The following is a 144,179-nucleotide window of genomic DNA, read 5'->3' as shown; positions in this document are numbered from 1 at the left end:
CGATCCAAATCTTTATCAGAACACTGGAAGGGAAATCAGTTTGTATGAGGGTCTAGAGTTGGGAGTGGATAAAAACTCTTAAACAAATGATTCAAGATAAGATGGGTATCCCAAATAGCCTACAAAAATTGATTTATGCAAGGAAATTTTTTCAAGAGGAATACAAGCTATAGGATTATGGAATTGGACCCGACTCCACCATCTTTCTTAACACGAGATTTCTAGGAGGATGTCCTGGACTAGCTCAAAAGGCCTAACTTCATTCAAAGATGTAGTCAAAGGGAAGATGGAGCCACAAAAACAACCAGAACAACCTCCCACTATTCCTAGTCCCTACATTGTGGAGAAAATGACCTAGGTGCCAGCTTTGACAATCAACTTGCCTGAGATAAATGAGATTTATGATGACTTCCTTTATAGAGAAGATATATTGAGATTCAATGGATTCTAGCTCAAATTAGAGGCACTACATCAATCGATTTTTTCATGTTCTAGAGGCTTTTTTATTGTCAAGTTTGATACAACAAAAGATAAAGAATATGCATTAAATAAGGGACCATGGTTTTGGGGCAATGCGAGTCTATTCATGATACCATGGTTTCCAGGTTTTTATGCAAATACCATGGTGGTTTCCAAAATGCCCGTGTGGGTAAGGTTACATAATCTACCTTTGCATTTTTGGCACCACAAAGTATTAGAAGGAATTGGGAATTCTCTGGGGACATTTTTAAAGGTAGATGCAGATCGAGTCTCAAAGGGCATTTTCACCTTTTCCAGAATCTATGTAGAGGTAGACCTTAGTAAAGGATTACCTAATCACATCCTGCTATATCACAACAATCAACAGTGGTCTCAACCCCTTGACTATGAGAATACGGCCTTCAGATGTCGTACATGTCTTCATACTGGTCATCTTCAAAGTGCTTGTCCTCAAGTTAAAAAAGAAAGAAAAAAGAGACAACCACAAAAGCCAAAAGGATGGTAGTTTTCAGAAACAAAAGAAGCAGAAACTATAGACAATACCACAAATATCAATGCACAAAAATCCTAGGACACCACGCAGAAGGACGAGGCCGAACATAAATCTGCATTAGTTCCAATGCCTTCCGAACAACAACAACAATAGATTGAGATGATTACATCCAAAAAAGAAGCAAGTGGTACCAAACGAACTCATGCATCAGAAAGTTTGGATTCTGACAAAGAAATCCCATCAAATGTAAAGAGAATCAAATGACAATTGTATCATCCATGCTGAACTCTAGTGGTTAACAGAAAGTGGAAAAAAAGAAAAAAGATAGGAAAGAGTAGAATAAGGTAACTCTTTGATGAGTTTTTATTGATCTCGATCACTGGGATGTGTTATTATACATATGCTTTTTAACATCTACAATATGTAATTTTGTTCAAAATAATAAAATTGCGATTTTTCTTTAGAAAATAAATATATCAATGTTATAATAATATTTAAAAATAACATCCTTATCTTTTTAAAATTAATTTTGTTAAATAATTTGTAGCAATATAATATCTCTTATTTACCTTTCACATTTTTCCGATCACCCGCTTATATTTATATATCTTCAACATTATCATGTTTAAATTTCCATTATCTTTTTGTTATAATTATATATTTTCCTACCACTTATTTTTTAAATCTTATTCTTAAAACTTCGATTTTATACGCTTAATAATCCTATTTAAATATACCTTCGGAAAAAACCAACCTAAGATAAAACGCATTACTTAAAAACATAGGATTTATGGATTACCCAACACTAAAAGCTTAACATTTACATTGAATTACACAACACCAACATCTTAACATTTGAGATTTTACACTTTGTGAGTGACAAAATTTTGTTATAACAAACGATATATTAACGAGGAAATTTCCAGGCTTGGTATGTCTATGGAACAGGCGGTCACTTCCCAATTGTAATTGGAGCAACTGAAGGAACTCGAAGAGAAAAAGAGACATATATTAGCTAATCAAGAGACCACCTGGCGTCTCAAGAGCATGGCTTCATGGTTTTGAGAGGGTGATTGAAATACTCATTTTTTTCACCATTATGTGAACAACAGAAGGAATATTAACGCTATTTGGCATATTGATGCACCAAACAGGGAAAAGGTTTATACTACTGGTGAGATTCAGAGGGAGGCAATGGAGATTCAGAGGGAGGCAATCACATACTTTTAGGACTTCTTCTCAACTTGGGTGGGGGTTAATATTGAAGACCAAATATGGGGGACAGAGGACTACCCCTCCATGTTTAATGAGGCTTCTAATGAAGCTCTTTTTCACCCTATTACTTTGGAGGAGATTCATCTAGTTTTGAAGTCATTTGCAAAGAAAAACGTCCTGGTCTTGATCGCTGGACAATGGAGTTATTCTTTCATTTTTTGATTTGATGGGACAAATCCTACTAGATCTTGTTGAAAAACCTTGTTCATTTAGTTATATTTATGGAGCCATAAACTCCACTTGTCTTGCACTCATCCCAAGACTTCATGTCCTCACTCCTTAGATTTTAGGCCGATTTCACTCTGTAACATTATTTATAAATTGATCGCCAAGGTTATTGCGAGGCGTATTAAGAATACCCTCTCTGAACACATTTCCTGCGAACAGTGTGGTTTCCTCCATAACCGCTTTATTCATGAAGCTAACACCACGCCCAAGGAATGCATACACTCCATTCACTCTAAGAAGTTGGAGGTAGTGGTTATGAAAGTTGATTTATAAAAGGCTTATGATTTTGCCCATTTGGCTTTCTTATAAATGTAATATTCCTTTTCTTGATTTGGTCAAAATGGACAGAATTTGTCCATAGTATTTACCGTGGTATTTTCCGATGGTATCAACCCATGGTATTTGCCTTTGGTTTTCGAGGAAAAATAATAAAATAGGAACTTTAGAGAGTCCATCAAGCCTATAAAAGGGGATAGATGCTAAGCATTTAGATCATTCGGGTTTATCTATCTTGGTGTTTTTCTTGAGAACTTGGCTCCAAGGACGAAAACCCCATGGGTGTTATTTTGTCTAGTGGATCCATCCAGGGTCCACGATTGTGCTTCAGTGCATTTTTCTTCTATTTTGATGAGCAGCTGTGCATGCCATTGCAGGGGCTTGAAATTTATTGTATGGGCATGTACCATTTTCTTTAGTTATTAATATAAATAAAGGTTGCATTTCCAAATCCTGTTGTGTTCATTGTTTTGATTGCAATAATTTTTAACTAGAACACTTAGATGTGTCAAATCGATTTATTATTTTGATGTTCCAGATATCGGAGTTGTGCATTCTGTCAGCGTGAGGGTTTTATGCAAGGATCTTCGATAGGATGTCTTCTCACCCTAGCCAACATCCTCCATCTTTGGTGATATTTGAGATCACCCTAGTTGGGTTCTTATTTTCTAATTTTCCTATACCCAGACTGGATCTATATCTGTGGAAGGCCAAATAAATCTATTTCTTCCAAGGACTGCATATCCATTGCCACCACGAAATCACAGAGGACGGAATTGTAGATCAAATTATCTATTCCTCTGGCTGCTAACTGATGGAGTTATCAGTGTTCAAACTTGGGATGAGTGCTGTAGTAATTTGGTAGGCTTTCTCGTTGGGTCGTAAGGAGGTCGTGGACCATATTACTGTGATGAGATCGCACCAAGAGTGAGGTGCATAGGCCTATGGTGAATTGAATTCAACGCCACACTGACCAAGACACGGTGAAAAGAACTGCAGCCTCGCATCGCTAAGTTGGAACTCCATGGATTGGAGTGTGACGCCGCTCGATCTACCCATATGCATAAAACGAGGTCGTCGGATTAGACTGGTGCAAGTTGCTGGATCGGATCAATGCATAGATTTAGCAACCTGAAGGAGTGGAGGGTGTGATCGTGAACCTTTTTGTTGGCAGTATTCACCGTTGCATGGCAATAAATTTATCCCTCGCGGGTGCCATTGGTGAGAAGCATTAATCACAACAAAGATACCAAGTTAATAACTATACGCCTCTCTGCCAACATTGTGGAGCCCTGAAACACTGACTCTAGGCCATAGGGGTTTGATCCACCATTTGGAAAGAAAAATAAAAACAAAAAACGAGAATTCATTTCTTGGGTCTTTCGTCAACAGATATTCCATGTCACTAGTCAAAACAGCGTAACATGGGATGAGGTCGTTTGCATAAGTTGGTGTGGTTGACGGTCCATTTATTAGTTAATTTCCGCTACTAAATATGTCGTTTTTATGCCATCAGCCAATTTATAGATATGTTCTTCAGAAGTATGTGCTTCGACCTAGACAAAGTCTTTGAGACCACGGAGGGCATCGCATCATTTGCAGCAGGGTACGGGCCAAAAAGGCCTTTGTATAAGTCGCATAAAGGAGCTGAATAATTCATATTTTATTATCTTTTCCCTATGCACTTCACACTTATTATCGGTTTCTCAAAAGATCAGCCCCGTAGTTAGCTAGGGATGTAAAGGTTGTTCAGAGAATTGACATTTCAAAGAGACGCGTTCCAATTGAAAAACCAGAGGTCAAATAAACCAAAATAAGGAAGGTTGAATTAATTATTGTTCCATATTCTAAAGAGCTATGTCAATTTCTCCTCGAGCCAAGGAAGGAGTTTTGGTGGCTTAACCGCCAAAAAGTAAGGGTCAAATATTGCACTTGTTGGATGACTAATTTTTCATTATTATTATCACTTTTTAACGTCTATTTCATCAATTTCTACTATTATTTATCATGTTATTTATCGTAATCTATTATATAATTTCATTTTATAATTATTTATGTTCTTGTCAGTAAATAATATTTATTCTCTTTTATTTTTAATTTTTAATAAATTGATGATTATTATGCATAATTTTTCCAATGATGATTTATTAATGAATTTTTTATAACACCACTCACTATTTTAGCCTCTAAGATCTCTTCCAAATTGCAAATTTGATCTTCAACTCATAATCAAATATTCCAACTCAGAAATTTGTTGGGATAAGAAGTGACAATTTTGCGTTGGACATTTCAGGGAAATGAAGATGAATCTTGAAAATCCAAGACATGGGGTTAGTGCAAAATGGACCAAATTAATTTTATTATGAGCAGTTTTCCAAAATTCGGTTTGGATTGAGATAAACACAAGGTTCTTTGAAGATGATTTTCTTAGATTTGTTGTTGTGGCTGTTTTCCAAATTTTTCCAATTGCAATAACAAATTCGACTTGTTCCTGTTGAATGTTGATGGAAAGATCTTTCATATCTGATCTTGTTGATCAATTTGTTTTGTACAATCCAAATTTGTAATAGAAATCAGTTTGTAATCAACTTTGTTGTAACTTCCCTTTGCTCTCTATGTATTTAAATGAAAACAGAGATCAAAGAGGAAGAGATGGGAGAGGGGAGAGGATGAACAATTGTGGAATTTGAGGCAAAGATAAGAACTTCATTCTGTTGTAATTATTTCTCAGAGATCTTTTAATGAAATAAGTTATCCATTGAGTTCTACATATGTTATTTGTAATCTAATCTGAGTTATTTCTCAAGGCGGAACTGAGTCTTGGGCAGTTGGGCCCACTACCTTGGACGAGGTGCTGCCTTGAGCATCTAAAGTAGTTTAGTTATGTGTTTGTTCCTTCGAATTTCAATTCTTATTACTTAAAGTAAATTTCTTTTTTAATCAGGTAATTTTTTAGATGCTGCATTTTCCAGATTTGTTGTTTCCTGCAATGTCTAGATTTCATTTAATTTATTGCTCTAGATTAGCATTTGAATTCTATTGAGTGCAATAGCTTAAATTTCCAATTCAACAAGGTATGGTTTAATTTAGTATTGATCCAAACCATGTGATTAGCATAATTATTTTCCTGTCATTTACTTTCCTCTTTTTAAATTAGTATTGGTATTCAAGTCTTACATTTTATTTCTTGTTGAATGAGTTTGGTAGTGTAGAACGTAATCATGTAGAACCAGTGTTAGTTGTTATTTGCTTGCATATATTTTTCTGATTGCCTTGAAATATAAAGACACTCCTCAAGTTAATAATTAATGTATAGGTGATTAGTTGTGTTTTTATTAAGCAATTAATTTTCCCCAACAACACCGTCACACCACCAGCAGAAGGAAGCGCACTCTGGAAAGCCACACATCAAACAGAGAAATATCACAAGACGGAGGTTGTGGATAATTACTATGAATATTATCGCAGGGCACCCATGGATCTTGACAATGATGGTAGGGCCAAGAGGTCGTTTGACTTCTCACAGTTAATTCCCACAGGCCTGTGACGTGGTCACCTATTAGCAAAATGGTTGATTGTTCGTGGGTGAACAAATATGGAGCCTAAATTATCTTATAGTGAGTGGCGAAGGGAAAACCAATAATTCATTGTTGTGCTAAAATAGACAGATTGTTCTGCCAATGCATGCTTATGATTCAGTCATCAATCAACAGATCTAGAAGAACTATTGTGTGTGGTACACCAATTTTCATTATAAATAGAAATAAATAACCATATATCTGCTCACATAACAAGGGTGAATATGGTAGGGCAGACTAGTTCTTGATTTTGATTTGGAGTTGGCTTAGCTTTAGAATCAAATAGAATTTGTTTATTAGATTCCCAAGAGAAGCCATATAACAGGAGCGTTAGGCATGTTAGATTTTGGTTTTGATTTAGAGTTGGCTATGGGTTTCTTTATTGGGCAACAAAAGCAGTCATATATCTTGTTACAGGAGGGTTAGATAGGTTGGGTTTTGCTTTTGGGTTGGAGTTGGGGGAGCTTAGAATTTTTTTTATGAGACACCCATGTTATCTGTTACATTTTTGCGTTGTTCAAAATTGAATAATGGTGTAGAGATTTTGAACTAACTATACTATTATAGGTAAGAGAGAGAAGTGAAGTGAGGATAATTTTTAAGTATGTGGCTATAATATCTTTGGGTCAAAACATGATTATGAATAATTAGTGTATTTCTTTCTTGCTTTGGTATGGGAGAACATGGATCATCTTGAAGAGACCTTGGAAAATACTCATAAACTTCTTGATAAACTAGTGAAGATATATGGTCCTTTACGCAACAATACCTCCTTAGACCAAAATAATGGTCAAAGGAGAAAGCCTTTTTCAAAAAGATTCTATGCCATTCTACAGCAGAAGCGCCCATGGGAAGTGAAGGAAGGACAGGGAAGAGGGGCTAAGCTCTTCACACTTGGATATGAATTGTAACAAACAAAGTCAAACATAGACCTTCATAAGTTGGAGGAATTAGACACATGTTTGTCTAGGGTGGGGCAGCCAGAATGGAAGAAACTCAGTTGGGCTTTCAAGCCATCCATGTTTGCATTAATACAACCCAAACTTTTGGAACATACTTGTGAAGAGGTTAGGCTCATAGTTGCTTCTTGTCTCAGCAGGGTCATAGCTCTAACATTGCCACTACTGCCCTACAATAATGATCTCATGATAGATATACTACAACTGATAGTAGAAGCCCTTCAGGGGTTGAATAACATCATGCTTCCTACCTTTCAGAAGCGGTGCAGAATTTTAAAACTCATGGCAGAATTCAGCTTTGGCACATTCATGCTGAATCTGGAATGTGATGAGTTGATCTTTTAGTTGCTCCAAAACTTTTACACCAGTATTACATCAGCTCATTCAGACCATGTCAAAACAAGCATGCAAAAGATTGTGTCTCTATTCTTAGAAGGTGATGTTGACATCTACAAGATACTAAGATCCAAATTGTTGACCATTTAGAGGAAGGAACCACAAGGATCACCAGTTTCCTATGATCTAGTCAAGAAGTTGGTCAGGAAAAACATAAAATTGCTCAGAAGGGTGTTGACTAGGAAGGAGTTGAGAAGGATTGATGGAGGAAGCAAGAACAAAATATGCAGCAAGAATGAACTAAGGAGGAGAGGACTATGTTTTATTTGCAAGGGACCTTGGGCCCTTAACCATTCATGTCCAGGTGATAAGGAGGCAACAAGGGAAGATCATGGGGATTCATCCATAGTTGGGTTCACCGGTTTTCAGAAGAGAACCTATGAAGGATCCAAGCATTCAAGTACAGATGGTGAGCAACAACAACATGTTTTTCAGAGAAACTTGCAGGACAAGCTGATGATAATCAGTCAACTTGACAAAGTACATGGGGAAAGGAAGGAGGGAATTCCTCTTGATGATGAGGTAGTTGAGTCTATAGATATCCAGGAGAACATCCATAAAGAGTATGGGCAATCAGGTATAGATAACAGTCCACCAATACATCCATGTTTGACAATCAGAGAGGGTGGACAACTTATCCCCACATGTGGAGAAGGCCAGGAAGAAGACATTCAAGGAGAATCAAATGAGGAGCCAGTAATAATAAACCGACATGATGAGCATGATCATGCGGGGCAGCATGACAAATATAGTATGCAGGATGAGCCATTTCTGGAGGGTCAATCAAAGGTTCAAGTTGAAGTTGTGGTCATGGGGCATCTGGTGCAGACAGAGACAGACATTTAGCAGGGCATGAGAATTACCAGTAGAGGAATTTTGGGAAAGGATCATGCATTTCAAGACAGGTCTTATGATGTTGAAGCAAAGAGTTGGACAGCCTGAGATACTGTGTTACAGGAGAATAGAATAATTGAGGAGCTCATAGGGGTATGTTTCAAATCAACGACCCAGTTGTCTAGTGTTGAGGAATGACTCAAGTCCCTCATAAGGCAGCAAGAGGAGTACAGTTGGGAGTTCCAGAGCAACCCTCTATAGGAGTACATAGATAAGGCTTGCAACACTACCAACCCCCCCTTATACATTGGTAAGAAAAGGGAAAAGTTCTCCAAATGCATCATGTTGGGTGACTGAGTGGAGCAACATGAGTTGAGCATCAAGCAACATCAACATAGTAGATTTGAAGGTATTCAACATTCCCAAGGCGTGGATTGGCGAGAAATTATGAGTTGGTACTCTATTGATGGGTTGATTCCTAAGTGGACACTCACAGCCAAGGGCATATCGCAGCTTGGGCCCTTTGGCACAAGAAGTGATGGGGGGTTGAAATGGTACCATAACCCACAGGTCCTAAGACTTAGGTGGCATTGTGATCTAGAAGAATCCATTGGGGGCGGGATTGGTTGGAGCATTTTTTGGGACCCAAATGAACCTATCGAGGGAAGGAGTGGTTGTAGAATCGTTTGGGATCCAGATATCGAAGGATCCGTTTAGATTCATGTAACATGGAGGTATGGAATAGAACATAGGGTTGTATGGGATCCTGGTATCAATGATTTTTTGTGGATAGCAATGAATTGCTTGAGGGCAAGCAATCTTTGGGCAAGAGGATTTGTAATATTCTGTTTCTTGATCTGGTCAAAATGGACAAAAAAATTCCATGGTATTTACCATGGTATTTTCCCATGGTATCAACCCATGGTATTTGCCTTCAGTTTTCGAGGGAAAATAATAAAATAGGGTCTTTAGAGAGTCCATCAAGCCTATAAAAGGGGATAGAAGCTAAGCATTTAGATCATTCGGGTTTATCTATCTTGTTGTGTTTTTCTTGAGAACTCTGCATGGCCAGTTCTAGTTTGATCCCAGGGACTGTTGGATGCAGGAATTGCACTTAAGCAAACTCCTCAACACTTAAGTGTCAACGAGGGGGATTCGTAAACTTAGAGACGAAGCACAGGCAATGCCAGAGATGGTATGAATTTTCCTTATAGAAATTCCTACTTTCTTAAAGAAAAGTTTACAGAATCAAAAGAGTAAAAGATAATTAAATCATCAAAGTAATCTAGTGCCGGAACAAGAAAGAATGCATTTGCAAAGGAATCAAAATAAAAAGGCAATCACTCCAACTGATCAATTTTTAATTACTGAGTATGTGTTATGTTTTTCTTTAGTAGAGACACTTGGCAGTCTCATAGAATGGGCCCTTAAACCTGCTTCTTTAGAGATTTCCTTCATGCACTAATCTATCCTGCACTAGTGCAGGAACAAAGATTTATGTAGAGGGTATAAATGGTGTCTTTACTAAAAGTGTTTTACTTTGTGCAAGGGCTTGAAATTTTTCAAGTTCAGAGCACTCAGATCCCGTGGCAAGAAACTAGTTCTTGCACCAGATCAGAGCTTCTTACACTTAGCATTTAATTCTTAAAATAAGTGCTTAGTTACTGCAAGTGTTATTATACTGTGAAATCAAATTGCACACATAAAAATGAATGTTTTTTATTTTGACAGAGTGCAGAAATAAAGAAACAATCCATATAATTTATCCTGTCATAAAGTATTTAATGAAAGCAAGAAAATTGCGAGAAGTAAACTAGAAAGGCTTGTTGCATCACACCAATGTGCACTGGTGCAGGTTCATTTCTCCTGCTTGGACCAGGCAGGGAAAACCAACCAAACAAAACTGCAGAAAAGGAATAGCACACCAACGTGCACTGGTGCAGGTTTATTTCTCCTGCTTGGACCAGGCGGGAAAACCAATCCGAAATCAGGTACAGGAAAATGAATAGCACACCAACGTGCACTAGTGCAGGTTTATTTCTCCTGCTTGGACCAGGCGGGAAAACCAATCCGAAATCAGGTACAGGAAAATGAATAGCACACCAACGTGCACTAGTGCAAGTTTATTTCTCCTACTTGGACTAGGTGGGAAAACCAATCCGAAATCAGGTGCAGGAAAAGGAAATTTAACTACTTCACACAGCGGATCCGCTTTCACTCAAACAGGAATACATGTGCTTGAAATTAAATCACACTTGACAATATAAACATAAATTACAAGAAACAGGAAATAGGGTAAACGTGCTGGGTTGGCTGGGCCCTAGCCAACCAGCGCGTTTCCCTTTTAAATAAAAACGCTGCTCAGTAACTCAGATCAGACTCATTTGTTTAAAGGAACAAATAAGATTCGAAAAGCATGAGGTGGAGCTCTTTATTCCTATTAATTCACAAAGGCAAAGTACATCATGAAATACAGAGTCCAGCCCAGATTTGGGCGATAACAAAAGGTACAATCTCTCGTTTAGAAACACAACCCTATTACCCCTCCCCCCTACATGCATAATCGCTCCTCCTTTTATAATATGTTTACATGATAATTAATCGTATCCTTTGTAAACAATCATGGGGAATTCATCCCAACTAATTCTAATTAAATAGAATATCAGTACAACCGTTCCCCTATTTAAAAATAGAGATTTAATACGAATTTTCCAAATCTGGGCGTTTTCTAGATTTCTGGAAAAATTGGTATTTTTAACAAATTGCCTCCAAAGACCTCTTCGTATCTCCTCAACCATTACGCATTTTGGAAAACAGCCCACGTCTTACTCAATTTCCTATACTGGGAAAAAACCCCTGTTTCAGAATTTTGAGATTCGCAACGATTGGCATGGAAATCGAGGAGTAAATCGACTGTTGGGAAACTACTGCGAATTCGGGTGGAAGTTGTAAAATCTGAACTGGTGCAGGAATGTGTGGTGCAGGAATCCTACCGGTACTAGTGCAAGAATGTGTGGTGTAGGAACTTCACCTCTATCAGAATAGGCATATAACCAACTTTGTAAACCTGCAAACACACAAACTATTATTAAATATGCCTTTAATGTTTAAATCTCATTAAAACAAAGGAATAGCAAATACTTACTTATTATCTCTGAGAATGCACAAAACTATGACAATGACTAGTCAAGCTAAACAAAAGCATGAGTGATTTCGAGTAAAAGGTGATATAAAGCAAGGCAAAACAGAGGCCCAACATCCCCCCATGCTGACCTTCTTGCATGTCCTCATGCAAGGAAATCAATTGTCATGTTGTTGCTCCCTTGCAAAAAGCAAGATTAAAAACATTTATGGGCATTCGTAATGATGTTTCCTGCAATTCTATGTGATCACATTTCCTACGCTAGATAAAGCTTGTTTCAAGAACAAAGTGTTTGCTGGACTCTTTGATTATTTATACTAATTTCAAGAAAATCTATCACAAGGACTACAATAAAAATACCAAATTGCAAGGATGGTGTGTGCTTGCACTGATCTGCTTACACCGCCTAAACTGCGCTGCTTTGCTGGCACTTTTCTGCTTGCACTACTGTATATTACAACGTGATTGCACTGGTGCAAGCATAAAATCTGCTTAAAAAAAAAGGGAATTTTGGTAAAACGTGGGCTGGACTTTAACATGACTTCCTCAATCATACGGAAGGTTTTCTTTGCCATTTCTTTGATGCTTCTGAGCATATCCTTTTTCTCTTTCTCCAATGGATCCTACAATAAGTTCATGGGGGAACAAAGAAGTGGGAAAAAGGAAAAAATTCAAAATGGGAAAGAAGTTTATTACAGGGATTCTAGGAACCGTACCATCAAGAGGGCATAAATAGAAGTGGGATAGGAAAAAAAAGAAATTCAAGGGGTAAAGTGGGATTTACGAAACGGATGGGAAGGTAATCATTCTGGGATTGAAGAAGAAAACTGATGGGGAATTACGAAAATGGGATATGAAGAAAGGCAGAAAATTTTCTGGAAGGTCTGCTTGCTAACCACGTTACAGTTCTAATGAAAATATCAATTGTAAGAATGCAACAAGATTAGGTACAAAAAGTAGAAATTATAGAGAAAAGAGTATGGTACATACCTATTACCTTGTCCCAAATGAATTCATTGTTTTGTTTCTGCCCAAAGTCTTATAATCAAAATCAAATTTTGTTGAAAAGGTGCAATCTCAAAATAACTACCACAAGTTCATGCACCTACTATAGCAATCTTGTACCTAGATTATGCAGCGCATATTTAGAGGCAACCACCATCAATACACATTGTTGCCAACCAACATCTTGTGAGCAGTCATCATTGAGTAATTCATCACTCTAAATACCATGAAAGTCAAAATGAGTTATGATACCAATTAGAAACCTCTTTATTGAACACTCTAAATTCCATTGTCATCTAGATTCAAACTAAATTTCCTCTTAATATAGAACAAAGAATAACCTTTACTAAGGGTACCACATCCTTAAAGATTCTTGATTTTTTAAAGATATAACTCAAAGCATCATGTTCAAATCGTCTTTAAAACCATTGTCCAAAAAAAGGATAAGTTTAGGGGAAGAGAAAGATAGCCAAGCAAATCATAGTATGCAATTAACTTTAATACCACAGACATAGCCCTGTTGCCCGCAGGTGTCCATAACCTTGGTAGGGGTGTCTTTTGACCCATCGAAATGTCTGTGTCCCATTTACTAGGCATGGATTCAGAGTTATCAAATTTTATTTTAGATGAAAGCCACTGTTCTAGCTTGGTAACCAACTAATGGCAGTGCCACTCGCAAAAAGTAACATGGATGAACAGGTCGGCTCGTGATGAGACCTCCTGTCTTCCAACTTTTCGGTTGAAAGCCATTACTCTGGCTTGGTGACCAGAAGCAGTAATGTCATGCATGCTAGGTCTCATGATCATGGTAGGTCGGCTCATCACGAGACCTCCTATCATTCCCTAAATATTTTGTATACAATTATTATGATTAATCTAAAAGGTTACTTAATAAGTGGGGAGACAGAACTATTCCTTAAGAGTACGTGATGGCATGAAAAGTTTTTAATGACTAATCATTACTGACTAGTTCCTCTGCCCTGAAGACTTATTAAAGATATCCCAGATAATGACTAAAAGACTCCTTGAATTAAGAATGCTAGCGTTCTCATGAATAGCTTATTATGATCTTAACAAGAGTGGTCCTCCATAGGGGGTTTCCAATAGTACCTTCTAAGGGAAACTGAAATCATATATATCAGATGACAACTTCTTAGAGTGATTAGTCATGGTTACTTTGAAAAATCATGAGGTATTAGAGTGAATCATACTCAACAAGATGTGTCACAGATGTGTGTGTTAACAACCAATGCGGATCAAAAGTAGTTTTAGTGACTACACTTTAAAAATAAAAAACCCTAATAGCATCTTAACAGCTTTATTCACCTACCCTACTTTACCTAAGAGGCAGAAGACTTCCTTTTATGTATAGGAGTACTTCCAATGAAGCCATGTGCGGATCAGGTGAAAATATATATTCATGCTCAAATTTATCATACAAACTTGAAAGTGTGCATGAGCATGAAAAACCAACGAATGTAAATGATATGACAACAAGAGTTTTAGAAGAGGATAATGTTGCCTTGCTTGAGTAGTTGTTTGGAACCAATGTTCGATGTAATCATGGTAGCCTTGGTCCATTTCTTGATTTGGCCCATGCTGCACATCTTCTTCTTCCTTGTCATGTCGATTGTCCTCCTTAGGGCGATTAGTCTCTTGATCACATTCTGGATCTGCTGATAGACATGTCAAGAAATTTTCATTCTCAGGTTCCAATGGATATCCTTCGTTGATTATAGTGCATGATTCATTCGTCTCCTCAAAAGAGACTTCTAAATCCTCTTGTGATGGTGGAGAAATGGACAAGTCCTTGACTATTGTCAAGAATTTTTCTTCCTGAGAGGTAGAGATCAAAATCCCAGAAGCTGTTAGGGCTTGAAAGAGAACCTTCATACTTGTTATCATCTTTAAGTCCATCTAGTTGATTGATAGTCCCTATCTCCACACACATATTAGTAATGGGGGTTCTTACAACACCCAAAAAATGATATAACGTTAAAGATTAGGATCTGAAGATAATTGATTTTAAAAGTTATTGGCTGAAATAAAGCTCACCACACTTGCATAAAAAATACAAAAAGATAAAGGCAGACTTACCCCTATTGCATCAACAGAAAATTCTTACCAAATCAAATCCCCTCCCGGCAACAGCGCCAAAATGTTGGGTGCGGGAATTACACTTCAGCAAACTCCTCAACACTTAATTGTCAACCCGGGGGATTCGTAAACTTAGAGATGAAGCACAGGAAATGCCAGAGATGGTATGAATTTTCCTGATAGAAATTCCTACTTTCTTAAAGAAAAGCTTGCAGAATCGAAAGAGTAAAAGATAATTAAATCATCAAAGTAATCTAGTGCTGGAACAAGAAAGAATGCATTTGAAAATGAATCAAAATAAAAAGGCAATCACTCCAACTGATCAATTTTTAATTACTGAGTATGTGTTATGTTTTTCTTTAGTAGAGACACTTGGCAGTCTCGTAGAATGGGCCCTTAAACCTGCTTCTTTAGAGATTTCCTTCTTGCACTAATCTGTCATGCACTATCGCAGTCTATTTGCACTAGTGCAGGAATAGAGATTTATGCAGAGGGTATAAATGGTGTCTTTACTAAAAGTGTTTTACTTCGTGCAAGGGCTTGAACTTTTTCAGGTTCAGAGTACTCAGATCCTGTGGTAAGAAACTAGTTCTTGCACCAGATCAGAGTTTCTTGCACTTAGCATTTAATTCTTGAAATAATTGCTTAGTTACTGCAAGTGTTATTATACTGTGAAATCAAATTGCACACATAAAAATGAATGTTTCTGATTTTGACAGAGTGCAAAAATAAAGAAACAATCCATATAATTTATCCTATCATAAAGTATTTAATGAAAGCAAAAAAATTGTGGGAAGTAAACTAGAAAGGTTTGTTGTCTCACACCAACGTGCATTGGTGCAGGTTCATTTCTCTTGCTTGGACCAGGCAGGGAAAACAAACAAAACAAAACTGCAGAAAAGGAATAGCACACCAACGTGCATTGGTGCAGCTTTATTTCTCCTGCTTGTACTAGGCAGGAAAACCAATCCAAAATTAGGTACAGGAAAATGAATAGCACACCAATGTGCACTAGTGCAGGTTTATTTCCCCTGCTTGGACCAGGCAGGAAAACCAATCCAAAATCAGGTACAGGAAAATGAATAGCACATCAACATGCACTAGTGTAGGTTTATTTCTCCTGCTTGGATCAGGTGGGAAAACCAATCCGAAATCAGGTGCAGGAAAAGCAAATTTAACTACTTCACACAGTGGATCCGCTTTCACTCAAACAGGAATACATGTGCTTGAAATTAAATCACACTTGAAAATATAAACATAAATTACAAAAAATAGGAAATGGAGTAAACGTGTTGGGTTGGCTAGGCCCTAGCCAACCAGCGCTTTTAAATAAAAATGTTGCTCAGTAACTCAGATCAGACTCATTTGTTTAAAGGAACAAATAAGATTCGAAAAGCATGAGGTGGAGCTCCTTATTCCTATTAATTCACAAAGGCAAAGTACATCATGAAATACAGAGTCCAACCTAGATTTGGGCGATAACAAAAGGTACAATCTCCCGTTTAGAAACACGGTCCTATTACCACTCCCCCCTACGTGCATAATCACTCCTCCTTTTATAATATGTTTACATGATAATTAATCGTATCCTTTGTAAACAATCATGGGGATTTCATCCCAACTAATTCTAATTAAATAGAATATTAGTACAACTATTCCCCTATTAAAAAATAGAGATTTAATACGAATTTTCCAAATCTGGGCGTTTTCTAGATTTCTGGAAAAATTGGTATTTTTAACAAACTGCCTCCAAATACCTCTTCGTATCTCCTCAACCATTACGCATTTTGGAAAACGGCCCATGTCTTACTCAATTTCCTATACTGGGAAAAAAACCCATGTTTCAGAATTTTGAGATTCGTAATGATCGGTGTGGAAATCGAGGAGTAAATCGATTGTCGGGAAACTGCTGCGAATTCGAGTGGAAGTTGTAAAATCTGAACTGGTGCAGGTATGTGTGGTGCAGGAATCCTACCGGTACTAGTGCAAGAATGTGTGGTGCAGGAATCCTACCGGTACTAGTGCAAGAATGTGTGGTGCAGGAACTTCACCTCTATCAGAATAGGCATATAACCAACTTTGTAAACCTGCAAACACACAAACTGTTATTAAATATGCCTTTAATGTTTAAATCTCATTAAAATAAAGGAATAGCAAATACTTATTATCTCTGAGAATGCACAAAACTATGACAATGACTAGTCAAGCTAAACAAAAGCATGAGTGATTTCGAGTAAAAGGTGATATAAAGCAAGGCAAAACAAAGGCCCAACAGGGACGAAAACTCCGTGGGTGTTATTTTGTCTGGTGGATCCATCCAGGGTCCACGATTATGCTTCATTGCAGTTGTCTTCTCTTTTGATAAGCAGTTGTGCATGCCATTACAGGGGCTTGAAATTTATTGTATGGGTATGTACCATTTTCTTCAGTTATTAATATAAATAAAGGCTTCATTTCCATATCTCATTGTGTTCAGTGTTCTGATTGCAATTATTTTTAACTAGAACACCTAGATGTGTCAAATTGGTTGATTATTTCTTTGTTTGGTATATTACACTAAAATTGGTCTTGCAATGCATAACGTGGAGTTGATCATGGCTTTTGTTTCCATAGTAAGTTTTTTTGTTTTGATAAATGGATTTCTTTCAATATTTTTTCAAGCGGGCAAGCGATTGAGACAAGGTTGCTCTCTTTCACCCCTACGCTTCATTCTCGTCGTGGATGGATTAAGTATGAGGATTAGAGTGGCTAAGTCATTGGCTACATTCAGGGATCTCAGATTGGCTAACAGAGTGACCATTACACACTTGTTTTTTGTTGATGATGTCCTCACTTTTGGTCTGGTCTCACGGTCATAATGGCCAACACTTCTCAATATTTTTATGTGATATGGGGAGGCATCTAATTTGGTGGGCAATGGTAGGAAGTTGATTCTTCTCTTTTCAAATGGAGATAGGGAGGAGATTAGTTATATAGTAGGAATTTTTGGGGTTGGGATCAAACCGTTGGAGGAATGAATCACCTGCCTGGGGTATAGATTAAAGCCAAATAATTATAGGATGGTAGACTGGACTTGACTATTGGACAAATTTCAGTATAGGTTAAATGGATGGACTCACAGATGGCTTTCACTAGGGGGGAGATAGGCTCTCATTCAGTTTTTCCTGCAACAAATTTCCGTAAACTAGACACATTTGTTTTCACTCCCAACGTTTATTATCTCAAAGATCCAGTCTATTGTCACTCGTTTCCTCTAGTCTGTAACTGGTGAGACTCATAAATATCATTTGATAGGTTGGGAAGTGATCACTTTGCTGAAGGATTTTGGAGGTTGGGGTATTTTAGACACGAGATTTTTCGAGTGCGCGCTTCTAATATAATCCCTCTAGAGGGCTCTATATGGAAAAGGTCTATGGTAGGATATCATTAAAGTGAAGTACCTAAAGGGGATGGGCATCAAAAGTTGGTACAGAAGGGGCAATATTGGCATCAGAACAGGATCAAACATTTGGTTGAGTTTTCACAAGGTGAAAAAATGGTTTATACAGTGGCTCTGATGGTCTTTTTGTAAAGGAAACCATATTTTAATTGGAATCGACCCCCTTTGGAGGGCTCTATATGGAAAATGTCTATGGTAGGATATCATTAAAGTGAATTACTTCAAGAGGATGGGCATCACAAATTGGTACAGAAGGGGCAATATTGGCATCAGAACAGGATCAAACATTTGGTTGAGTTTTCACAAGCTGAAAAGATGGTTTATACAGTTGCTTTGATGGTCTTTTGGTAAAGGAAACCATATTTTAATTGGAAACGACCAAGTGATTGGTGTCACTACTAGTTACTGCCTTCTAAAGAACACCATTGATTTTCTACATGCTAGGGGTTACATTTTTTTGGACCAGGTTATAAAACATTGGAGTGGTCATTATCCGATCTGGAAAGAGGCATCGGAAATCACCTTGGAGGGTCCGAAATCTGTTGAATAGCATTGTTATTTACAGGGGCTTAGACAAGTTGGTCTATGCAGGAATTGTTATAGACATATTTGGGCACTGCAACCCCAATCACATATGTCCATAAACCAGGGGCTTCTAAACATCTAAAAGTGTTGTTTCATACCCTAAAGGAACAAGGTCAGCTGATTACATCATCTCCCAGAAGTTCTCCATGAAAAACTACTCAGAACTGGTCAAAACTGGACCATACAGACTGCTCCATGCATAGGGTGCGATGCATCTCACCTATTACACATGGGGGGTGCGATGCATACTGGAAAGCCCTTCTGTAGGGTGTGATGAGTGAGAGCAGACAAATGGCAAAAGCAGTTTGCTAGGTGAAAACCCAGAGAATCTTCTAGAAACTACTCATATGACACTTGCCTCTCTGAATTCGCCCAGGGATGAGTAAGAGATCTGAAATCTCCAAGTGGAACCAAGAACTATTAGTGAAATGACACTAATCAAAATCCCAGAAGCTGACTCACTCTCCTGTAAACATCTATATATGGATCCCTCATCCAAGAGATCCAAAGGCTGGAATTTTGTAATTTGCAAGGAAGTGTTGTTGGTTTCTCTTTGAAGACATTGTTGGGTGATCTTGCTTTGTATGAGGTGAAGAGGGCTTTCATGCTAGGAGGATGATGCTGGATCAGATAGCCTGGTTGTAATCCTCTCTTCTACTACTTCTATCAATAAAGCTATTTGAGTTTTCCTCCATATGCTTGTATATCTTTGAATCTTGTATTTGTATATGCATCTATATGGTTAATGTATATCTGATCCTACATTATTTATGGTTATAGATCTCTATGCATTGATGGTATTTTACTGCCTTGACTCTACAGGTGTTCTTTGAAGTGGGACAAGCGAGAAAGGAGTGGTGAAAGATCTATCAAAGGAGAGAGGAAACAAGCAAGGAGACTAGCGAAAGACTGAGGTTGGTACTCTCTGCTTCTCTCTCATCTATCTCTCATAAAGGAAAACACAAGTAACTTTAGTTTGTTTGTTTCTAAGATAGCTACCCGTCTTAGTGGGACTAGCAGCTCTGAATGGACACTAGTTTTCCTGATAACAAAATGGCGACTCCACTGGGGAGCGAATAGTTTGTTTGTTTTGTTACTGTTGTTTGCTTTATAAACCACAGACGGAGCCTGAAGTTAAGCCAGCTAGCCTTCGAATTGCTTTTGCTATGAAACTGCAAAGTAGATCAACGTTGCTTCAGTCAATCTCTGGGTTGGTTTATGAACTGAACATCTAGCTTGCAAACATCCTAAGTGCCCTGGTGGTAGCTCAAATAACCTCATTAGATCAGCCCCTATACTTTGTGTTTACTGAAAATCATTAGCTCAGCCTAAATCCCTGAACTTAGCTGCAAACTGTGAGTGAAAACCAAGCTCAGTCTCATCCTTGGACCATCGCACTATCTCTTCTTGGAAATCTGGATGCATCGCACCTCCTGTGTGTTTCAGGTGAGATGCATCCATGTTTCCCTGTGTTACAAGTGCGATGATTGAGTGAGACTATTTCTGCCTCCAAATTTTGGTTTTCTTCATTGTCTTCAGCTTTATTCAGTAGTTTTGCTGTCTATGATCAGTATATCTCTGTTGAAACCATCTTCCTTTGCATTATTCAGCCTCCATCAGAAGGAACTGTGAATGTTTTTAATGTATTTTCCATCATTGCAGTTCTACTTTGCAAATAGTAGCTTAATTGAACTGTCGTCTTTTGATTTGAAAGTGTTGCAAGTGTCGTTTTCAGTCAAGAAAAAGAGTGTCACAAAGCATTCCTCTTTTAGATAGTCGATTACACTTTTGCCATTGTATTTGATTTGAATCATTAGTATTTCAAATGTCGAAAGCAATTTTAAATTCGAAATCGCAAAGCGTCGTCTTGGCTTTACTTTCATTTTTTGAAAAGAAAATTGTTAGTACTTGATGAACCCCAAAAATGGGTAACTTATTGGGCTCATTTTGCCTATTGTTCTCCATTAATCCACCATTCTTCATAGGTTATGCATGCTTTTGAGTATATTTATGCTGATTGAACGAATGAGGATAGTCATTTGACCATGAAGACTAATACGTGTTTATTGCAGATTTTTGGACAACTTTTGGACCAAGGTCAAGCATTTATGAGCCATTTGACAGCCGAATGCAAGGGGACAAGGCTGAGGATTCATAGGGAGAGTGCCTCCTACACTAAATGGCCTCTTCCTTGAGTTCTCCACCATCAGCTCGGAGTTCAGCAACCCACCAACGTTGATTCCCAAGGGCAGCCGAGCAGTTTTTATGAAGTGATTGAGTACTAGCAGTTTGGGGAGCCAAGCCCCTCGAATCAAGGAGGACTATTGGAGGTCCTCATGGTGCATAAATAGGAAGGCTTCCAGCCTTCATAGGTTACTTTTTGAACAGTTGTATTCTGCACTATAGTGTTGCTAGTTTCTCATCTCATTTTGTAGCTTCTGCTGTACAGCTTCTGTTGTGACATGGTTATTTTTTAGTAATGGAAAGTAGTTTCATTTGGCACCAGTTCTGAGCTTCTTCTTAGGAGCTTGCAGCTCTTGGGGTTGGGCCCAACCCAAGTTCCAAGGCTTCCTTTGTGTATTGTTATGTGTTGTTGATGTCTTTATCAAATAATTTCTGTTAAGTAGATTAAAGTCTTGCTTGGTTACCTAGGTCATTGTTGATGATTAAAAAGGCTTTTCATGTTCAGATTGGTTTGATAGGTTGATAACAGAGAAGATCTTCAGAAAAAGGCTATCAAGCACCCCTGATCTCACCTCTCCCTCCGTGGGACCATGAGCTGGGACCAAGGCGTCCTTGCCGCCACCAAAAACATTGTCTTTGCTTCGTCATGCAATTGTTAGTGTTAGATTCTCATTTGTGGAAGTTGATACCAGTTGTGGTTACATGCTCAGGTCCATGATTGCTTAGTTTGCATAGCTATTTCACATGATTTTGTTGCCAATAAACTTCTGTTCATTTTCTTTGCTGATATTTAGGTCAGATTAGGTTAAAGTAGCTAGGTCTTTGGTTTTCTGAGTCTTTGTTTGAATAGTTTGGAAAATAACTTGCAGAGCACCTGTGATACCTCTTTGCCTACCCCTACTCCATCAATACCACCTGCTCCGTCCTCTAACTCTGATTCTTGCCTCACATTTGCTATGTTCCCTCACTTTGACCTAATTTCCATATTTTTGTGCAACATTGCTCTACCCCTCCTTGAACAAATCCAACCATCCTTATCACTCACCCGCTTCGTTTGCCAGGTCCTGGACCCCTCCACATCATCATCCAACCTCCGTACCCACTTCTTCACCTTTCTTCCACCATCAACCCTCCAAAATCCCCTTTCGAAACATCCTGTAGAAGCCACAGAACATCCTGTAGAACCCCTGCAGACTTCCTGTAGAAGCTCACGAAAGCGGTTTCTTGAGATCTGAACATTGTGAAACTCTCTGGAAGGGTGCTAGGGACCCCTTAGGCCCTCTTCTAACCTTCCCAACCTCCTGCAAGCGCCTACTCCATTTCCTTTCACCAATCAACCTCTGCACAGTCAAAAACAGTTAAAGCACATGCAAAATAATTCTGACAAATTACTCAAAAATGCAAAAAGATGCTTTCTTCATATTCTCTTCAAAAGTAGCTTAGTCACATGCATTTTACCTTTCTAGAAGTCAATGGCATCCATTTATGTAGCTTTCATCCTTTTACTTGCACCAGTAGGGTTAGTCGGTAAAAATAGGGCTTGTTAGGGTTTGCATTCCTTTCTAGCTTTCAACTTCTTTCTGCAAGTAGATTAACCTCTAGTTGAGTTAATTTTCGTCCATCACAGTTAAAAGTTTCTTCTAAGAGCTCATAGAAGTTGGCTTAAGCTCCTAGAAGACTTGTGCCAGCTGATCAAGTGACAGCCTACGACAAGAGCTAGTACTTGTGCATATAGCACCGTCGCTTCCAAGTTTGTTACGAACTACCGGGTTGATAAAAGTAAAGAAGGGAGTCCTAGGAGTTGCAGCATTATTGCTGCAATACTGGAGCCCACCATTCTTTTTGGCGCCATTGCCGGGGAAGCGTCAGAGTATTTGTGATTGCTGCTTTTCTTCTATTTTCTACTACAACCTTCTGCTAAGTAGTTTATTTCATTTCCATTCTGCAATTTCATTTCTGCAAAAGTAGATTAGACCTTTCCTGCTTTCATAGATTAGAATTTCAATTCTGCAATTTCATTTCAGCAAAATAGATTAGTCCTTTCCTGCTTTCATTTCAATTCCGCATTTTCATTTCAGCAAGATAGATTTTAGTTAGTTGTAGTTCAATCTATTTCAGTTTTGCAGGTACAAGCAGAAAAAACGCCAAAACTCCACCAAAAATATTCCATTTTCATGCCTCGTAGGAACAGAGACAATACAGGGAAATTCTTACCCAACACCCCCACCACATCGCTGAGTCACCCTTCTCTCTTCTTCGGTGGCAGTGATCCAGAAGAACCTATAGGTGAACCTCCAGAGATATACGAAGATCCTATAACAAAAGAAGAGAAAGAAAACATTCCTTTTGAGACCATGGATGAAAACAGAAACGGTAGAGAAGATGAAGAGAGAATAGAAGGTGCCTTTCCCATTCGAGAGACCAACGGGGACATGAAGATGAAAAACATAAGTCCCTCAGCCTTACCTCATTTCCATGGATTGACCACTGAAGACCCTGATACCTTCCTGTTTGATTTTGTTGTCCATTTTCGAACTTATGACTATGCAGAAGATGAGCAAAAGTTGAAACTCTTTCCCTCTACCCTCAAGGATGTAGCACTACGCTAGTTCATGGGGTTACCTGGAAACAGTATCACAACTTGGGCTTAGATGTAGCAAGCCTTTAACAACAAATACCGGGACTACTGTAGGTCAAAGGAAACGAAGGGAGAGATCTTTCGGATGACCATGGGAAGTGATGAGTCTTTAGAAGACTACGAGGAAAGGTTCCAACTTAGCTATAAACGGGCCAGGTGCACGCTTGACCCTGAATCTCTGAAGCTGGTTCTGCTCCGAGGAGTCCCCGAAGACCTTCTAGATACCCTCCATCTGCTAGCTAGAGGAGACATCTACCAACTACCTTATGAGGACATAAAGACTGTGTTTAGAAACCACTCTAGGGCAGCCCAGAAACGAGGTAGGGGGAATCCACTCTCAGCTAGTACCACCTTCTCCAAGCATGAGTTTGCTAATCAGATGGAAGACCTCAAAAGTGAGATGAGACAGACCATTTCCATGCAACTAGATACTTTCCGAATCCAACAAAAGAAAGAGGAAGCTGAGAGGGCTTTGGCCATTTTTTGTCCCAGATGTACAAGGAAGCATCCTAAGAACGAGTGTCCATTGCACTCAGTGGAGGTATGTTTCGTTTGTGAGGAAGACCACCCCACGAACCAGTGCCCAACCTTACCTGGACTTAAATCCATGTACCAAGGGGCTGAAGGGGCCACTGAGCCACTCTACTTCCTTAACCAAAGGAGGCCGCATGGGTCCAGACCTTACCAACAGGGGATGCAAGGAACATCCCAAACTTATTACAACCCCAACCAATCCGCTCACATGCCTTCTTGGGGCCCCCCTGCTCATCCTTCCTGGTCCACACCTCCTCCTTGGTCTTATCCATCTCAATACCATACTCAACTTGCTGCTCATTCGTTTCACTCTCATGTCCAGCCACAACCTCAATGGAATGCACCTCAACCGAGGTGGAGGCCCCAATACAACTCTCCTCCCGCTATTTTGCCTCCACCTCCTACTCAACCACAACCATTACCTCCTGCTCCTCCAAGACAACCCCAGATGCCTGCTCAACCAAACCCGAACCCCAACAATAGACAGGCCCAGCAGGTATACACTGGAGAGACGACATGCCCTACCTATGCTGTGGAGATTCAGGAGATCAACCTACGGTTTGGAAAGGTCCTTCCAGATCGCCAACCTCCTCCCCTGGAGGATGAGGAAGGGAAATAGGAAAGTGAACCCAAATCCATTCCACCCTTTCCTGAGAGACTAACAGTAGCCACGCAACCAAACCTAGAGGAGACTGAACTTCTGGGAGAACTTAAACAGTTGTGTGTGAAAATCCCACTTCTCCAGGCCATAAAAGATGTACCAATCTACAACAAATTGATCAAGGAGAAGTGTTTCAGGCACCCAGGCAGGCGCAAGAGAGATGCCCCGACTATCAATGTCATAGGACAACTATTCGATCTGATGTTGGGACAAATAATCTGTCCAAAATATTTGGATCCTAGGAGTCCTGTAGTAGATGTCCACATCAATGGCACCATAATCCCCCACACCTTGATCGATCTAGGGGCTGCCATCAATGTGATGACCAGGGACACTATGCTCAAACTCAACCTTCAGAGTTCCTTAAGAAAGACCTCGACAGTATTTCAGTTGGCGGACCACTCCACCGTGACTCCCGAAGGGATTGTGGAGAATGTCCTGGTATCTGTTGATTCTTGGGAGTACCCTGCGGACTTTTTGGTCCTTCAACCAAAGGCAAAACTCACTGGATACCCCCTCATTTTGGGAAGGCCTTGGTTAGCTACTGCGGATGCTTACATCAGTTGTCGAGCTGGGAGCATGACCATCAAGAATGGGCTTATGTCCAAACAGCTAGTCCTATACCCTCCTACCCAACCTCTGTTAGAACATGACTTACCACTCTGGTTGGAGGAGGGAGATGAGGGTGAAGTCTACTCTACACCATTGTGCACAGTAGAAGCCGCCAGGGGAGGTCCTCTGACTGAGGATGACTTGATCGAGAATTTGATTCAAAATCCACCTCCCAGTGCACTATCGTTAGAGGAGTTAGTGGAAGGTACCCAAGCCAGCGCTTTAGTGGACCTCTGTGTGGCCGATCCGACCTCACCCAGAGTTAAAAATGTGGAATTTGGCCCTGAAAGAACCTTAAAGATCAGCTCATCCCTATCTTCCTCTTAGGAGAAGGAGCTATGTAGCCTATTGAACCACCATTTGGAGGCTTTTGCCTGGAGCTATAAGGAAATGAAAGGAGTCCATCCGTTGGTCTGTACCCATCAAATTTACATTAAAGAGGATTGTAAACCAGTCAGGCAGCCTCAGAGGAGAATGAATCCAGCCCTTAAGGACATCGTTAAATAAGAATTGCAAAAGTTGTTGGATGCAAGATTCATCTACCCCATCTCGGACAACGAATGGGTTTCTCCTCTGGTGCTTGTACCCAAGAAAAATGAGAAGTGGAGAATCTGTGTAGATTATCGAGAACTTAACAAAGTCACCAAGAAGGACCATTTCCCTTTGCCTTTCATAGATCAAGTGCTAGATGGGCTGGCAGGGAAGAAATTCTTTTCTTTCCTAGATGGGTTCAGCGGGTATAATCAAATCCAAATCAACCCGGAAGACCAAGATAAGACCACCTTCACTTGTCGTTGGGGAACCTTTGCCTACCAGGTCCTTCCCTTTGGGCTATGCAACGCTCCTGCCACTTTCCAGAGAGCAGTATTGAGCATATTTGCTGAGCTGGTTCATGATTCGGTGGAAATCTATATGGATGACTTTACTCCTTATGGGTCTAACTTCCAAGAAGCATTGTCTAACCTGGGAAAATTTTTAACCAAGTGTATCGAGATGAACCTGTCCCTCAGTCTTGAAAAATGTGAATTCCTGATGACTGAAGGGACCGTGTTAGGTCATACCATTTCTCAGCAAGGATTACAGGTGGATCCTAACAAAATTGCTATCATCCAAAAGGTTCCACCTCCTCAAAAGGTAAGAGATGTTCGGAGTTTTCTAGGCTTAGCAGGATATTATAGAAGATTCATTAAAGATTTCAGTAAGCTAGCCTCGCCATTGTTTGGCCTCTTAGGGAAAGATGTTGAGTTTAAATGGACTAACGACTGTCAAGGGGCTCTGGATGAGTTGAAAGATAAGCTGGTGTCCGCCCCAATCTTGAGAGGTCCAAACTGGGCCCTACCTTTCCACATCCACACCGATGCCTCGAACAAAGCCATAGGGGCAGCCTTAGGACAAGTTGAGGAGAAACTACCATATGCCATATACTTTGTCAGCAAAAACCTGTCCAAGGCAGAGATGAACTATACTGTAATCGAAAAAGAGTTCCTGGCTGTAGTCCATTCCCTAAACAAGTTTAGACACTACATCACTGGTTATCAAACATTCGTACACACTGATCATGCTGCGATTAGATATTTAATGAATAAGCCTGATGTAAATGCTCGTATCATTAGATGGTTACTCTTGTTGCAGCAATTTGATTTGACCATTGTGGACAAGCCAGGTAAGGAAAATGTTGTTGCTGACTTTCTGTCTAGATTGGATTTTCCTGCAGGTGAAGAAGGGACAGTGGATGACCAGATGCCAGACGAACACCTGTTTGCTATTTCAGTACTCTCTCCATGGTTTGCTGATATAGCAAATTACTTAGTCTCAGCATAGTTCCCTCCACACCTATCCTCAAGAGAGAAGAGCAAAATTGTGAGGAAAAGTGCCCCATTCACTTGGATTGGGGGCAACCTGTTTAAACTTGGCCCAGATCAAATCTTGAGGCGTTGTGTTAGGGAGGAGGAAGTTTTCAACATCCTCCTAACTTATCATGATGGGCCCTATGGAGGTCACTTTGCAGCGAAAAGGACTACCTTCAAAATTATACAGGCAGGCTACTATTGGCCCACTCTTCATCAAGATGTCAGAAGATACATCAGCCAATGTGACCAATGTCAAAGGATGGGGAAACCGACTCCAAGGGATGAAATGCCCCTCCAACCTCAAGTGACCTTCGAGCCATTTGAGAAGTGGGGCATGGATTTTGTGGGTCCTATCAACCCTCCTTCAAAGCAAAGGTCTTACATCATTGTGTGCACAGACTACCTGACAAAGTGGGCAGAAACCAAGGCAATCAAGGCAGCGATAGAAGGAAAAGTGGCTGAGTTTTTAAGGGAAAATATCTTCTACAAATTTGGCTACCCAAGAGAGCTAGTCACCGATCAAGGAAGTCAATTCACCTCTAACCTGATTGAAGACCTGCTCGCTCATCACAAGATCAAGCACAAAACTTCCACCCCTTATCATCCGCAAGCAAATGGGTAGGTGGAAGTTACTAATAGATCGTTGGAGGAGATTTTGACTAAAGTGGTGAGCAGCAGTAGGAAGGATTGGGCAGATCGCTTGGTTGAGGCCACCTGGGCCTACAACACCACTTGGAAAACTACAACAGGTTTCACACCTTATGAGCTGGTCTACGGGAAGAAGGCTCTGTTGTCCATAGAATTCGAGTACAACACATTGAGGGTGGCAGCTCAGTTGGACCTAGATCTCAGCCATGCACAACGGGAAAGATTATTGCAGCTGAATGGATTAGATGAACAGAGAATGCAGGCCCTCCTCCACTCAGAAGTAGTTCAACTCCAGAGGAAGATATGGCATGACCGGCACCTTAATGAAAAGCAATTCCAGCCAGGAGATTGGGCGCTGTTGTATGACTCAAGATACAAGGATTTCAAAGGGAAACTGAGGACAAGGTGGTTAGGACCATATACAGTGGAGAAATGCAACGACAATGGTTCAGTCCTTATCAGGACCATTGATGAAGAAGCCATCCCCATGCTCGTCAATGGGCATCGATTGAAAATCTACAGGAAACCCCTTTCGAGGCAGGAGTTCATTGAAACTTTGGACAAATCAGTGCTGGTAGTGGAGCAGGGCTCTGTATCTACTCCACCCATACCTTGAGCATATAAAAAAAAAAAAAAAAAGAAGAAGAAGAAGAAGAAGATCCTTGGGTGAAAACTTCTTAGAGGCGCCTAGGGCAGACAGTGAGGGTGAAAACCTCATGGAGGCGCCCCAACCATCTCTCAAAAAAAAAAAAAAAAAAAAAACAGGCCTAATCTCTGTGGAATAATTACAGGTTGTAGGGAATATATTGCAGGTTAGAAAGGTCGCGCAAAACAAGGACATGGGTCCGCACTAGGCTACAGGACACCCTCACAGACACTTCCTCCATGACCACTCACCTCTCCTAGGATTTGATCATATTCGGGGGCGGATTTCACCTTCTACAAGAAGTTTTGCCTATTCTACAGGCAGTCTATGTCTTCTACAGGAAACATCTTGTAGAACCTTCAGGCAAGCCAAAATCAATCTTGGAGGGGAATCTGAAGGTTGGAATCTGTTTGTTTGGCCTGCAGCCACCCCTTCTTCCACCCATCACCATATGGCACCCTGTTCCATCTCTTTACACCTTCGTCACCCACCTGGTTATGTGTTCCTGCATAGTCATACAAGAAACCCTGTTTTCCTTAGATTGCCAGCAAGAATTTTTCATCGACAAATTAAGAAATGATGTCTAGCTCACCCTACCCATCAATCTCCATCTGGATGCTTCATCAACCGAATCCCTCGTCAGCAACATAACCCTGCTCATTTAGCTTGCATTCCAGGAGGATAAGCAGCTACAGGACATCCTACAGGAATCCTGTAGCAGCTGATCCCTCTGGGAGACATATTCTGGAAGCAGGAACAGTCGAAACCAACAAAGGGAACATGCAAAAGGCTCCTCTTGGATGTGAAAACATCCTCAGTAGTCGAAAGCAAATAGAGCCTATACATGTAACGTTAACAACCGAAGGATCGGGTTCCAAAACCCATGCATACAACATCAAATAATGAAGGAATGGGTTCTAACACCCGTGCACGAGGCAACAGCAAGCGAAGGAATGGTCCCGAGACCCGAAGTCTGCATAATGCGTCCATGGCCACGCATGTAAGTTTCTAAACCCATTCATCAATTGTATAAACTATATTTTGAAAGTTGCATGCCTATGAAAATGGTTCCGATTGAATGGGATCGGTGGCCAGTCAACTAGCCACCCTCAGCCAGTTACATAGCTTCGTGGGATCTGAACAAGCTCAGTTATGTTCAAATTTTCCGACGAGACGTGCAGCCGACACGTGTGGAGTGTCCAGTCAGGGAAAATCGTCGGGACTGGCAGTGGTGGCGGCGGTTAATGGCAGAAGGGGAGGTGATGGCGGTCAGAGACACGCAGAGAAATGATGGCCGTGACGTTGGATCAACGGTTCGGTCCGGCCACCTCATCCCCTCGCCACGAATTGCGCTGCAGTTAAAAGATACTCGGCTGAAGACTCTCACCACCCTCTGTTCATTCGCACTTGCAACGTCCTCAGTTGAAGTACGCATCCTCTGCTTCCAAAATCTGTTAACCCGTCGTCCTCCACCGAGTTTTTCGGCCTGTTTCAAAAAAATATCCCGCGTATCGGGCTTGTTCAGAGGCGCAGTGACATCCTACAGAAGTCGGCAAGAGTTCTACAAGAAGAAGCTCTATAGGAAGTACAACATAGCTTTCCGGAGCAGGGAAGCCTGGACTTTTCTTCGTCGAATTTGGAGTTCCGAGAGAGGTAGGCTCGAAAACACTCTTCCATGCATGGTATGTTTCGAAAAGGTGGTGAATTGAACTGTCTCAAATTGGGGAGTCCGAGAAAAATCCACCTGTGAGTTGGAAATAGTAGTTTTCCTGTGTGTTGCACGATATTTCTCAGTCGTTTTTGCGTCAAAATTCTCCTCCACAGTTCCTGTTAAAAAAGAAAATTCTCCTGTAGGAAAGATACGCAACTGTGAGGGCTAGCCTGTGTATGAAGAATTTGAATTTGCATGTTTGTATGTATGCTGGGAATAAACATTGAGCTCTGTACTCTGTCTGTGGAAACCCAATTTCTTCCTTCATAAACGGACAGCCGAGTTCTGGGCAGCAACAGCCTTAAAGCCAGGGAATTGGTGCTAATTGATAGTTGAAATCCATTCTCAAAGTTTAGGGGAGAAATCCATAAAATAGCATTCCCTTTTCTGATCAGAGCATAAAACAGGGCACTCTCACCATGCCAGGGGGGTTTATCAGGAAAGAACCTTCGGATCCCAGCAAGCTACATGAGCATCTGGAGGTGGTGGACCTCTTCACCCGCGCCAATTGGATGTCCTTTTGTGACAAAATTCAAGGTCATGACGATGAGATAACAGAGGAATTCTTAATGTCCCTAAAACCTGAATCAAAGACACAGGCCATAGTGAATTTTAGGGGTTTGACCCTAGAAGTTACCCCTGAGCTCATCAGTCGTGTTACTGGTCTCCCATTAGGGCTCCCTTGGAGCAAAGAAGAAAGGTCATTGGGCCAGGCAGCCAAGAAAGCATTCTTCTTGCCTGAGGAACATCCTGTAGAAGACAAGAACGGGGTCTGGAGAACCAGCTTACCTCCTCTCTGGAGTGAAGTCAGTTTCCAAATCATGAAATACATTACCTGTGAAGGGAGATTCAACATTGTCTACGGCTATCATTTCAGGTTGCTGAGTGAACTAAGACATGGAATGGATTTACCTCCAGAACAGAAGTTGAGCATCCCCTATTTTCTTCTGCAGTCATTAAGTGAATGTGGCACAAAATTGAATGAAGGGACACCGGATCAGTTAGCCCATCATGGGCTCATCAAACTTTTAGTGGAAGATGCCCTCCACACCTAGACTGTCCCAATCTCCTGGGAAATTTTCCAAAACATGTCCAAAGATGATGATATTAGAATTCTGGTCGAGGAGCTCACCTCATCCAGCAGTGAAGAAGGGGAACACACTGAAGCAGGAGAGAAAACTAGTGGTAAAGAAACACAAGACAAACAAGCACAAGCAGGACAAAAAGAGAAAGAGGGAAAGGGCCAAATTGCTGAGCCTAAAACAGAGCAAGGAACAACAGCACAAACACCAAGGGAAAAGAGACTGCAGAGGAGAGCAGAGAAGGCAGAAACATCCCAAGTAAAGGCTGGCACAGCCACAACAGTCACACCAAAACAAAAGGTAAAGACAGATCCTGAAATGGCTGCAATACAGGCAGAAACAGTTGACACAGAGACTTCTATAGGAAGCATGGAAACAGAATAGCAAAGGGGGAAATCACCGGAAATATTGGCAAGAGAGGTAGTAGCTGTGCTTGCCGCCTTAAAAACACCTCCAAAACAAAAAGGGAAGCGAAAGAGGCAAACCTCCATGTACTTTAAAGCAAGAAGGAGCACACGGATCAAAGTAGGCAGACCCCAGCCGCAGTCAAAGGAGCCAATTATCATTGAGGACACAACCCCTAAACCAAAGGAAGGGTCTCCTTCAAAGATATCCGTCACCTATGAACGAGGAAGCCCAAAAACTTCCACCTGGAGAGAGAGACTGAAGACAATGGACTCAAAGACAGTTCTATAGGAAGCTGAGAAATCTCTACAGGAAACTCGGGCTAAGCTAAAAGAGATTGAGAAATTGGAGGAAAAGGCGGCCAAACAATCACAGAAAGAAGAAAGGACAGAGGAAATATTGGAACCAAGCCCTTAGCCTAGTTTGGGCTCATACTATAACCTGTTAGAAGCTGGGAAAATAATTCCCCAGAAATTTGTGGTGCCACTATTCTTTGCACTAGAAGAAGAAAGAATTAGGACTCACACTTGGATGAGGATTGCCAAGTCCAAGGGTGTGGCAGACATAGGCGCCCTAGAAGAACAACGCAGGGAGTCAAGGAAAGAATTGGCCATGGTGAAGCATGTGGGAAGCAGTCAGAGGGCCAAACTACAAGAAGAGAACGAGCTACTGAAACAGTAGCTACAGCTACAAGGAATCAATAAGGAAGACAGGCCCTCCATTCTAGGAGAACAACAGCAACGGGAAAAGCCTCCAATAGACAAAGAAACCTTGGATGAACAGCAAAGAAAGGATGGGCTGCAGGCTGAGATCGAGGCACTAACAAAACAGCTACAAGAGAAGGAGTTGCAGGCAGCAGAGGAGATACAGTCTCTAAGGCAACAGGTACATGAGAAGGAAGCCCAACTGGCCTGCATGGCCAGCTGGGAAATAGAGGCCATATAGTGTAGGCAGCCTGCCAAGTCATACGCTTTGTACCTTAAAGATCAATGGTTGCAGTTCCAGATTAACACCTTGGCCCAAAGGGGCACTACTCCATTTCAAAACTATCATCAATTCATGGCTTTATGTGACAGTAGCTCATCAGAGGACAAGGCTAAATTATCAGAGTTTTATTTACACAACTTGGCCCTTCCAAACATGAATTCGTGGGATCCCAACGCTGTGGTAGGAGATGTGCAACTTATGGCCATGGCCTCTTGGTTGAATCATGAGGAAAAAGGGCAGCAGAGGTCCGAAATATTATGAACAGGGAACTCAGTGAGCCACTAATGATCAGAGCAGAGCCAGAGGATCCCTCAGCATTGATAAGCGCCCACCAGCACTTGGCCAACAACCCTTAGGATTTACCAGATTACATTGAATGACAAGCTCAAGCTATTGCCCACTTTGAGGACATGGAGAGACTGTTGGGGGATAACTGCCTTCATGCTTGCACAAGGAGGTGGAACACACTGCCCCACAGTTTGAAGATAAGAGAATACCACTCTCCAACCAGGATGAGGGAGGCCTTGGCAAGGGTACCCCTCTATAAACAGTCAATGCAAAATCTGCAGGCCAATTGGATTGGCCTAAAGTTCAGTCCTCCCTTGCTTTTGGGATTGCTGGAAGGAGTTAAGGAAGAAGAGGAAAACAGGCAGTGGGAGGAAGTGGAAAGAAAAGTAAGATTTCATGACTGGGAAGAAGACATCACCTCGGAGGCCTGGGACGTGAGAGAGGAAGTCAAAACTATCAAGGATGATGAGCTAGATTAGTTGCTTAGAGGATGAGCAACCCATTTAGCAGGGGGGTGATGATGAACCCCAAAAATGGGTAACTTATTGGGCTCATTTTTCCAATTGTTCTCCATTAATCCACCATTCTTCATAGTTTATGCATTCTTTTGAGTATATTTATGTTGATTGAACGAATGAGGATAGTCACTTGACCATGAAGACTAATACGTGTTTATTGTAGATTTTTGGACAACTTTTGGACCAAGGTCAAGCATTTATGAGCCATTTGACAGCCGAATGCAAGGGGACAAGGCTAAGGATTCGTAGGGAGGGTGCCTCCTGCACTAAATGGCCTCTTCCTCGAGTTCTCCACCATCAGCTCAGAGTTCAGCAGCCCACCAACGTTGATTCCCAAGGGCAGCCGAGCAGTTTTTATGAAGTGATTGAGTACTAGCAGTTTGGGCAGCCAAGCCCCTCGAATCAAGGAGGACTGTTGGAGGTCCTCGTGGTGCATAAATAGGAAGGCTTCTAGCCTTCGTAGGTTACTTTTTGAACAGTTGTATTCTGCACTATAGTGCTGCTAGTTTCTCAGCTCATTTTGTAGCTTCTGTTGTGACATGGTTATTTTTTAGTAATGGAAAGTAGTTTCATTTGGCACCAGTTCTAAGCTTCTTCTTAGGAGCCTGCAGCTCTTGGGGTTGGGCCCAACCCAAGTTCCAAGGTTTCCTTTGTGTATTGTTATATGTTGTTGATGTCTTTATCAAATAATTTCTGTTAAGTAGATTAAAGTCTTGCTTGGTTACCTAGGTCATTGTTGATGATTAAAAAGGCTTTTCATGTTCAGATTGGTTTGATAGGTTGACAACAGAGAATATCTTTAGAAAAAGGCTATCAAGCACCCCTGATCTCACCTCTCCCTCCGTGGGACCATGAGCTGGGACCAAGGTGTCCTTGCCGCCACCAAAAACATTGTCTTTGCTTCGTCATGCAATTGTTAGTGTTAGATTCTCATTTGTGGAAGTTGATACTAGTTGCGGTTACATGCTCAGGTCCATGATTGCTTAATTTGCATAGCTATTTCACATGATTTTGTTGCCAATAAACTTCTGTTCATTTTCTTTGCTGATATTTAGGTCAGATTAGGTTAAAGTAGCTAGGTCTTTGGTTTTCCGAGTCTTTGTTTGAATAGTTTGGAAAATAACTTGCAGAGCACCTGTGATACCTCTTTGCCTACCCCTACTCCATCAATACCGCCTGCTCCATCCTCTAACTCTGATTCTTGCCTCACATTTTCTACGTTCCCTCACTTTGACCTAATTTCCATATTTTTGTGCAACATTGCTCTACCCCTCCTTGAACAAATCCAACCATCCTTATCACTCACCCGCTTTGTTCACCAGGTCCTGGACCCCTCCACATCATCATCCAACCTCCGTACCCACTTCTTCACCTTTCTTCCACCATCAACCCTCCAAAATCCCCTTTCAGAACATCCTGTAGAAACATCCTGTAGAAGCCACAGAACATCCTGTAGAACCCCTGCAGACTTCCTGTAGAAGCTCACGAAAGCGGTTTCTTGAGATCCAAACACTGTGAAACTCTCTAGAAGGGTGCTAGGGACCCCTTAGGCCCTCTTATAACCTTCCCAACCTCCTGCAAGCACCTACTCCATTTCCTTTCGCCAATCAACCTCTGCACAGTAAAAAACAGTTAAAGCACATGCAAAATAATTCTGACAAATTACTCAAAAATGCAAAAAGATGTTTTCTTCATATTTCTCTTCAGAAGTAGCTTAGTCACATGCATTTTACCTTTCTAGAAGTCAATGGCATCCATTTTTGTAGCTTTCATCCTTTTACTTGCACCAGTAGGGTTAGTCGATAAAACTAGGGTTTGTTAGGGTTTGCGTTCCTTTCTAGCTTTCAACTTCTTTCTGCAAGTAGATTAGCCTCTGGTTGAGTTAATTTTCATCCATCACAGTTAAAAGCTTCTTCTAAGAGCTCATAGAAGTTGTCTTAAGCTCCTAGCGGACTTGTGCCAGCTGATCAAGTGACAGCCTGCGGCAAGAGATAGTACTTGTGCATATAGCACCGTGGCTTCCAAGTTTGTTATGAACTACCGGGTTGATAAAAGTAAAGAAGGGAGTCCCAGGAGTTGCAGCATTATTGCTGCAATACTGGAGCCCACCAGTACTGTCGCTTTGAAAGAAGATAGTTCAGATCTATACTTTGTTTTCTTTTTGTCATTCTCACATTAAGGAAACTGAAAAACAATACATGCATGTGCATTTGCATTAAGACTGCATGCTGAAGTTGATTTAGGAAAAGTGCATCTAGTGTGTGCTCTCTGCTCTATGTTGAAAGAATTTCATCTCTCTTTCCTTAGTAGCTAGGATTTTCATTGCAAAAAGAAAGTAAACGACTGTTTATCATCTTAGATTGCATATTTAGGAATTGTATATCTACATCACGCAGTGAATCTTAAAGGAAAACTTCTTAAGAAAGATCAACTATAAAATAAACTTCAATGAACATAAAAACGCTTTGGAACCTAACGCACAACATTTAGAAGTCTAGGCTAGAGACGTATTCCGACGTCGTAAAGCCTGGTAACTATCGCTTTCATCGTAGGTTGGGTGATTCCTTCTCTTTGAGATGACAAGTGCCAGTACGGACTTGTGCTCCCATGTACCGTCGAGTATATATTGGGAGACCACAATAGGCTACATCCTTTATCCTTAGGAAGCTGTGTCTGCCACCCTATCGATCGCAATGCACTGAACACAGCATTCGGGAAGATTGATTGTCGTACCGTAAAAAGTATTCTGTAGTTTTGCGATTGGTTTGGTAATCCTTCTATCTAGATTTCCAGAGTAGTCACTTTCATTTATTTTCAGACTCCTTAAAAGAAAAGGTCCATCTAAGCACTTGTCACTTCAGGCTCATTAAAAATTGAAGGCAACTAGAGTCATCTTTAGCTTTTTCTCGACTCTTAAAAATTGAAAAACCAAGTTGTGTCAAAGCGTCATAAAATTCATTTAATTCGGAATAACATTTTCTCCCTTTTTTATTTTGAGTTGATCAAGTAATCCACAATCGTGGAAGAAAGTCAATCAAAACCTCGTCGTTCGCGGAGACTAACGAGTCAACCGTCTTTGACTCCGGAAACGAAACCATTCCGGGCCAAGTGATCTCGTTTAACTGGGTCAAAGTCTCCTGGTTTGTTTGAAACTTGTGTTTCAACATCCTCAAAAACTCTAGTTACTCCAACTATTTCTGGTATCCCTGCCTCTACAGAAGAAGTTCCACAATTACAAGAGGACACTAGAACTGATCCTACTGTAACGATAAATACATCTATTCCTGAACCAGCTCCATCTAGGACTGATTCGGAAGGTGTTAACCCTCCAACACCTGTTGCTGCAGAGTGTGTACCTTCTTTGGCACCAGAAATATTTTACGGACTTGACGGTCTACCTCTTCCACCTGGACTGATTGCAATAGAAGAGATTGTGGAGGATATTCCATCTAGTACCCCATTGTATTTTGGAACTAGGATCCACCTATATCCTTCTAATTTAGAAGATAGTCAACCTTCATCGCAAGTTCCTGTAGAATCACTAGGAAGTCTTTTGGATAGACTCAATATGTCTGAACAACCATCGACATCTAGGACTGTGTCACCTGATACAGCAGTAGCAGAACCTCTTGCCACTACTCTGACAATGTTCGCTGGTATACCGTCTGTCCCAACTAGCTCTCAACCGCTAGATGGAGTCCACCCAGGGACTGTTTCGACAGTATGGTCTGTTCCCATTTGTTCGTCCGGAATAATATATGGAATTTCTTATGTTGAGTCTCAGAAAATTGATCCTCCACAATAGTATCAATTTGGGCAGTCTAGTCTACAAGGACCAATTTTTCCTTTGAACACTGGATTGCCGCCATATGGGGGGCAGTATGCCTTTTCATTGTTCCCTCCAGGAGAACAACCATATGAGAGTTCACAACAGAATTCGGGTCAAGCTGGAATTGCATCCAGTGGTTGGGTGCCAATACTGCCTCAACAGCCAAGAGTTGTATATTCAATGCAACCAAATCTACCTGTGTCGAATATTCCCACTACACCGGCTATTGTAACGGTGTCGCAAGTACAAGCGCTGCCTGTTGTATGTCAACCTCAAGTCTCTCAGGTCGTAATACAACAGCCTCTTGTCTCAACGACTCAACCACAATCGTCGATTAGTGGCTCCTTAACTGAAGCAACTCAAGCTCAAACGGGTACTATCACCCCTCATCTTGGTCAAACATCCAGTATTGGACAATAGCAAATGGTTTCACAACCATGGCTAGTGCAATATCAACAACCGCAATTCCAGCAAGCTTACCAAGGACCTGAGCAACAAAGCTTTGCGGGTAATGGGCAACCGTATATTCAAAACAGTCACCATCAATCATATCATAATGGTTATGCCCATCAACCTTATCAAAGTTATCAGCATCAAATACATTATGCTGGTATGCAAAGACCCACTGCTCAGGCGATCCCATCTTATCTTGGGTATGCTTCGCCAAACCTGAATCAACAGTTGCCTTTCGTCACAACGTTGGAATTACCATATCTGAATCGGCTAACAAATGATCCAATTGCTTACGCCCCTTGGTGGCTGGCGATTCCTCATAAACTTCCGTAAGATATTCCTAAATTCAATGGAAATCCGGGTGAAGATCCGTCGAATCATGTGATGACCTTTCATCTGTGGTGTTCGTCCAACACTCTCAACGATGATTTGATTAGGCTTCGCCTCTTTCAGCGAACGTTAACTGGTCCGGCAGTGAAATGGTACATCAAATTGCCTAGAGCTTCATTCGATAACTTCAGCGCCCTTGCCACAACCTTTTTAACCCATTTTCAATTACCCATAAGGTACGAAACAAGAACGGAGCTTCTTACCAATTTTAAGCAGATGACAGCCACTCACATATCTGATCATATTCATGAGTGGCGACGTCGTCGCCGAATGGTAAAAACATATGTTCCTGATCAGCTGCTAGCTTAATGGTTTATTAAGTCATTATTACCTTCTATTACAGAAGATGTGGCTAAAGGGGGGGTTGTCACTGAAGAGCAAGTCATTGCTCGTGCACAATATCTAGACTTGATTTATACTCAATCTGGCACACTCTATGACAAAATACCTGATGCTCCTAGACCAGAGTTTTCTATTCCTCCTCCTCCTAAATCAAGCAAAGACTCTCATGCCAGCGATGGCGTGATAGGTACAACTAGCACGAAAACCGCAAAGGCTACATCTAAAAAATCCCGTACGGTTTCTGGTCAAAATGCAAATGAAGAACTTCTTGCCTCGGAGGTTAATGCTGTGTCCACTGACAAAGGCAAAGAACCAAAGCAACCAGGAGGCAAGAAAAAACGGAAAAGCAAAAAGAAGAAACAGGATGATTTGTCTCCTGAAAAATCTTCTGCAAACCCTTCTGGGCAAAAGAAACCTAATCAGCCATGTCTCATATGCAATGAGGACCATTGGACGAGAGATTGTCCATATAAAGCTGAAGTTAAGAAAATCTTTAAGAGTTCAAGAACTTCAACGGTATTGACTGACCCGTTTCCAAACCCAGAAACCAATCTGGTTGCTAGCGACAATGCTTCCCCATCCCAAGTGCTTAAGTTGTCCATTTCGAAACAGCAAAATGATGCTTTGAAATCGACAAGGAACAAAGATTACGGGAATCCATAGCCATCGAACAACAAGGCTGCAGATCAACCTAGTAGTTCGACAAAAATTTCAACCGAAGTTGTGCCACCCATCATTCCTGAGCTAACAATAAAGCCGCCAAAGGGAGTAGTACACAAATCGACATTTAATCCTCGTGCCCAAGCAGCATAGAATTATAATATAGTAGAGGATCTGGCCCAATCGCCGTCCGCTATGTCGACACTTGAAGTATTGCAAAATTGCCCCTCCCAAAAGCAGGCTCTATTATCAGCAATAGGTGGGATTGACCCAACGGATTCCAATCTTGTGGCCTTTAATCATAAAGGATTTGAACCTCAGTTACCAGCTCAACTCGCTTTCCTCATCCAAGTGAAAGCCCTCAACAAAACTGTTCATTGAACAATTATTGATGAGGGGGCATCTACATGCATTATGTCAATGAGTTGCTGGAAAACTTTAGGATCACCACCCTTGTCAAGATCATCAACGACATTAAAATCATTCGATGGATGAACATACATCCCATACAGGATTTTAAGTAACTTACAAGTCGAACTGGGGGTCAAAACAGTAGAAATTGACGTCGAAGTTATCGATGGAAACCTCGATTACAATATCTTACTAGGAAGGCCCTGGATTTATGCCATGGCTGTTGTTGTATCAACTTACTTTAGAAAGATTGCATTTCCTTTCCAAGGAGGAATTACGATCGTTGATCAACAAACCTTTCTCCCCAACAGTTCACAAGTTACAAGAAGCATTCCAATGATCCATGGAAGCTCTCATTCACTTCAAAATGTTGGAGTAGGCCTACTGAAAGACCCTACCTTGATGGGTGCTTTTTGCCTACTGCCTCCGAGTAATCTGGCGGAAGTGGCAACAATTGGAACCTGCTTCCATTCAGAAGATTTCCGAACATTTTGTTAGCATGGATCATCAATAGGTTTTGCCTCCAAGCCCAATAGAGATTTTGTAGCAATCAATTTTCTCAGCTTGGGTGGCAAACCCAAATCAACGCTCATCGAGTGTTTGGGTAGATAGGTCAAAGGAATATGGCACCTCTTTAGATCCTTGGTCACATGTACATTCTACAGACGAAGGAATTATTCAGTCGATGATGATAGGAGAGGCACCATGGGAAGATTACCACCATCGTTCCCATATTCTGGATTACAATGAAGATTATTCTAACGACCTTGATCATCCTTCAGTTTTTTATTTTCTATCAAATACTGTAAATACAGTGGATTCCGAGCAAAATCTGTCCAATATTGAAGAAACTATCACCATAAATATCTCAATCAAACCTAATGTTGTAGAGAATATTCATGTCGGCAAATCTTGTTCTTCTTCAGAACTGGAAATATATTGCACTCTCTTTCGCGAATTCAGAGATGTCTTTGCATGGTCATATGAAGAAATTCCAGGCATTGACTCGAGCATAGTTGAACACGAAATCAAGATGTATCCAGATGTCAAACCGGTACGACAATGGCTTCGGCAGGTGCACCCAAAGAAAGCCACTGCCATCAAGGCAGAAGTTGAAAAAATTTTACATGCTGGTTTCATTTACCCGGTTCCTCTAACTGATTGGGTATCGAATATTGTTCCTGTGATGAAAAATCAAGGAACAATTAGAGTGTGCGTTGATTACAGGGATGTAAATCAAGCTTGTCCAAAGGACAACTACCCTACACCCTTCATCGACCAGATAATTGATGAATGCGTCGGATGCGAAATCTTTTCATTTATGGATGGATTTTCCGGGTATAATCAAATAAATATCCGCCCATAGGACCAGTCGAAGACTGCATTTATATGTCCGTGGGGCACATTCGCATACCACAAATTACCTTTTGGTTTAAAGAACGTAGGGGCAACCTTTCAGAGGGCTATGAATTATGCCTTCCATGACATCAAGAACATCGTTCAACCATATCTCGACGATCTTCCGGCTCATTCGCGAAAGTGGATTGATCATCCGCGGCATTTGAGAGCTATATTTCTACGTTGCCGACACTACAAGATACAACTCAATCCACACAAGTGTGTGTTTTCTGTCGGTTCTGGTCATTTACTTGGCTTCGTGGTTTCTAAGGACGGAATTCGACTTGACCCATGTAAGGTTCAGGCAATCATCGATATGCCTCCACCTTCAAATTTGCTTCAGATTCAGAAACTCCAAGGGAAAGCAAACTTTCTGAGGAGGTTCATTCCAAATTATGCCAAACTTTCTAAAGGTTATACGCATCTTTTGAAAAAAGAAGTACCCTTCAACTGGGATCAGGTTGCGCAAGCTTCCTTTGATGCTCTAAAGGAATCCCTAATAAAAGCATCATTAATGTACGCTCCTGATTATCAAAAGGACTTTAACCTGTATCTAGCTGCAGCAGATACAACCATCGCAATGGTTTTAGTTCAAGAAGAAAATGGAATCGAACATCCTGTCTATTATTTAAGCCGAAACTTAAATGATATGGAAAGCAAGTACTCCTATGTTGAAAAGATGGCTCTTGCAGCTATTCAAGCAGTACAAAGATTTCGACATTATATCCTCTTTCGCAAAACTACCATTTTATCATATTGCAACCCTATGACTTACATTCTGTCGCATCAGTTACTTGGGGGAAAATATTCAAAATGGATAGCTATTTTTCAAGAGTTTGATCTAGAATTTGTAAAATCCAAATCAAAGAAATCTCTAGTTTTCGCGGAGTTGCTATGCGACTTTCCATCATCGTCCAACGATTCAACATCCAAAGAAACAATCGTGGATGAATCTTTGTTTCTGATATCATCAAGCGATTCATGGTATGGAGATATAATCATCTATCTCCAAACCCAAATATACAGGCCTAATACCTCCCGCTCTGAACAACGACGTACTCGATACCAAGCAAAAGGCTACATGATCATCGGTGATATGCTTTACCGTCGCGGTATCGATATAGTTCTACGAAGGTGCCTCACCCATGAGGAGGCCGAAAAAGTCCTGAATGATTGTCATTCAGGCGCATGTGGGGGGCATCAATCTGGTTATGGTACGACACAAAAGATTTTACGAGCAGGTTACTTCTGGCCAACAATGTTCAAAGATTGCATAACCGTAGTCAGAATTTGCCATGCTTGTCAAATCTTCGACCGCAAAACCAAAATACCACCTGCACCTTTGCAACCAATAGTTGTTGTTGGGCCATTCGCCAAATGGGGCATAGATTTCATGACATGTAACCCCACCTTGGCGGGGGGCATGGGTATATCATAGTCGCAGTTGACTATTTTACGAAATGGGCCGAGGCGATGCCTACATTAAACAACAGCGGCGAAACGGCTGCTCTTTTCTTTTTCAATCATGTAGTCTCTAGGTTCGGTGTTCCACAGGCTATAGTCACAAATCATGGATCGCATTTTCACAATCACATGATGGTCGAATTGGCTGCCAAACTAGGATTGTCCCACGATAGTTCTACTCCATATTATCCGCAAGCTAACGGACAAGTTGAGGCCATCAACAAAGTCCTAAAGCGCATGCTGCAAAGGATGATTGGAGTCCACAAACAGAGTTGGCACCTAATCCTATACTCAGCCTTGTGGGCATACAGAACCTCGGTAAGAAATGCGACCGGGTTTACACCCTTTCAGCTGGTGTATGGCCTGGAAGCCGTCTTACCAATTCAATGTGAGATTTCATCTCTCAAGCTTGCAATCGACCTTCTCCCCGGAACTTCAGAGGAAGAGGCTCGTTTCTTGGAACTAATCCAATTGGATGAAACCCATTGTAATGTCGCCTTAGCTAATGAAGCCCATAAGAAACGAGTTAAGGTGCAGTTTGACAAAAATGTCAAACCCCGTGTCTTCTCAGAAGGTGACTTGGTCTTGCTTTACGATCAGGAATCCAATAAATTGGGAGCAGGTAAGTTCCAATATTTGTGGATGGGTCCCTACATTATTAAACGAGTGTTAGCAAAAGGAGCCTACGAGCTAGTAGATTATGATGGAATTCCATTGGCGCAACCCCGAAACGGGTTGTACCTTAAGCATTACTATGCTTGACTAAGTGTAGTAACCTCTTCATATGCTTTTGTTACATTTTTGTTTTCGTCAAGAGTGATCATTTTGGTTAGGTAATCCATTCTTGCATTTGTTGCAGATGTCGAACCTATTGGAATCATTCGTTGGATATGCCAACGGAGCTAGTCGTAGTACGCGGAACCTATCTTCTGCGGCCTGGGCCATTTTTGATCCAAGCGGTGAGTTAGTGAGTTTCAGAGGAGTATGTATTGGTCGATCAACGAACAACATCGCTGAGTATAGCGTGTTGATAGAACTTCTCTCTGATGCCATCGCACGTGGCATACGCCGACTTTTTGTCAAGCTAGACTCACAACTTGTCATCCTACAGCTTACTGGCATATATTCTGTTCGGAATCCAACTATCTATCATATGTTCCTAAGGGTCAGGATTTTGGAAAGGCAGTTTGATTCTATTTGATATCAACACATTTCCAGAAACTTAAACACATTAACTGATTCATTAGCAAATTATGTGTTAGATAGGCATTTGCAGCATTTATAAAAGAATGCATTTCAATCAACATTTGCATTAGGATCATGTAACTTAACCAAAATAAAGCTCCGAAAATCAAAAATATATATAACTGTTTATAGTTTGTCAAAATGTTCTGTGTCTAAGACAAAATCGATCACATGACCCAAAAACTCAAAAATGTAGAAAAGCACCCTAGACTAATGGTGCTGGTGATAAAAAGTCACCGCCTGTGCGATCATACGTAAGAGCCTAGTCCATCGACTCGGCACGCCAATAGTATGGCGCTGTAATCTCAGAGGTAACTCGTCGATCCTCACATCCTGGATACCAAGGGTGAGACCCTTGATATGATCCTGCAATACTGCAAGGGTCTCGGCTACGTCCAGATCGCGAAGGACAACCCTCCCTACAACCTCTCCTGCTGGAACGGCAGCTGCTACCCTCGGGCGCACTACTGGTCGCACTGGTCCAATATCTGCACGAATATATGAGTTTGATTAGTCTTGATAACATTTAAAAGACATAAGAGCATTATAAAAACAATAAACAGAGATATGGTCAGATTTTTTACCTATAACACCCCACTGCTCGCCAGCTGACAGCACCAAATCTGGGTCACCCCGGAAATCCATCCCAGCATATGGATACTCAGCAAAGACCATCTCCTAATGGTCGAACCACTCAAAGAAGGCATCAGAGAATGAAATCTGTGACTGACCAGCATGTCTGGCCATAAGATCAACCCATCTCTGCATCCATGGTTCCGTTGGTACTAGCGGTCCGAGTGAAATGTATTGTGGTTGCATCAGTGGGATCTTCTCCAAGGCGAAAGCGGTCAGAATAGAACCATAACCAAAGTTCTTAGATCTTCCGTTCTTCACCTTGGTGAGTTGTTCTTTTATAACCGGAAGTACTGCATCACACTAGTTGAATACCTTTGGTTCAAGGCATTCCAGAGCATACTGCATATAAGACCTATTGGCCAAATGAAGAGCCGCACTACCAGCCAATCTAGCAAAGGTGAATAAGATAGTCCTCAAGGACCGGTCAGTGACATCTCGAATACTGATCTTGCCGTCCCTGCTCGGCTGAGATCCATCTCTACAAAATCGATGAATATAATCCCTCACAGATTCACCTCCACGGGCGGATCCTGATAGTGAGAGAGGGGCACCACGCCTCGATAAACCGGTCAAGAAGTAGATATCCTCAACTGTCAAAGGGATGGATTTACCTCGAATCTGGAACACTTGGTTGGTAGGATCCCATGCATCAAGAAAATATTGCAACAAATTGATTTGTTGCCTCATGTTGGATATGCGGAAGAATTTGAGCAAACCACAGTTCCGCAAAGCAGTCACCGTACCCGGATCATGTAAAGAAACCATGTCCTCTTCTTCATGCTCGTGTTCATGCCATGTAACAACCATCTTGATCCAATGAATCTCTGAAAAACAAACAAGAGAAGAATTAGGATCCTGATTCAGGAAAAAACAGGCAAAATTTCCATGAAAAAACAGTGCATAAACTTTCCTTTTTGCGCCCATCACACCCCAGCTATGTACTTGTTGTGGGGAAAAATGCCTATGCAGGATGATCCTATCCACCTAAGGCGTGATAGTGCCTTAGCAACAAACGAATGCAGCTACTTCAGTTTCTTTCCTTTATGAAAATGAAAGAGAGGAGATTGGTAGACTTACCGTTATCTTTCGGTTGTCCCTCGATCTAGATCCTCTCCGCTTTGTGTGTCCACAGCTACTTGCCTCCTCGCTTTTGCACCCACAAGATCACAAGAGAACAACTACCTGTGACAAGAGAGCAGCTACATGCAACAAGAGAAGGACACAATACAAAGGCAAATATACATATTCATAAATGATTCAGGATTAGAAGTAAATCAAATACACTAATGCAAATCATACAATAAACACCAGCATATAGGAAAGAACCAAGAAGCTTTATTGATTGATAAATAGGGTTCAGGAAGAGATACAACCCATAGGGTTCCAACCCAGCATCTCCTTCCCAGCAGCAAGGAATTCCTTCTTCAGCCCCTTTCAAAAGCATAAACACCCAATGATCCAACCACAATCCAACAGCAATTCTTTACAATACAATCCAACCTCCTTAGACCTCATGAGAGAGCTCTATATATAGGAGTTTTGGAGAAAGGATGAGTCAGCTTGAGGCTGGCATGAAGCTGACCAGTGTCCTCTCCCACTTCAGTTCTTGAGTCCACTTGGAGATTCTTACTTCCACTTGGAGATTTGGAACCTCTTACTCATCACCAGTCGAATTCCTTGATCCAAGTGTCATTTTGGAAGCTTCCTGGGCATTGACACCTTGAGGAATGAGTCTGCCACTTGTCCAAGTACGCTCAGCGCAGGTGGCCTTCTTTGCAGTTGACATTCAGCGCAGGTACAGAGTGGAGCACTTGACATTCAGCGCAGATGCTCAGTGGAGCAGTTGACATGATCCAGAAATTGCTTGTTTTTGAGTGTTTTCAGGTGGAGAACTTTTATAAACTGCTGTGGTTTGCTGGCCTTGTTCCTCTAGGGGTAGGAACAACATGTTTAGGGACTTTGGATCCCTTAATTATTGACATTTCATGCTCAGTGATGCAAGGCACAAAAAGGTCTATAACAGTACTGGGTGAGATGCATCCTAACTGGCCAATGGCCAGCTCAGTATGCATCGCACCTTTCAATGTACATTAGGTGCGATGGGGAGAGAACGAATTGTTCAAACCCTAGAGGCCCAGAAGAACAGGAAAACATGATCAAAATCAGAAAAGGAAAGAATGCAATTGAAGAGCTTAGGGTTAGCTCCTACGTGGTCCAGATAGCGCCGAAAATAGTCCACAAAATCTCCTAGAATGATCTGGTGAAAATCAAGGGGGAAAACACCTCCAGAGCTCCAAAAATCCCAAATTTGAATGAAATGGTAAAAATGAGAGGTAAAAACTATTTTTATGTTACTATTCACGTAGTTCAAGTAAAATATTGTTGTTTAAACTCATTTTTGAAGCATGTATTTACATTTCTAATCAATTTGATGGAGTAATTGAACATGCAGCATGACCGTCAAAAGAACATAGTGTTAATGGTGAAATCAATGTCTCTGAATATTATCACGAGCAGTTTTACGCAAAGTTCAAGCTCGTTAAAAAATAAACCTCGCCATGATCAGTTTTACGCGAAGTTCAAGCTCGTTAAAAAAAAAAACCTAGCCATGAGCAAGTGTTCCCATAGAGTTTAAGCTCATTAAAAAATGAACCCCACCTTCGATAGATAGCCATTGCAATTGTGTAATTATCAGCTTTTGAACCTTGGTCGTGTTCTTACCATCACCTCCACTCTTTTTTAGCCGATAATATGCCTCCATTTGATTATTTACCCTTTTGAGGAACAGCTGCGACGAGTGATTCTATTAGCCACCTTCTTTACACTGCCATGATTGAAAAGTTCCAAACCTTACCTGGAACCAGTTGCTATCCAAAAACATCACTCGTTCCTAAAAAAACGGGTCTCCTGTTAGTGTCAGTCTTTGCAGCCTTCCTCGAGTGATCAAACATGCTCTTACAAAGTGATTTTAAGGTGTCAAGGTCAAATTTTGCCATTTCAGTGAGTCTTCAAGCAAAATTTGGTCACTAGGCATTAGGTCTAGGGTTTGATTTTACCCTTGTCATAGTTGTCCAAATGTCGGTCCATGTCACCGTTCAGCTAAGTGTCCCATCATTCAGAGAGTTTTCATTATCATGTCAAGTCCCACTGGGTCATTTTACACCTTGTTCATGCTTCAATTGCGCCTAGGTAAGGTCATTTCCCTCTCCTAGGGTTTTGAAGGTAAATTCTCTTGGACAGCCAAATCATCGGCAAAACTTGTATCCTGATGTTCATACACATTCCCCTATCCTTAAAGTACCTTATCAAACACTTCCCATCACTGAGATCCCCCAAATTCCTCATTTTCGCACAAACCCTAGTTTCTTGCTACAACCTGGCAATTTTCTAGGTTGGACCTGTGTTTTGCCTTTTTGGACCCCTTCCCCTCACTCAATCTCTGAGATTACAATTTCCCCTACTTCCTAACATCCCTCCCTACTTCCCAAAATTTCCTCAAGAATTTAGAAACTCCCTATCCCCTTCATTTGGCTTCATTTCGAGAAATCCCTTGTTCCACACATCGGGATAGGTTTCACTCAAATGAGGTTTTTGAGCAATAAGAGATTAATTTTGGACAACGGAGAGAGGTTTTTGTCCACAACATGCCAAGGAAGAAAAACCTCCTTCACGTTTTACACAGGTGTCATGGTTTTGGAAAAATGTCAAAAATATAGTTTCCTCGGGAGAATTGATGCACCTCTAAAGTGACCTTGGGAAAATCAAATTTTCTCATAGCTCAGTTGGCCAAATTAATTTCTTGATGAGTCAAATGATAACTAGACACAAATATCTTTCCAATGAGCTATCATGCGCTCAATTTGGGGTTGAGGAAGGCATTCAAAAGTTGACTACAACAGCACTCTGCCTTGAGGCAGCCTCATTTGGCAAATTTTGACCAGTCTTGGGAGATTTGATTTTTGACAAGGCAAATGAACTCCAAATTGAAAAATTCTGGTTGGGTTCGAAAGTAGACTCAAAGAAATTTCCAACGAGCTATCCCGCGCCCAATTTGGACACCCAGGAGGCCTCCAAAAGTCTTCCGGAAAAAGTGTGACGCACAGGAGGAGGAGCAAGGCGCACATAGAGAGCACGGTGCACTGGGAGGAATTGCCCAATGTTAATTTGAACGGGCGCGACGCACATGGAGAGCGCGGCGCACTGGGTTCTTAGCGCAGCGCATATAGCCTCAAGCTCGAAAATTGCTGGAAACTTCACCAAATTGCTCATACTTTGCGTAGATTTGCTAGGTAGGCTTGCTATCTTGTTGTTGCATCGAATTTTATGATAAGAGACGATGGTTTATGGGTGATAATGGTTGCAACAAAAATTCTCAAAACCTACTTCTAAAGATCCTCAAGCCAATTGCTGCTAGGGTTTAAAAAATCATTGTTTTCTCCAAACATTGTGGAAGGGTCTAAGCCTACATCAGCAGAACGGGGATCACCATCACAACATAAGGCACCTTTGCAAGATGAGGAGCAATTCCATCTTTACACTGATATAGTAAACTTAATAGCATAAGATAGTAGATTAGGTCATCATGGAGAAATATGCTAAGATCAAAGAGCTTAGGGACAATGTTTCTAAGGCCAATTTCATGGTTTGATTCCTAGAGCAGGATAATGAGCAATTGAAGGTAAATCAACTACTCTTGAATAAGCATAAGGTTGATGTTAGCAAAGAAGATGTAAAGGGAAAATAATTAGTTGACACAGATGATTTAGATGAGCATCAAGAGCAAGTGACAAGGAAGAGTCCAAAGACTAGAAGACTCAAAAGGGAACTTCAGCAACAAAGGGAGCAGATGTCTTCAGTTGACCTAATTGCAGGAGAAATCAATGAAAATAGGGAGTTTTGTCTTGACAAAGTAAATTTCCATTTAAACAATCTTCTTAAGAGGGCCAAAAGAGACAACAAATTTCAAAGACACATGGCTACTCATTGCTACACAAGGAATCAGGTCTCCAAAGTCAAAATCAAGCAGTTGAAGAAAATACTCCAGGAAACCCTAATCAGGCAAAAAGAGAAGGTTAAGTTGGATTTGCTTGCTGATGCTTCCCTCAGAGCAATACAGGACAAGGAAAAGAAAGCCTATGCATGACGAGAGGCCATCAGGTGAAACAGGAGGCCGATTTCATCCTCATTCAGGATGATGATGCAGATGTGGAGAGCGCCCGACTTAGGATGACTATTCAGGAGCATAACACGGAGATCCAAGACTTGTCACTCAATGTGGAGAGGGCCAAATGGATCATCAAGTATTTGGAGCAGAGAAACAAGCAGCTTGAGGACCAGCATGAGATCATGGAGCTGCAAAACATCCGTGAGAATCGACAAGCTGCCCAACAAAGGAGGATCGAGCTCACTACCTTGGAGCAAGAAATCAACAATGACCGTGAGTCCTGGCTAGAGCAGATCAACATCCACCTGGAGAGGTTGCTGGACAAGCTCGACAAGGACCTCGCTTTACTGAGACACATGGCTTTCCATTACAGGGCACGAAACATGAGTGCAAGGGCACGAAACATGAGTGCAAAGGCCCGAATAAAGAGTTTGAAGGCAAAATTGATGAAAGCAACAAGAAAGGCAAAAGAGGCAAAAGAGCAAGATCGGCTTCGAATCTTGGCTGAGGCTTCCTTGGCACATCATAGCACCCCATAGAGAACCTCCAGCCCAAATTTCAAGAAATTTGGGGAATTTTTGGTCACATGACAATTTTTTGGGCAAAACACAGGGTTTTTCTCCCTGTGCAGTGGCGCGGCGCTAAAATTCTAGAGATCCAAATGAGGAATGGTTTGTATTTTTGGATTCAGCATGGAAAATCACGACTACTGGTGCTCGGACAAGAAATTTTGGCAAGGTATGAGTCTCCAAAAGGTCAAAAAACACCCAAAAATGACCTCTCTGCCCCTTTTTTGACACACAGGAAGTAGTCTTGGGAGAATGAAGATTTGGAGGGGAAAATGAGCACCAAATTCAAAAATTCCAGTGGGGTTAGAAAGTAGATAAGACAGGATTTCCAACAAGCCCACTTGGGCACATTTTGGACACCTGAAAGTGCCCCAAAACAGGCCCCAAAGTATTGCGGTGCACAGAGAAAATGGCGCGGCGCACAGAGGAAAAATTGCCAAATTTGCTTCCGTTTCGCGAAATTTCGGTTTGCGACTTCTCCAAGTGGGCCCGCTCATCTACACTTTGGTTTTTTGGCACCAAAGGCAGCATTTAAAGTATTTTTTCTCCAGATTGGCTTCTATCCAAGTGGCGAAGGAAGGCAAACGGTCACCCAAGCCAAATGTCATGTTTGTAGCGCTGCACCTGTAGCTAATGGTTGGCTCTTCATCTTCATTTTGTAATGATTCGAGTAACTCCCCAACCCTTGGGCGTTCTATCTCTTCCTTACACATTCTATATATTGTATGCAAGTTATCTGCAAAGGGTGGGTTGGCTTGTAACTTCTGGGAGACTTGTGGGAAAGAAACTCTGTTTCTTCACTGTGTAATTTTGACAGAGAATTAATGAAAGGCAGCGGCTCTGTTTCATGAGATTCTTGTGGTTGTGAGTGTAGCAAATGTGTCTCTTATGTTTTCATATGTATTTCGTTATGTTTCATAATTCAATTCATGTTCATTTCCAGTGAAATTTTCTGAGTGAGATTAGGTAGAATTCAATTTTATTGCTCTGCCTGTGGGAAAATTTCATGTTCATTGTTTTTCTTCTGTTGAAAAGGATTCATGTAACTATGCCCTTTTCACTTTCTTCAGCAATCTATTCATTCCGCGTTACCTCAAACTAAATTGCTACATTTTCCGCCTGCCTTGCCTCACGGAATAATCTGTGCCTTTGTATTAAATTCTCTGTTCTTTGCTGAGCGTTGGTCCCATACCATCCCAGAAGCTCGGTCATTCATAAAATTTGTTTCTTGCATCCATATTCACTTACTAGCCTAAGATAAATATTTCATTGTAAGTCATCTCAGGCCGTTTTTGTCTTACCTATTTACTGAGCGTGACTCAGAGAGAGCCCTCTCCTGTTCTGGTAGGGCTAGCTACCAGACTGAGCGTGGTTTGTGGTTACCCTAATTTTTTCCTTCCTTCAGCCTAAGGCAGATTTAGGTGCTAACATAGTGGCGACTCCGCTGGGGACAAAAATGGTTTGCTTGAAGATTGTTTTTCCCTAGTACATCTATCAAGCTCAGATCTGATGGTTGATGGTGAACAACGATCAGACATAAGAAGACGGCTGAAATCATTCACCTGGCGACTCCATTCACTGAAGAATCCAACAATCGGTGCTTCATGGTGACTCCACTACAGAGAGGTTAGTAGCTTTGAGATTTTCAAGATGGATCGGGTTGCAAGAAGATACACTCCCATGAGCCAAGATCACATTCCTAGCTTTCCAAATAACATTCCGAAAGTAGATTGGGCAAGGAATTTGCCTACGTTTAAAGATGATGGTAAGATGGATGCTGTTTTACATCTAGTTCGATTTCACATGCATATTCGCAAGTTGAAGGTTGATTTTCCCAAAGATTGCTTAATGAAGATATTCATGGCCACTCTAGAAGGTGAAGCCCAATCTTGGTATGAAAGTTTGCCGCCTGCTTGTATTTTCTGTTTAAAGGATTTTCATGCCATGTTCATTGAAAGATATAAAGACTCTTATCCATCATTAAATCTAGTTCATGACTGTTGCAAACATGCTTCTACTTTTATTGAAATCCTTGAAAAATACTATGAGGATGATAATTTTATGGATGATGAGATCATGGAAGCCCTGGATGAAAATCCCTTTCAGCAGCGACGATCATGAAAATTTGCAGCATGATCAAGATTGTAGTACGGTGGAAGAGGAAAGAATTTTGCATCTTGACAGTCAACAGGAATTACATGAAATGGATCAGCAGTATGAGGAATATTTATATACACCTTCACTTGAAATTAATGAAGACAATCACTGTTTGAGCGAAAGGAAACAAAAGGTCTTATCTCCTTTGTCTGAAGACGAGATAGGTCAACTCTTGCACGGTTATGTTCTAGGTCAAGCTAAAGCGGATTTGCAGTGCACACATGGTCAAGAAAGTGTTGGTGAAACTTCTTCCTCTTTTGAAAAGGATGACAATCCGGTGAACAGCTTTATAGATCAGCAGGTTGAAGAATTCCATATGGCTGAAAGTGATAAAAGAAAAAGTGTCGTTGCGGATCTGTCCATAGAAGAAGACAGATTTTTGGATCCAAATGTTCTCATGTCATCAGAACACAGTGTTCATGAAGAGGTAATCCAGTCAGCTCATGAATAGCAAGATGAGAATTTTGTTCAAGAAAGTGAAAAAGGTTCCTTGGATGAATCGTTGGTAGATGATAGAAATGTCATGCTTAGGTTTCAAGAATCATTCGAAGTTTCTTTTCTCATGATTGATGAATGCAAAGACAATCTGGCTGTCATATCATATGAAGGTGACCTACAATACATTCAGGCTACCAAAGAGCAAAACATTCAGGATTTCCTTTCAGACTCTTCCTCATATGTTTCATGTTTTGAAGTGTTCTTTGAAGAGGAAATCTGCTCATCTGCTTGTTCAGAATTTTTTGAGGACCAGGAACATACTTTTTCTGAAGTACATTATGAAGGAAGGTCAGAATCAAAAGAAAAAGACATCTTGTTTCCTCAGCAGGAGGTAAATCTTCATGTTTTTCATGATCCAATGGCAAATCTGTTACAGTCAGTAGTGCAGGTCATTATTGCAGTGTTCAGTGATGAAGGAGATCATGGTCAATTATGTTTTTGGAGGCCCAGTTACCAGTATCTGTTGTTGACCAGAAGATCTGATCCGGAGAATCAATCAAGGAGGCATCTACTTGATTGGTTACATTGGAAGACACATTACACATGATTGTACATATTGCATTAGTACGCAGGTAGCTCTCATCATGATTTGAAACCCTCGGATCTTGATGGACTATTGCCATTGAATAAGTTTTGTCAGTTCTTGTTTTAGTTAAGTCAGTCATGAGTCATTTCCTTTTGCATAGAGTCAAGTTTTTCAGTCATTTCAGTTCGCATTGAGTCAGTTTGAGTCAAGTTTCAGTCAATAAATTGAGTCATGTTGGTTTGTCGGAATAATGGACTCCATAGCCCAATGGATGAAGGCATTGTCTGCTCACCCAAAGATCTGCAGTTCTTGGCACCTCCAAGGAGCTGCCATCCCTATTGGAGCCAATGTTAGTGTCAGTCTTTGCAGCCTTCCTCCAGTGATCAAACATGCTCTTACAAAGTGATTTTAAGGTGTCAAGGTCAAATTTTGTCATTTCAGTGAGTCTTCAAGCAAAATTTGGTCACTAGGCATTAGGTCTAGGGTTTGATTTTACCCTTGTCAAAGTTGTCCAAATTTCGGTCCATGTCACCGTTCAGCTGAGTGTACCATCATTCAGATAGTTTTAATTATCATGTCAAGTCCCACTGGGTCATTTTACACCTTGTTCATGCTTCAGTTGCACCTAGGTAAGGTCATTTCCCTCTCCTAGGGTTTTGAAGGCAATTTCTCTTGGACGGCGAAATCATCAGCAAAACTTGTATCCTGATATTCATACACCTTCCCCTATCCTTAAAGTACCTTATCAAACACTTCCCATCACTGAGATCCCCCAAATTCCTCATTTTCGCACAAACCCTAGTTTCTTGCTACAACCTGGCAATTTTCTAGGTTGAACCTGTGTTTTTCCTTTTTGGACCCCTTCCCCTCACTTAATCTTTGAGATTACAGTTTCCCCTACTTCCTAACATCCCTCCCTACTTCCCAAAATTTCCTCAAGAATTTAGAAACTCCCTATCCCCTTTATTTCGCTTCATTTCGACAAATCCCTTGTTCCACACATCGGGATAGGTTTCACTCAAATGAGGTTTCTGAGCAATAAAAGATGATTTTTGGAAAACTGAGAAAGGTTTTTGTCCAAAACATGCCAAGGAAGAAAAACTTCCTTCACTTTTTACACAAGTGTCGTGGTTTTGGAGAAATGTCAAAAATATAGTTGCCTCGGGAGAATTAATGCACCTTTGAAGTGACCTTGGGAAAATCAAATTTTCTCCTATCTCAGTTGGCCAAATGACATGCTTGATGAGTAAAATGATAATTAGACACAAAGAGATTTGCAATGAGATATCATGAGCTCACTTTGGGTTTGAGGAAAGCATTCAAACGTTGACTGCAACAGCACTCTGCCTTGAGGCAGCCTCATTTGGCACATTTTGACCAGTCTTGGGAGATTTGCTTTTTGACAGGGAAAATGAACTCCAAATTGAAAAATTATGGTTGGGTTGGAAAGTAGACTCAAATACCTTTCCAAAAAGCTATCCCACGCCCAATTTGGACACCAGGAAGGCCTCCAAAAGTCTTCTGGAAAAAGCGCGATGCACAGGAGGAGGAGCGCGGCGCACTAGGAGGAATTGCCCAGTGTTAATTTGAACAGGTACGACGCACATGGAGAGCGCGGCGCGCTGGGTTCTTAGCGCGACGCATATAGCCTTAAGCCCAAAATTTTCTGGAAACTTCACCAAATTGCTCATACTTTGCGTAGATTTGCTAGGTAGGCTTGCTATCTTGCTGTTGCATCGAATTTTATGATAAGAGACGATGGTTTATGGGTGATAGTGGTTGCAACAAAAATTCTCAAAACCTACTTCTAAAGATCCTCAAGCCAATTGCTGCCAGGGTTTAAAAACTCATTGTTTTCTCCAAACATTGTGGAAGGGTCCAAGCCTACATCAGCAGAACAGGGATCACCATCACAACATAAGGCACCTTTGCAAGATGAGGAGCAATTCCATCTTTACACTGATATAGTAAACTTGAATGTTAATGAATAGCATAAGATAGTAGATTAGGTCATCATGGAGAAAGATGCTAAGATCAAAGAGCTTAGGGACAATTTTTCTAAGGCCAATTTCACGGTTTGATTCCTAGAGCAGGATAATGAGCAATTGAAGGTAAATCAACTACTCTTGAATAAGCATAAGGTTGATGTTAGCAAAGAAGATGTAAAGGGAAAATAATTAGTTGACACAGATGATTCAGATGAGCATCAAGAGCAAGTGACAAGGAAGAGTCCAAAGACTAGAGGACTCAAAAGGGAACTTCAGCAACAAAGGGAGCAAATGTCTTCAGTTGACCTAATTGCAGGAGAAATCAATGAAAATAGGGAGTTTTGGCTTGACAAAGTAAATTTCCATTTAAACAATCTTCTTAAGAGGACCAAAAGAGACAACAAATTTCAAAGACACAGGGCTACTCATTGCTACACAAGGAATCAGGTCTCCAAAGTCAAAATCAAGCAGTTGAAGAAAATACTCCAGGAAACCCTAATCAGGCAAAAAGAGAAGGTTAAGTTGGATTTGCTTGCTAATGCTTCCCTCAAAGCAATACAGGACAAGGACAAGAAAGCCTATGCATGACGAGAGGCCATCAGGTGAAACAGGAGGCTGATTTCATCCTCATTCAAGATGATGATGCAGATGTGGAGAGCGCCCGACTTAGGATGACTATTCAGAAGCATATCATGGAGATCCAAGACTTGTCACTCAATGTGGAGAGGGCCAAATGGATCATCAAGTATTTGGAGCAGAGAAACAAGCAGCTTGAGGACCAGCATGAGATCATGGAGCTGCAAAACATCCGTGAGAATCGACAAGCTGCCCAACAAAGGAGGATCGAGCTCACTACCTTGGAGCAAGAAATCAACAATGACCGTGAGTCCTGGCTAGAGCGGATCAACATCCACCTGGAGAGGCTGCTGGACAAGGCCGACAAGGACCTTGCTTTACTGAGACACATGGCTTTCCATTACAGGGCACGAAACATGAGTGCAAAGGCCCGAATAAAGAGTTTGAAGGCAAAATTGAGGAAAGCAACAAGAAAGGCAAAAAAGGCAAAAGAGCAAGATCGGCTTTGAATCTTGGCTGAGGCTTCCTTGGCACATCATAGCACCCCATAGAGAACCTCCAGCCCAAATTTCAAGAAATTTGGGGAATTTTTGGTCACATGACAAATTTTTGGGCAAAACACAAGGTTTTTCTCCCTGTGTAGTGGCACGGCGCTAAAATTCTAGAGCTCCAAATGAGGAATGGTTTGCATTTTTGGATTCAGCATGGAAAATCACGACTATTGGTGCCCGGACAAGAAATTTTGTCAAGGTATGAGTCTCCAAAAGGTCAAAAAACACCCAAAAATGACCTCTCTGCCCCTTTTTTGACACACAGGAAGCAGTCTTGGGAGAATGAAGATTTGGAGGGGCAAATGAGCACCAAATTCAAAAATTCCAGTGGGGTAGAAAGTAGACAGGACAAGCTTTCCAACAAGCCCACTTGGGCACATTTTGGACACCTGAAAGTGCCCCAAAACAGGCTCCAAAGTAGCTAAGCGCACAGAGGAAAAATTGCCAAATTTGCTTCTGTTTCGCGAAATTTCGGTTCGCGTCTTCTCCAAGTGGGCCCACTCATCTACACTTCGGTTTTTTGGCACCAAAGGCAGCATTTAAAGTATTTTTTCTCCAGATTGGCTTCTATCCAGGTGGCGAAGGAAGGCAAACGGTCACCCAAGCCAAATGTCATGTTTGTAGCGTTGCACGTGTAGCATATGGTTGGCTCTTCATCTCCATTTTGTAATGATTCGAGTAACTCCCCAACCCTTGGGCGTTCTATCTCTTCCTTACACATTCTATATATTGTATGCAAGTTATCTGCAAAGGGTGGGTTGGCTTGTAACTTCTGGGAGACTTGTGGGAAAGAAACTCTGTTTCTTCACTGTGTAATTTTGACAGAGAATTAATGAAAGGCAGCGGCTCTGTTTCATGAGATTCTTGTGGTTGTGAGTGTAGAAAATGTGTCTATTATGTTTTCATATGTATTTCGTTATGTTTCATAATTCAATTCATGTTCATTTCCAGTGAAATTTTCTGAGTGAGATTAGGTAGAATTCAATTTTATTGCTCTGCCTGTGGGAAAATTTCATGTTCATTGTTTTTCTTCTGTTGAAAAGGATTCATGTAACTATGCCCTTTTCACTTTCTTCAGCAATCTATTCATTCCGCGTTACCTCAAACTAAATTGCTACATTTTCCGCCTACCTTGCCTCACGGAATAATCAGTGCCTTTGTATTAAATTCTATGTTCTTTGCTGAGCGTTGGTCCCATACCATCCCAGAAGCTCGGTCATTCATAAAATTTGTTTCTTGCATCCATATTCACTTACTAGCCTAAGATAAATATTTCATTGTAAGTCATCTCAGACCGTTTTTTGCTTACCTATTTACTGATCGTGACTCGGAGAGAGCCCTCTCCTGTTCTGGTAGGGCTAGCTACCAGACTGAGCGTGGTTTGTGGTTACCCTAATTTTTGCCTTGCTTCAGCCTAAGGTAGATTTAGGTGCTAACATCTCCTTTAAGCTCTTTTCATCTGACTCGTAAAATATGAAAAGATTGTCAAGCAATTGGCCTCTCTAGCTTGTTAAAGCGATCGGAAGTGCCATCCCTCCTCTAGATTTTAATCTTTTTGGACCTGAGGGATTATTACACAAAAATATCGAGCGTTTGTCTTGTTCGGCTTGTTAAAACTATCGAAAAGTCATCCCTTTCGTATTATTTTACACTTTTTCAGACTTAAGGGATTACATTACGAAAAAGGACCACTGTAGTTGCCTTTCCGTCCCTTTTAGACTCTCTAAAATTGAAAAGGACCAAGTTATCTTTGTCGTTAAACTCGTTAAAACAATAGCGACAAACTTGTCCATGCAGATAAGAGCGAGTTTCACTATCGCTAGGCTCGTTAAAACATAGCGATAGGTTTGCCCGAATGGAAAATTATAGAACAAGCATATGTTATCCTCCTCAAGCTTGACAAAAATAAAGAGGTACTGGTCAGCAATGATTGGGGAAAAAGGGAAGAAAACTTAAATAGCTTCATTGGTAGCAGGTCGCTCCTGAACATGACACTTTCACTCCATCACCATGATTGAGTCTGGTTGGGTTATTCCGTTCACCGGTCATATCACCATTGGTCCATCGTACCATCCACCTTGGGGTTAATGCTACCAATCCATTTCAGTGTCATCGGTATGTTCAAGAGAAGTCGCTCAGAGAATTCACCAACCTAGCTAATGCCTCATCCGCTGCAATACCTTCACTCTCCATTTTTCATGACCGCCACCCTGAACCTTGTATCATCATATCGTTTTCACCTCCACAAAATCATTTGCTCCATTCCATGTCATAGATGTGGGATTCATTAAGGCCCTCCTACAACGGGTCACTTCTTGTCGACATCAGCTCATTATCCAAGAAGTTGACTTAGGAACAACCCTTTCAGTACTTTGAAGCTTGCATGCCTCAATGGCAAGTTTCTCACTTCCGGCGACAGGTTTACATCAATGGCCTTCGACCGAAAGATTTTGTGTGGTGTTCGACATCAAATCATGTATTCACACCACGTGAATTGTACTGCAGTACCTTGAGGGTCATTATCATTATCGGTGATTCCTCTCGCGCCTATTAACAGCTTACATCATTGGCTGGTAATTAGGCAATGTCTTTCCATGTTCGACATCAGAACATCTTCTCACATGGATCGACTTGTACTTCGGGCGAAGATTGAACGAGTTTGAAGACCCTGGATCTAGTTTCATCCATCCGGGCTGCGATATATTCAGGAAAATAAAGACATCAAATGTACATCATTGTTGCACAGATAATCATCCAAACTAAAGGATGATGGCTCTACCAGAATCATCAGTCTGCCACACAGACGATTGTCTGTCTTATGTACATGAATATGAATTTATAAAGCTGAGCATGGGAATGCCCGCCTCAACTAGATCATGAAAATATTGTGAAGATAATGTATTGTATTGTATCTTATTACAGGTCACCTTCCAGTTCGAAAAACCTCGGATCCTCATTATAAAGCATTTCACCCGACATCAAAAGATTTACGACCTCATGCTTTAGGGGGCAACTGTTATAAACATATTTGGGCACTGCAACCCCAATCACATATGTCCATAAACCAAGGGCTTCTAAACCTCTAAAATTGTTGTTTCATACCCTAAAGGAACAAGGTCAGCTGATTACATCATCTCCCAGAAGTTCTCCATGAAAAACTACTCAAAACTAGTCAAAACTAGACCATACAGACTGCTCCATGCATAGGGTGCGATGCATCTCACCTATTACACACGGGGGGTGTGATGCATACTGGAAAGCCCTTATGTAGGGTGTGATGAGTGAGAGCAGACAAATGGCAGAAGCAGTTTGCTAGGTGGAAACCCAGAGAATCTTCTAGAAACCGCTCATATGACACTTGCCTCTCTGAATTCACCCAGGGATGAGTAAGAGATATGAAATCTCCAAGTGGAACCAAGAACTGTCAGTGAAATGACACTAATCAAAATCCCAAAAGCTGACTCACTCTCCTGTAAACATCTATATATGGATCCCTCATCCAAGAGATCCAAAGGCTAGAATTTTGTAATTTGCAAGGAAGTGTTGTTGGTTTCTCTTTGAAGATATTGTTGGGTGATCTTGCTTTGTATGAGGTGAAAAGGGCTTTCATGCTGGGAGGATGATGCTGGATCAGACAGCTTGGTTGTAATCCTCTCTTCTACTACTTCTATCAATAAAGCTATTTGATTTTTCCTCCATATGCTTGTATATCTCTGAATCTTGTATTTGTATATGCATCTATATGGTTAATGTATATCTGATCCTACATTATTTATGGTTATAGATCTCTATGCTTTGATGGTATTTTGCTGCCTTGACTCTACAGGTGTTCTTTGAAGTGGGACAAGCGAGAAAGGAGTGGCGAAAGCTCTATCAAAGGAGAGAGGAAACAAGCAAGGAGACTAGCGAAAGACTGAGGTTGGTACTCTCTGCTTCTCTCTCATCTATCTCTCATAAAGGAAAACACAAGTAACTTTAGTTTGTTTGTTTCTAAGATAGCTACCCGTCTTAGTGGGACTAGCAGCTCTGAATGGACACTAGTTTTCTCGATAACAGGAACGAAAAGGGCGACTTTCTCACTTTGGCTGGGAATTTACACCGAGGATCTGTGGTGGTCGCGGAGGTATACATGTATATACTTTATTCATATTTATCTTTAACTAACACTTGTTGGTTTCATAAGGTGTGGAAATGGAATGTGCCCCTAAAGATAATCCTTTTCTTTTGGTTGGCCAGGCATAATAAGATCCTCACCTGGGATAACTTTGGCAAGAGGGCATACCAAGGACTAGGATGGTGTCCTCTTTTGGAAAAATAAATGGAATCGGGTCTACATATTTTCTTGCAGTGTATTGTGACCTCGCAAGTATGGACTCGGGTTATGGAGTTGCAAAAATTTCCGTGTAGACAATTCCTCTTGGTGGAACATTATCTTAGATGGTGGGTATAAAGTGGGGACAACATAAGATTGTTCCATTATTCATGTTCTTGGAGATTTGGCGCGCGATAAACTATTGTATATTTTAGGTAATTCCCATTAATGTACACATAATCTATTACAACATCTACACATGGATGGGCACACAAGTTGGTAGTTCTCCGACTATCAAAGGGTATTGGGTACGAACTATTCCCTCACACTTGCAGTTTCCTGCAGGGATGTTTGATGGAGCTTCACATGGTGGTTTATGTGGTTAAGGGGCATGGCTCAAAATTTTCCCAAGGACATAATTCAAAACATTCTCGCATGGTGGATCCGGTACCAATAACAAAGTTGAAATTTTGGCACTTTGGGGATTACTTTGGTTTGCCAAGAAGTTACAGTTGAATCACATTCTTATATATGGAAACTCAAAGACTCTCATTTATGGAATTCAAGGACACTACAACTTTGCACCCCCAAGCATTTTTTATTGGTTGGATCATATTAAAATTCTAAGACTATCTTTCCAATCTATTACATTCCAACGCGCCTTCCGGGAATCAGACATGGTGGCATATGGACTATCTAACGAAGGTCTTAATGTTGTTGTGGGAGCCCTTAGATACAGTTTCTTTGAGGATGACATTTCCAAGGAAGAGGGTATGCTTCAGGGATTTAGATTTTTTATGGTGAATATAGTTTAGATTGTTTGGATAAGAAGTTTGAATCTACAGTAAAAATCTACATTTTAAATGTTGGATATATGTTGGAAATGCAATTGTCATAACTTTAATCAATTATCTCAAAGTACTTATCTTCTCTAAAGTATCTTTGATCCATTGATCAACAAAATCTCATAAGTGTGCCATGGTAACTTCTTATTTTTCTCGTACTTCAAACAACTTATTTTCAATATCGGATGAGAGGTAAAACTAAGCAGGAATATGATAGAAGACAGGAGGACATGAAGCAGGGAGGCAAGAACGCATGGCGATAGGCAGCAACATGCGATGGACAGCTGGCTTGTACTTGTCACCAGAGCTGAGGGCATCAGGAGTGAGGACGGCGGTAAAAGGAGGTATAGGGCAGCATCGAGTCGGGAAAGAGGTTTTACTGTTACTCCTTTTGTGCTTATCATCTGCCCTTAGCTACACACGCCCGACAAAGTTTTAAAAATCTATTGCTAATTGTGGAGGTTTGGGGTTTGGATGTCACTGAGAAAAATATAGAGAAGTTTATTCGTCCAAGTGGGCTTCCAGCTGGGAAGAGAAGAGGCTTGGTAGCGGGATGGAGTCAGGAAAGTTGTTTAGGGTTTATGGAGGAGAATCTATGTGGTTCAAAGGAGGAGGTCTGGGGGAATGACAAGGAACGGAGGTGAGGCAGGAACAAGCATTTTTCTCGGCAGACTCTGCAGTGGAGGCAACGGTGAAAATCCAATTGTAGAAAACCCTAATGTCTTTAATACTTCTGGTTTACTTACGGGCGGGCTGGAAGACATCGTTATCTGTTAAGGTTTTAGGGGAAACGAGGGTTTGAAGTCGTTTCTGTAGTGGATTTTGGACACACGGAAGCAGTTAGGGGGAAAGGTCGGACAGTTCTTTTGTGTGTAGGAGTCCGCTGAACCAGAGGACAAGAGAGCCCATATCCCAGCAAGGAAACCCCAATTTGGAGGAGATATCAGAAGAAGCACCTATCCAGGGTTTTAGGGGAAACCTAGAAGAGTCAATGGAGGTTTTGGGAGACTTCAGAGAGAAATTTAGAGGAGGAATTTCTATGTTTAGCTCAGAGGGGCATGAAGTCGTAAATCAGACTTTCATAAGCTAGGAGGCGGGGGGCTTTTATTTCCTCGCGAGAGAGGCGGGAAAACCCTTGGAAGTCAGAGCTCTAACCTAGCAAAGTCGTATAGCGGAGAGGCGATTAGGACCGCTCTCCAAAGAAGATATAAATGAGAGGGGTACTAGAACATAGGCAGGGGAAGCGGGGAGGAACAGGAATTTAGAGGCGAAGAGGAAGGAAGGTAATCTGATAAAGAAAAAGGTGGTAAGCCTAAATTTTGTCCTTGGAGTTGACATTCAGATAGATAGAGCTATGGAAGCAGTAGAGGTAACCTTGGTTGGGAGATCCAAGGGAAAAAAATATTCAGCAAATTACATTATTGAATGGACTTCCAAAGCATGGAAGGAGGCACTAGACCAACAGTTTGAAGTGACCACTCTTGCTAGGGGTTGGTTCATGATAAAATTCAGTAAAGGAGAAACCCTTGAATGGGTTTTGAGATGCAACTGGTGTTTTGGCATAGCACCAATTTTGTTTAAAAGATGGAACCCCTTGTTTGATGCCCAGAGAGAGAAGGTGGTGGAGATTCTGGTCTGGGTACGTCTCCTAGGACTACGTCCACAGTTCTGGATGGAGGAGGTGTTCAGGGCCATCGGAAATACACTGGGTCTATTTCTGGAAGCAGACATGTCATTTCTTGAAATAAGGGACAAGAGACTAGCACGAATTTAGGTAAGATTGAATCCAAGGGAAGGTCTAACAGAGGAAATTCACCTTAAATATAAAGAACTATCTTTCACTCAAATAATAGATTATGAACAATTTCCTTTCAACTGTCACAGATGCCACAATTATGGGCATCTTGTTGGATATTTCCCACTAGGGTTCAGAAGGAGAAGAAGGCACAGAGGAGAAACATGAATTGCAGATTGGCGACAGAGAGAAGAGGAGGAAGACGTACAAGCAGAGGAATGGGGGAATAGGAAGGAAGGAGATCAAGGGAAGATGTAATCTGAGGGAACTAAGGCAGTGTAGAGGGAGGAAGTGGCAGAGCAAGAGCAGGAGAAACTTGGGGAGTAGGGTCGGGCAGAGCCAATGGAGAGTGGAGAAGTTGTATATGCGCCACAGTTGACGGGTATTGTTCTTGATCCCATCCCTTCTATTCATAAATCCTTTATGTCTTTGCTCAATTTGATCCCGAGGCCTGATCCTTCTAGGCCTCCTCATTTGGAAAATTTTCATGTTGAATCTGTGACTGATGCCCTAGATAGTATCATTACCTCCATACCTAAGATTCATCTGAACCATCCCTTGGCCTCAAGCCTTGTGCCCCCTTTTTCTTTAGAAAAAGCTATAAAGAAATCTCATTATAACCTTCGGCCTCGGGAGAAGAAGGTCATTCCTCTGGGAGTTGTGGGAGGGTTGGGAGTCCATCCAATTTCGGTTGGACTTCAAAAGACTAGAGGAAGGAAGTCCAACCTGTCAAAGGCTCAAAAAAGAGAAAAAATTGATATAGCAGACAAGAAACAATTTTCACTAACAGGGGTGCTTAGAGTAGTGCAGGCCCCATCCCAAGTGACCTAATGATTTTGTTGTCTTTTAATTGCCGATGTTTTTCTAGTGCCTATTAAAAAACTATCACTTAAGGCTCTATTTAAATGTTATTGTCCTAATGTTATAATGCTTCAAGAAACCCTTGGAGCAGGAGAAGATATCAAATTGACACTGAATAGAAAGATTCTAAGTTGGACATTCATGACTATGGATGCCAAAGGAAGATCTGGCGGACTGGCTCTGGGAGTCAAAGAGGGAAGCCTGAAGTTATTAAATTCTTGGGGAACGGAGCTGGTATTGGGATTTGAGGTCTAGTCCCAGGAGCTATGCTTGGAATTATTACTTTTGAATATTTATGGGCCTTGTTAGGACGGGGTATCATTCTGGAATAATGTTTTCTCAAAATGTGTTATGAATAACCCGTACTTGGTGGTGGAGGGGGGATATGAAATTCTCCTTGGGCCTATCAGGAACATGGGGTCCAGTAGCTCAAGTTGATCCTCTAGCAAATTTCTTCATGAACAAGATCCGCTCTGGAAAGTTTTTAGATATAAATTTGATAAAATATAGACCGACTTGGAGGAACAGGAGAGTGGGGGAGGCAAGGGTAGTGAAGAGGTTGGATCGCTTTCTTCTAAAGGAGGACTTGGCATCCATAATCCCTTGTTTTAGACATTGGGCGGGGAAAGGAGGAGACTCGTACCACCTTACTATTCTGTTGGAAATGAAAGGACCTAATAAAAAACTGGGGTCTCCATTCAAATTTAATCTGGCATGGCTCAAGGAAGCCTCATATAATAATTTGGTTAAATCCACTTGGAGGCCTCTAGTTGGTGAACAGGGGGTGTATCTAGCTCAATCCTTTATGGAGAACTTAAAGCGCATGAAAAAGGCAACCATAGAATGGGAAAAATCAAAGAAGATCAAAGAGGAATTCGATTTAAGCAAGATATGGGAGGAATTAGATCATCTAGAGAGCCTGGAAGTGGATGGTTATGAGACAATCGAGAAGAGGGAAAGGATCAAACAGTTGGAGACAGAATGAAGGAAAATCCTAAATGATAAAGAAGATCGGTGGAGGTTAAAAAGTAAAGCAATATGGTTCGCAGCAGGGGACTAAAATTCAAAAAAAAATAGAACTATGCAAAAGGGAGGAAAAATTCAAATACAATATGGGGATTAAAAATGGAGGAAGGAGGTATTGAATTTTTTTTTGTTGATCTAGCCTCAATGGGAAGAAACCACTTCAAAAATCTCTTCAAAGCTCCAGAAGAGGTATCAATAGCTGAGGTGATCTGGGTCGCCCAAATCTTCCCTAGGTATGTTGTGGAGGAGGAAAATGATCTCCTCATGGCCCCGGTGTCAAGAGGGGAGGTAGAAGGGATTTTAAAGTCAATGCAGAGGGACAAGAGCCCAGGGTCGGATGGGTGGACAGTGGAATTCTTCCAGCATTTCTTTGATATTATAGGGGATGAACTCACTAGGGTGGTAGAGGAATCTCGGGACAAAGGATCAGTATATGAACCCTTCAATTCCACTTTCTTGGATTTAATCCCTAAATCGGAGGACCCCTCGTCCTTTGAGGAATTTAGGCCTATCTCTTTATGCAATTACATATATAAAATTATAGCAAAAGTCATTGCAGTCCGCTTGAAGCCTATTCTCTCAAGGAACATATCCAAGGAGAAATTTGGATTTCTGGATGGCAGACAGATCCATGAAGCTATAGGGGTTGCACAGGAGACACTGCACAGTATCAAGAGGAGTCGGAAAAAAGGTGTGATCGTAAAAATTGATCTTTCCAAAGCATATGACATAATCAGTTGGCTTTACATTAGGATGCTAATGACCCATCTGGGCTTTAGCATTGGTTTTATAAATTGGGTAATGGGATGTATTTCAAATGTTAGTTTTGTTGTCCTGATCAATGGGGCAGCCTCATCTTTCTTCCATAGCCAAAGAGGACTCAGACATGGATGCCCTTTATCTCCCCTCCTTTTTCTATTAGCAGTAGAGGGCCTTAGTCAATTGATCCTAGAAACAAGGAGAAGAGGAGATATAAAAGGTACTGAAGTGGTTGTAAACCTACATATCACTCATTTATTGTTTGTTAGTGATATTCTCTTTTTCAGTGATGGAAGGAGTGATATTTAGCATATTAAATCGATCCTCGATTTGTTCCTAGTAGTTATAGGTATGTGTATCAATGCTCAAAAATCATCTTTGATTCTAGAGGGGTTCTCAAGGGCCAAAATCATGAGGATTACTATGGCTATACCATTTGAAACAAATATGATGAAGGACAACTTCAAATACCTGGGTTTCCACCTTAAGCTAGATACCTATAGGAAACAAGCCTGGTATTGGCTCGTGGCAAAAATTGAAAATCGGGTAAAACACTAGAGTTATAAATAGTTTTTGAGAGTGGGAAGGTTGGTGTTGATTAATTCGGTTCTTATGGCCATACCTGTTTACTAGAAAGAATTAACATGGATCCCCAAAGGAATTCTCTCACAGATAAGGAAATTATGCAGCAAGTTTCTGTGGCCCAGATCAAAGGAGGATTCAATGCTTCCATGGGTGGCCTGGGAGAAAGTAGATAGACCAAAGGAATGGGAGGGGGGGGTGGGGCTTAAAATATCTTACAGCCTTTGCATCCTCGCTTGCAACAAAACTGGGATGGAGACTTATATCAATGGAGAACCTATGGACGACTGTCATCAAAAGAAAATGCAATCATCTGATTCCCATGGATGAATGGCTGAGGAAACCTGATAAGAGGTATCCACAGGCCTCAATTGTTTGGAAGGAAACTCTAGAATCATTTAGGATCATTGAAAAAGGATTAGCCTAGTGTTGTCACTCACTGCATTATGAGTTTTCAGTTGTTCAAAGTTCCAAAGAGCAGTGAAGTTTGAAGCCATATTCCAGGGCACAAAAGCACTCAAAGCCAAATCAAACCCACTCCATTGCATAGTTCTCAGAACGAGCTTTCCAACGGTATATGGAAGTCCAAAAATGGACTTCTGAATAAGAAGATATGACCTAGTGAAGTTCAGGGGTTATGTTGCCTCTGAAATGAAGAAGAAGAGCTTATCGGAGGTCCAGGGGTAGATCGCAAATCGCAATTGCGATTAACTAGCAGTAGAAGCGGGGGAAGACACAACAAACCTGTGATGGAACGATCACCGATATCGGAAATTGCAAAAGTCAAAGATCCAAGGCGTGCATATCGGAGATCGATAGATTTCAAAGTGAAGTACAAAGGGGGCAGAGCTCCGATATCGGCAAATCGGCGATCGGCATGTCCAACGGACCATTCTTAAGGAATTGCGGAGAAATATGTCAATAGTGTTAAAGCAGCAGGGGAGGGCTGATGTCGATTTACAAGGGAAATTAGTTGAAAAACCAGAGGCAGGCGCGCCTTTTCTCTCTCCTCCAGGGTCCACGTGGAAAAATACCATTGGCCCAAATGAATACACATGACAGCTAATGTCATCATGATGTGGCAGTACACAGGACATGTGGCATGCAGATTCAACATTTTCATGGGTACTATGGGGGCGTATCCAGGTGACACATGTCACCACTCAGGAGGTGCCACATGGCACCGATGACATCATCAATCCTGGGGTCCCCCCCTTCGCCATCAAATAAACACCCCTCATCTCTAGATGGCCTAGACTAGCTCTGCCAGATCAACAGCTCCCAGGCCTTTTCGACCCCCCTCGCCGTGTTTCCCTTTATCAGCAAGGGGGGGTCCAAAAAAGCAATTTCGCTGCTAGGCCCCGCCGCTATGTGTCCCTCTCATATCATTTCGCACCCCCCCCCCCTCACTTACCACTTACCGCTCAGGCCCCCCTCCGAAAACCACTCATACTCACACTCTCTCTCGTATTGCGAAATGATATGACCTCGTTTCTATCTGACCCGAAAAATTAATTTTCAGGAAATTCTGGAAGGAGAAAAATCCTACTGCATGTGCTATCGTCCCATGAGTCTTTGAAGCCTCCTCATCAAGCTCTCAACCCGTTGTTACTCATTACTCGTGAATTACTCCTAAAACCCTTACATACCTTGCTTTCAGTCTAGCCACTCTGACCACTGTGTTTTTGGCCCAAGTTCCTCAGGAAAGTCTCAATCCCCCTCCATTAATCTAGATGGCTCTTTCGGGTCTTTTTCTAAATAAATATGCCCCTCTTAATTTACCTCAGCCCCTAAGTGCTATGCCCCAGGACTACCTTAAGATTTTGCCTAGGTTCAATGGGGAGGATGATAACACTGCATAGAGACACATTGAAACCTTTTGTGCTTTTGCTGAGAATCTTAATGTGGAACAGTTGGATGTGGTCATGAGACTTTTTGTACAATCCCTAGATGGAGAAGCCAAAAAATGGTTTAAAGCCCTACCCAATGCCTCCATCACTACCTGGGAGGAACTTGAAAACTCTTTCACACAAAAATGGGGTGAAAAGAGAAATCATGAGTACCTCCTCATAGATTTTAACGCTATAAGGAAGAATCTGAAAGAGGATATCTCAAAATTTATAAAAAGGTTCAATAAGCAGTATAATAACCTGTCGGGTGAGATAAAGCCTCCTCCAGTTGCTACTCGAGTAGCTTTTTTGGGAGCCTTTGAATCCGACTTTGGCTTTACTCTAAGGGAAAGGAAGTCTCTCACTCTAGATCAACTCCAAATCGATGCACTTGAGGTGGAAGAAAATTTCACCTCAGCAAGGAAGTCAAGAGGAAAGAAAGAACCTACTGAGAATAAAAGAGGGAAAGAAGAAGCATCCTCCTCGGGTCAAGCTAAAGAATCACCAGACCTGAAGTGGGATGAACTGGATAAACTCATCAGGAGTTTATCACATAAGGTTGGAAAGCTTGAACTTGAGAACAAGAGTCTCTCCAAACAGAATGCTCAAAACAACAACCGGGGTTATAACCCATAGTATAGAAGGCCTCCATTGCATATACTTCCAAGGGAAAGAAAGGAACAACTCGAACAAATCCCTCACCCCCTATATTTAGAAGATGATCCCGATGAACAATCATCAGATACACATGAGATGCAGGGAAACTTGTATTCTGCATTCCCTGAAGAAGAACATGAAAACATGGCTCACCAGGAGACTAGTCATGATAGAGAAGCAGCAACAAATGAGGAGGATATGGATTATTATTGTAAACAGTTTGCGGATTTCATGCAAGCCCAGCCACACCGAAAGTATGATCTAAGATCTTCAAGAAAGAGGTCAAGGGAACTGGAAAAACAAAAGGGAACTGCTCCCCAAGTTATTCCCCCAATACCAGATAAAGGGAAAGGTAAGCTAAATCCTGACTCTTCCAAGATAAAAGTCTTCGCAAATAAGGAAGGCAATAGTTCTGAGGGACATGCAGAAAAAAAGGCACCTGTTTTGCAAAAAACTCCCAGTGGTAAGGAAGGAGAAGTAGAGCTGGGAGGTATAGAAAAATTCCAACCTACATTCAATCTTCAGAAGGAGCTTGAAAAGGTAAAGATTCATGTTCCTCTGATTGAGCTTCTAAAGCATCCTGCTTATAAAGCTCAAGTCTCTCAATTCATGCATCCGTCCACCTCAGCACCAACCCATGACAGTTTAAATCTTCAAGAGGAGAGGCCAATGGTTGTTTTTGGGCCGCATGTGGAAGAACTTGATCCTTCTACTGCACCCTTCTACGTGACCCTAGTAATCCATGACCTCTTGTTGCATAATTGCATGTTGGATTTCGGAGCCTCGCACAACCTCATGCCCCTAGCAGTGATGGAACAGTTGGCCTTGCATATTACCAGGCCCTACAAGGACCTATACTCCTTTGACTCTAAGAGGGTCAAATGTTTATGAATGATAAAAGATCTGGTGGTAAACCTGGCTCAGATCCCTGTGAAGAGTGTGGTAATGGACATAGTGGTGGTAGATATTCCCCCTCGGTTCGACATGCTTCTATCTAGATCTTGGGGTTCCAAGGTGGGGGGCTCTATCAAGTTAGATCTGACTTATGCCACTATTCCCAATTTTGGAGGTGAGCAAAGGAGGTTGTACAAAGAGTCCAGGTTTGTAAAAAAGATAACCCTAGCTAAAGGCTCAGAAAACTCCCCAGTGCATGGAAAATAAAGCGACCTCTCCTGCCTATTCCTAGAAGAAGATTAGACCATCTTAGAGGAAACATCAGTACACCTAATAAGACAGTTAGAACACCAGCACGCAAATGAAAAAAAAATGTGGAAATTATACTTTAATGGAGAAAATTCCAAAGAGGGAGGTGGAGCAGGTGTATTGTTGGTATCTCTCGAGGGCAGCCTGATACCCCTCTCATTCACACTGGAGTTTGAGGCGACCAACAACGTGGTGGAGTACGAAGCATTGCTCCTTGGGTTACAAATGATGAAGAATATGAATATTGAATGCCTGACGGTATATGGAGACTCTGAGATGGTCATAAGGAAGATCAGAAATCAGTGCCAAGCCAAACACCCCAGAATGAGGACTTACCAGAATGAAGTGTGGGATTTAATTGATAACTTCTTCCTAGCCTTTAATATCCAATTTCTGCCCAGAGAAGGAAACAGAATGGATGACTCCCTTGTTGTAGCAGCAAGCAGTTTCAGGCCCCCTCAAAATCCGCTCCTCAGGTATGAGGTGGAAGTCAGATACAGACCCTCTATACCTGATAATGTCAAGCACTGGCAGGTATTCGAGGACGACGAGCAGGTGAAAAGATTCATAGAATTTGTTGGGGAGTTCACTAACTCCACCATCAATCAAGAAGAAGAAGAAGCATATCAAGAAACCACTTCATGGGAAGACACAGTGTCTGGGTGCAAAATTCTGCAACTGAAAGGGAATACCATCCCTCATGGACTAGTCCCACTAGAAAGGCTTTTTAATAAGGATGACGTAACCTCCAAACCCATGGCTCCGGAGATAGATGATCAAGTAGAGGACTGCAATATCAGCTCAGAGGAGGAACCCTAGATGATCAAGTTGTCGAAAGGAATCCCCTTGCAATACAAACAAAGGTATTTAAATCTATTCAAAACTTACAAGGATGTTTTTTCTTGGTATTATGAGGATTTGAAAGCATTTGATACTAACATCATACAGCACAAGCTTCCTTTAAAGGGTGGAATAAAACCATGCAAGCAGAAACTCAGGCAGTGAAAAAGAAGTGAGGACGCTGCTACAGGAAAAGATCATAGTGCCTTTAAGGTACTTTGAGTGGGTGGCCAACTTAGTCCCTGTCCAGAAAAAGAACGGAGAAAAAAGGCTATGTGTAGATTTCTGGAATATGAACAAGGCGCCTTTGAAAGACAACTATCTGCTGCGTAAGATGGATTATATATTGTAGAAGGTGGTGGGCTCAGCTAGAATGTCCATGATGGATGGGTTCTCTGGTTACAACCAGGTGGCAGTCCACCCTGATGATCAAAAGAAGACTGCTTTCACCACCCCGTGGGGAACATTCATGTATGCTCGCATGCCTTTCGGTCTTATTAATGCAGGGGCCAAATTTTAGAGAGATATGGACATAGCTTTTATGGGGGCGCAAGACAAATTCGTGGTGGTCTATTTAGATGATATCACAGTCTTTTCTAAGACTGATGAAGAGCACATCCTCCACTTGAAGCTCACCTTTGAGAAATGCAGGAGATATGGTCTTTCTTTGAATCCTAAGAAATCTCAGTTCACCCTGAGTGAGGGGAATCTACTAGGACACATAGTAGCGCAATAAGGTGTGAGGATCGATCCTAAATGAGTTGAAGCCATCAGTCATATTCCCCTACCCAGGAATAAGAAAGAGTTCTAAGCCTTTTTGGGGAGAATAAATTTCTTGAGGAGGTTCATACCCAACTATTGAGAAATAGTCAAGGGTATTACAGACATGCTTAAGAAGGAGAATGAAGTCAAGTGGAGCCCTGCCCCCTGAGATTATTTCATTAGAATTAAAGAAGCTTTGGTTGAAGCCCCGGTACTAGTCAGCCCCGACTATTTAGTGCCTTTCTATATCTTCTATTTTGCTTCTCCGCATACTATTGTCGCAATTCTGCTACAAAAGAATAAAGATGGTTATGAACAACCCATCACCTTCTTCATCCAAGTCCTGAGGGATGCTGAGATGAAATATAACATCCTGGAGAAACAAGCCTATGCACTAGTCAAGGCTTTGAAGGCATTTCATATGTATGTGCTACAATCGGAAATCACAACATTTGTCCCAACGACAACAGTCAAGGACATCTTGGTGCAAGGAGACAGCGAAGGAAAAAGGGGTAGGTGGATAGCAAAGATACAAGAATATGAGCTAGACATAAAGCCTACTAAGCTCATAAAAGGCCAGGGGTTGGCCAAGGTTTTGTCTAAATCTAATTTCCAAGCCTTAGGGATAAACTTGATAACAGTGGAAGGCAGACCAAAGGATCATTAGACCGATATTAAAACATCCGAGAAGAAGATCTATGCTAAGGATCACCTTGGTATAAGAACATCGTTCATTATCTCTTATTCCTAAGGTGCTCATTGGGGTTGGATAGATCCAAATACCGAACTCTCAGATTGTAAGCGCAAAAAATATATCATATCCAATGGTCTACTCTACTAGAAGGACCCAGTGGGAGTATTGTTGATATGTCTGGTAGAGGGCGAAACCAGTAAAGTGATTGAGTATTTTCACGAAGGAGTTTGTGGAGGTCTCTACAGCTGGAAGACCACAACACATAAAATCCTCAAGGTAGGATTCTACTGGCCTACACTGTTTGGAAATGTTCACTCCCAGTTTAGGTCATGCCAGAAGTGCCAAGTGTTTTCTGAGAGGCAAAATATTTCTCCTCTCCACTTGATTCCAGTACATGTGGAAGAACCTTTTAGTCAGTGGGGACTAGATTTCATAGGAGAAAGATTTCAGTGGCCAACACAAGTGGATATTAACGGCCACGGATTATTTCACGAAGTGGGTAGAGGCCATCCTAGCCAGAAATGCTACACACTTAGCGATAATCAAGTTTATGGAGGAGAACATATTATCTTACTTTGGTTGTCCTATCAAAATTATCACTGATAATGCTCAGGTCATCAAATCTGCCAAGTTCACCAAATTCTGCTAGAAATTTAATATCATTATCGAGCACTCCACTACCTACTATCCCCAATGTAATGGCTTGGCTGAGTCCTCAAACGAAACTGTGGTTAGGGTGTTGAAGAAGACCATCGACTAGAATTAGAGGAACTGGGACTCCCAACTGAATTTTTCCCTATGGGCCAATCGAGTAACTCCTAAATGGTCCACGGGGAAATCGCCTTTTGAGCTAGTGTATGGTAAGGCTGCAGTCTTCCCGATCCAATTAGCGATGTCGGTGGCGAAGTTACTACAAGAAGATGAGGAGGAGCCAAGTGCCTTGACACGAAGGATAAATCAGTTGGTCGAGCTTCATGAAAACAGAGAACAGGTGGGGGCCAAATTGTCAAATTACCAACAAAAGATGAAATCCTTGTTTGACAAGAAGGCCAAGGATCGACCTCTTCAACCAGGAGATTTAGTTCTCTGATGGAACGTCCAATGGGAAGACAAAGGCAAACACAGAAAATTTGATCCGCTATGGTTCGGCCCTTTCAAGATTGCAGAAGAGAGAGGAAATAACACGTACATGCTTCAAAATCTAGACGGTGAATCTCTAGAACTGTCGGTAAATGGTCAGTTCCTCAAACTTTATTTCCAAAACTAGAGGTACCTGTCTTGCACTCATTGTAAATAATGTTGTGTGTATTGCAATTGTTATATGAAATTTCTAGTTTATGGTGAAAATTCCACATTCACGAAATTATCGTTTTTTTAGAAAAGACTTCATGCCCAAAGGAGAAGTTCACAGTCTGCAGGTTCTTAGCACCTTACTAGCAAGGCACTGTCCTCAGTTGGAGCCAATGTTGCCACTCACTGCATTATGAGTTTTCAGTTTTCAAAGTGCCATAGAGCAGTGAAGTTTGAAGCCATATTTCAAGCCACAAAATCACTCAAAGCCAAATCAGACCCTCTCCATTGCATAGTGCTCAGAACGAGCATTCCAACAGTATATAGAAGTCCGAAAATGGACTTCTAGATCAAAAGATTTGACCTAGTGAATTTAAGGGGTTATGTTGCCTCTGAAATGAAGAAGAAGATCTTATCAAAGGTCCAGGAGCAGATCACAAATCGCAATCGTAGTTTCCTAGTAGCAGCAGCGGGGAGGACACAACAAACCTGCGATGGAGCGATCAACGATATCGGCGATCACAAAAGTCAAAGATCTAAGGCCCGGCATATCGGCGATTGGCGGATTTCAAAGTGAAGTACAAAGGGGGCAGAGCTCCGATATTGGCAAATCGGCGAACAGCGGGTCCAACGGACCATTCTTAAGGAATTGCGGGGAAATACACCAATAGTGTTAAAGCAGTAGGGGAGGGCCGATGTCGATTTACAAAGGAAATCAGTTGCAAAACCAGAGGCAGGCGTGCCTTTTCTCTCTCCTCTAGGGGGACCACGTGGCAGAATACCATTGGTCCAAATGAATACACATGGCAGCTGATGTCAACATGATGTGGCAGTACGGAGGACACGTGGCACATAGATTCGACATTTTCAGGGGTCCTATGGGGCGTATCCGGGTGACACGTGTCACCACTCAAGAGGTGTCACATGGCACCAATGATGTCATCAATCCTAGGGTCCCCCCCTCTGCCATCAAATAAACACACGTCATCTGCAGACGGCCCAGACTGACCCCACTAGATCAACGGCTCTTAGCCCTTTTTAACGCACCCTACCATGTTTTCCTTTATCAGTGGGGGGGAGGGGGGGCGCCGAAAATGCGGTTTCCCCACCAAGCCTCGCCGCTACGTTCCCTCTCATATAATTTCACACCCCCCCTCACTTACCATCTACCGCTGAGGCCCCCCTCCGAAAACCGCTCATTCTCCCACTCTCTCTCGTATTTCGATTGCGATACCCCATGTGGGCCCAATACCGTAGATTTGCGATCGCAAGGGTCAAGGGGAGATATCAAAGGCAAAGCATTGTAAACTACTGGTGGGAGAAGAAGACCCCTAGAGGGGAGTCCAAAGGCCCTAGTGCCCAAAGGACTAAGAAATTGGTCATAGCCCCTGGTCACATGAAGCAAAAGAGGCTAAAGTGGACCTGGAGGCCCCGTCCTGTAAAAGCTTTTCAGTGAGAAATCTCAATATGAGAACTCTGCGACCAGGCAGTACAGAACTTTAAAAGTGCGGTGTTCGGTAGTTGTGGCATTTAATGAGGAAGATGGAGCATTCAAACTCGGCATGGGTTGATCCAAAAAGGCCCTCTCTGACACGAAACCATGGTCGACTCTGACAAAAATAAACAAGGACTTGGTAGCTCGAGAAGACTTGATGATCCAGCATGGTGCCCCCATACAGAGGGAAGACGAAGTACCGCCCAGGGTTCCTCTGCTTTAGTACTGCGGCATGAAACTGATGGTGCCCACTCCCAGCTTTGAAGGATGAATGGTTCAAGCAGTAAAGGCAGAAATGACGGGAGTTCACTGAGCAACACAGGAGGCCATACCGTGAGCAAACTACAACCTGAAGCAGAAGCGATCACAGGGATGGGCATGAAGATATTTTGTTAACATTGTTCATCTGATTGATTGACTGATTTGTTATCCTATAATGTGTCGCCCTTTAATGAGGCAATTAATATTTTGTAATGCTTTTGGGCCACAAAGCCATCCTTGGCCGAGACAGCTAGTCAACCTGACAGCTGAGACTCGACCAAAGATATTTTGATGTAATGAATGTTCAACGCTCCCCCTCTCCAGATAAATAGGGGGAAGCAACACTTCACAAAGGTTCAGAAATTCTAAAGAAAACATTGCATGTTATTTTCAGACTATATGACTTTATAATATAGATCTTTCAGAATATCAAGTAAATGGTGGTGATTCCCCCTTCGAGTATTACAGTATGTTATCTCTCTGTTAAAACCCATTTTGTTCATGTTTCTTCTTTGAATTCATGCAATCATAGCTGCTAGAAATATTTCATACTTCCTCACAGATTCATTTGTATTGACTTATTAATGCATGTGCCTGTATGGATTATTGAAATTATATCTTTAAATTTGCGCTACATGAATCATAGCATTCAATCCCTCTTTTATCCATTATTTCTACCTGTAACTCAAATAAGTGTAGAAATCCTTAATGCTTCAAGCTCTATGTGTTAAAGGTAGAATTCTTGATGCTTTAAGCTCTATGTGATGAGTTTCTCTTTCTTCTTATCCTCTCTCATTGCTCTATAAAAGCTTATTAAACTATAAGTCCTTGAACTACTCGACCTCCACTGTTTTATGCATATATTTCTGCAATTTTTACATTTGAAGAAGTACCAGAAATTCACGTCTTACTCCTTTAGATGAATAAACCAATCCATTATATTTTATATATACATATAGAATACATGTGATGTCTCCATTTTACTAAAAATCATTTGAGACACACAAAATCTAGATGTGCCCAGGCACTGGTCTTGTAAGCAATCTGACGCTGTCTCTGGGAGCGACAACACTTGGCATGTAGGGAATGGAGAGAAGATCAGACTAAGTATGGACCCCTGGGTAGGATGCAATGAGGGTTATGCCTCATTAAGAGAGGTCATAATTCAATTACACATGCAAGGATTTGTTTTCTTAAACCAGATTGAGAAGGAAGGCCAGTCGATGACATGGCAACAAGCATGTGTTAGGTCCCTATAATACTAGTGTATTCCCTTATTATTATTGTCATTGTACTCCTTAATGTTAATGTTGTGCCCATGTTGTCCCCATATTGTTATTATTGTGCCCCATAGAAGCCCATTATTGTTATTGTTGTGCCCTTACATTATTATTGTTATGTCGGCTCTGATTATATTGTGACCCCTTAGGCTCCTATATATAGAAAGGAGGCCTTTTCATTTGTATCATCGAAGAATTGTTCATTTTATGTAATGTAGAGGAGGCTGCCCCCTCGAAGAGGCTACTTTTGAAGTCGTTGATCTATATATTTCTTCTATTTTGTGAGTTGGTTGCATAACAATTGGTATCAGGGTATAAGCGATCTTTGTACCATAACGAATCATTTTTCTAGCTAAATGTATCCGATCTACTGGTATCTTGCTGCAACTTTTGAATGAGTGCCCACACTTCTTTGTCATTCTTCCATTCATCCCTTGACAAATAAGACCCTAGGTCTATTACAACCTTTATCCATTCCAAGTCAACGTTGGGAGAAGGTTTCAATGGATTTTATCACAGGTTTACCCAAGTCTGAAGGAAAGAGTGTCATCATGGTGGTAGTTGATAGAATTACCAAGTATGCACACTTTTGTGCATTATCTCATCCATTTAAAGCCAGTACAATTGCTACTGCATTTATGGAAACAATTCAAAAGCTACATGGAAACCCAAAGATTATTGTAAGTGACAGAGATCCTATTTTCACTGGAAATTTTTGGACATAATTATTTTCTTGTCTGGGTACTCAGTTAGCTCATAGCTCATCTTATCATCCTCAATCTTATGGGAAAACTGAGATAGTCAACAAATGTTTGGAAGGATATTTTCGTTGCTTTGTATCTAATAAACAGACACAATGGGTCAAATGGTTGTCTCTCGCTGAATGGTGGTATAACACTTCCTTCCATACTCCAGCAAAAATGACCCCATTTATGGCGCTTTATGGATATCATCCACCATCCATCACATCAGATTTAAGAGAAAATTCTAAAGTTCAAGCAGTGGAAGATCACATCAAGCATCAACAAAAAGTTCTCCAACTCTTAAAGGATAACCTCACTTCAGTGCATAATAGAATGAAACAACAGGCAGATCAACGTTGTAGCGAAAGAAGTTTTGATGTAGGTGACTGGGTATTTCTACGGCTACAACCATACAAACAAATGTCCCTCAAGCAAGCTAAGAAGGATAATAAATTTTCACCAAAGTATTATAATCCGTACAAGGTGTTACAAAAAATTGGTACTATGGCATACAAACTGGAACTTCCTACATCTTCCTGAGTGCACTCAGTTTTCCATGTTTCATGCTTAAAGAAGGTTATAGGTGACAAGCTCCCAGTTCAAACAATATTGCCAAAACTTGATGAGGAAGGAAAAATCATATTGGAACCTGAAGTAGGCATAGAAACAAGAACTCGACAACTACGAAATCGATCAATTTCAAAGTATTTCATCAAGTGGAAGAACTTACCTGCTGGAGATTCCACATGAGAGGATGAGAATTTTATACAGAAGCATCCATAACTACTCAAACGTTGATGACAACACTTTTTTGAAGGAGAGGGGCATGTTAGATCCCTATAATACTAGTGTATTCCCTTATTATTATTGTCATTGTACCCCTTATTATTATTTTTGTGCCCATGTTGTCCCCATATTGTTATTATTATGCCCCATAGAAGCCCACTATTGTTATTGTTGTGCCCTTACATCATTATTGTTATGTTGGCTCTGATTATATTGTGACCCCTTAGACTCCTATATATAGAAAGGAAGTCTTGTCATTTGTATCATCGAAGAATTGTTCATTTTATGTAATGTAAAGGAGGTTACCCCCTCGAAGAGGCTACTTTTGAAGTCGTTGATTTATTTATTTCTTCTATTTTGTGAGTTGGTTGCATAACAACATGGAAAACAATGGAGGATATGCAAATGGAGCCCCAATGGATAGAGGAATGGCAGAACTTCATTAGAGAACTAATGTTTGACTAAGGGATCGCCCAGACGTGATAAGATGGGTTCAAGCCCTAACCATAAAATACTCCCCAAAGTTTGGCTACAGTCATCTAATGACAAGAAGGGAGTGGGGTGCACCGAAGTGGTGGTTCAAACCCCTCTGAAAATTAAAAAGTCCTGCAAAAGAAAGACTATTTTTCTTATGTATCTTAAGGAATAAAGTCCCAACATGGGATAATCTCCAGAAAAGAAATAAGATGGGTCCAGGGTGGTGCACCCTTTGCAAAAGAAAGGAGGAATCAGTACAACACCTATTCTTAAAGTGTCCATTCAGTAAAAGTACATGGGAAGAAACATTGAGGTTATTGGGAAAGAATCAGGTCTGGGATGGAGAAAACATTGGTGAAGCCTGGCAAAGATGGTGGGATGAGACCCAGGAGGAAAATATGAAAAATATTCCTTTAATAATCTCTTGGGGTATCTGGTTGGCTCGGAATAGGAGTATTTTCAAGGATTTGGCTCTCGCTCATGTACCCATTGTTGTAGAATGTGCCTCAATTTATGGCCTTATCCCCTTACCAAATATTGTTAAGAGTATTAGGAAAGTAAGAGAAGAACAGATCAGGGGAGACATACCGTGGGCTTATTTTGATGGTGCATTGGATCCACAGAACATCTATGGGGCGAGTTTTGTCATTCACATCAACAATAAAAAAAAAAAGCTTAAAAGCATTGGTGGGCCTTGGCTCAGGATCAAATAATTACGCTGAACTTCAATCCTTAAAATTGTTACTTTGCTGGCTTATTCATATGGGGATGGGATCGGTCCATATTTTTGGAGACTCACAGAATGTTGTAAAATGGTTTAATGGAGAGCACAAATGTCAAAACTACATGTTGATTCCATTATTAGAAGAAGTTTTACTTTTAAAACATCATTTTGACTTTATCACTGTCTGTCATATTTACAGGGAACGAAACTCAAATGCAAACATCCTATCTAAGGAGGGTATAGAAGAAGCTATGGGTATCTGGCGCTTAATAGACACTAACAAGGACATGATTTGTGTGTCGGATCAGCAACATTTTTTCCCATGATAAAAATGTGTTACTCCTCTGAACAAGATTCAGTTTCTTTTTTGTTTGTTGATTCTGCCATGTATACATAGGGGTTAAAACTTGGTACTGCTTAAAAACTCTGTTTGTGTAATTTTGTATAAACTGCTTGTTCCTATTTGGGTTGTTTTCCTCAAAAAAGAGGAGGCCCGAGAACAATCTTCTGCTTCTTTTTTGCTTTATTGGGTTTGGATAGTATATAGTTTTTACTTTCAACCCAGAAGAACTACTCTATGTTTACATGTTGGACATACAGTATATTGAATGCTTAAATGCATCTACAAATGTAACTTTTTATTGCCTTAATAGAAAGTTCGACTTTTTCCTTGGAAAAAAAAATAGTTTAAATTGTTTTGGATAAAATAGTATAATGTAATGTTAGAACATGCTTTATAAGTAGGGACATATGGTCTATTTGGAACATTTTCCTTGAATGTCAATGATAATTTCAATATCTCCATTATTTTTTTTTCAGCAGGAAAAAAAATCTGTTTTAATATTATGGATAAAATAGTACATTCTTATGATGGACAAATTGTCCTCATAAACCTTGAGATATACACAGCTTGATAAACTGCCTTGGAAAAAGCTTCTCCGCTTACATCCATTAGTACTATTGTCTAAAAGTTACAACATAATGGTACTATTTGCTCTCATCCATTTTTGCAGTTTACACAAAGTCTAATAAGTGGATCAGATCCTTTACATTTCTGAAGATCGCATACTTAATGTACTCTTTTCTTATATGATTTCTATACAAAATTAGCTACAAAATTTATACAAAACTTAAAACAAAAAGAGACAGAAATTTAATATGGACTTATCTACTATGAGGATCTACTTTTTTGATCCTGCTTCAGTGATCTATCCTGGCACTTTTAGATTTTCAACTTCTATCTCCTCTGCTCCCATTTTCATCATGATGTGCATGCCTTCTTCTGTGTCCTATAGTCCCTTTTTTGATAATTCATCGGCTGATTCGTTATCCCTTTTTCGATAATTCATCCACTGATTTGATATGTGCCCTATTGATGTGCTCAATGGAAGAATTCTGAAAGGAACTCCAGATACATTTTATATGTCTCAGCCAACCTTGTAATGAAGTTTGTTGAATGTTGTTATTCCTATTAACATAGTCTATTATACATTTGGAATCCCCAAAAATTTGTACTGGAAAGATCTCCATTATGTAACTGGAATTTTGGTGCTTCTCTGATATATTATAATATAAGACCAGTTTTATTTTCCTCTTTTAAAAAAGGCAGCAGAAATGAAATAACCCTGTGCCAAAAGGCAATGGAATAACCCTGGTCGCTCCGTACTAAAAGGTCGAAAATGTCACTCCTTCGCTAGAATTGTATCTCAAGTTTTGTAATGAATTTATATTTTCTTCACTCAATAAATGATCGGCTAACATCAACATGCAATATTTTCTTCCCTCGGTCAGAAGTGAGAGTTCAATTATACGGTCAGGGATAACTTTGGTGCTATCAAGGCATGAAGTCACAGATTTTGCTTTTGGAAAAGTTATTCTGCCACAGAACAGAATTTGGTTGGAAACAAAGATCCTGGAGTCCAGCAGGATCGGTAATTTTCTCACCAAAAATCTGTTGATGAAGTCTTTTCAGTCCTGACAAATACGCAATCGTAAGTTTTCTTTACTTTTCAGAATTTTTTGGAGAAGAAATAACTTTATTAAGACCGACTTTCATCTTCCTCATAATTTCCCCGTGGCTTACACATCGATTGCCGGCCACTAATGTAACTGATATCGTCAAAAAAGTATGATGAGAAACTCTCTCGAAATCTCTGTGGATGGGAAAAATTATAGGGATGTAAATTTATTTTCTTTTAAATAATCTTAATAAATTTTATATAATTCTTAAAAGTAAAACAAGCAAATCCATTTTAAAACAAATAGAAAATGACTTAATGATTCATGATTCGAATTCTATACGATCCATAAAATGACTTAATGATGATGGAATCAACCCTAACAATCTTTTTTTCATTGCATTGTTTTAGGCTGGTATATTCTTGTTTTTAAAACGTTTTAATTTTATGAATATAATATTGTTAATGGTTTTTAGTTTGAGTGGGATGGTGGTTTGTTGTTCTAGAGTATGATCTGTTATAGTAAGATTGGAAGGATAGGCATCTCGTTGACATCTATGACTGGTCATAGTAAGATTAGAAAAAATAAACTTCCAGTTAAAATATGAGATATCAGCTGATATTTCTAGTGGTCTTTGAACATCTCAGTCTTACTCTGAACTATGAATTTCCAATATATATATGACTTACATACCATTGCATACCTCTAAAAAGATTGTTAATTCCTTGTCTTAAAAATTGTAAAAAAAAAAATTATGAATACGGAGAAGAGGTTAGACATATTATACAATATTAAAGGAGGGAGAAGAGTTGCACTTCTTGTACTGCTGTATATTTTCAAGCTTCAATGGAATAGCTCAATGTTTCCGATGATGGATCATATGTCATGTACTTTCCTTTTTCTTTCCAAAAATTAATGCGTCAGCATGGATGACCTCTTACTTTAATACTTGAACGAGATGCAATGCCATGAAAGCCCTAAATTTCTGTTTAGCTTTAAGTCTAGAATGTTATGATGATGAAGTTATCGATTGTTTCCGCACTTGTTTATGTCTTTCCTCCACATGACAGGCGTAAACCCACAAGTACTTCTTAACGAACCAACACACTGAAGGCAAAGCAATCATTCCAAAAGTTGGGAGTTCCCTTTATAACCTCACCTGTTTTAGAAAATCAGAAATATTTTTCATTCCTATTGCACCTCTCCTGAAGACTTAAGATCTTTGTATAAAGAGAATAAAGTAAGCCGTGCTGACCTGCAAATATGATCGAACAAACCGGATAAATGTTGAGATAAAAATGCACAAGGTGTTTGAACCTTTAAGTAGAATAATAGTTATTATAACTAGCAAATTAAAGACTAGTTCGGAAAGAGAAAATAAGCTAAATGGTCTCCAAATCTCCATGAAATGGTCTCTCAGAATTTACAAATATCAATTAGCATTGACAGGCTGGTTCCAACCAGAAATAATTTTTACTGATGAGCATTCATATATTAGTTTCTCTACTTCCAGAGGACTTATTTTTTCCTGACGTATATAAAGTTCTGCAGTGAACAGATAATAAATGAACGTTTATTAGAACTAACAGCTCGCCATGAGTATCGGATTTACTTATTCTGAGTATCGTTGCCTACATTTAAATATTAATAGATTTGATTGAGAAAATTGGACCCCATTTGGTTGTGCAAGTTGTCACACAGGCACATGTTTCTAAAGCTGCAGAGTTAATGGTGGAGAGAAAAAAACCCCACGTTTTTTAACTCCATGCATTGTGCATAGCTTGAACTTTGCTCTCCATTAAATTTCTACTCAGACGCCTTGGATTGTATAGCTTGTTGAGAAGTGCAGGACAGTGGCTGATTTCATCACAAACCACCACAAGTTTCAAGCTATTTTCGGGGAATTCTCTAATTTAGAATCATTAAAAGTAGGGAGAATAGATCTTATGCCTTCTTCACTTTGATGACACGTCTCATACAGGTTAAACAAGCATTCTTGAAAATGATTATCAATGAGATGCAAGTTCTTTACAGGCAGTCAGAATCCTAGAATATAATCATGATCCGACTTCCCATTCTTGATGAGGATTAGTGACAAAAAAATTAAGTTGTGTTGCTTTCATTCACTCTATTGTTACTTTGATTAGGAAAGCAGCCACTGATGGCACTTGGTTGGGGAATATCTAAGAAGACATGGATGGCACGATAGATGCAGCTACAGATATCCTGGAGAGGGAGAATGCAAAGAATAATATTATAGATGCAAGCTTCCTCAAACATGTCAGGGTTGTTTTAACTTTTCATTGATAGGTGGGAGAAATTCAACAACCTTTTACACATTTTGGCATATCCACTCCATTTCAGAGTCTGTGATGGCGGCTTCGTTTATGGTGGCAAGAGAAAGGCCACAGAAGGACAAGGAGTTGCTTACCAGTGTGATGTTAGTGATTCAGAACATTTTTTATGATTTTTGTTTTCCACCTAGCTGATTTTTTCTCTCTACCAGCGTTTAATAAGAAAAACAATCTAGCCACTTGTAAAATGCTGTCATGAAACTCAATTGAAGCTAAATACTCCATGAAATCATTTTTATTCCACATGATCTTCCAAAATGATGTTATATATACTACACTAGTTCAAACACAATTCAAAAAGTTCCTTTTTAGAAGAGTCATTTTTAGATATATCTTTGGTTGGAGACCGGATGAAAATGGACCTAGCTGTCCGGTCGTCACTTTATGTGTTGGTTCATACCAATTAATGAACCTGGCCATCCGTGTCCAAAGAGTTTGCTTTTGGAACGAACTCATTTAAATTTTATAGATATATTTTTAGTTGGAGACAGGATGACAATGAACCTTGGTTTTGAACTAGATCAATTAAAGAATTTGGTTGTTCTTTTTAGTCATGAGAGTAGTTTTTTTATTTTTTTAAGAAGAATATACATTTTTTTGGGTCATTATATTATAGGGTTGAAGTCATTACATCGAAGTTTTGTTATATTATTCCTAAGAATTAAATTTGTTTGGATGAGGAAGAACCCAAATATTTCTCAAAAATTCTCAATCACTCCAAATAAACTCAATTGACAGTTTTTTCGTAAAAACAAATTCTCAATCACCTAAAATAAACCTAATTAACAATTTTTCCAAAAAAAAAACCCAAAAAAAGTTTGGTGAATCTGTTTATATATTTAAAATATAATTTAAACAACCAAAAATAACAATCTCACCCCATTGAAAAATAAAAAATAAAATCATTAAACAGCGTCTTTCACAAATTGCAGACTGTTAGAGCTGGAGCACCTACAGCTTTCTCTAGTTGGTAAAGCGGAATAGTTTTTGGGTTCATTGAGAGCTAAAGTCTTCGTCTACATTCCCTCTAATCTGCGACTCGGGGTTTTAGCTTTAGGCTCTGCAGTATCAGCAACTTTCGGGAGTCAAAACTTAGACTACGCGCTCTTAGATATATGATGATGTGGGGATTCATGATCCTGATATGTATTACAATTCCCAGCATCTATATATTGGATAAGCCCTAACTTTTGACATGTAATGTTTGTTTTTCATTGTGCTTGGCCTAATCTACTTTACTGGTTAGGTTGTCTTACGAAAACTTGTTTTTCTTCTCCTTTATACATATAATCACCCCACTTTTTCCATCTGGAATTTTCAAGTTCATTATTTTCAAAACACATGCCACTTCAGAGACTTCTGTCGTACTTGTGTTTCACGCAACATGGCATGTCAAAATTTGAGCACCTAAAACGACAGATCGTTGGGCAACCGCAAAAGGCATCTTCAAGGATTTGAGAGTGGGGGATATGGACAAAAAGCCACGAGACTTGAAACCCAAGGAAGCAGAAACAATGAAAGGGACATTATCGGGGCTGGATTTAATGGACAAAAGCCACACGGCTTGAAACCGAAAGAACCTGAAAGAATGAGGACTTTATCAGGGCTGGATTTAAAGGAAAAAGAAACATTGATACCTACTCCGAGTGAAGGTGCTCGCATTGTCGTCAATCAATGGCTCCGATTCGCTCTGATCTTTGCCGCGGTTAGAAATGCCCTCAGAAAACGGGCTTGAAGGTTTGGAATAAAAGAGCCTCAGAAGGAACTACGCGAGGGGTAAGAAGGACATCGCTTTTGCGCTGTTCAATCTGTGCATATATCCTCCGGTTAACAGAAAATCATAGCCGAGAGCCAATGGAAATGAAGCGGGAAATAGGAGCCCTCGTCGATTGCGAAGTAAACGCATTTCCTAAGTGTAAGGAAAAAGTCGTGGGGCGATTTGCCGCTGAGATCAGAGAGATCTTGACAGTGTCTTGCTCACGCAACCGGAGGTCTACAGCCTTCTTCTTTCTTTTCGGGTCAACTAGAGAGAATTGGAGTTTGGGAAGGTAACACTGTAAAAGTGCAATTTGTTAGAATTGCAGAGTGTAAAAAAAAAAAAAACACTCTAATAAAAACCAAATTAATGTGGTATTTATAAATGTTTTGGAATTTTTTTACATTGAGTTTAGCTAAGTCAATGGAGTGCCTTTCTTAGAATTAGCTACTTTAACAAATTATGCAGGTGAATCCAAAACAATTAAAACAGAAATAAAAAGAAGAGACCAAAGGCGCTCAATGGTCAAGGTTGAAGTGCAACAAAAATTGATTTTGTGCAAAGCAAGTGAAAATTTGGGATGATGGACAATTAGTTTAATGTTTGTGTGAATTAGTGTAAGTTTCGGGGATAGACTCAATAGCATGTTGTATTATGAGTCACCAATTTTATTAGTAAGCAAGTCTAGGATGTTTTGTAATGGTCTTTGTAATGTATGTACCTGATAACTCCAAAAGTTGGAGTTGTATTGTAAGCCTTGTAAGGCATATGTATCTCCATATAGTTCATGGGAATCTAAAAACCACTTTGTATTTGCAGTGTCGGTTTGTGGTAAGCCAAAAACCACATGTAAGAGTGAAGTGGGACAGAGATTCCTGTTGGCATGGTTTAGGGTTAACCGAAAAAACCCTCGGCCTGGTTGAGTCGGGCCTTTGGTGAACCTTAGTGGCAGGTTTGTGGCCTAGAGTGGTTGGAGTGCCCTAGTGGCAGGTTTGTGGCCCAGAGTGGCTGGAGTGCCTTAGTGGGAGATTTGTGGCCCAAAGCTGCTGTGGTGAGCCATGGTGGCTGTGTTGAGCCTTGGTGCTTGTGTTTAGCCCTGGTGGCTGAGAGCCCTTGGAGGCATGGTTGAGGGTGATCTAATAAAACCTAGAGCATGGTTATGGGTAATCCTATAAAATCCATGATGATATTGGAGGGGGATTTACAAGTACAGGTACATGTGTGCAGTTATAATGGTTGAAAGAACCATGTATGCGAAGGACATCCTACAAGACTGGTGGTTGCAGCGGTTAGTACCCACGCATTCCAGTGGATGGTTGCTCCTTTATATGGACATCAACATATTTTTTTATGTTCGACCTCAACTAGACTTTGCAGATTGATATCCAAACAAGTACTCATTAAAGGGGTGTGTTGGAATATTAATTCCTACTTGTCTCAGTTGTGACTGTCTATGTAAAGAGTATGTTCTTATTCTATAGGAGTGGTTTCCCTAGTTTGGTGTGTGGTTGAGATATTCTCTTAACCAACAGATTGTATGTCCAGAATAGTTTTCCTATCTTGAGACAATACTCCTGTATATATGTAATATGATATTTGATTAATGTATGTGAAGATAATTTGCATTATCGAGTTTTATCAGTGTTTTCTTCACTAAATCAGTAGTGATAGTACAATTATGTGGTCCGTATAACTATGCTGGTATCAAGGTATGAAAGTCTCAAATTTTGCATTTGGAAAAGTCTCAAATTCCACCACAACAATCAGTAGGAAACAATGATTATTATCCACAGAACATCTAAAGATGATCAACTTAATGATTTGACTTGAATATGATCAGCAGAGCAACTAAATGATGGACTGTGTAGATGATAGAAATAGCAGTAGCAGAATCCTTTTTCCATTATGCTGAAAATTCAAGCACAGGCAATCATACTAAAAATTGGGAGTTTCCTTTATAACCTCACCTCTTTCAGAATATAAGCAATTATTTTGAATCCTATTTCACATCTCGTGGAGACTTAATGTCCTTGATAAACAGAACAAAGTAAGTCATACTGATCTGCAAATAATTTAGCACCTGAAAAAAACTTGAAATGAAAATGCATAAGTTGTCTGAACTCTTAACTAAAAGAATGGTAATTAAAACTAGCAAATGAAATAACAGTTGGGAAAGAGAGCCAGCTAAATGGCTTCCAGATTTCTACGGACAAGTTTCCAAAATGGACAGATGTTTGATGATACCATTTCCAATTGGCAGCATTCGAAATAAATTTAAGAAATAATTGCACTACATTAAATTCAAATGGTGTTATTGTAAATTGTAAAATCCGATTTGCAATATAATTCTAAACATGTTTTTGCATACAGGAGCAATGAAGCCTAGGTGAACAACCCCTTAAAATGTTAGATCAGCTCAACTTCTCTTAGAAATATCAATGGGCATTGCAGGTTGGTTCCAACGAGGAATGATTTTTATAGCTAAGCATTGACATATTAGCTCTGATCTCTTTCCAGACTTGTATCCCATGTTCTGTAGAGAAAAACATAACAAATATGTCTATTAAATATAGCAACTAACCTTGAGTATCATATTTTACTTGTTCTGAGAAGTCGTCAAATTCTGTCGTCAAAACAATTTTACCATGAAATATGGTTATGATCTTTTCAGATCATCAAGTGATTCAATGTCCTATGCTTATCACATATCGAAAAGACAATGAAATATAATATATTCTCGTGTTCTGGATAAAATGCTACTCATATTCTATTAAAGGAGATTAAATATGAAATACCAATAATAATTTTTTCAATGGGAGGGGGGATGCTGCTTATAATAACTTACAGCTGACCTTTCAGCTAAGATGCCACACTATAAGAGGCATTTCTATCCTGTCAAAATAACCCAAGACTTTCACTTGGTATCATCGCACCCAACCAGGGGTTTTGACCCAGATCTCAATGTTAGATTTTGACCCAGGTCTCAGTGTTAATGCAAGTTCGATCACACCGCAACGTGCCACTAGGCTACATGCCCATTGGCATAATTTTTCATTTTTCAAATTTATCTAGTTTCTGTTGCGTCAGCTCCTCATCAAAAGCTTATATGGGAGACCAAATGGGAATTACAATGGACAGTGAGTGCATATTTCACTTCAGTAATGATCATGTTGTATAGTAGAACTTGCAAAGTGAAGAATTCAATTGGTATCTTTGTTTGAACCTCGCAGTTCTTCAATAGAATACAGGAAAGAAACTTGACAAACTTAAGATGCTATCAATACAGAGGATAAAGACAACTTGAAAGGTTCGACAGACAAGTTACAACAATAATATATGTTTACTGATTGGTATTACAAATAGGGATGACCACAGGGAAGGCTTCTGCCCAATATACCACAAGCATATAAACAAAAAGAAACCCTTTTTTATCATCTGCAGGATGCAGCTAAGATATTATGTCAACGAAAACTGACAATTATTGGCATGATATGCTGCTTTCAACAGGAGAACAATATTGTCCCCAAGCTCAGCCAAAATGATGAAGAGTTGCGGCGGCACCAAGTTGGAAAATGCTTAAATCTTAAATTTGGGCACATAGTCTCAGGCAATACAACTAAAATTTAATCCCATTGAAAGGACAATGTTAAAATGAAAGAAAGCATGAAATTTTAGGGCATGGCGCATGACCAAAGGAGCCAAGGAAGTATACAGGATTTTCAAGATGGATTGCTTAAGTTTTGTAAACAGCTTTGTTTTATTTCTTTAAATGCAACTTCTAGGATGGCTCCTATAATTATGCAAAATTAAGAACACAGTGAAGCATGTCCTCAATTAGGTGTCAATAATTATGTAATGTTCATTACAGAATGAGACCATTTTACAGTGGCCCTTGCAAGAGTATCAATGGGGTCGATACATTTTTTAAGAAGTGGATCATCTGGAGCTAAAAGGGAGCGCATATCATAAGATGCAAGGACCACCATACTCACAGCCCTAACCAAAAGAATCTGTAATGCAATTCTCAACAGAATCCTGGCTCCTTCAATGTCTTTACTTTGCAGTGCCCCAATAGCTGGCACAACTATGTGCTCCATGGTTGCATGGTCAGGCAAAACCACCTCAAAACCCTGCAGTTTACAAATCACCCAATAAAAAACAAAGTTTAGTTGCCATGAAATGACGAATCCGACAATAAAATTATAGCAATATAACTTCTATGGTTCACTCTACCATTGACAAAACCAAAGCACGCATATCCTACCAAAAGTTCCTTGGTAAAAAACATAACAAATTACTATGATCCACTGAAATACATTAATCTCCTATAGGCATCCATCAAACTCCGGGACTTGTTAAGAAATTGGCTTGGGTATGTATGTTAACGGAAATGATGTATCCACAGGCCGTGGTTTCCAGTCCATGGACTGTTCTGCAGCCTGCTTGAGCACTGACCCAAGAGGATTTATCATCTTACTGAATTCATAGTATCCGTGACTATTTTAGGTTTGTGGAAATTACCACAGTTGCGAGTATGACTCACAAGTACTCGTGACTCACGAGTATACCGAGTATGGCATCTGTCTAAGTATTCGTGTCGATAGAGTACTGAGTGTCAATTCTGAGTTCTTGAAGTGCTCGTTGAGTGAGTCAAGGATCTTGAGTCGATACTTGTTGCAACTCGCATAAGTTTTTTTTCCATCAGAAATGATTTTCTTCATTTTAATATTGATGAACATGCCAAATACCCAAGTCATCTGTGTCAGCGAGTATGAGTTTGGCAACGAATAGAACTCTCGTTGTGCATCTCTTTTGGATCTATATTTAACGGCTCAGCGGAACTCTCTGTAGCTCTGGACTATTCTCAAGACGATTATGTATCCACTCACCTATATTTCCATTATCAAGTATCACGACCTATCCCCAAAACCAGATGCAACCACATTGGAACTATGATGACCTATTCGGAAAGGCCCAAAAACTGCATTTCTGACTATATCCTGATCTGTTTTCCGAAACCCAACTCATGCTTACTGAGATTATGATTATGTCCTATTTAATAAACCCTAAATGCATCTATATGAAATCTCTTGACAGCACGCTTACCTGGTTGCTAAGCCTGTCTTGATAAAACCCCGCTCTCAAGGTCGCCTCAGTACCAAGAAGCCCTATCTTCACATTGCTTCCTGTTTCAATGGGTTTCAAGTTCGCTTCCTTAAGCTCACTCGCCACGCAGTCACCGATATGCAGAAAAGGAACAGAACAGCCCCGCGAGAGCTCTTCGTACCATGCGTGCGAAACATGGCAGGGCATCACAATGCAACACGCCCCGGAACTCTCTAGAAACATCCTCTTTTCCCTCAGTGCTGCCAAAACAGAACCACCGTGATTCGGGCTTACTGATTTCCTCGACGTCCCAAGATCGATCCCTGGTAGTGACGAACAGAGCTCTTGTTTCAATTTCGGATCGCTGCAAAGCAATAAAGGCAAGCTCTCCTCTGTTTCCCTTGAAGTCCACTCAACGACTTTTTTCACGAAATCTGCCGTAGCCAGAGGCGACGCTCCTCCGATGATTCCGACCGTGTTCGGCTGATGAAACAGGCGAGACCCCGAAATGGTCTTCGCGGAATCGTCGGACGATTTCTTGTTCTCCTCGGCTCGAGGCAGTATTGACGATTTTATAGCAAATGTTATTAGGGGCAAAGACTTTGGCACGCCGTATTGGAGTCTGAGCAGAGACTTCCCGACAATCGTTCTCCCGACTTGTTGTTGCTCGGCGTTGCAGATCGATAATGGACAACGCAATGCTGTGCCGGCTCTGCTGTATCGCATTGTCATGATCCCATGAAAGTGTGAGTGCCCAACTGTAGGAACTTTGAGCAGCCCTGTGCAGATTAAACAAACCTACGAATCTAACATGTTAATTCCTAATCGGATTCATATGATCAAATTACAAAGCTCCAGCAGAACCCAAATGGTGGAAGGGAGCATGTTGGGATTCATGATCCAATACCGATACTGATCTCCGAGATGCCTATATAATTCCAGACTTCAATCAATCATTACTCAATTATTCAGACCTGATTCTTTCTGACTCTCTCTCCACATTGTTTAGGAGACTTTACTGCTTGGATTGGTAGGTTTGGTCTCTTTGGTTTGGTTGCCTTGTGAATGTTATGTCTTACTATTACAGGGACCCTGTAGTTTGTTTCTATGTCTCATGCACCTTTGGATCGGTCCGGATTTATAAGCGGAGAGCGTTAATTCATATCCAAAAAATTGTGTACGAGTACAGATTTATTTTGGATGGGTTCGGATTTGAAAGTGGATAGTTTAATTCATAGCCAAAATTTGTCACATCTATGAAGATTCCTAGTCTCATATTGGGTGATTGTAAGGCGGAGAATATTAATTCATAACCAAAATTTGTTATATCGGTAAAGATTCTGTTGGATCTGTCCGGATTTGAAAGCGGAGTGGCTTAATTCATAGCCACAATTGGTTGTATGGGTGAAGATTCTTACTCTGACAGTGCGAGTTTATCCTCATGTTGGTAGATTAGTGAATTACCTAATCCTACCGGATAAATAAAATTGTGTAAGAAACTTGAAACTTATATGCTATGTTTAATTTATTTATTATAATATATTTTTTTTATTTATATTTAATTAATTGATATGCGCTTTTTTAGTTCATTAGGGAAGTCTCAGCAGGGAAAAGATGTAATGTCATGTAACATTTTGTTTTTATTAATTACATCAAAATAAAAAATAATAATTAAAATAAAATTGTAAATTATATTATTTCTTACCTATAAGTTGATATTTAAGATGCAATAAATGTTGTAATTTAAATTTTAACAAAGTATGACATAGATATTTTTACAATGATGTTTTATTTGATAATTTCTTCATTATCACTGTAATGAAAGTGATACTTTTATAGGAAGGGGAAGAAGAAGCACACATCATGTTCTTCACATCAAAAAATTGATCTACATGTAGTTTCATTAAATGAGGCAAAGTGATTTACATTGATATAATAATGCTTAAGTTATTAGTTGGAGTAACGTTAAGAAAAAAAATGAAAGATTGTAATATGTAACCAAAAGCCTTTTGAATCAAAAGGGTTTCTATCAAGATTTGTAAGTATGCCAAGCTAGAATGTGGTTTCTAATTTAACAATTTATTTCTATTATTTTTATTTACTAGGAAAAAAAAAAAAGTAGAAAGTGATCTCAACGAAAACAATTGGTCATGTTAATAATTGAATAAAAGAGGATGTTATTATATCAATTTGGGGACTTACTTTCTAATCTTGCACCTCTATGCACAAGTTTTATAGAAGTAATTTCTCTCTTTTTCTTTAATTATAAGTGGAAATTTATATTAAGCAAAATGTGTAGTCAAGACACACAACTGAGGTGCATAGAGAATTACTAGCTTGCCAAAATTCTAAGAGAAGTAGGTCCAAATTAGTGATTGTCAAAATGCCTAAGAATAACTTAATTGACTCTATTTTTCCAAATACTCAAGAGCTACATTCCAACATTTCTTACATGAGTATATTCTTACGAATTGGTTACATAATGGTGGACAAAAGCAATACATGATTAAACTAGTTTTTGGGTCTGACTTCTTATCACCATTAGTTGGGTTTCTATAGAAGATTTCTTCTTTTTCTTCACTACTTTTGTCCAAACTTCTTTGGAAGTAGGTGGAGTGTTTTTTTATTCTTCTAGGCCTAAAGTATTTTGAACTAAGGAGCCTTCTTGTTTTAGAGATTTTGCTACATCAATTTGATCTACCCAAGCTAATGTCGGCGAAGGGCTTGGCTTACCATGAGTTACTTGTCTCGAGTCATGTGGGACCGAATCTTCTGCATTCGAGCTTTAGGAAACCTATTCTTGCTTCTTTTTTCTTAAGAAATTCCAGTCACTTGAGGAAGAGGAGAAACTGGTGGAGATTTATCACATGAGACTATCCAGTGATCCTTTGTATAACCAACCCACTAGATTGATTTTCATTGTTGCTTTCTAATTTTCTTAAACCCATTTGGACTTTGAGTTGTTATATGTTTTGTTTCAAAACAAACACCGTAAGGATACTCACTCATAATCTATTTCTAAGTTCAGGAAAAAACTTTATCGGTCAAAATAATTTAGTTGAGAACCCTAAGTTGAAATTCATTTCCACACAAATTCTAGCATGTGTTGCAATACTTTGCCTTCAAAATTCATGAGAGAAAATTGAACTTTGTTAAATCAATCCTAATGGCCTAAAGAGAGGGTAAACCCCCAAGATGCAGTAGTAGATTTGGAAGCCTCACTCAAACAGGTGTTGTAGTCAAAACCTCTGTAAAATGATTGAAAAGGGGGGACTAAGGCTTCAAGCATAGACCTATACTACCCCAAAACCATGGACCTGATTTAAGGATCAAATCCCTATATTCGACACTATCAAACTCAACAACAAAAAATCCCTTTGCAGAGGAATGAATGAAAACTTCTTGTTTGATCATTGGAATCCAATATTTTTCTATCCAAGCACAAATATCTGCAAGCTACGGCCAAAACCCAAAAAATGGATAAACCAAGTTGCCAAATCTAAATAAAATTGCTTCCTCATTAGCCTCAGAGCTAATAGGGGTGGAAATGGAATGGTCTTCGCACACCAAAAGAGAGGAAGAGTGAACTGAACACTAATGTAGCATTTCATTCTATTCTTAAAGGAAACACCTCTTGAAGTTCCATTGACAAGTTTGAGAGTCAAGGATGACAAGGACAAAAGATGTTAAAGCCTGACATAGTTGTGAGTGTATTAAGTAGCCAAAAAATATACCACATAGATGACTAAAAAACTCTAACCACAACAATCAAGAAAAACTCGAGCACCAAAACATATTATAAAATTAATTCTTATAAACCACTATTTCTCACATAATTATTACAAATATAAAATTATTTACAACATATCTAACTTATATATAGAATAAAATAAAGAATAACAAATTTTCAAACAATAAAATATAATAGGACAATAAAATTTATAACCTATAAAATATAATTTTAAATTATTATCCATATAAATATTTAAATAAAGGAAATTATTATCAAATTATTATAAAGTATCTTATAAATTAGCTTTAACTTTAACTTTCTATTATTATAAATTAACTTGGGCTTTAACTTTCTATTATAATATCTTATAAATTAGTTTTAACTTTAATATTTTACTAAAATTTTTAATTTATGATTAAAAAGAAAAATAATTAATTTTTAATTTATCTTTTTGAATAAAATACAAATATTGATTTCACTTTAAAATGTTAAAGATTATCCTGTTTAATTTCATTTTCAAACTTTATAAATAGTTTATTATTTCTTTATCATCTAGAATCTACCTACCGAATACAATCAAAATGTAACTTTGAATCTACCTATCGTATACAATCAAAATGTAACTTTAAATCATTCCCCGTAAAACAAACAAATTGTCCACTTTAAATTATTACCATCATTATCACTATCACGTATATGACACTCAAAATTATCCGTTTTAAATCATTATCATAACCCATCCCACGCATGTGCTAATCACAATCAATAATATATTGAATAAGAAATGAAGTAGGAATTTTATGTAATATGTGGTAGTTTCCATGAGTGTACAATCATCTTAGATGTGTTTATGGTATAATGGATATTGATATTGGAATCTCCTTCACTTTTTAAATGGTTTTATTTTAAATTGAATTTAAAAAGACTTATAAAGAATTATTAAAAATTTAATTCATATTTAAATATAAAATATTATATTTTAATTCATTAATTTATAAATAATTTTTAATAAATATTACTAAATTTAATTAATTAATTAATATTAATAAATTTACTTAATATAAAATAACTAATTTCAACTAACTTATAAACGTTAATTACTTTAAAATTTTAAATCTTAATTATAAATTATTAATATAATAATATTTTATTTAATTTTCAAAATCTCATTGAGCTATTTAAATTTTTAATATAATAAAAAAATTATTCTGATACTTAAAATATTTTAAGTATAACTGAGCATTATCAAAATCATTCTATATTTTAATTCTATTTTAATATTCCAAATAAATATTGATAAGTAAAATATTTTAATTATAACTTAGTATTATCAAAATCATTCTATATTTTAATTCTATTTTAATATTCCAAATAAATATGGATTTTCTATATGTATAAAGATCTATAATGTTTTATATAAATTTTAGAGTATTAATGGTTAAATTTAACAATTTAATGGTTAGCAAAATAAAAGAGAATTATGTTTTTGGAGAAAATACTAATTTAGTATTTTAAGATTAATATGTATATATTTATAATAAGCATATTGAAATACATGGCAATGAATAACTTTGAAACTAATAAATTATATTACATATTTTTTTTATATTCATAATGTTGCCACCATACTTGAGATTTATAAAATAGGAAAAACGGTAGCAAAATAGTTAATGATACCCAAAGATTATTAACTAGGGATGCCTTCCTCCACTGAGTCTTTATTCTTCTAGTTATGTGTTTTGCATTATTATATGGTTGTGCAAACCATGTTTGTTTTAGCCTAGTAGAAAACATTAAGACTAATATCTTAGAGTTTGGATCTGAAAGTCTACTCGCATCATAAGTTCCTTGATTCGATTCATGATACCAAGTTGATGATTCATAAAAACAGTAAGGATATTATCTAAAGGTGATGTCCCTATGGATTGTTGAATTAAGCTATTAGACAAATGTTGACTAGATGGAGAGTGAAATTGTATTTGGAAAGTTAGCCTAAATGTGTGAACTCTAAATTGCGATGGATGTTCCATTGGACAAGCTGTCACAAAAATCTACTAAAATGTATTTGAAAACTAGAAATCTACATTATGAGGGTTAATTTTTCCTTAGATTCATAGATTCATTAATTGTTGTGTTATGTTTATGCATGCAATAGATAAAAAATGGAAAATAGAGAACAACGAAATAAAACTCACAAACCACAATGAACACAAGATATGATCTAGGAAACCCTTACGGGAAAAAACCCAGCTGAAACGTGAGTTTGTTTTGCTCTCTCTTTCTCTGAATAGAAATAAATGCAAGTGCAAAGGATTGATACATGTGGCAAGTGGGCTACTACAATGCACAAACCCTCTTTGTTTGCTTTCTCTATCCACTCTTAGCTACTCTTCTCATCTATGGAACAAAATGCACTCCAATAAAATGGAAACCATTTTTCTCCTAGTGGCATGGTTATAACACAACCCAATAGTCAACTAAGGGCTAAAATTGACCTATTCAACCCTCAATATGAGTTACAAACTGACCCTTTTGGAGTCTTCTTCATAATGCACACATGACTAGCCCATTTTCCATGAGTAACAAGGTTGGCATGGCATCGTCTCGAATTACAATGGTCAATTTCGATAGATCAACTCCTAGGAGGCATAACTTTCTCAAACAAGCTCTAATTAAGGTGATCTTTTCATTATTGGAAAGGTATTAGTGTGTATATTATAGAATATAAGTCCGTAATAAGGCCAGGACCACAAAAAGTAGTCATTTAAAACCTCAAAATGGCTCCTAAAATTTTTCACCCGAAATTTTCCAAATTGGGAATATTGTAAAAATGACCCTACAAGCTTATTCCTCCAAATTTTCCACTCTAAAAGCATGGAGATGGGTGGAAAATTATATGTTGATTCAATTTGGATCATACCTCCTATTTTGGGAGGCTTTTGGTTCCCAAAATATTTTATTAAGTGAGGTGGTGAAATCTTTCCTTTACCTTCTCCCTGGGGTACCATTTAACCTCGCCTAGAAGTTGTCCTTCCAACCTAATCTGCCAAAAGTCATGCTACCTTTTTGTTGTAGTTCTAGACTTGTTCTATAAAACGTTATCCTTTATCAACTCTACCTGAGCATTTGGATCTAAATCCTCTATAGAAGATTGTACCTGCTCCTCTTCTTATGTGAAAATTCCTTGAACTATAGCAACTGGAAATTATTCTCCTAACTTTAATAGTTTATTTGTCTTTTGTAATTATTATCACGGCAAATAGTGAATAATTCACATTGTAATTCTTCACAATAAAATTATGTTGTGGAAGTATAAAAAATAGAACTAAGAAATAGATGCACACACAAAATAAAAATGAGGCCATTATTTTTGGACAAAAGTCCCTGGAAAAACCCTGGAGAGAAAACCATGCAGCATATGAGGGTTTTATTAGTATGCAGAAAAGATAGAGAATTGAAACTGCTAACCTTCCTGGCTTAGCTCCGACAATTTATCTCAACTAGAAATATATTGGCAAAAATATTTTCCCTCCCAGCAAATCGATCTGGCCTCTACTTGGCCACTCGCACTCCTCCTTGGCACTCACACCACTGGCTAGAAGTTCATAGTTCAGCCTCTGGGAACTTCATTCTGCCTCATAAAATCCTCCAGACAAGTCGTCACGCCTCCTTTTGCCTCTGGAAACAATTTTATCTACCTCTCGGGACTAGATCCGGGCACTAGCAACTGAACCAATCCTCCTTTTGGCAACTCGCACTAGTAAACTAGGCAAATCGCACTGCAGAATAAAACCTCCTCTTCTCAATAATTCAACCTCCTTTCCTGACTTTAGATCGCTAGAAAAACCCTGAGAAGTTTTCTAGAACTTATCACTATGGCAAACCCTTGCTACTATCACTCCCTTGGCTCAAACTACACCTTGTTGAATATTATGCACTGGGTAATTCGAACTGCCTTGCTCACTTGATGTGTCTTCTCCAATCCCTTCGACCTACTCTTATAATCTCTCGATGGAGCTTCAACAACCAAGATCTAATCATGATCAATGGCTCGGATAATCTTATACTCCATCAAATCACTTTTCCGAACGTCTCTAGAGAAAAATTGATTTTCTTAATTAATACCCATTAAGTAATCAATTTTCCTAAGTTGGGCTTAGGAACCTTTTAATTATTGATGAATTAATTTAATTGAGAGGTTTCTAAGTGTTTTCTCTCGAAACCTTTTCTGGGTTTTGGGGATCTTTTGCTCCTTAGCCTCTCTGACACCTTAAAGACTAGAATGTATGTTTGATACTACCATATCCATAAAAAATATAACACCCCCTCTTAGCGAGGAAGGTGTTCTCCACTTTACCCATTAAACAACATGTAGTTGAACTATCTCACATTGTTGATGTCTGACATCTGCCATACCTCCTTTCTTCACATCTTCAAACTGATCTAATTCCTTATCACTAGAAATCACTATGAAGAAGTTAATCTAGCAAACATTGTCCACTAAGCTACTACGCATACTCTAATCTCACATTGTTGATGCCTCTGTGTTGTTTCTACTGCACTTCCACTACATTATTGCAACCACTACAATTGTGTGTAATGATCTCCTAGAACCTAAATCTCCAACTCATGTAGGGTTGGCCCTCTGAAGCTAGACTCCCTTTGAGTCTTAATCTCCCACTATAAATAACTAGGAAATCTCGCTGGCTAGAACTGCACCTCTGGTCAATTCACATTATCTATGTCACTACAACTAGTTTTGCAATTTTCCCTTGGGTATCTAACCACTCCTAGTTGGCTCTACATTGTCTCTCAAGTATCTGATTGCGACTGGTTTTGGCTCTGAAAACTATCTCTCGAGTATCTGATTGTGCCTGGTTATGGCACTGCAACTGTCTCTCAAGTATCTGATCATTTCTCCTACTACTTAACTATTGTAGGCTCCAGTGGCAAAAGTATTGATCCATGTGAAGAATATACAACAACTAGATCTGATCTAAACTTCATGTTGATCTTCCATGGATCCTACCCATTTTGGTAATCTTAAGCATCATTCTCCTCATCTATACAGAGGTATTGTTGACATCAATACGAATTCCTCCAATCTGGAGGTCAACTCATCGATCTCTTTTGAAGTTGTTGTTTGCTACCCCTTCTTGTCCTTCTTCCTCTTTCGACACTAGGTGATGTAGTGATCAAGCTCACCACATCCGAAGCACTTGATCTTCGATATGTCCTTATTCTTCCTTATCTGAGTTGGATCATTATATTGTTTTCCATCCATCTTGATGCATTTGGAGTGGAAAAAGTGGAGGAATCAACCCACAGGACCATTTTTACCAAGCGGGACCCAGTTTGGCAAAACAGGGTCTGAAACCTTTCGGGAGAGTTTTGAGGCGTCAAATGATGTTTTTTGGCAGTAAAACTTTGTCACTTTAGCATGCACCTTTTCATGTTATTCTACACACAGAGACCTTTCCAACAACGCAAGAAGCACGTCAATCAGAGTCTGTATACAAAAGTTATGCCACTCAGAAGTTGACCTTCCTGTTTTCACACCTATAGTTCGGAAGGATGCCATGTCAACCCCCACTGTTCATGGAAAAGGGGTTAGCCACGTGATTATGATGTAAAAGACTCTATAAAATTCTATATTGTAACTCTAGTTAAGAGTTGATGTAGTCAAAATTAACCACTAGTAGGCTATCGGGCTATGTTATAATTGGGCCACTAGGAGGAAGAGGCATTCCATTCTTTCGAGAGCATTTTGTTCCATAGATGAGCAAAGATAGATAGAAGAGATAGGAGGTAGAGCACACAGAGAGGATATGTGCATTGTAGCATCCCACGGGCAACGAGCATTACTTATTTGTACTTGTAGCCATATTTCCAGACAGAGAAAGAGAGCGAAGCGACCTCACCTTCCAGCGGGGTTTTCTCCCGAAAGGGTTTCCCATAGAGAATATATTGTGTCTTATGTGTGTGTGAGTTTATTTTTCATTCTTTACTTTTCTAAATATTTTCCATTTGCATGCATGCACTAAATATAGTAAAATCTACAGATCTAGAAATTAAATAAAACTGTAATAGTGTAGAATCTCAGGTTTTTAATGTAATATTATCAAATTTGTTGTGACGAACTATCCAGTGGAATATCCACAGAACTTTACGAATCACTTCTTCTCTCCCTTTGAGTCTTGTTCCTGACTGGGACCCTTCTTTACCTTTCCCTTTCCTGCAAGGGCTACGTTCTCTTCTTCCTTCTCCACCTTCGGTCCCTTGCTACTATTACTTATGGTACCATCTGCGAGGTTGAGCCTTATCTCCTCTTGAGTAAAGTTAATCCATAGGCGCTCCCAACCTAGAAGTGTGTCTCGCCCATAAATCACTTGGACGAATGTATGCCACTCCTTGGAGAACCCATTGAGTGTCATGTGCACCAGCTCACTATCTGATGATTTATCACCTACAGCTGCAAGTTCATCTATGATTCCCTGAATCCTGGTGAGGTAGGATATAACATCCTCACCCTTATGGATTTTGACCGACCTCGGCTTCTCCTTGAGAATCATTTTCTGATTCTCAGATGGATCTTCATATAGCTTCACAACGACATCCCACATGACCTTTGTTGTATTTTTATTTGCAATATGCATGAAAATATGATCTTGAACCCCGTCTAGGACCATCCTCTTGGTCTTGGTCATCTCGTTATTGAAGGTTTCTAGTTGTTGTGGATCTGTTGGCTCATCCATTACGTTTGTCACAAATTCCTTGAAGCCATGCTTATCCAATAGGTATTGCATGCTGGCCTTCTAGACACCAAAATTAGAGGCTCCATCAAGTTGTCCCTGATATCTAAGTTTTGTTGTCACCATCTCTGCCTAACTCAAATAAAGTGGAGAACTATATGCTAGAAATCTCCTTCTCCTTTCGATAGATTAATCAACCTCCCTCCTGTACTCACACTCGCAACTGGAAATGTGCAGATTTGGTTCTACACTTGCCTCCGGTGTCCTTCCCGGAACTCGCACTGCCTGCTACTCTTGTTTGGGAAACTTGTTGTACCTATAGATTTCCTTCTTTGGCACTGGCACATGCATTGTTGACCTTGAAGCATTTACTGGATGGACCGATAAGTCTACTATGGCCTTCTTCTACTAGAAATTATGGCCTCCTTTCCTGCAACTGGAAAACTAAAAACCCTCACATAATTTCTCGAAATTTCCTCTCTGTGTGCTTTTCTATTCCTCCATACGTTGATCTACAACTGCAAAACCTTTGTTGTAAATATTATGTGCTAGTTCTTCTTTGTGAATCAATTGATCTGTTCACAAGAAACCCTGTCCAACAATCATACTCCCTGCTGCTACAGATATGAGACAAAATCAAACTTTTCCTTCTCCTAAACTAGAAATTGATTTTCTACCTCTCTATAATTCACACCCCTGGCTTGTCTTATGCATATCTGGAAACAGGTGCTTCATATCTCCCTTTGAAACTGCACAAAACTCGCTTCCTTTGCCTAGAGCTTATGATATGATCTTCTATGCTCTAACGCCATGTGAAAATTCCTTGAACTTCAACAACTGGAAATTATTCTCCTAACTTTAATAGTTTATTTGTATTTTATAACTATCATTATTATGACAAATAGTGAATAATTCACACTACAATTATTCACAATAAAATTGTGTTGCATAAATAAAAAGATTGGAACTGAGAAATAGATTCATACATATAATAAAAATAACATTGTTATTTTTGGACAAAAGTCCCTGGAAAAACCCCGAAGGGAAAACCAGTAAAACATATGATGTTTTTATTATTATATAGCAAAAAATAGAGAATTATAATTTTTATCCTTCTTGGCTTAGCTTCGACAATTTATCTCAACTGGAAATATTTTGGGAAAATTCTTTTCCCTCTCTGAAAATTGATCTAACCTCTACTTGGCCACTCACACTCCTCCCTAGCACTCGTAATACAAGCCAAATATGTGCACTACAACCTCTGGGAACTTCATTTTTCCTTGGAAATTCCTCCATACAAGTCTCATGCCTCCCTTTTCCTTTGGAAACAATTTTCTCTACCTCCCTGGACTAGATCCAAGCACTAGCAGTCTAGCAACTGAATCGATCCTCCTTCCGACAACTCGCACTGCAGAATATAACCTCCTTTGTTGGATAATTCGGCCTCCTATCCTAACTCCAGATCACTAGAAAACCTCCTGAGAATTTCTCCAAAAATTCTCACTACTTCAAACCCTTGCTACTATCACTCCCTTGGCTTGAACTGCACCCTACTAAATACTGTGAACTGAGTAATTTGAACTGCCTTATTCACTTGATGTGTCTTCTCCAATCCCTTTGACCTGCTCTTATAACCTCTCACTGGAGCTTCAATAACCAAGATCTAATCATGATCAATGACTCAGATAATCTTAGACTCTGTCAAATCACTTTTTCAGAAGCCTCTAGAGAAAAATCGATTTTCTCAGTTAATACCTATTAATTAATCAATTTTCCTAAGTTAGACTTAGGAACTTTTTAATTATTAATCAATTAATTTAATTGAGAGGTTTCTAAGTGTTTTCTCTCAAAACCTTTTATGGGTTTTGGAGATATCGTGTTCCTTAGCCTCTCTGACACCTTAGAGACTGAAACACCTATCTGATGCTACCATATCCATAAAAAAACTAGCATCCTAATCCAACATGAAAAGCTCATAAATTTTCATATTCACTACTGAGTAAATGCACATATCTTGGGGCATACTGACTCTATATGTGTTGTCTCCCACCTTCTCCAGTCTCAAAGGGACCATATCCCAGAGACCTGATTTTCTTTCCATGACCTTGTAGCCTCTCCTTGTTCAACTATAACCATACTTTGTCTCACACTCTGAATGACTTATATATTATGTGTTGATCATGCCTAATCTTATATTTTTCCTATGACTTCTACAATATCTTTTATACCTGTCGATGGATCCACCTAGCCTTCTTAAACATTTTTCTACACTTAAGGCATTCCCTATAAGATCCTCCCTCGCTCATCCTTATTGTCCATATGCAATGTCCAAATGTGAATTTGGAAAATAGCATAAACAACTTCCAACTAGGGACTTACCAGCATACATGTGGATTGATTTGTTATAAGAGTGTTGTATATATACTAGATTTTCTTCACAAGTATTCATATGCTTTTGATCATAACCCCTCAAAAGATGCACCAAAATCCTATTGACTACTTTTGTTTTCCCATCTATCGATGGATTCAATGTCGTAGACCTCTTTACATTTATGTCCATCTTCTCCCACAATGTAGCCCAAAATACACTAAGAAATCTCGTGTCCTTATCTAAAATGATGTTCCTTGGTATCCCAAAGTACACCCAAAGCTATCCAAAGAACAAGTTTGATGCTTATTACTCATTGATGGTCTTTTATAGGGTATTACAACACACATCTTGTTGAATTTGTCAACTATCACAAATAGGTAGTCATGTCCCTTCCTAGTTATCGGTAAAACTCCCACAATGTCCATGAAAATGCTTTCCTAAGGATGAGTGGGTACAAACAAGGGATGATATAGACCTTGTTTCCTATTACTAGGCATGTCAGTAGACCAAAACATGCATCATCTTATGAACATAACTACCTTTTCTTGCATCCTAGGCCAATAAATATACCTATGAAAGTTGGCCACTATCTTACATACACCAAACTACCCTGCAAATATGGAGGTTTGAGCTTCTTTGATCCGCTATATTTGATCACATTTAGGAACACATAACTTGTCCAACTTGTAGAGTAACCAAGATGGTGGTTAATTATGTTGTAACCATAATGCACATGAATATGGCTTTGGGAACTGCTAAAACGCCTCCTTGAAGTAAATTATGTTGTAACCATAATGCACATGAATCTGGCTCTGGAACTGCTAAAACACCTCCTTGAAGTCATCATCCTATGTATATGCCTCTTTGTATGCATCATGGGTGAAAGGATCCACGTGCATAAGAGTTCCCAAAGTAGTGATCTTTGATGTGGGTGGCCTTGAAAGCATATTGGACATCTTGTTTGTGTTTTCCCTTTTGTACTTGATCACTGAATGAAACTATTGTGAAAACCCCATCCACCTGTAATGTCTAGTTTGTTGTAACTTACTCTAAGCCTATAGATAATGTAGTGGCTAGTAATCTATGTGGATAATTGTTTCCTTTCCCATCAAATAGGGTTTCCACTTCTTCACAACTTGCACCAGAGCATAGAGATTTGTTTATGCTATTGGATGTCGCCACATATAGGGGGTCTCCCCAATGTGAAGTCCCAATTAAACCTCATATTGTTTGGTATAGGAGCCCCATTCGGATATAAGGTCTAACCACCATTGCAAGTGATCTTAGAGGTATTCCTTGGCTATAATACACACACAAGAGATCATATGCATAACTTTGGGGTAGAAAGTGTGTAAAAATTATGAGACATCAATTTTAAAGAGTAAAGGGAGCTCCCACGACAAGGAAATAAGAGACGAGTCTCTAATAGAAAAGTATTAGTACTATCCTAAGAGAGACACATGATAGAAAATGAGAAAGAGTCATTGATTAACCTGCAAATTAGTTCACAAGATAACAACGATCATGTAAACACATAAAAACACCCATTCAATAAGATTCATATCTAAATAAACAAAATAGTTCATTCTCTTTAGTATGCATAGCATAAACATATACCGCAAACATCTAAAGAATAGTGTTACAACATTTACAATACATGCATAAAAGGGTGCTGATCCAAGAGCTTCTAATAATTAAATAGAAGATCCAAGTACATTGTTACATTGATGAAACACTAGCCCCAATAGTGGAACATGAAGCTACCACTTGCTTCTCCAAAGAATGATATTCTCCCCTATGCACAACTAGAGAATCCAAGGCCAAATATCCAAAAGTTCCTCAGCCCCTCATTTGAGTTATGAGGGCTTATTTATGACAAATGATAATGACCCTTGAGCTTCCTCATGACTCTTTGACTTTTATAACCTATGGACTTCTATGTGGATCTTCATATTCCACATGTGTCTCTTGAACATCTTTTACATTGAGCTTCTTATTCATAATGACAAATTACATACAAAAAGGTGGCTATATAAGAAACTATGATAATAAGATAAAACTTCCTCATGTAGGAGGAAAAGACAAAACTATGGCTTGATATTGAAGTTCATTAGTGATGTAGGAGTGACATGCTATGAATTCTACTTCAATAACTTTAACTCTAGCGGGCAGATCTATGACGTATCACATCTTCACCTCCAATGCATCTAACAAAATAGATTTGGAGTTTGACTGTATACTACTCCACAACATGGATAACTTCATGTGAATTTTAGTTGGCACAATCGCATATTGTAGAATAGCATTCTTGGCCACCTCCAAGACTTCTTGACTTGCTACTTGCCTGATTTGTTCAAATAATTCTAAAACTCTTGCATGACGACATCTTTACTCTTGATTTCTCCGAGTGAACCCACAGAAGGTATTTTATGTTTCCATGTCAGGGGCTCTAAAGTACAATATGATACATGCCCAAAAATATTTTATGTGGGAATGCAATGCCATTTATTTTGCTCATTTAGAGTACATAATCATCTCTATGTGGAAAGTGTGTTTCAAAACATTTATAATCTCTTATGGGGGTAGTATAGAAGTTTATTTGAATGCTGGATTTTTTTTTTTTTAATCTCCAAGGTAAATCTTATGCATTATTGGTTTGATGTGGTGATAAATATTTCCAATGCATGTAGAGTTTATATTTGTATGTGGTATTTAAGATAAAATGGAATGAACGAGTGATGTTTAGGATTTATTTTGACAAATTTTCTACAAGCATAGCTTCAATAGTTTATGGCCATCACCCCATAGCACTATAACATGGTTACCAACATGACAAAAATTATGACCTCCAAAAAAGAACTTTAATCTTGAAAATCTATTTTTTTATCAAAAACACCAAATTCATCCCCATTTCAAAAAATGGTGTATTGATAGCTCATCTCTTTTTGGGGTTAAAATTATCACCTAATGCAACCATGATATAAACAATTTCATAATGTTGTATTAAATTTTTTTTCTTAAAATCAATTACTGAATAAAAAAGTGACACTAAAAGCAACATCATTCTTTTATTTTCAAGATTCAAAATACTTCATGTTTGAAACCTCGTGACTTGAAAATCAATATCATTGCAATCAAAATCCTAAAATTAACTATTAAATTAAAAAGTGTTGTTCCCAACAGTAACCTTATCTTGGTAGGGATACATTTTCAAGTCTTTTGATGTTATAGCCTCACCAATGAACATTGTTGAAACCAAAATATTAAGACAAACCATGAAATCTGAAAGAAATATTATTAATAACACCTTTTTTTCATGCTTAAAATTAAAACATTTTATAAACCATGAGTCCAAATCCTAACTCTCTCACAAACCAATAAAAGCAAAGGAAAAAAACCTTAAATGAAAAAACAAATATCATTATCTTTCTTTTAAATACAACCCTTTTTCTTAAAGAGTAAACACTTTAAATTTTAAAAATAACACAACACAATTTAATTAATTAGGAATTTAAAAAACAAATAGGGAAAAAAATAATTAAAAACTTTGAATAAAAACAACTAATTTTACTTAATATTAAAAATTAAAACGCATTAAAAAAATAAAACCAAAATACATAAAACAATATCTATATAAATATACATAAATAAATATATATACTAGTAAAAAAATTCAAAATAGCTAAAAATAAAAATAAAAAATAAAATAAAATAATTAAAGCAACATTTAATAAAAATAAAATTTAAAATAATAAACATACAATTTTTGTTGTATGAGATTTTGTATAATATTTATATTATAATATAAATATAATATATTATTAAATATTAAATATTATTATGTTAAATTTTATATTTAATATTAATAAGTATTAGTTAATAAAATTTTTAAAATGTTAATAATTATGTGAACATATTTAATAATATTGGAAATTTAATATTTCAAAATATTCATTTGCTAAATGTAAAACAAAATATATATGTTTTTTATAAAATTAAACTTTATAGGTATAAACTTTTAACATCTTTGAAATATTGTTCTGATTCAAATTAGATAAAAACTAAATAATACTATTTTGGCAATATGAAACATAATAAAAATCAATGATGAGGTTGATGGATGGAAACAACATAATGAAAAAGTTAATTTATTAGATTTCATATTGGTTTATTAGAATTTTATGGTAAAAAGACAAACATATATGTATTCAAATTATGCATATTCACAATTATAAAGTGAATATTATTAGATTTTTTATATAAATAAATATAATAAAATTATTTGTAAATAAATAAGTGTTTACAATAATCGAATAAAAAATATCTATATTTTAATTTAGTAATATTCAAAAATGACATTTATTTATACCGTAATCATGCTTTCAAATTTTTATTACTTGATATTAAGTGAAGGGAATTTTGAGGTCAAAAATAGATCTCAAAAATAAAGATATATTAATAAAATCAATTTTAAAGGAAGCAATAAGATTCAAGATGATGTTGTCATCTCCATGGATAGATATTTTTTTGGAGGGAAAAGAAGAAATCTATTTTTTTAATTGTATTTTCAGCTTATCTCCTTATAAGTTTCCTCAAATGTCAAACGTAGCCACCCAGTGGATGTGAAATTAAATTCTACATCCAACGAATGCCTATTTTACATACTTTTGAGTAGACCCACATAAAAAATAATTGAAAATACATGAAGAAATACCTCTAAATAAGTAAATGATATCTCAAAAATTTGGAAAGTTGTTACAGTTGCATTCAATATAGTTGAAAATTTGTTGACATGACAAATTGGGAAAGGTGATAAAGTTCAAATTGGCCTTGACCACTAGTTAGGGAGAAAAAGTATGCATAGACTACCTTTCTTAATGACATAGGAGTCACAAGAGTTAAAAAATAAAGACTACTATACACTACAATAAGTTACAAACTCATAAGGGACTAATATGTGGTATCAACAATAGTTATCTTAGAAAGAAATAGGTTCGGGAAAGAATATACTGAATTATGGGAAAAATACTCAAACATTTTGAACAGTTGTAATGTTAGACTCAAAGAAGATGAAAATTAATTGATTTAGTCTCTGACTCCTATTGATAATTATGTTCTTAGAATTGGTTATAAAGCACTAGTAAAGGAAGGAAGAGAAGGCCATCAAATTTGGTGGTGGAAACCTATTTGGAAATTAAAATGCCCTACATATATAAGATCTTCATGTACTTGATATTACACATTAAGGTATTTGTATGGTAGGTGCTTTAGAAAATGAATCTTATTAGGCCAAAATGGTGCAGTAAGTGTCATCAAATAGAAAAAACATATATCATATTATCTTAGCATTCCAAAATATTGAGGTATAGGAATAGAATGAAAGAATGATAGGGATGAGAAACCTTTGGGAAGGTGAAATTATTGAAGAAGCTTTCAAAACCTAGTGTTAAAAAAAGAGACATTAAGAATCAAAGCACTACCTATTAACATAGCCGGGCATTATGCCTGGCTTAAAACCTAAAGGTATTTGAAGATAAAGAAAATTTAACTCTCAAAAGTATAGTATAGGCCATTGATATGTTAAATGCCTACTCAAAGAAAAAATAATCACACATTCTTAGGTAAAAGAATAAATAAACATGGCATTTTTTTATTATGCATTACAATGAAATTATCCCCTAAAGAAACTTCACCAAGGTTTTCATACTTATCTTCAAATCATGACATTTCTTTCAAAATTGGAATGGGCAAAGAACCAATATCCTATGTGAAGTGAATTGGAATTGGCAAAAAAACCCAATATCCTATATGAAGTGATAACTATACCACTGGTTTTGAAGCTAACATAAGACTCAATGCTTGTTATACAATTTGATATTACTCAATGCTAATTATACCGTAAATGCACAAAAAAATTGAAACTTTAAAACCTTTGCACGATGAAGTTCAATATCTTCTCACAAAACTCTCATATATATTCTTGGCTAGTTCAATATCTTCTCACAAAACTCTCATATATATTCTTGGCTCACATTTACACATGAACTGATATAGACTCTTGTTTTTTAGGAAAATATAAATATAATTCTATTAATATAATATAATTTTTACATTTTGAATTAAAATAAATATAACACACAAAAGATTAAAAAAAAAAAAACATAAATACATATTAAATATCATAAATATTTTATTATATATTTTTGTTTATTTTTTTAAGTCAATTTTCTATTAATTTTGGAAAAAGGAAAAGGAGTACATAGAGATGCCGTCAAAACAGGTGGTCTCACCCCGACTGAATTTGTTGACCAAAAAGTTCACCATATGATAAAAATACAAAACGGTCTCTAAAAGCAGAAACCAGAACCAATTAGGCCATAGGCACCAGAACACAGCTAAAACAAAAAATACTCCAAAAAGCATAGTAGTCACCAGAAGTAATGGATGCAGGGTTGTCTGGGGCAGTTCTAGGAGGCGGTGGAGGGTGGAAGTCGCACTGGACGTGCCCTTCGAAGTGCACCATCTAGGTCTCCAAATTTTCAACTTTCTTTGAGAGCAGATTTTGACCTCTCCACACCACAACTACACGCTCCTTAAGTTGACTCTAGAAGTAGTGAAGTTACTCCAAGGTTGCTATCTGCAGCGCATGTTTTTCTCTCCGAATGCATTTAACAACATCCATTCGATTCATTAGATTAACAATGAGGTCTTGACAGCTTTCCCCATAACACTACTGGTGGAATTGCCCTTCTTGAGCTTCAGACGCTCCCGGGCCACTTTTCACTCCACCTTGACGTCCACTACCCTGACTCCTCTATCTGTGATGGTTCTCTATGTCCCCCTGGCTCATCCCCTATTTGCCACCCCTCCTAACACTTCCCCCTCGGTAAACCCCCAGCTGTCCTCCACCTCTACCACCTCATGACTCGTCAGCCCCTCGTCACGAGCACTGAGCCGTTTTGCCACCACGACAAGGCGGAGCTGGAACCAACGCTTGGGCGGGAAATTCCTTAGTAGCAAGAGGACAAGAGCAGGAAGCCTTGCGTGACAAAGTCTTCAAGGCAGCCGACCAAGACGATGAAATTCACAGAGCTTCTAGCTCTAAATTGAACCCCATTAACCCACACTCGCACCAAATGAAAATTACCCATAAAACAATCCACCGAATGTCACTGTCTTCCGAGATTTCTTCGGGAAAATGGCGTCCTTCGGATATAAGCGGATTATTACCAAATTGGAACAGAAATTTGAAGATCTTCCATCCGCAAAATTCAACAAATCAAACTCGGTAACATGCCCTCCTGGTTTTCCGTTGTGGATGCACAGGGACGCCACAAAGGTGGGCTGGTTGCCGGTGTTCAAAGAATGAAGGTCGGTCCAGCGACCGCCACCACCCTATCCCACTGATACACTGTCAATTAACCACTAGAGTTGAAGCAGGGACTCTCCATACTCGAATACGTCGGACACACCAGAGAATGCAACTCCACAAGCAATGGAAGCCCCCCTCTTCCCTGTGCTTGGCACCCTCCCCAACACATCGCCAGAGCTCTCTGCCCACAAAACCCAGGTTTACCAGCTCATCATGCCTTTCCGAACACCAGCCCATCACCTTCCTCCAGGTGCGAATGCAAAAACAGATGCAAATTCCCAAGATCGCCATCGCTCTATCGTATTTGACACCGCCACCCTCGATGTCAGGTCCTCGGGTCATCACCGTCACACTTAGACGAGTCGGGCGCCCAACCTGGGTGCGTTTAATCGACGAGCTGGCGGGCGAGTCGACAGGCGCGTTTAACCGACGAGTTGGCGGACGAGTCGACGGGCGCGTTTAACCGACGAGCTGGGGTGAGCGCACTTAACGAACGAGATGGGGGAGTGCCAACACAAATGATTAAGTGTTGGGCGTGTGTAGACGAATTGGTTTATAGGCGGATTCGTTGGGCGATGGGCCAACACGATGAGCGGACGTGAATGATAGGTCGACGTGAGAAAATGTTGAAGAGGCGTGAGCCATGGGTCAGTTGGACATGGTTGAGCCCCCTCCCACGGCCAAGGCAACATATAAGTAGAGCGGAGGCATCACCATAAAAAACAACAAGCGAACAAGAGAACGTAACACAAGAGTCGAACGGGAGATTGGGCAGACATTAGCCCGTGGGTCGGGCGCATGGAAAATTTCAGGGGCTAATGTTCGTCCAATGGGCTAATTTTCCAGGATTTTTCCACAAAAAAGATTCGCCAATTTCCATTTTTTATAAAAGATGGTTCACCCAAATTTTAGAATAGAAAATTATTTTACCTTAAAAATCTCCAACATTATATAGAGACTATATATAAAATCATTATAAATTTGAATAATTTTACAAATATATCAATAAACATTTTATAGTTTGCATATTAGGGATTAGTGAGATTCGCCAATGTTTTTAAACTTCAAGAAAATTTTCCATCCTTAAAATTTTCCTTGGTCGGGCAGCAGTGAATGCAGCAGAGTTGGGCGCGGGTGAAAACAGGTGGGCGGGTCGACTCGACGCAACTCCAAGCGAGCGCAGACAGGCTAGACAAAGGCGACTGTAGGTGGGTGGGCCTGCACGATTGACACGGCTACGGGTTCGGGTGAACAGGGCACGACGAACAAAAATTCATGCGGGTCTGCACGATGGACAGGTTGCGGGTAGACAACTTGCCCAGATTTGTGTATTTTATGAAAACGGGTCGAGTTTATCTCCCTCAGAAAATTGTAAATTATAGATTTTGTATAAACTAAATTATTACATGGAAAATGTGTCTCTTGCATTTATGATGATGATTTCACTGCTTAGTTAAGTAATTCCACACTTAATTGTTTAATAATGGTGAATGATGAAGTAGGCGTAGTCCAAAAAATTTAAAGAAAACTAATGTGTTGAGTCATTTAGTCGGTGTCGCACGTAGCTCAATTCAGGAAAAAGGAATTGGGGCTGTGACACTCGACAACATTCTCAAGAATGTTCGTCGCACGCTTAACCACCTGCTCCACTGTACCACTCCCCACGGCTATTAATGCCTGAAAGGACCGGGAGGCCCATACCCCCACCTCGAACATTTGGATTTAGTCATATGGTGACGCAACTACATGTTGTCGACTCTAAACCCCATCGGGAAATATATTTTTGTTTATCTTAATAGTAATATATGTATTAAAATGAATATATGTATTAAAATGAAATTTGGCATTATTTGTGGTGTATTGCTTTATATTCAGGGATTTTTTTTAAAACAATTAAAAATCTAATAATACACCGCATAATAATAAAATAAATTATCTTAATTTTAATAATAAAATAAATAATTTATATTATTTTAATGTATAATATATATTTTTATTTTATATTATTAATTAAATTTATTTTAAATGAATGAGAAAAAATTATTATGTTTTTTACTTAAATTCAATTCCAAAAATAATTTTGTTAGGATTGTTTTAAATTCCCAAAAATCATTTTTGTTATAATTGTTTTAGTAAATTTGACTTGATCTAGATATTAGTGATACTATGGCTACACGTATATAAACTTTACACGTATATAAACTTTTATTATGATTTTTGTTCATGGTAGTCATCTCCAATGAAAACTATTTAAAAGCTAGAAAAAATAAAAACAAATTGTCCTAGTGACCACTGAAAACAAACAATAATATCTTTAAACGCCGCCATTTCTCGCGCCGTTCTGTGATCCCAACATCGGGTAAGATGTCATGAGAAGTGTGGAAGACATATTGGAACGCACTGCCGTTCTGTGATCCCAACATCGGGTAAGATGTGATGAGAAGTGTGGAAGACATATTGGAACGCACTGCCGTTCTGTGATCCCAACATCGGGTAAGATGTCGTGAGAAGTGTGGAAGACATATTGGAACAAGTGCGTTGATTGTGTGATGAGAAGGTCACGAAAAGTAAAGCGTGGTACTTGAATCCGTAGGAGCGTCAAGTTTCTATTGAAAGGGAAGCCGCTATAGAAGAAAGGGAAGGAGTTTCTATTGAAAGGGCAGTCGCAGTAGTTCGTGAAAGGAGAGTATAAGAAAACGTATGATGGATTACAACATTATGGTGCAGCCGTTGTAGGTGGAAAAGAAGAAAGGGAAGGAGTTTCTATTGAAAGGGCAGTCGCAGTAGTTCTTGAAAGGAGAGTATAAGAAAACGTATGATGGATTACAACATTATGGTGCAGCCGTTGTAGGTGGAAAAATAGAGCGGTATACATAAGTAGAAGTTGTGTTTAAAGTAGAGGTAGAAGTGGAGCTGGATCTGCAAAGAAGCATTATAAATTTCCATCGATCTGACTTGAGGGAAGAAGCGGGCCCACTGCTAACCAAATGTTAGTGACATTCGATGCGGCTGCGAGAGAAGATTGGCTGCACCCACATAAAGGAGGCTCGAGAAGCTTGAGTTGTGAGCTGAATGAGCGATGATGCAGTCCCTCTAGGATGGGTATCGATGCATACGGAAATTTACCACGTGATGTACAAGGCCAAGTCTGAGTTGATTAGCGCAATTGGTGTTCAATCGTCCAATGGATTGTCGAATATGAACCTTTGCAGCAGCAGTAGCGAAGATAAGGAAAAGGGTGAGTGATGATGAAGACAAAGGAATCATCGTTGTTTCACATCGATTAAATATAAGCGCATCCCCAAAGGCTGTGATTAATCTAAAATTTGAAGACTCTACTCACAAACTTGCGTAAATTACAAGGGAAATGTGAGCAAATGATTGGCCACGCGAAGAAATTCTGTGTTTCTATTGGTTGATTTATCTATGGAATTTTAGTTTGAGGGGAATGAATTTTAGTTTGAGGGGAATGTGAGATGTTAGGTGAGATGGTTGCTGAACTAGGTAAGCTAAGAGATATCTTAGATCACTGGAGGATACCAATGCTAGTCACCCATGTAATCTTGTAGATGGAAACTTTTTTTTATGGGTTGCAATAAAAATGAATGAGACCAAGTCAATCTCCTAGAGTGAAGTATGAAGGGGGACTGTTGAGGTTGTTCTAGTAAACTTGACTGGGTCAAGATATTGGTGATATTATGGCTCGAAGGATATGAACATCCATAATTTTTGACTATTGTATTCATCTCCAAAAAAACCTATTTAAAAGCTAAAAAGATCAAAGACAAATTGTCTTAATGACCACTAAGACACCACCATCTCTATACTCTATGATCCCAACAATTTTCAACTCCTGTATAAAATATCAACAAAATAATTTATTTATTATTATGGTTTCCAATGTATGGACTTTTCTCCAACCTGCTTGAACATAGAAACTAAGTAAACCAAACAATTTATGCCAAACTCATCTTCCAACTGATACCAAACAATTTATTACTCTCTTAAAAAGTGGAAGTACAAACATAAACTCATCTTCCAACTGATACCAAACAATTTATTGCTCTCTTAAAAGGTGGAAGTACAAACATAAGTATGATTTGCAAGTATTCATGAGTATACTAAAAATAACATTTTGCTGATTCTTATCCTTACACCTAAATTCAATTCTCATAAATAATATTTTCAATTACTCACTTATTATCCATGATTTCAAATGTATTCACTTATTATAACATAGAACCTATGTGAATTCATCTTCCAACTGAAACCAGACAATTTATGACTCTCTTACGCAGTGGAAGTTACCATGCTTACGAATGAGTATGACTTGCAAGTTTGCACGAGTATACGAAGAATAACATTATGCTGATTCCTAAAATTTGTGATACAGAAGTAGATGAAAATTAAATAGGTGGTCTTTTTAAAGAATGTCTGGATTTCAAACTGTCAAAGTTAAAAAATGTTTTACACCCTAAAATCCAGAAAATCTGTAAACCTATCATAGTTAGCTGCGGAGCATGTACTACCCAATACTCAACTCTCGTTGTACTTCCGATTATGTCAAGTATCTTCTTTCAACTCTCGCTGTACTCGCCAATTATGTGAAGTATCTTCTTTCAATACATTTTACCTATGGGGGACATGGCCTGTTGGCGTTTGATGAATGGTTTTAATGCCCATATGGTATATATTCGAACATTTGATAATCAGTCTTTTTGTGAACATGGTTTTCTTAACATAAACCTGTTTGAATTTTTAAAATTTTTCAAATTTTTGGGGATGGAATTTTATGGGCAAATTGCTGGTTATGGGATGATTTGTTGGTTTAAAAATTTGTAAAAATGTTATTTGGGATGAAATTTGATGAGCAAATTGCTTGTTATGGGGTGATTTACTTGTCAAACTTGAAATTTTTGCAAAAACCTTATTTAGGGATGGAATTTGATGGGCAAATTACTTGTTATGGGGTGAATTGCTAGTCAAACTTAAAAATTTACAAAAACCTTTAGATTTTTTTTAAAAATTGTGAAAACAGATTAAGAAAACGTAAAAACAGTCAAATTTAACTAAAAAAATCTATTTTGAAATTCCAACCCTATAGAAAGTCTATATAGTCTATATTTTAAGTACCCAGACAATCCTCTAAACATGCATGGGTCTATATTTTAAATACCCCAAACAATCATGTAAACATTTATTTGGGTCTATATTTTAAATACCCCAAACAATCATGTAAACGTTTATTTATATAGCTAGTACCATTATCATACACTATGCCCAAAGCCAGATGCAACCATTCTAAACCATAACGACCTATTGGCAGATGTCTAAATAAAGAATTTTACCATATCCTGGACTGTTTTCCAAAACCCAATTCAAGCATACTGAAATATAGACAACGTTTTACTCGATAAACCCTAAACTCCCTCACTGGATTAATTATCATCGAAACACAATTCCAGAATCTCTAAATCATAGTGCTAACATTGGGCCTTATTGGATTTAGGGATTTAGGTGCATGGAATTATTAGTATTTTTCATTACAGTATCAACAGTAAAATCAACTTTTGATAATCCTGTGCGATGCCTATTTATTATCTATTAGTGTCTGAGGTCTATATGTGGATGCAGAAGTAAAAAACAGTTCCCAAATTTTAAAAAATTAACAAAATTATAACATTTTAAAAATAAAATTAAACAATCAAACTTAAAATTTTAATTATTTTTTGCAGATATAGAATTCAGATTATCCAGTGTTGGTTGAAAGTTGTAAAACTTCAACAACTTACAGTGTCGATAATCCAAGTTCTGTATCTGCAAAAGCATCCCACAGGAAATCTAAAATCTATCAAAAATTAATTTACTAGAAACTCTTAAAACTGGAATTCTTCTCGAGCTTAAACATTCTTAAAGCTGAAAATTTTCCGAAAACCTATATGTATGCTAATCTTCCTCTATACTTCAAATACAGAATCAATGTTTCCATTTCACCAAAACACAAAACTATCTATATAGAATCTCTGAGAGATGGCTTACCTGGTTGCTAAGCCTGTCTTGATAAAACCCAGCGTTCAAGGTCTCCTCTGTACCAAGAAGCCCTATCTTCACATTGCTCCCCGTTTCAATAGGCATCAAGTTCGCCTCCCTGAGCTCTCTAGCCACACAATCGCCGATATGCAGAAAAGGAACAGAAGAGCCTTGTGAGAGCTCTTGGTACCACGCATGCGAAATATGGCATGGCATCACAATGCAACATGCCCCGGAACTCTCTAGAAACATCCTCTTTTCCCTCAGTGCTGCCAAAACAGAACCACCATGATTCGAGCTTACTGATTTCCTCGACGTCCCAAGATCGATCCCTGCTAATGACGAACAGAGCTCTTGTTTCAATTGCGGATCGCTGCACAGCAGTAAAGGCAAGCTCTCCTCCGTTTCCCTTGAAGACCACTCAACGACTTTTTTCACGAAATCCGCAGTGTCCGCAGCTGAGGCGCCTCCAATGATTCCGACCGCGTTCGGCTGATGAAGCACGCGGGACCCCGAATTGGTCTTCGCGGAATCTACGGATGATTTTTCGTTTTCCTCAGCTCGAGGCGGAATTGACGATTTTATCGCATATGTGGTTATATGGGGCGTAGAGTTTGCCACTCCGTATTGGAGTCTAAGCAGAGACTCCCTGAGAATCGTTCTCCCGACCTTTTGGCGCTCAGCTTTGGAGATGAATGATGGCCAACACAATGCCGTGCCTGCGCTCCTGTGTTGCATTCTCATTATCCCATGAAAGTGTGCGGATGCAGATTTCGGACTAACAGGCCTATGTACTGAGTGACTGGATTGTACGTACATGAACATATTAATTTATAATCAGATTAACAGGATGCAACTGAACCCAAATGGCCGAAGCCTGTGGGTATTCCGTGTCCAAAGCCAATGGCGATGAGGCCTTTATTTCCAGATTCATGACCCAATGATTGAAATCCGAATCTTATTGTCATTATTTTATATATCTGGATGGCCTCTTTGATTTTGATTTGATTTATATTTTGGAATTCAATAAAAGGTCATAACAATAATAAATAATGTTGCTGTTTTTTTTTTTTAATATGATTTTAACAAAGAAATTTTATGGTTTTCAGGTTAAATTGTAATGGAAATAATATTTGATTTTATGTTAAATATCATATAAATATATATAGTTTTATTAATGTAAGTTTCGTTATTATAAAATTTGGATAATTGTTTTAATTTTTCATATATGATTTAAGTTTGATCAGATTTATGGTTTGAAGTGAGCCTTAACATTATTTTTATTTCTGGTTTTAATTGAGTTTTAACATTAATTTTAGTGGGTTAAAAGTGGTTTTTCCTTAGAAATAGGATAAAGATTCAAAATTTTAAAGATTTTTTTTTTTTTTTTTTTTTTTTGTAGAAGTGAAGGTTTAATTTTTTTTATGGATTATAATTAGGTTATTTAAGATGGATGATTTTATGGATTATAATTAGGTTAGTTAAGATGGATAATTTTCTTTTAAGATAATTAGGTTTTTGATTGATTAATTTTTATTTATATTTTTTCTCATTTCCAAAATATTTGTCATACTATCATTCTTGACTTGTTAAGTCAGCAAAGCTATAGCGATCTAGGAATGCTTCTCTCTCTTCTTTTTTATTATAGAAATGAAATATTAAAGAGTCTTAATTAATCTTTTACTTTCTTAAGGTTTGATAAACCACATTGGTCTTAGTAAACGTTAATCATCATCACTATTATCATTATGAATTAAAAAAATATTTGGAGAATTTGATTAAAAAACCTTGTTAATGGTTAAAAATGACCATCCTCGATGGGGGTGTTGGACAAAAACACCACCTGCCACGTGTCAGATGCCAAGTATGAAAGGTATAAGGCGAGGGTGGGCAGGGCAACCGCCCCTCCACCACACCATAGTTATTACGTTTGTATTCGCATGCGTGAATGGTTATGTCTCTTCAATCTGCATTTGCTCTGACGTGATGGCTCCATTACTCCCCTGGCTATATCCCATCGGAGATCATTCCCCTGTGTTTCCAAATCCTCTGTTGTGTGTTACATGTCCCTCCTTGCTCGCATCCTCCTCGACATATACATCAAGGTGGCAGTCTATTCAGTCCGCCACAAGTGCGCCTCAACTGTCACCCTCTCGCTCGTTCTAGTTTCCTAAGCATCTTTCCTTCCTTGGGACTCTCTAGTGGACACTTCTTCATTGGTTTTGGTCGCCCCCCTTTTTAATTTCCCTTTGCTCCTACAGCTCTTCGTCTTGGATGCTTCAAGGAATTTTCTGGATTAACCGGTGTCGAATCTCTACTTTTTCCCTTCGCAATTCTGGGCATGCCAGAGTTGTTGTTGTTCTTGGAGTGTTGACTCTAGGTTTAGGGTGTCGATGGTCTCTGGGCGTTCTTTCATTTTGGCTTTTGTTTATTGAGGATTTTGGTTTTATCTCTCTCCTTGCGGCTTCATTTCGTCTCAGGTGTTGGCTCTCTACTTCCCTTCAATCTCTCTGCAGGCGTCTGCTTATTCCTATTCAACTCCCACCCTATGATCTTCTATCCTCTCTAGCTCGACCTGACTATTCTTGGGTGACGAGTTCAGGGTGGCGAGGCTCTTGGCATTGGTTACCATTTTCTCTCTCGTTCGCGATCGGTCTTGGTTGGTTTTGGGTGGTTGATATCCCTTGGGTGGAAAATTTAGGGTGGCAGGGCTCTTGGCGTTGGTCCTCCTTTTCTCTCTGGTCTGCGGCCGGTCTCGGTCAGTTCTGGGTGGCTGATGGTATATCTGGAGGAGTCCCTCCTCTACAGTTCTGTAGGTCTCTTTAGCACTCTTCAATGAAGCCCTCTCCCCACTCCTCGGGCCTAATTTCTCCGGTGAAGCCGGAAGATGCTTCATGGGGTGATTTTATTGTTATTCAGGAAGGTTGCTCTAGGCGAGAGCGAGAGCCTCTGGTCGCGGGGGTCATAACGCTTGTGGGGCTCGTCTGTGGCCTCGAGGGCAGGCAGTCATCAACAAATGGTCTCGTAGATCAGTTGTGATGCAGGTGTGGGCGATCGTGGGCATGTGCATCTCCGAGGCTCAGCGACGTCGGGCCTCTCTAGCCAAGGTCGCTCTGGTTCCACAAGCAGGACGTCTTCCAGGAGGACAGGTCCCTCCTCGGCAATTCTTGAGTTGCTTCACTCCATTTCTACTCGTCTGGACACCCATGATCAAGCTCACAGAGAGGAACACGAGGTTGTCATGGTAAAATTCGAGCAACTCCAATACTTTTAGTGCCATGTTGTGAGAGGGTGGTCATAGTTTGGTGCGGCCAGAACCTGTTAACTCAAAAGGTGGAAAAGCTCGAAACTTGGCTTGCTCACTTTGAGAACCATGTCAACTGCATGTATCGTTCGCCACCTCCCCCAGGTACTGGGCCAGACAACCCCGCTTCCATCACATCTGACGACTAAATATGTTCGCTGGTGTATTCCTTATTTTGTTACTCTTTTGGAATGTTAGACCTCTCAGAATCTGGGCGTCTCAGCTAGCAATTTTTCTTTTGTATATTGTATGCTCATCGCATTAGTCAACAGCCCTGGTCAGAATCAGACCACATGCTTTTTAATATTCATATATATTCCTTATAATTAATGGAAATTTCAACTTAAAAAAAATAGTTAAAAATAACCGTAAAAAATTCCTTAATATAAATTATTTTTTAATTCTCTATATTTCATAAATCATTTTTTCCCCTTTATTATTTTGATTATGTTGACTACTATTTTTTTAATTTATTTATTTTTAAAATTGTATTTAATTTTATTAATAATTATATAATATTTTATTTTTAAATATATTACATATTTTATTATATTAATTTAGAAAAAATAAATAAACTATTTTTACATATTAAGAAAAAAATCAATGCTTTTAATAATGGAGTAGACATAAATATCCATTAAAGAGAAATTACAAATTAAATAAAATCCACAAAATATGCTACTAAATTTTTCAATTATGTTAATATTGAAATAAATTTTATATTAAAATATCCTCATATCAACATAGTGGCTTGGTTTTCAAAACCAATATATCACAAAATTTTAAAGGAAGTTTATTGTTAATTTTTTATATTCACGATATATTGTTTAATATAATAACATAATTAAATGTACGTTATTATTACATTTCTAAAATGTCGAAAATTTCATATTTGATATTTGGAAATGGTGTTAGGTAGAAGAGTAAGAATAAAAGAGTGGATGAAAAATAATTATTTTAAATGAATTTTATTATATATATAATATTGATAAAAAAAATTATTTTATAATATAATATTAAAATTATAAAAATAAAAAACTTTACCACTATCAAATATTTAAATATTTTGATTAACTAATAATAATTTGACTATCTATCCTTTAAAATCTAGAAAAAGCAAAAAGCAAATACTTTAATCATTCCATTTAAATAGTTATAATCATCCAATTTCCTACACTCATGTTCCATCAAAGCTTTATCGGATGACCACCGTCATTCATATAACATATAATATTTCCATAGTATCTTTATTCTCGTTGTAATAGAATCAATTCCATCATTTTCAAATATTTTAAATTTCAGCATCTTCTCAAATCATTTTTTAAATTATTTGTCATAACATTTTGTCCTAGAATATTGATTAAAAATTAAAAAGTAATTAAAAGACCTATTATCAGTATCCACTATTAAAGAAGGAATCAAATAGACAATAGTCTCTAATGACATAGATAGCACTAATAATGACATGTCCTCTCACTAACGAGAAAATGACAAGGAATTGGCCAATACAAATATTTGCGTAATAGAATATGCAACCCAGTGAATACAATATTTCAAACCATTTGTCTCATGCCACAGATACCTCCTATAATTCAAAACTTCAACATCATTCATGTCGAGAAATTTTTTAAAATAAGATAAAATAAATGATTTTATATTTGGATTGTTATCATCAGTAGCTCATTATTCAAAAGCCACATCTTAAATGGATAAAGATTTTGGAAATGGTATTATTTTTATGGTGAAATTTGGATAACTTGTGAGGTAAATAAGATAAATATTGTTTTTTAGTATTAAAATAGATTTATTTTAAATAGGGATTTAATATGAGTTAAGAGGGATTCAATTTTTTCACGTGATTTTTTATGAGGTAACATTATTTAAATGTTTTGCATAGTTTTTTTTTTTTTTTAGATTTTTTTATTTTAACCGACAAAAGCAAAAGTTCAACTTTGATGACGGACGAACATCCTTACACATCATAATGGGTTGTAGAATGAGCCTCTTGACTCAATAACTATATTTTTTTATTCACATAAATAAATTAAATAACTTTGTAATGTCAAAATGAGTTTAGTTGGCTTTAGCAAGATGTTTTAAAAGAAGATAGTATATTCTATTTGTTCGAAAACTTATTTTATTTACTCCAACTTATTAAATATCAATTGGTGCATTATATTACATATTGATTAAGAAAAAATAAATACAATATATTATAGAAAATATTTGCAAACAATAACTAAAAAATTGAGTCTATACAGGGTCTCTTCATGCACATTCTCTGATGATTTGATTTAGATTGGACCATTATATAATTTTTCATTTGTCTCAATGCTTTCATAGCAGGAAAATTGGAGGAATCAGCTTGTTAGAGTAGTTTTATTGACAAGACCCAGTTTGGAGAATTGGGGTGTAAAACCTCTCGGACCGTATTGAAGCCTTAAATAACATTTTTGGGGTAAAAATTTCATGCTTAAGTGTGGGGCCTTGTGACACTATTCTACACTTACATAACTTTCCAATGATACAAGAATCACATCAATTAGAGTTTGTATGAAAAAATTATGTCTCTTGGATGTTGATCTACCGTATTTAACCATCATGGCACAAGTGAAAAGGGGATAACCATAAGATGACTATGAAGAAGACTCTAGAAAGGGTCAAATTTGTAACTATAGTTGAGATTTGAAAGAGTCAAACCTAACCCTTAGTTGGCTATGGGGCTATGTTATAATTGGGCCACTAGGAGGAAAAGAGGTTCCCTTCTATTCGATGGCATCTTCATCCATAGTATAAAAGAGAAATTAGGAGTGGGAGTGAGAGAGCATAAAAGAGGGAGTTAGTGTTCTGTAGCAGCCTCTTAGGCCATAGATCTCAAGTGACTCCTAGAGAGTGACTTCTACTTTATACTTGCATTATTTCCATTTCAGACAAAAGAGAGCAGAGCAGCCTCACCTTCTAGTTGGTTTTTCTCCTGTAACGTTTCCCAAAGCATATCTTTTTATTCATTATGGTTGGTGTGTGATTTTATTTTATTGTTCTCTGTTTTCCACATTTTATTTATTTCATGCATGAATAGCAAACTAGTTATTAAAAAAAGTTGGGATCTTAGTGAATTTAACCTTTATTTTATCATATTTATTGTAACAAATTTTCCAATGGAATATTCACCACAATTCACAGATCATGATTATACTCTAATAATGTCCATGTGAATCTTTCCCAAGGTCAACTACAATATTGGCCTCAATTACATCGCATTCCAATTCTAGGACTTGAGGGTGCAACATGACTTTATTGCTCTCTAAAAGTTGATAGATGGCCATGATGAGAAGGGTTCTAAGAGGAGTTAGGATCCACAACAGGAGGAGAAGAAACAACTTTCGGAGGAAGGTTAAGGTGGGTTGCATTTCTACAAATTATAAATATAAGATATTTTACTAGGCTAGCTAAGTTCTAGATGTTTTCCTTGTTGAACACTCATGAAGGCATCTACCTCTTTCTCTAATTCTTAAACTACTAAGATCTATTTTTCCGTATCAACGATGCATTTATCCTTAATTTTATTTTCTTGGTGTATTTATTTTGCAAGCTCACTCTTCCATGTGTTATTTCTAACATACTAGTTTATCTACTAGTTTATGCCCAATGCTTGCATTGACCTGAGAAGGAATGCCATGCCTTAACACTAATTCACACCTTAAATTATGCAATCCAACGCTAGTTTCCCTTCATTCCCTATTGATGAACTTGCATTTTGATCTAGTGTATATAAAATTTGTGGTGAACACCAGTGTTGCAGCAATAATGTTGCAACTCCTGGGGCTTCCTACTTTACTTTTATCAACCCGGTAGTTCGTAACAAACTTGGAAGCGACGGTGCTATGTGCACAAGTACTAGCTCTTACTACAGGTTGTCACTTGGTCAGCTGGCGCAAGATCACTAGGAGCTTAAGCCAACTTATATGAATTCTCAAAAGAATCTTTTAACTGTGATGAAAGAAAGCTAACTCTATGGAGGATATTCTATTTGCAGAAAGAGAAGGAAAACTAAAATGTAACGCAAAACCTAGCAAACCCCAATCTATCCAACTAACCCTACTTTTGCAGAAAAAGAGATAGAAACTGATGTGATGAGTGCCATTGACTACTGAAAAAGGTAAATTACATTTATTCAAGCTACTTCTTAAAGGAAATGAGAAGGAAACATCTTTTTGTGCTTTTGAGTGTTTTTATGTGAAATTATTATGCTTGTGATTTATCTGGTTGTGATTGTGCAGAGGTTTGGTGGCGAAGGAAGATGGAGTTGGTTTTTGTAGAGGTGGGGGAAGGTGTGGAGAGGTCCTAAGGAGCCTCTAGTACCCTTTCGAAGACTTCCGTTGCAATCGGATTTCGAAAAACCACTTACAAGGGATTCTACAGGAGGCTGCAGGGGATCTACAGGAGGATCTATAGGAGGAGGTCGAGAGCTATTTTTGGAAGTTTTGAAGGTGGGAAAATAATGGAAAAGGGTAACTGAAGGCTAGATGAAGGTGTTGAGGTGTTTGGAAGTTGTCAAGGAAGATCAAGAGGGAACATGATGGTTGGATTTGTTCAAATGGCAAGAGGGAAGCTATGGAGAAAAATGCAGAAATTAGGGCAAATTGGCAAAATGTTGCGAATGACTTGGGAAATCTGTGGGAAGTGAGTTGGCGCTGGCTAATTTATGGATGTATGGTGAGCTGAGGTATCCTGCAAGAGATCTACACATATACTTACAAAAACTGATCAAAGAAAGGACTAACTATACGATTAAAACAGAAATTTCTCTATCTTGACCTAATTTCTGACCTACAAACATAAAATGATAAACAATAACCTTTGAACAGAAAAGCATGCAGAGAGATCTATTATAAAAGAATAGGAAATAATCTAGGCAACTGAATCTAAATCAATATATCAATCTTCCCAAATCAAGTCATCACACTAGAAATTGCATGGAAGAGCAAAACCGTGTTTTTGGTGGCAGCAATAGTGCCTTGACCTCAAATCATAGTTCCAGAAAGGGAGAAAGGAGATCAGGGCCTGCTGTTGGCCTTTTCGAATCAAATCCTATCACTGTAGTAACTTACTTGAGCAAATGTAACAAAAACAACTATGCAAACCATCAAAAGCAACCTAATCTAAACAAAGCAAAATGAATCTATGTAGCAGAAATTAACTCATGAACTGAAGAAAAAACATATAAGTACAAAGCAAGAGGTGCTGGGCAGCTTGGGTTGGGCCCTAACCCAAGAGCTTCAGCCCTCTGAAAGAGATCAGTGCTGGCTCAAAAACTGTTTCATCTCCATTATAAAAAATAAAAGTCACATTACATAAACTGTTCTAAAAAAGGAAGCTCGAAAATGAGCTGAACAAATGCTGCACAAAAGTGTGAAAATTATACTAATGACTGGCTAAAATACAACTAACCTACTGAGGCTCTAAGCCCCCTTATTTATACAAATGGAGTCCCCCAACAACCCTCCTAAAATCAAGGGGCTCGGCTTCCCAGAACTGAAGATAAACAACAATCCTTCTTTACTTGCTCGGCTGCCCCTTGGATGCACCAATGTGGCTGCTTGTGCTCCGAGTTTCTGATGGAGGATTTGAGGTAAGGGGTCATAAATGAAGGGGACACCCCCCTACAAATCCTCTCCCTTGTTTTCCTCAAATATTGGCTGCCAAATGCTCATTAATCCTTTGATTTTGTCTCAAAATTGACCAAAAATCTACATAAAGCACACATTAGACTTCATGGCATAATGACTAACCCAATTCACTCTATTAGCATAAATATAATAAAAAACATGCAATAAACTAATGAGAATGGTGGATTAAGCTGAGTTAGGAGGTAAAATGATCCCATATAATTACCCATTTTTGGGGCTCATCATTACCCCCCGACTGGAGGTGTTGCTCATCCTCTGAGAAACTAATCCATCTCCTCATCCTTGATGGATCTGATAGATTCCCTGACATCCCATGCTTCTGATGTGATATCTTCCTCTTTATCATGGAATCCTGCCTTTCTATCCACCTCTTCCCACTATTTATGTTCTTCTTCCTCTTTTACTCCTTCCAATAGTCCTAGCAGCAGTGGAGGACTAAATTTGAGGCCAATCCAATTGGCCTTCAAGCTTTGCATAGAGTTCTTATACAATGGCACTCTCCTCATGGCTTCCTTCATCCTGTTTGGGGAGTGATACTCCATGATCTATAGGTTGTGTGGCAATGTGTTCCACCTCCTCATGCAGGCATGAATGCAGTCATCTCCAAGCAATCTTTGCAATAGCCTGGGCCTGATCATTGATGTACTTAGGGGCACTTTGAGGATCAGCTGCAAGTTGCTGATGAGTGCTAATTAGAGCCATAGGGTCTTCTGGTTCTGCTCTGATCATCAGGGGTTCATCTTGTTCTTTTTCCATCAACTTCCTGATTTTTGCTACTCTTTTCTCTTCATGACTCATCCATGATGCCATGGCCATCAGCTGTAGGTCTCCCAACCTAGCATTGGGGTCCCATAAGTTCATATCAGTAAGGGCCATGTTATGTAAATAAAATTCTGCCAACTTCGCCTTGTCCTCTGCTGAACTGTGCTCGCATAAATCCATGAACTGCCTATAATCCTGGAAAGGCATGCTGCCCCTCTGTGCCAGGGTCTTGATTTGAAACTGTAGCCACTGGTCTTTGAGGTAAACTGCATATGATTTGGCTGGCTGCCTACACTGTAGTGCCTCCATAGCCCAGCTGGCCATGCAGGCTAATTGGGCTTCTCTTTCCTGTAGTTGTCTCCTTAATATTTCATTCTCTGCTTCCAAGTGAGATCTTTTAATGGCTTCTCTATGTCTTACCATGCTCAATTCCTTGGCCATTTCTCTCAACTTGTTTTCCATGTGCCCAAGTCTTCCACCCCTTTTGATTTTGCAATCTGCATCCATGTATGTCTCCTTACTCTTTCCTTTTCCAGCTCAAAGAAAAGAGGGACTGCAAACTTTTGTGGGATGATTTTCCCCCCTTCTAGAAGGTTGTAGTAAGAGCCTAAGTTAGGCTGAGGTCCAGGATTTAGTATCTCTTTTGCCTTGTCTTCCTCCTTTTCTTCTGCCTTCTTTTCAAGTTTTTCAGTCTCTTGGAGCTTTGCCAATGTCTCCTGTAGAGAGGTCTGCACCTCCTGTAGGACTGTTTTAGAGTCTATTAGTTTGATCATTTCTTTCCAAGTAGAGGTCTTAGGACTTCCTCTTTCGTAAGTGATGAGGGTTTTGGAGGGAGGTTCCTCCTTTGTTGCAGTAGGGACATCTTCAATGATGATGGGCTCCTTTGAAGGTGGCTGAGGCTTCCCCATCTTTATCCTGGTGTTCTTTCGAGCCTTGAAGTACATAGAGGTTTGTCTCTTCCTTTTCCTTTGGGCTTGGCTGGAGTACTAAGTGCAACAAGAACTACTGCCTCTCTTGCTAGTGTCTCAGAAGACACTTCTTCTTGTTGTGCTTCTTCTTTTTCATCTGCTGTGTTTCCTGTTTCTGCTGGTTTTGCTTCTGTTGTCTCTGATTTTGTTTGCTTCTCTGCTTGCTTAGTTTCTGCTTTGCCTGTGGAAACCTTTTTCTGCACAGTCTTAGGCTTCTTCTTTTCAGTTCTTGGCCTATTCTTTTTCGCTGTTGTGGTTTTACCCTTTTTTTGCTTTTGATTCTTTCTTCTTCTCTGCTTTAGGCTCATCTTTGGTGGTGTCATGTTTCTCCTCTCCTATCTGGTTTTCTTCTTTTTTCTGTGTGGAGTTCCTCTTCTTCCAATTGAGTGTCCTTTTCTTCTTCATGGATTTCTTTCTTAGCTTCCCCTTTTTGTTCCTCCTCTTCACTCTTAGATGGACTAAGGTAATCAGTGAGAGCTTTTATATCATCTTCTTTAGTCATGTTTTTGAAAATCTCCCAGGCTATGGGGATTGTGAAAGTGTGGAGGGCATCCTCCACCAGCAATTTAATTAGCCCATGGTGAGCCAATTGGTCTGGAACCCCTGCCTTCAATTTGGTGCTAGACTCTATCAAGGATTGGAGGAGAAAATATGGAATACTGAGTTTTCTGGATGCAGGAAGGTCCATGCCATATCTTAGTTCATGTAACAGTCTGAAATGGTACCCATAAACTATGTTGTATCTTCCTTCACAGGAGATGTATTTCATGATCTGATAACTGACCTCATCCCATGGATAAGGTATACTTGTTCTCCTGGTGCCATTCTTATCCTCCACAGGATGTTCATCAAGCTGGAAAAAGGTCTTCCTGGCAACTTGACCCAGTGGTTTTTCTTCCTTGCTCCAGGGTAGTCCAAGTGGGAGACCGATGACCCTACTAATGAATTCCGGTGTGAGTTCTATGGTTAGACCCCTAAAACTGACAGTGGCATGGGTTTTTGAGTGAGGTTTTAAAGACAGTGCAAATTCTTTTGTGACTTCCTCGTCATACCCATGAAACTTCTCAAAGAAAGGCATCCAATTTTCCCTGGTAAAGAGGGCTACCACTTCTGGATGTTCATGTAGCTTAGTTGAATTCAGAGGCTCTTTCCTCATAAAACCCCTGTCATGATGTTCAGAGACTGCTGGAATGTCTTAGGTGAGGAGGAAGGCAGCAAGTTTCAAACCCGGAAACAAAGGAACATCTGAGGTTTTCTTTCTAGAACTAGAGAGAGAGTTTTCATGTTCTTCATTTTTAACAAAAAAAATTGCAACTTTCCTTCCTTCCAAACTCTGTTCTTAAACTTGCATTACCTCTCGGTCTGTTTGAGGGAAACAATATCTCAAAAAAACAGAGAGCATACAGGGCCGCGTTTTTTTTTCCTTTTCACCAAATGAGAAGACCACCTAATGCAAGTTCACTTTTTTTTACAGGCTTAATTTTCTAAAGTTGCATCATCTCTTTACATAGGAGAATACCACGAAGGAGAAAGAGATAGTATTTCAGTGCAGAGAGCAAATGGAGAAACTGTATATATTTTTTTACAAAACACAGGCAGACTCTGTTCTCACTTTTCCCTTCTTCTCAACTCAACACTTCTCTTCGAATCCCACCACCTTTTGTATATATATGGAAACGCAGAGTGGTTTTTACTGAGCCTAAATTTTTACAGCCTGAATTTGTCCTGAAATCTTGAGTTTTCCTCTGCGATGCTGCTCACTGGCCTTCCTGTAGAAAGGCTCCTGTAGGGCTGTGTTTTCGCTCTTGTAGAGCCTGATAATGCTCTTGTAGAGCTCGATAAGCGGAAGGGTTCTGAAACTGGCAGAGAGCGACTGTTTCGAGGCTTTGGAGGTGATAGGTAGCTCATTGCAGTCGAGAGCACGATGATACAAATGAAACCAAAGGTGATGAAGGCGGTCGACTGTAGCATACTTAAGCTTACGGGAGAGAGTTGCGGTGAGGAGATGAGGTGGCAGGAAGGGTACGTTATCCTCATCCGGACCGTTGGTCCCTACTTTAGTGCCATTATGAAACTTCATGCCGCCTACCCGCAATCATTTCCATCGTTCGCGTTTGGATGCCGCCACTACCTGTTTTGAGATTCTTATGAGTGGACTGATCACACGTGCTGATTGCACCCACTGAGCGCTGTTTGAACTGGACGAGGGTGGCCAGTTAGCTGGCCACCGATCTCGCTTAATCACAACCATCTCACTTGTCCATGCAGTTTTTAAATTATACTCATGCAATAGAGGAATGGGTTTAGTCACTTACCTGTTAGTCGGGAATTGCGTGCTACCATGTTATTGCATGCTTAGACTTTGGCGTTCTATCCATGGACTTCTGCTGCTGGCGCTCGTGGCTCTGAATTGGTGGCTCGACTACCTTCGTACTGGTGATCTTCAATCAGGGCCTGGCTCCTTGCGCGTTTTATACTTCTATGGTTGCACTGACCATGCCTTTGGAGCTCGATTTTTAAGGGGATCAGCTGCTACAGGAATCCTGCAGGATTTCCTGAAACTGCTTCTCCCTCTAAAAATTTTGTCTAAGGCTTGAGCAGGGACTGGAGAGGTAACTGAGGAAGGTTCTGTCAATTGAGGAAAAGAAGCTGGTATGCACTAGGTAAGAGTTAAGTTAAGGATGCTGCTGGTTTATTCTTCATTTTTTCATTTAAAAAAAAAAACAAAAAAAAAAACAAAAAAACAAAAAAAAAACAAAAAAAAAACAAAAAAAAAACAAAAAAAAACAAAAGAAACAAGATTTTGTGTTTTCTGTACTGGGAGGAAAGAAGCGAGTGGAAATGTAGTGGTGCAGGTATGGAATGGAGAGTTAGGAGGATGAATGGTGGTAGGGGGGTCCACAGGTCTTCTGGACGAGTTTCTAGCCCTTTGATCCTTTTCTTGACTTGATTTCGAGCTCTCTGTGGTTTCTACAGGAGCCTCCTGTAGAATGCACAGAGCCTCATGTAAGCATAGTTTTCCAGAACAGGTGAGACCAGGGATTGGGAAAAGACAATAACGATGGAGAAATGGTCTATCAGAGGTGTATTTGGCTCGGCCATGTCCCTTTTTCTTTTGTGGCCCTTCTGCAATCTGCAATGCATTCAAAAGAAGTTAATTTTTTTGTTCATGTTTTCTTCTCTTTTTTTTTTTTTTATAGAGACAGCTGGGGCGCCTCCAAGAGGTTTTTACCCTCACTACCTGCCTTGGGCGCCAAGGGGAGGTTTTCACCTAGGGATCTTTTACACTCCTCATTTTTCTTTTCTATTTTTTGTTTTTTAGGGTGTGGGTGGAGTGGAGGCAGAGACTTGCTCCACTACCAACACCGTTTTACTCAGATTCTCAATAAATTCTTGCTTGGAGAGGGGCTTCTTGTAGATTTTCAACCTATGCCCATTGACAAGCATGGGGATGGCTTCTTCATCGATGGTCCTGATCAGAACTGAACCATTGTCATTGCACCTTTCTATTGTGTACGATCCCAACCATCTTGTCCTCAGTTTGCCCTTGAAATCTTTATACCTTGAATCATACAGTAGAGCCTAATCTCCTTCTTGGAATTGTTTCGAGGTGTCTGTCATGCCATATTTTCCTTTGAAGCTAGACTACCTCTGAGTGGAGAAGGGCCTGCAATATTTGTTCATCCAATCCATTTAGCTGGAGTAACCTTTCCTTTTGTGCATGGCTGAGATCTAGGTCCAACTGAGCTGCCATCCTTAGTGTGTTATATTCAAATTCTATTGGTAACAAAGCCTTCTTCCCATAGACCAGCTCATAGGGTGTGAACCCTGTGGTGGTCTTCCAGGTGGTGTTATAGGCCCAGGTGGCCTCAACCAATCGATCTGCCCAATCTTTTCTGCTGTTGCTCACTACCTTGGTCAAAATCCCTTCCAAAGCTCTGTTAGTGACTTCCACCTATCCATTTGCTTGCGGATGGTAAGGGGTGGAAGTTCTGTGCTTAATTTTGTGATGTGTGAGCAGGTCTTCAATCAAATTGGAGGTAAACTAACTCCCTTGATCTATGACTAATTCTCTTGGATATCCAAACTTGTAGAATATATTCTCTCTCAAAAACTCAGCTACTTTTTCTTCTGTTGCTGCCTTGATCACCTTTGTTTCTACCCATTTTGTCAGATAATCAGTGCACACGATGATGTAAGATTTTTGCTTTGAAGGAGGGTTGACAGGACCCACAAAGTCCATGCCCCACTTCTCAAATGGCTCAAAAGTCACTTGAGGTTGCAGGGGCATCTCATCCCTTGGAGTAGGTTTCCCCATCCTTTGACACCAATCACATTGGCTGATATATCTCCTTACATCTTGATGAAGAGTGGGCCAACGGTAACCTGCTTGCAAGATTTTGAAGGCAGTCCTATTTGCTGCAAAATGGCCCCCATAGGGCCCGTCATGATAGGTTAGGAGAATGTCAAAAACTTCCTCCTCCTTGACACATCTCCTCAAAACCTGATCTGGGCCAAGTTTGAAGAGATTGCCCCCAATCCAGGTGAAAGGGGCACTTTTCCTCACGATCTTGCTCTTCTCTTTTGAGGACAGGTGTGGCGGGAATTGTGCAGAAACCAAGTAATTTGCTATATCAGCAAACCATGGAGAGAGTACTGAGATAGCAAATAGGTGTTCATCTGGCATTTGATCATCCACCATTCCTTCTTCACCTGCAGGCAGATCTATTCTAGACAAAAAATCAACAACAACATTTTCCTTACCCGGCTTATCAACAATGGTTAAATCAAATTGCTGCAATAAAAGCAACCATCTAATAATGCGAGCATTTACATCTGGTTTGTTCATTAAATACCTAATTGCAGCATGATCTGTGTGTACGAATGTTTGATAGCTGGTGATGTAGTTTCTGAACTTATTTAGGGAATGGACTACAGCCAGGAGCTCATTTTCGGTTACAGTATAGTTTAACTCTGCCTTCAACAAGTTTTTACTTACAAAATATATGGCATAAGGCAGCTTCTCATCAACTTGCCCTAAGGCTGCTCCTATCGCTTTGTTCGAGGCATCTGTATGAATGTGGAAAGGTAGGGCCCAGTTTGGACCTCTCAAAATTGGGGCAGTTACCAGTTTACTTTTCAAGGTGTCCAGAGCTTCTTGACAGTTATCAGTCCATATGAACTCAACATCTTTTCGCAAAATACCAAATAATGGAGAGGCTAGCTTACTGAAATCCTTGATGAATCTTCTATAGTACCCTACTAAGCCTAGGAAACTTCGAACATCCCTTACCTTTTGAGGAGGTGGGACCCTTTGGATGATGGAAATTTTGTTTGGGTCCACTTGTAATCCTTGCTGAGAGATTGCATGACCTAGCACAGTCCCTTCAGTCATCAGGAATTCACATTTTTCAGGATTGAGGGACAGGTTCATTTCAATACACTTGTCCAAAACTTTTCCCAGGTTAGACAAAGCTTCCTGGAAGTTAGAACCATAAGGGGTAAAGTCATCCATATAGATTTCCACTGCATCATGAACCAGTTCAGCAAATATACTCAGTACTGCTCTCTGGAAAGTGGCGGGAGCATTGCACAATCCGAAAGGAAGGACCCGATATGCAAAGGTACCCCAAGGACAAGTGAAAGTGGTCTTATCTTGGTCTTCTGGGATGATTTGGATATGGTTGTACCCGCTAAACCCATCTAGGAAGGAGAAAAACTTCTTCCTTGCCAGGCCATCTAACACTTGATCTATGAAAGGCAAAGGAAAATGGTCCTTCTTGGTGGCCTTGTTTAGTTCCCAATAATCGACACAAATTATCCACTTCCCATTTTTCTTTGGCACTAGCACCAAAGGAGAGACCCATTCGTTGTCAGAGATATGGTAGATGAATCCTGAATCCAGTAACTTTTGTAGTTCTTCTTTGACAATGTCCTTAAGGGCTGGATTCATCCTCCTTTGAGGTTGCCTGACTGGTTTGCAATCTTCCTTAATGTAAATGTGATGAGTACAGATTGAAGGGTGCATTCCCTTCATCTCCTTATAGCTCTAAGCAAAATCATCCAAGTGGTTTCTTAATAAGCTACACAGTTCTTCCTCCTGAGAGGTGGATAGGGATGAGTTAATTTTCAAGGTTCTTTCTGGGCCGACTTCCATATTCTTAATTCAGAGAAAGGATAGGTCAGCCACATAGAGATCAACTAAAGGATTGGCTTGGGTTTCTTCCACCAGCTCTTCTAATGGCAACACACTGGGGGGTGGATTCTGAATCAAGTTTTCAATAAGATCATCCTCGGTTTGTGCCCCCCCCCCCCCCATGGTAGCTTCCACTGCACACAATGGTGCAGAATAGACTTCATCCTCATCTTCTTCTTCCAACCAGAGAGGTAAATCATGTTCTAACAAAGGTTGGACACGAGGATATAGGATTAGCTGCTTGGACATATGCCCATTCTTGATTGTCATGTTCCCAGCTCGACAACTGATGTAGGCATCTGCAGTAGCCAACCAGGGTCTTCCCAGGGTGAGAGGATACCCAGTGAGCTTTGCCTTTGTTTGGAGAACCAAGAAACCAGTAGGGTATCCCAAGAATCGATGGAGACCATTACATCTTCAACAATCCCTTCAGGGGTCACGGTGGAGCGGTCTGCTAACTATAGTACTGTTGTGGTCTTTCTCAGAGAGCCCTGAAGGTTGAGCTTGAGCATAGTGTCCTTGGTCATCACATTAATGGCAGACCCTAGATCAATCGGGGTATGGGGGATTATGGTGCCATTGATGTGGACATCGACTACAGGACTTCCAGGGTCTAGATATTTTGGACAGATTACCTGCCCCAACATCAGGTCAGATAGTTGTCCTATGACATTGATAGTTGGAGCATCTCTCCTACGCATGCCTAGGTGCTTGAAGCACTTCTCCTTGATCATCTTGTTATATATAGGCACATCCTTTATGGCTTGGAGAAGTGGTATCTTTACACATAATTGTTTTAGTTCTCCTAGAAGTCCAGTTTCTTCTGGGGTAGGTTGTGTTGTTTCCGATAATCTCTCAAGAAAGGGTGGAGTGGCTTTTGGTTCACTTTCCTCTTTTTCTTCCTCATCCTCCTTAGGGGGAGGCTAGTTATCTGGGAGAACCTTCCCAGATCATAGGTTAATCTCCTGAATCTCCACAAAATAGGTCGAGCATGATGGTTCGCCACTATATACCTGTTGGGCCTGTCTGTTATTTGGGTTCGGGTTCAGTTGAGCAGGTATTTGGGGTTGCCTTTATGGAGCAGGAGGCAATGGTTGTGGTTGAACAGGTGGTGGAGGAAAAAGAGTGGGAGGAGAGTTGTACTGGGGCCTCCACCCCTGATGAGGTGCATTCCATTGGGGTTGTGGCTGAGCATAAGAGCGAAATGAATGAGCAGCTAGTTGAGCATGGTATTGAGATGGATATGACCAAGGAGGGGGTGTGGACCATGAAGGATGAGTAGGGAGACCCCAAGAAGGCATGGAAGTGGCTTGATTGGGGTTGTAATATGTCTGGGATGTCCCTTGCATTCCCTGCTGGTAAGGTCTAGGCCCATGTGGCCTCCTCTGGTTCATGAAATAGAGTGGTTCAGTGGCTCCTTCACCCCCTTGGTATGCAGCTTTAAGTTCGGGCAAGGAAGGGCACTGATTTGTAGAATGGTCTTCTTCACAGACTAAACACAATTCTATAGAGTTCAATGGAAATTCATTCCTAGGATGCCTTCTGGTGCACCTAGGACAAAAAATGGCCAAGGCCCTTTCTACTTCTTCTTATTTCCTTTTTATATGTAAGGTATCCATTTGCATGGAAAGAGTCTGCATCATCTCGCTCTTGAAATCTTCTAGCAGATTTCCAAATTCACCTCTAAGGGATGAACTGGATGAGGATGTATCGGCTAGGGGTTGACTTCCCCTACCTCTCTTTCTGGCTACCCTAGAATGGTTTCTAAACACAATATTTATGTCTTCATAAGGTAGTTGGTAGATGTCCCCCCTAGCCAGCAAATGGAGGGTATCTAGAAGGTCTTCTGGGACTCCTCTGAGCAGGACCAACTTCAGAGATTCGGGGTCAAGTGTGCACCTGGCCCTTTTATAACTGAGCTGAAACCTTTCTTCATAATCTTCCAAGGATTCATCGCTTCCCATGGTCATTTGGAATGTTTCTTCCTTGGTATCCTATCCTTTGACCTACAGTAGTCCTGGTATTTGTCATTAAAGGCTTGCTGCATCTGAGCCCAAGTTGTGATGCTATTGCCAGGTAACCCCATGAACCAGCGCAATGCTACATCCTTGAGGGTAGAAGGAAACAGTTTCAACTTCTGCTCATCTTCTGCATAGTCATAGGTTCGATAGATAACAACAAATTCAAACAAAAAGGTATCGGGATCTTCGGTAGTCAATCCATGGACGTGAGGTAAGGCTGAAGGGCTTATATTCTTCATTTTAGTGTCCCCATTGGTCTCTCATATTGGAAAGGTATGCTCTACTCTTTCCCCATTCCCTCTAACGTTTATGTTTTCAGCCATGGTCTCAGGAGGGATGGTTTCTTCCTCTTCTTCTGCTATAAGATCTTCGTATATCTCTGGTGGTTCACCTATAGGTTCTTCTGGATCACTGCCACTGAAGAAGAGAGAAGGGTGACTTTGTGATGTGGTGGGGGTGTTGGGTAGGAATTTTCCTGAATTATCTTTGTTCCTACGAGGCATGAAAGGAAATCTCTTTTTGGGTGATTTTTGTTTTTTTTTTTTTTGCTTGTACCTGCAAAACTGAAATTGATTGAACAAACAAATTGCAACTAACTGAAATGAACTTGCTGAAATGAAATTGTAGAATTGAAATGAAAGCAAAGAAATGACTAATCTACTTTGCTAGAATGGAAATTGCAGAATTGAAATGAAAGCGAGGAAATGACTAATCTACTTTGCTAGAATGGAAATTGCAGAATTGAAATGAAAGCGAGGAAATGACTAATCTACTTTGCTGAAATAGAAATTGCAAAATTGAAAGGGCTAATCTACTTTTGCTGAAATGGAAATTGTAGAATTGAAAGAACTAATCTACTTTTGCTGAAATGGAAATTGCAGAATTGAAATGAAAGCAAGGAAATGCAGGAATTGAAAGAAACAACTACTCTAATTTTGCTGAAATAAACTACTTAGCATAACGTTGCAGTAGAAAATAGAAGAAAGCAGTAATCACAAAATACTCTGATGCTTCCTCAGCAATGGCGCCAAAAAGTGGTGAGCACTAGTATTGCATAAATAATGCTGCAACTCCTGGGGCTTCCTACTTTACTTTTATCAACCCGGTAGTTCGTAACAAACTTGGAAGTGACAGTGTTGTATGCACAAGTACTAGCTCTTACTGCAGGCTGTCACTTGGTCAACTGGCGCAAGATCACTAAGAGCTTAAGCCAACTTCTATGAATTCTCAGAAGAAGCTTTTAACTATGATGAAAGAAATCTAACTCTACGGAGGCTATTTTATTTGTAGAAAGAGAAGGAAAACTGAAATGTAACGCAAACCCTAGCCAACCCTAGCAAACCCTAATCTATCCAACTAACCCTACTTTTGCAGAAAAATAGATAGAAACTGATGCGATGAGTGCCATTGACTACTGAAAAAGGTAAATTACATTTATTCAAGCTACTTCTGAAAGGAAATGAGAAGGAAACATCTTTTTGTGCTTTTGAGTGTTTTTATGTGAAATTATTATGCTTGTGATTTATCTCGTTGTGATTGTGCATAGGTTTGGTGGCGAAGGAAGATGGAGTTAGTTTTTGTAGAGGTGGGGGAAGGTGTGGAGAGGTCCTAAGGAGCCTCTAGTACCCTTTCGAAGACTTCCATTGCAATCGGATTTCGAAAAACCACTTACAGGGGATTCTATAGGAGGCTGTAGGGGATCTACAGGAGGATCTAGGAGGCCGAGAGCTATTTTTGGAAGTTTTGAAGGGGAAAAATAATGGAAAAGGGTAACTAAAGGCTAGATGAAGGTGTTGAGGTGTCTGGAGGTTTTCAAGGAAGATCAAGAGGGAACATGATGGTTGGATTTGTTCAAATGGCAAGAGGGAAGCTATGGAGAAAAATGCAGAAATTAGGGCAAATTGGCGAAATGTTGCGAATGACTTGGGAAATCTGTGGGAAGTGAGCTGGTGCTGGCTGCTTTATGGATGTATGGTGAGCTGAGGTGTCCTGCAAGAGATCTACACATCTACTTACAAAAACTGATCAAAGAAAGGACTAACTATACCATGAAAACAAAAATTTCTCTAGCTTGACCTAATTTCTGACCTACAAACAGAAAATGCTGAACAGTAACCTTTGAACAGAAAAGCATGCAGAGAGATCTATTGTAAAAGAACAAGAAATGATCTAGGCAACTGAATCTGAATCAATATATCAATCTTTCCAAATCAAGTCATCACACTAGAAATTGCATGGAAGAGCAAAACTGTGTTTTTGGTGGTAGCAGTAGTGCCTTGACCTCAAATCATAGTCCCAGAAAGGGAGAAAGGAGATCAGGGCCTACTGTTGGCCTTTTCGAATCTTATTCTATCATTGCAGTAACCTACTTGAGCAACTGAAATAGAAACAACTATGCAAACCATCAAAAGCAATCGAATCTAAACAAAGCAAAATGAATCTATGTAACATAAATTAACTCATGAACTGAAGCAAAAACATATAAGTACAAAGCAAGAGGTGCTGGGCAGTTTGGGTTGGGCCCTAACCCAAGAGCTTCAGCCCTCTAAAAGAGATCAGTGTTGGCTCAAAAATTGTTTCATCTCTATTATCAAAAATAAAAGTCACATTACATAAACTGTTCTAAAAAAGGAAGCTCGAAAATGAGCTGAACAAATGCTGCACAAAAGTGCGAAAATTCTACTAATGACTGGCTAAAATCCAACTAACCTACTGAGGCTCTAAGCGCCCTTATTTATACAATGGAGTCCCCCAACAGCCCTCCTAAAATCAAGGGGCTCGGCTTCTTAGAACTGAAGATAAACAACAGTCCTTCTTTATTTGCTCAGCTGCCCCTTGGATGCACCAATGTGGCTACTTGTGCTCCGAGTTTCTGATGGAGGGTTCGAGGTAAGGGGTCATAATTGAAGGGGACACCCCTCTACAAATACTCTCCCTTGTTTTCCTCGAATATTGGCTGCCAAATGCTCATTAATCCTTTGATTTTGTCTCAAAATTGACCAAAAATCTGCATAAAGTACACATTAGACTTCATGGCATAATGACTAACCCAATTCACTCTATTAGCATAAATATAATAAAAAACATGCAATAAACTAATGAGAATGGTGGATTAAGCTGAGTTAGGAGGCAAAATGAGCCCATATAATTACCCATTTCTGGGGCTTATCAATTTGAACCCATTCCTAATAACATGAACCATGATCCAAAATCCAACCATATGTATTACTACTCCCATTACCTAAGCTCAATGGTTTAATCTAAAATTATAGAGATGGTGGGTGATACCTCTCAAACCCAAAATTCCTACTAATTAAATGGAGGCACAACACATGACACTACCATCATATCCTTTAACAACTCCCATGTCGCTGGAATGAGGAAGGCATCAAGGGATATTGTTAAATAAGTAATTCTCTAACATGTTGACAATGCATGTGGAAGAAAGTGTTAAAAGGGGCGGGGCTCATTACAATAGTCACACACATCATGGGGGTACAAAGGGGAAGAGTTAATACTACACAAGCCTTTGACTAACCCTCTGCCTATGTTAACATTCTCATAGGTTTAGTTTAAATTTATTTTCACAAAACATGATAAAACTCAATATTCTCAAAGTGTTGAGCATCTAAAGAATTCTATGAACAATATGACAGGATGTGAAGCTCTTATGAGGGATATAGTAATGTGGCAATCTAATAATCATTGTTGAGTGCCATATCATTCTTGCTCTACAAATTTCATTATCTCTAAGAATGGACAAGCCATGAAATAGAGATAATGCTTTCACATTGTTATTAGCTGTAATCCCAATTCCCTATGCAAATGTAATTTATTTTGCTCCATTGGGGTTAAAGATGACCCCCCTCGCTCACACTTGTCAACCCTAAAGTTATGGCCATAGTGGTAACAATTAATGTCTAATATAAAGGATGATAAGAGGATGGTTTTGATCCACTTGATGTAGTCATGGCTATAGATGCCCTCTTGGAAACCTTAAGGATTGAATGCTCTAATTGTGAACTTGTATAACATAGCTTCAACCAATGAAAGATATGACAATCCTATTTTGGAGAACATGTGATTTTTGGTTAGAGAAAGAGGTTCACATGGTTTAATTCTATTGGTAATGTGACATTAACAAAACATTAGTAATTTAATACTTAATTGTGTGAAAAACTGGAACTAATGAAATTTTCATTATAAAAAGATACTAAAAATAATATAATTAGATATTTCACTAATTAAATTTTTTATTTTTATTTTTATTTTTTTCTCTGTAAAGACTAATTCTATTAAAAGGAAAGACAAATATTATTACAATGAGGCAGAAGCCTCAGCTAAGAGCATCTGAGTGCTGCCAGGTCATCAAAACTGTCCCATAATTGGGAAAACCAGTTACAATTTGCAAAAAACCAAGCATAAGAGCGGGAATACAACGACATAACCAAAATGAGGACTTGAGATAACCCCCTTTGAAACAGTCGAGACAGACACCAAAAAACAGAATTGTTGTACATGTCAGCAATAGAACCAGAAACATAAACAGAACCACAGAACCGTAAATAGTCGAACATAACCAATTAGCAATAAAACTCTGAGAGGACACGAGGGAGTCCAAGTGGCGTCACATGGGGATGTCCTGGTCTGGTGACTCCTCAACGACGGGGCAAGCATTTCCATACCAGATTTCACCCTCCCTCGCTACGTCACCAGCCGTGCTGCCACCTGGAGGATCCAACGCTTGACGGGTGTCGCTTGAGCTGCCAGCAAGATCCATCAAAACTGTGGCTCGAAGAGAGCTTCCGCCTGGTTGCCTGGTCTCACCAGGAGTATCAAAAACCTCATGCTATCTGCCACACCTTGCAGCCTTGCCTTCTTCTGCCGGGTTCTGCTCAAAGCCATGACTGCCAGCAATTCTGCGAATGCCCTGAGAATGCTCTGCCGAGGTACGCGCTAGAGCATGAGGCTGAGCTTCTTCTTTAGAGAAGATAATGGTGATATTAGCCGTGATAATGGGCCTGTGCAGGCTGCTCTAAAATTTAAAATGAGTCGACTGGAAGGCGTTGTGCGGAAAGGGTCTGCGGGACGGGCTAGGAGGGGGCGAATTAATAGGAGATGAAGACGGAGAGGCAGGGGGCAGTGGCTAATCAACAGACTGAGTTGTTTGAGAGCACGCACGACCACCACGGCTACCTCCATGGCGACTTCTCATGCGGTGACGGACCATGGTTAAGATGCGAAGGGGAAGCTCAGAAGAATTGGGCTCTTGGAAGGGAGGCAAAGAATGCATAGTGGGTTCCTGAGCAGGGTTCAAAGAGCAGAGCTGGGAATGAGAGAAATGAAACCCAATTCCAAAATCAAAACAGCCAAGGAGCCAACAGCGATTTCCTGTAGCAGTTCTGCTGCAGGGGTTTCCTGCATGGAGCGGGCAGATGCAGAAGGAAGGGGGGCAAACAATGGAGTTGAAGACCGAATGCGCCATGTTTAAACTATCAGCTGCCTTGTCTCGGCCGGAGCGAGCCATTAAGACGTCTTGCAGGCGGACCTGCTCTCGCCTTAGGTGAGCCTTCATGTGCCAAGTCTGGGCGTAGGTAATAGTGCTGGCCAGCAGCTGGTAGGGCCGAGCGCCACCAAACCAATTAATCACCATTAATGAGCTCAATTTCACCTGCATCCGGGTTTATTTTTATTTATAAATAATATAATGATTTATATTTTATCAGAAACTAAATATTCTTATATCTATATATATATATAGATATCTATTGCAATTTTTTTCCAATTCATTAACACAACTTTCATATTAAATATTGCAAAAAAGAGTTATCTCAATGTAAATACCCTATTCATTTCACACATGTGGAATCACTCTTATCTATTGTGTGAATTATTTGAAGGTGATATTGCAAAGGTTCTTATTTATTAGTCCATGTCGAAAGTTGTGCAATGACTATAGTGACTGATTAATCCTCGACTAGGCATTAGTTTTAGTTTGAACATACACTTCTTATATAGTTTCTAATGTTTGACATAAGAAGTAAAATTCACAAATAATAATAATAATATTATTATTAATTAGAAAATACAAGTTTAGGGTCTTACTTCATATTTCACTCTTCCTGATGTATATTTCTCAGTCGAAACTTTAAATTGAGCGAAGTCCTTTCGTCAAATATTTTTCATCCAAAATACTTAGGTTAACCGAAGTGAACCTATGCTTTTCAAAAAATTCCATTGGATGTTTCCTTGTCTCCATTGTTCTTATCGTCTTCTATCCAATCCACCCACCACCCCATCGATTTTATCCAATCCACCCACTACCTCACTACTTATGCCTTCCATTGTTCATAATTCATCATGCTCATGATATGGCCTCACTTCACCGCTTCAACTTCATTGTTCATCCTACTCATGATATAGCCTCGCCATTGTCTATTATGTAACAACTCTAAGGATCTCAAACTCTCTGATGGGGTTGTTCACCATGGATAACTATGACAATCAATATGTAGTAAGAAAACATAGTATTGTAGTTGGTAATATATATATATATATATATATATATATATATATATAGTGCCAATGTTGGTTGCTTCCCATAAGAGGGAAATTGCTTTATTCACAGTCCTTCTTAACCAACTATAACAATTATGGGCAACTACTTTGCCCATGGTCCTTCTTGACAAAATGCAATACTGAATGAGGAACTAATTGGACTCACATGAGGCAAAATACCAGATGCATGTAGGTTTGAAGAAGGCCAATTGGTGTCATAGGAAGAAAAATACAAGATGTATGCAAATTGTGCCAAATGTTACAAGAAAAATGGGTATTGATCAAAAGTCTAGGGTTAAGACTCACAAAGAATTAATCATTGTTTTACTATGCACATATTAATTTCAATTTTCCTACAGTATATATTATGATACTCACACAGACATATGTTAATCATAGTCTCACATAGGTAGGATAATTTCTTACTACACCATTGAAGGTATAAAAAAGGTAACAAATTGATTTCCTTCATTTCATTAACAATACTCCCATGGTTTAATCATTCGCATCAGTTTTAATTTTGAATGGTTGTTGTAAATCTATAAATTTCATAACTAGAGTTCTATTGTTCTTCTCTTTCAAAGTTTCAAAGGATTTTTGTTGTTTTCCTCCTCACTGAAATATGTAGTTAGCACTTGTCAAAGCATGTGAATATGCAATAAATGAAAAGTTAGCAATGAACTTCCTTCAATATTGAATTGCTCCCAAGAAGCTTCTAACTTCTGTTATATTATTACACTTGGGCCATTTAATTATAGCTTCAACTTTAGAGGGATAAATTTTCAATTCACCATCCACCACAATATAGCCTAAATAAACTAATGATATTTACCAAATTCACATATTGACATATTTCAACAAAATTTCTCCTTTCTCAAAACATCTTAGTCTTTATTTACATGCTTTACATGATCTTCCCATTTTTTGTTGAAAACCAAAATGTCATCTAAGTATACTATTACAAAATCATCTATGAATGGCTTGAACACATCATTCATAACTCACATGAAAGTGGTGAGAGCATTGCAAATACCAAAGGGAATGACTAGCCATTCAAATAGGCTCTATTTTGTTTTAAAAATAGTTTTCCAAGTATCATAAAAAATCATTGTCTAATGATAATCATTTCTTAAGTCTAACCTAGTGAAACATATTACATTTTTCAATTAATCTAGAAAATCATCAATACAAGGAAAAGTAATAATTCTTCAGAATGATTTCGTGTAATGCTCTAAAATCCACACACATTCTCCATGTACCACCTTTCATTGGTACTAACACAATGAGTGGTCTGCATGGATAAGTACTTGGTTGGATGACTCCTTTCTTGAGAAACTCTTGAATTTTCTTCTTTATTTCTTCATTCTCAATCACTAATAACCTATACATACTGATGTTAGGAAGAGAAGAATATTGTGCAATTGGATCTCATGTTGTATCTCTCTCTTAATATGTAATCTTTTAGGTTCCCAAAACAATTCATCATAGTTAGAAACAATATTAACTAATTCATATTTATGTTAAGGAACACATCCTCTAAAAGTATCGGGTTTATCAT

At 39.3% G+C, this 144,179-nt stretch overlaps 1 protein-coding gene and 1 long non-coding RNA gene across 5 annotated transcripts; one reads left to right on the top strand and one right to left on the bottom strand.

Annotated features, from left to right (window-relative positions):
- Positions 1-81,594: 81,594 nt before the first annotated feature.
- Positions 81,595-118,052, bottom strand: LOC149144334 (uncharacterized). Of its 4 annotated transcripts, XM_089453304.1 has the most exons (3): positions 117,132-118,052; positions 87,726-87,838; positions 81,595-82,903 (listed from the first exon to the last, which is right to left on the bottom strand). In XM_089453304.1, the coding sequence occupies exons 1-2, from the start codon at positions 117,945-117,947 to the stop codon at positions 87,758-87,760; spliced, it is 897 nt and encodes a 298-aa protein (XP_089309430.1). In that variant the 5' UTR covers positions 117,948-118,052; the 3' UTR covers positions 81,595-82,903; positions 87,726-87,757. The 4 variants fall into 4 exon arrangements, with proteins under 4 accessions (XP_089309430.1, XP_089309431.1, XP_089309428.1 ...); XM_089453305.1 differs by lacking the exon at positions 87,726-87,838; XM_089453302.1 differs by lacking the exons at positions 81,595-82,903; positions 87,726-87,838 and adding an exon at positions 89,405-89,888 and having other exon boundaries at positions 117,132-118,042.
- On the top strand, positions 82,931-87,386 carry LOC149144335 (uncharacterized). Its single transcript, XR_016265305.1, has 2 exons — positions 82,931-86,050; positions 86,578-87,386. It is a non-coding gene; the product is annotated as an uncharacterized LOC149144335 (long non-coding RNA).
- Positions 118,053-144,179: the final 26,127 nt, after the last annotated feature.

The sequence above is a fragment of the Pinus tabuliformis genome, chromosome X (assembly GCF_031772625.1).
Source record: "Pinus tabuliformis cultivar Carrire ecotype Pingquan chromosome X, CPIR1, whole genome shotgun sequence".
Taxonomy (NCBI): domain Eukaryota; kingdom Viridiplantae; phylum Streptophyta; class Pinopsida; order Pinales; family Pinaceae; genus Pinus; species Pinus tabuliformis.
Note: the sequence above shows the minus strand (reverse complement) of the source record. Positions and strands in the feature narration are given on the sequence as shown.

Excerpts from the sequence above, each read along its gene's own strand:
- LOC149144334 (XM_089453302.1), bottom strand. The coding sequence starts at position 117,947 with ATGTTCATGTACGTACAATCCAGTCACTCAGTACATAGGCCTGTTAGT. Across the intron at positions 89,889-117,131 it reads AAGACAGGCTTAGCAACCAG|GGTTTTGAGGTGGTTTTGCC; the intron begins GTAAGCCATCTC and ends TGTAAACTGCAG.